This window comes from Siniperca chuatsi, linkage group LG15 (genome assembly GCF_020085105.1).
Source record: "Siniperca chuatsi isolate FFG_IHB_CAS linkage group LG15, ASM2008510v1, whole genome shotgun sequence".
Lineage (NCBI taxonomy): Eukaryota > Metazoa > Chordata > Actinopteri > Centrarchiformes > Sinipercidae > Siniperca > Siniperca chuatsi.
Window position 1 is genome coordinate 5,945,533 of NC_058056.1, and position 114,440 is coordinate 6,059,972.

The 114,440-nt window shown below is 40.3% G+C and overlaps 5 protein-coding genes across 10 annotated transcripts in view; 3 read left to right on the forward strand and 2 right to left on the reverse strand.

Annotated features, from left to right (window-relative positions):
- The window catches only part of LOC122861591 (peroxidasin), a 60,853-nt gene extending 51,376 nt beyond the window's left edge, over positions 1-9,477 (forward strand). For both annotated transcript variants that reach the window (XM_044166219.1, XM_044166220.1), the window contains 4 exons: positions 3,551-3,662; positions 3,945-4,077; positions 5,171-5,284; positions 6,681-9,477. In XM_044166219.1, the coding sequence (XP_044022154.1) occupies positions 3,551-3,662; positions 3,945-4,077; positions 5,171-5,284; positions 6,681-6,824 (503 nt within the window). In that variant the 3' untranslated portion in view covers positions 6,825-9,477. The remainder of the gene's footprint in view (positions 1-3,550; positions 3,663-3,944; positions 4,078-5,170; positions 5,285-6,680) is intronic.
- A 21,492-nt stretch (positions 9,478-30,969) lies between these two features.
- ccr6b (chemokine (C-C motif) receptor 6b) lies at positions 30,970-39,354 on the reverse strand. Of its 2 annotated transcripts, none has more exons than XM_044165630.1 (3): positions 39,223-39,354; positions 36,172-36,285; positions 30,970-33,523 (listed from the first exon to the last, which is right to left on the reverse strand). In XM_044165630.1, the coding sequence occupies exon 3, from the start codon at positions 33,512-33,514 to the stop codon at positions 32,387-32,389; it is 1,128 nt and encodes a 375-aa protein (XP_044021565.1). In that variant the 5' UTR covers positions 33,515-33,523; positions 36,172-36,285; positions 39,223-39,354; the 3' UTR covers positions 30,970-32,386. The 2 variants fall into 2 exon arrangements, with proteins under 2 accessions (XP_044021565.1, XP_044021566.1); XM_044165631.1 differs by lacking the exon at positions 39,223-39,354 and adding an exon at positions 36,387-36,442.
- Positions 39,355-39,386: 32 nt separating this feature from the next.
- crybg1a (crystallin beta-gamma domain containing 1a) lies at positions 39,387-86,218 on the forward strand. Of its 3 annotated transcripts, XM_044165623.1 has the most exons (23): positions 39,387-39,717; positions 60,419-60,560; positions 65,696-67,149; positions 68,379-69,514; positions 70,330-74,162; positions 75,088-75,126; positions 75,230-75,348; positions 75,704-75,881; positions 76,447-76,586; positions 77,459-77,585; positions 77,676-77,711; positions 78,990-79,150; positions 79,360-79,486; positions 79,786-79,931; positions 80,686-80,812; positions 81,047-81,076; positions 81,191-81,303; positions 82,055-82,187; positions 82,333-82,472; positions 83,215-83,338; positions 83,571-83,729; positions 84,720-84,882; positions 85,270-86,218. In XM_044165623.1, exons 1-23 carry the CDS (start codon positions 39,389-39,391, stop codon positions 85,356-85,358), a joined length of 9,045 nt encoding a protein of 3,014 aa, XP_044021558.1. In that variant the 5' UTR covers positions 39,387-39,388; the 3' UTR covers positions 85,359-86,218. The 3 variants fall into 3 exon arrangements, with proteins under 3 accessions (XP_044021558.1, XP_044021559.1, XP_044021561.1); XM_044165624.1 differs by lacking the exons at positions 39,387-39,717; positions 60,419-60,560 and adding an exon at positions 63,273-63,422; XM_044165626.1 differs by lacking the exons at positions 39,387-39,717; positions 60,419-60,560 and adding an exon at positions 64,075-64,337.
- Positions 86,219-87,893: 1,675 nt separating this feature from the next.
- On the reverse strand, positions 87,894-107,613 carry rtn4ip1 (reticulon 4 interacting protein 1). The gene is made up of 9 exons (XM_044165629.1): positions 107,030-107,613; positions 105,507-105,658; positions 102,165-102,233; positions 101,622-101,746; positions 101,193-101,241; positions 100,231-100,367; positions 99,701-99,884; positions 89,103-89,195; positions 87,894-88,277 (listed from the first exon to the last, which is right to left on the reverse strand). The coding sequence occupies exons 1-9, from the start codon at positions 107,310-107,312 to the stop codon at positions 88,152-88,154; spliced, it is 1,218 nt and encodes a 405-aa protein (XP_044021564.1). The 5' UTR covers positions 107,313-107,613; the 3' UTR covers positions 87,894-88,151.
- Positions 107,614-107,638: 25 nt separating this feature from the next.
- Positions 107,639-113,145, forward strand: qrsl1 (glutaminyl-tRNA amidotransferase subunit QRSL1). 2 transcript variants are annotated; one of them, XM_044165627.1, is made up of 11 exons: positions 107,639-107,803; positions 108,349-108,508; positions 108,588-108,686; positions 108,779-108,875; positions 109,067-109,228; positions 109,334-109,509; positions 110,486-110,598; positions 111,263-111,455; positions 111,606-111,723; positions 111,955-112,160; positions 112,625-113,145. In XM_044165627.1, exons 1-11 carry the CDS (start codon positions 107,780-107,782, stop codon positions 112,840-112,842), a joined length of 1,566 nt encoding a protein of 521 aa, XP_044021562.1. In that variant the 5' UTR covers positions 107,639-107,779; the 3' UTR covers positions 112,843-113,145. The 2 variants fall into 2 exon arrangements, with proteins under 2 accessions (XP_044021562.1, XP_044021563.1); XM_044165628.1 differs by lacking the exons at positions 107,639-107,803; positions 108,349-108,508 and having other exon boundaries at positions 108,648-108,686; positions 109,072-109,228.
- The last annotated feature ends 1,295 nt before the right edge of the window (positions 113,146-114,440 follow it).

Genomic DNA, 114,440 nt, shown 5'->3' on the forward strand with positions numbered 1-114,440 from the left:
GGTGCGTGCTCCAGAATTGATGCCATCACATATTTTGCATCAAGCGTGAAGGCTCCACAAGTCGTCGCAGCAATAGCATGCATCAGCCATAAGCAGAGACATCTTCCTCAGCATTGAGGAGCTGTAGGGCATTGCACGTAGCCATGTTCTTCTTGCTTCTTCACAGAATGTTTTTGTACCCCTCCTAGCGTTTCAGAGAATACTGCAACAAACAACGCATTGAGCATAAAAGTGCATAAAAGTGGCTGTGCACGCTAGTATCTGCAAAGGCCCACGCCACACTGTGTTGCACAAGTATAAACAACCTTTAGTTGTGAGAGTGACTGCTCCCCAGTATGTGTTTTCGCTAGTGGGTAAAACTTCCTTTGATGTTATTAATGTTACTGTAGAGGTGTTTCATTGCCTACATTAAGAAGCAAGTTATTTGCTCCGTGATGTTTGCTCAGTCATTTTGTAAGTGTAGCCTACAAGTGTCAGTACTAGTTCACTAGTGTCTGTTACCATGGGCGCCTGGTTATGTTTTGAAATGGGGGAGCAAACTTGGAGAGATACATAATTGGTGGGGAGTCTGGGGGTCGTTACCCAGAAAAAAAATGAGCAATTTAAAGCAAATTTTCTGCACCACCTAACCTGACTTATGGAAAAAATAGAGGATCATTTCCTAAACATAAAATAATCATAATTGTATATAGGCCCTACTCAATCTTACAGTTAGATGAATAATAATGACACATTATGAGATTGTGTTCCTCACTTTGTTGACTGTAACTGCATGGCTCATAAAATCCCATTTGAGCCAGTTGTGGTGAAGCAGGGTTGGATGGAAAACATGCTGGACAGGGGGTGCGTGCTCTAATAGAGGTTTGGGAAACACTATTCTAGTTTAGTCTACTGTTGTGTGGGGTGTGAGAGAGAGCGGGGCAGCAAACAAGCCTGAGATATTAAAAGTAATTGGACAAAATCACAGAGGGGATGTAGTGGTAAAATAAAAGGTGGGTAAACTATAAATGTCCACAGGCTAAACTGTCCAATGTCACGTAATGGTTAACTCGTTACACTTAAAAGAGCCTACTCTTTGATTTGGCTCCGTCGCGAACGTCCAATCTCCACAGCTGAAGCCTATCCGTTCGCAAGTTGGTTCAGCATTTCGGTGACATTACAATCCTACTTTTAGCTAATTTAAAGTTTGGCTGGAGTCAGTGGGCCAAGCAGGTTCATTCAACATACACTAGCCTTCTTTTCCTATGTTCTATTTTCAGTCCATGATCGCAGTTAGGCTAAATGGCATGTTCCTCACCTTTGTAAGACTCGTGTGTGGATTGTGTGGATTGACAGCCAAAGCATGCTGTCCTCAACACACTGCCCTCAACACACTGCCCTCTCTGGTTCTCACTGATGGAGACAACGAGTCCATTTGGATAGGATGCCCTTGCACACCCATGGCCAGATCGTGTCCTCTATGCCTTCCCACCATTTCCACTGATAGGAATAACACTACACAGAGTTCAGCAAGGCAACCACAGACTCCTGATGGTCGCCCAAAACTGGGAGGCCCTGGTTTCTAATGATGCACAGGCTTCTGAATGGAGATCCATGGTGCCTGCCCAGAAGGCAAGACCTGCTCTCGTAGCTGCTGGGCCACATCAGGCATCGAGTCTGGAACACCTGCAGCTATTGGTATGGTCCCTGAGGGGCTTGACCCACTCCTAACGGTGTGTGACCAGGTGGTAATCCAAACCATTATGGCCTCAAGAGCACCCTCCACCAGGGCACTTTATGCCAACAGGTGGAAGATATTTTCAGAGTGGTGTAGGGCTCACAAAGAGGTACCTCCGAGTTCCTCTGTGCCAATAATACTGCGGTTTTTGCAGTCTTTCCTGGAAAGGAAGGTCTCGGCTTCTACCTTGAAGGTCTATGTGGCTGAGATTTAGGCCAGGCATATTAGAGTGGGTAACCAGACGGTGGGGTCTCACACTCGGTTTCTTAAAGGAGCCCAGCAGCGAAACCACGAGTTTTGGGTTGTGGTCCCCTGCGCTTCACCGTGCACCTTTGCCTGTTTTTACAGAGTGATTGACGCTGCTCCCCACGCGTTAGTGGCAGCTATCTTTCAGGAACCCTCAGGCCGTTCCTTGTGACTATGTTGAAAATAGTTGTTCTGTGTTAAGATCTGCCTCTGGCGGTCAGGCAGAATTAAATAGAACGAGAGTTACGTATGTAACTACGGTTCTATAAATTCTGGACGACCTCCAGAGTTTTCGGTCACTTGAAATCTTGGCAAGAAGATTCCGTAGGGACATGATGACGTGGCCTTATATACGTGGGACTGGTCACAAGTGACTTTGTTGATATCAAATACTCGACCTACGCATGCACGAGACAGACAACATCCAGTGTTAGGCACTGCCTCTGGCGGTCATCCAGAATTCATAGAACCGTAGTTACATATGTAACTCTCAATTTAGGTCGTTTCAACTTCCAAAAGACTAAACTGAAGGCGGACCCATCAATTCATTGTCTAGCTACGAGAACAAGCTACACTGTACATGGAACATTTTAATAAGCAACACATCATGCTTCTTAATGATTCTCCTTTCATCCCAGATTCTGAACCCAGCATTCACCCTTCCTTGACAAAATATAAAAGGGAAGAGCTAAGCTAATGAACAGAATATCTTGCCAGAAAGAAGGAGGGAGAAGAAGTTTCTATTTGTCTGTCTGTCAATAAAGCTGTAGCCAGATTCATAGTTGTGTTTGGCTCAGTTAAGAGAGAGGAAACAGCCGAGAACTTAAATAAGTGTGTGTGTGTGTGTGTGTGTGTGTGTGTGTGTGTGTGTGTGTGTGTGTGTGAGCGTGTGTAATCATGTCATGGCAGGGTATGAACGTGCAACTTTGTGCTCATGCGCGTCTATCAGCATTAGATAGGAAGTCTTGTTGCGTTTAGATAGTCTTTGTGTTTTATAGACTATTGTTTGGTGAATCAAAGGCACTCTGAGGCTGAGCAGCCAGCTTTAAACTTTTACAGATAAAGGTGAAGCCCTCCTAACTGCAGGGCCTGATCCCATTCATCTGTCCTTTCTCAGGTTAATTATGGACTGTCTCTTGATGCTCTTTGCTAACACTCAGCATGCCCCAGGTGTGTACTGGGGCGTGAGCAGGGTTCTGTGTTTGTGTATGTGTGTGTTTCATTCTTTTTGATCTGGGTACAGTGATGGCAGCGTGAGTGAGGCATGGTAATACAATAAGCCTCAGTGTCTTAGATCTGCACTTTGAAGCAGAAAGAAAGTGGCATAGTGGTGATGGTTTCTTGTTTGTATGCATGTGCGTGGGTGGGTCGCTGTATTTATGTTTGTGCATAAAGGGAAAAGATTTGCTTTTTTCCCCTGCACAAAAAGTTTCCTTTATTCTATGTGGTCATTGAGCTCTCAAATGTTGCTATTTTAAGAAGAATAAGAAAATATAACTTCAACAATGAAAATTCCAACAATGTCAGTGATTGTTTTTTCCTCAGTTGGTGAACGACAGTGTGTTGTTTTGTGTTTGACCCCAACAGACTGCAGAACCAAGGGTCAGTTCAACGCCCTGTCATACCACTTTAGAGGACGCAGATCAGCTGAGCACAGCTACAAAGAGGATAGACCTGCCAACAGCATCCAGGAGAACAGGTAACACAGCATGACCAACATCAGGAATTAAGGACAGCATATGTTTAGAAAGACATTGTGGTGTCAATATGTGACTATTATGTTACTGAAATGCTCACTGTGAAGCTGAAGCTTTTCTCTGTGTGACATTAATTCAGCATTGGCAGGTATAAATGAGTTTCAAGCAAGAATTTACAAAGTCTGTGAATAGTATAGTGTATTTAGTCTATATAGGGAGACTATGAAGAGATGATAGTATTAGAAATTGAACCTAATTTTATGTTTGTGTATTTGTCTTTGCAGCCCAGTGGACGAAGCTGTAGAAAGTCTTGTAAATGTTACTGTGACCTCCAAAAAAAGCACTGAACCCTCAATCAGCGACTTCCAGGACTTTGTCTCCGACATGCAGAAGACAATCACAAGTTTACGAAAGCAAGTGAGTGTCTGTATCTACACCCACACACACAGAGAGATTCATCTCTGCACATTTGGTGCCCTGCCTTAGTCCTCTGGTTGACATTTTTCTGCCACTGGTTTGTTGGTAATCACAATGTCTTTTAACAGGTTTGTGTCTGTGGATTAGATGGCAGAATGCAGGGAGACAGTAGTTGGTAATTTAAGCATCCTACTGTACTGCCAAGCTGGACAACTCTTGCAGCCACTGTCAGATTTTCTGTGTCTATCTCTGTCTGTTATGGTTGATAAATGACTGGTTTAAGCTAGCTGCTTATGCTATTCATTGTCATGAAGATGAGACTTGAGAATAGTGTGATTACTGCAAGCACAGCATAGAATATATGCCACATGTCCACACACCTTGTGGGAAAAGTCTTTTTTTCTCTTGATTCCTTGGATCCTGTAAGCAGCTTGCAGCAGTCGCATACATTGTATTCAGAAAATGCACATTCTAATGTATTTTTATAATTTCTTAATCATTCATTGTGCTTAGTGCTTAGTCATTGTCAATATAGAAGTTGTTGTGGCTGCAATCCATATTCAGAAAGCAGCAGTCATCTGACTTTTTTACTACTAAAATGGGGTCAATTAAAAAAGGTTTTTAATGTTGAGGAGGATGGGCGATTCTTTGTCTGAAAACAATTCAAAACATTGACAGATGAGCATCCCTCTCCCCTTCCCAGTAAATTTTAAAACGGTTCCATGAGTCTAAACAGATTTTGCTCAGGATGGGGCCCAGCATCCTGACCTTGTCCTCTGGTCAGCTGCAGCCTTTTAAACGCAGAGTCTTTGATGAATAGAAAGTTACAGTAAAAGTCTGCTTTTAAAGGGCGCTGGAATGTTGTGTTTATAATAGGGAATGTGTTTTAGATGGGGATTTTCTATGGTTTAAACAATGTGATCTAGTTCAGTATGGCAATATCTTTCACTTGATAGTTAATATTGTACGCATGCAGTATGCACATTCTCATGTATATGTGGCTCATGTTTTTTAAGAATTTGTTGCAAGGGAGAGAGACATGTGGCCAGAAACAGCCGCTTCTTTAAATGTCTGTGTCCTTGTATCTTTGCAGATTAAAAGACTTGAGACCCGTCTGAGCAAGACTGACTGCACTGACAGTGAGGGACGTGAGCGAACAGATGGAGAACGGTGGAAAAAGGACTCCTGCACCATATGTGAATGCAGAGTATGTTCAACATATAAAACAAGATGCAGTGCAAATGGTTTACACACCACACAAACACATGCACACAGTACTTAATCCACGATTTTTTTCTGATCATGTTTCAGTAGCTCCATGTTTCTCAGGCTGTCCATCAGAACCATTTCTACGTGAGCAGTCTGCCCAGTTTAAATGCCCCAGTTTCTTTCTGTCTGGTACTCTTGCCAGTGTTTCACCTCCTCCAGCACCTCTTGGCATTACCCTCCTCCTGGCACCAGTGTCTCCTCACGGTGTTTGTGTTCGCTGGCCACTTCTCTGCCTTTCATTCTTTATCTTTGGCACTTTTTCAGTGCCAACTGCTGGCAGAGGTGATGGCAGCTCCATGCCAAAAAAACCTGGCTTCCTCTGATCTTCAGTCCTCTCTTTCCCTCCCACTTACCTTGTGATGCCATCAAACCCTTTTAAACCTAGCACTGATGCTACGCTAGACATATACAAAATATTTAATAACTTTGGAACTGCTTATGATAGAGATAAGCTTTAAATTGTGTCTGAATCGACGTTCTGAGCTATCGAGCAATTTGAATGGTGACTTTACAACAATCAGGTCAATCCGTTTGGATTGTGTGTGTGTTTGCAGTGAGGAATAAAAATCTTATTTTTGAAAAAGTCTGCAGTCTTCCATATATCGACAGATTAAGTTGTCTATTTTCCAATGATATACAACACTTTGATATTTACTCTCAGAGGTGATATTGACCAAAATATAAAGAGCTAAAATGTAAATATTGTCTACTAAAAAACGCCCAGGACAATATCCAATAAATGGCTGTAACTCCAGGCGTTTCTTTGTCTATGTAGGTTTAAGAGGGTTTATTTTGCTCAACACACCTGTCAGTCTCTCTTTTGTGTTTCTCTCTTTCCCCTTGGCTTCCCCAAAAATCTCTTTCCACCTTCCCTGTAATTGGAGGATTTTTGGAATAATTAAATTTGGCAGACAGAAGCACAATGAGGACAGTCGGGAAAGAACAGTTTGGTTCAACACATCATGCTGTTGCTCTAAAACAAAGCACTTCTTTGTTCTGTTCAGCCAAGCACTTCACTAGAGGCTTGTCGTGGGCAAAACGTTTCAGTTTCTGTTCTGTGCCAAACAAAAGCGCAACTGACCAGCTCATGACCACAATCATTCAGTCACACATTTTATATTCACATTATCTACATCTACGAAGTCATATTTTTTTATTTAGGCACCTTTTCTGAACATATGCATGAGGTTGATCTGTGTTGGGGGGTTTTTTTTGTTGAATGTTTTATGCGATTTTTAGTTTTGCTTTACATAACATGAACTATGAACATTTCATCCAGTCTAATCTAATAAGATAACTGACCTGTTGCCCCTTCTTTGCCACCCCACCCCCAGGATGCCCAGGTGACGTGCTTTGTGGAGTCTTGTCCACTAGCCGAGTGCAAACGGCCCGTCAAGCTAAAAGGCGCCTGCTGCCCGGTGTGCCTTGAACAGGCAGATGTTGAGGAGCGGCACAAAGCAGACGCCCGCCACGAATAACCCTCAGGACCCCCCCGACAAACACATTCTAGTGGCTCAAAGTCATACACTCACACACAGACATCCAGAGAGAAGATGAGACTCATGAAGGTGTGCTAATCCACAGCCACCAATAGCCTCGATAGACCCAATAGCCTCAGTTTTTGTTTTGTTTCATTTTGTATTCCTTTGTGTTGATCAGGGGAGGGGGGTGATTTTTCTTTTCTTTTTGGATTGTTGCCCCATGCAGGGTCAGCAGCCTGAGGCTCGGTTTGAAATCCTCTGGCAACCAGCGAGCGATCACTAAATGGATTTATTTCTGAATCAACGGGTGGATGGATGGATGAATGGGTGGATTGTAAACAAGAGGGACACACCTCTTCTCCTTGCTCGGAGTCCACTGAGGCTTCTGAAATGTAACAAACAGCTACTGTGTTTGCTCTCCTGCGACTAACACTTGGTGACAAAACGCAGGGCCACTTGTCGCCAACAAGCAGGAAAGGGAAGTAGATTGAAAGGCAGCAGCCATTTTGTTTTCTCACAAAAGTTTCTCAGGTTAGAGATGCCGAAAACTGGTGCTATTTCCCCCCTTTTTTATTAATGAATTAATCACTAAATACAAACCTTCAAAGTATTGTCTTTTGTATGCAAAGCAACTTATATACACTCAGTATATGCCTGTTTATGATAAATCACAGTTGAGAGGATGGTTTTATTGAAACTAAAAGACTTTTTATGAATAGATTTACTTCATCTTTTAATCCAAGGTGCTTTATATCATGTTATGAATATGTATTTTTTTTCCTCCCTTTTTGTATAAAAATGCTTACATATGAAGATAATGTGAAGCCCTACGAAAATGTTTGTAATGCAAAAGAGATGTCTACTGATTACTGCTCCTCTATTCATGGACGACTTGTTAGTTAACTTACTTATTGTCTCTGCTGGCCTGTCCTGAACTTGAGTGAGGTGGAGCCGTGTAGCGCTCCCCATTGCAGGACACTCAAACCAGCTCTTGCACTGTGGTGCGCCTTTCCAAGTTTCATTTTGCTTTCAGAAAGCAGTGAAAGAATATCCATTTTTACCACTGTAATGTTGTGAACATTGTCCCAGTTTTTTCCTCAGTCTTCTAAAGCCAAATGTATGATTTAGTAACTTCTAAAATGACATAGAAAGCACATGTCTATCTATGAAACTATGTATGAATGTTGTTATGAGGTCAGGATTTAGCCTAGCTAGCTACCTAGTTCTACACACAGCAGTATTCTCCTTCTGGCCTGCTCACAGTTTTGTTTGTTTTTTTGTTCATTTATAGTCTTTCGTCCACAGACTACACACAATTGAAGGACTGTTATCATACCTGTTGACTGTTCTTCTCTGCTGTTGTGGACCTGCAGCTCTCTAGCTCCAGTTTAGGATACGCTTGCATGCATTCTTTTGTCAAGCATCCACTCTGACGTCACCTTTTCCTTCTTTTAAGTTTTTGCTCATGTGTGTTCAGTGTTTGGATATTACCCCCCTGTGAGTACCGTCTTCAGTGTTGATATAGGTTGGGAATGCTCGCCCTGAACATGTTTCTTTGCCATGTTAAAGATTTTGAGACTGGGGTGACGTCTTTCAGCAGAGCATGTGTGGAGCGCAGGCTTCTCTAGCCCGCTGACCCTCATTCCACTGTAATGGAAGCCATATGAGAGGGGAAGCAAGGGTAATGCTGGGGGATGGGTGCTGATGATTGGGATACAGTGTCAATCAAAACAAGTCTCCACCATTTTGCAATTGTGAGACAGATTTACGCCACTGACTCCTGTCAGCTGGCCTTACACATGTACTGTACATAGACAAATGCCACTCATTGTGCCCCATGCACTGGCTCACTTAGTGTAACATAAGTCAAGTTTTTGTTTTCCTGTTTTGCTTTTGTCCTAATTATGGTGAAGCGGCTGCAGCTGCAGTGTCCCTTTCCATTGTTTTCTTTATGTGGTAACGTCCTGAGCAAGCATCTGTCACTAAACAGAAATAATACTCTCCGGAATGTTCCGTTCAGGATTCCAGATGGATTACGGGGCTGGCAGTCACACTGGTAAATTGGTATCATATCATATGTTTAAATATACTGGACAGGTTTGTACGTCAAACTGTGTGTTTACAGTTGTGTATTTTTCTCCCCATTACTTTCTGATTGTGGTTCCTCCAACAATGCCTGTATGTACACATCCTATTCATGTGCTCCAATGTGTGTATGTAATACCGAATTTAGTATTTTGACCTGTTTTTCATAAACTTTGTGTATGAATGAGTGTGTGTGTGTGTGTGTGTGTCTGTCTCATTAACAGGCTAAAATGCATTTTGGCGTCCCAAAGTTTGGCTGTCAAAGCACTGTGAGCTCTCTTTGTTACCAATCTTTATACACATATATCTGTTGTATTAGTTCGTTTTTATTTTCATCATAGTTTCCTCTCTTTTTATTTCCACCCAAAAAACTAAATGTCAATGGAATGCACTACTCTGCAAGACTAAACATGCTTTACCTACACTGTCCCTTAACCAGTGGTCAATGTGGATATAATAGTACCTATCATGACATTTGTATTGTACGTTTGCCAAAGAATGGTTTGCACTGTAATGTATGCCTCTCGACAGTAATAATAAACAAATAAGCCACATTTGAATTACAGTCATACATGTTGGTGCCTGTTCTTTTTCAGCTCCTGTGATTGGCAGCACTACTGAACAACATATGAGATCAATCTAAAAGATGTGACCTGTCATCAGTTCAGTGATGCTCTGACAATGCTCAGACATTTGGGGACATTTTGATTTAGCTTATGACAAAACAACTTTTTGCAGCGAACATTAAATCCATATAAAATCCATGCAGTTTTCTTGTTAACTTGGCTGTCTCTGCTGTAGCTAGCTGGCCATTAACACGGACACTCCACAAAGTCCTAACTATCAATACAGTGCCTTTTAATATTTGCATTTGCAGACTTGATCATACTTCCTAACTCCTGGTTCTCTTTTTTATTTTATTTTTTTTTTATTTAGCCACGCTAGTGGCATGGCTCTAGGGTTAGGGTTACTGTTGGTAACTGCTTGTTGGTTGGTCAGTCCACCACTTTAGTCCAGACTGAAATATCTCAACTATTGGATGAATTGCCATGACATTTTGTTCAGATATTCATGGTTCCCAGAGGATGAATCCAAATGACTTTGGTGATCCCCTGACTTTTCCTTTAGCACCACCATGAGGTTGACATTTGTGGCTTTGAGTGAAATGTCTCCACAGCTACATGATGAAATGTGAAATATCTGTACCATGAAATTCGGTAAAGACAATAATGTTCCCCTCAGGGTGAATAGTAATAACTTTGGTGATCCCCTGACTTTTCTTTGAGCGCCATCATCAGGTCAAAATTTCAATTTGTCCAATACTGCAAAACTAATGACAGCTGTACTTATGCTATTTAGGGCTAATTAGCAAATGCTAGCCAACACACTAATACTAAGGTGACAATGGTAAACATTATACCTGCTAAACATTTGCACGTTAGCATTGTCAATGTGAGCATGTTAGCATGCTGACATTAGCATTTAGTTCAAAGCACTGCTGTGCCTAAGTACAGCCTCACCGAGCTGCTAGCATGGCTGTGGACTCTTAGACTTGTTCTCCTGTGTATGGTTCTCTGCTGTTAGCCAGGTTTTGACATGGAAGACAACACTATCTAATGCAAATGTATCCAAACAGAAAGCAGCTGTGAAGTGTTTGGAGAAAGATTTTTGCAAGGTGAGTAATATTAGCTGCTGTAGAGGCCTGAGAACCTTAACCATGTGAAGTAACCCCTGCCCCAGTCTGTTGGTCTCATGTGTTGTCTGGCACACAAACCTACAAACTGTTATTATACCTGTGCTTTGTGGCAAATTATGTCTGCTGTGGAATTTGTTTCTTTCAAATAAATACTAAAGCACAAGTGCATTTGGGTTGATCGGTACTCAGTTGACTCGAAAACTTGATAAAACACAACCTTTACCCCATTATCTCTGCTTCCACCCATCTCCATCCTCCTACTTTCTTTCCTCCATCTACGTCCCTCCCTTATTTCTCCCAGTAGACCCAGCACTGGCAGCCGGGTCAGTGAATGGACTGAGGCTCTGGAAAGAAAACTGGACCAGGAAATGAGGTTTCCAGCGGCTGCACAGATAAAAAGCGTCTTTATCTTCAAGCCAGGCAGGAAAAGACATTATCACCTTGACAATAAGGGACCTACCTTACTTGAGTATTAGATCTATTCCTGGGAGATACAAACATGAATACATACACACATGCACTTCCGCTGGCTTGTTCCCATATTTGCTCCAGAGTTTCCCTTCCCTTCACTGACAACAGCCGAAGGTCCAGGCTGTTTGAATGAAACCTTCTCTGTTTATTTTGGACAGAGATGTACAATCTGATTATGTAAATAAGGAAGTGCTGTAGGTGTCTGGAGCTAGATGTAGGCAGACAATACGACACACACAGACAGCTGTTAAAACAACACGTACCAGAGCACAAAATCTGCTGCATTCAATTAAAGCGTTCTAGATCTGAATCTCCATCCAGTGCTTTTCAGATCTTGAAGCAGTCTACAGAAAAGAGGGAGAGGATTGTGGCTTTCAGGGTTTGGACAGGACACAAGCCTGCAGCTGCACAAGCCTCGCTACCCAGCAAGCCTCTCACTTCCCACTCATCCCGTACTGGAATTTCATTTAGGCAATTGGCTCTCCGCATTGCACCTCTCACTCACCAAAGTGGGGAATTCTTTCCCCTCGCTAATGGAACGTCATTCTCATTTCCAGAGCAAGGCGGATGAAAGAGAGAGAAGTGTTGTCCTGCTGGGGGAAAATAGGTTTTGCATCCCAGGACTCAAAGGACTGCAGCGATGGCTTGTCACCCCCAGTAGGTGGGAAATGTCATGAGATGGCATCCCGCTGGTGTTTTTGGCTCCGACACACAAAGCCCACTGAGTTTATAGTGCAGGTGTTTGCACAAGCATTTACTGTATGTGTGAAACGGCTTGGAAGGTGACTGTCTCACCTGCTTGGAATCACAAGGGATGCAGTCCACTGGCAAATTCAGCAATATAATGTTTTACTTAAAGTTATTTTGAATTCCACTTTGTCTTTACTTGGTGTCATTGATTTGATAGAGATAGTGGAGCTTAAATGTAAAGTTTGTCCTGATGGTGGCACAAGAGGAAAGCTCAGTGATTGTCCAAAATTGAAAGGGTTCTTCTTCTAAAGAACGTGTCGATTACATTTCATGGGAATGTTGTTTTCTTATTTTTTTCTGTCGTGGAAATGTTGGCAATAGCAGTTTCGCCAGAGGAACGATCAGGGAATCACCCTCTGAGGACCGTGAATTTTCATACTAAGTTACACTGCACTCGGGCCAGTCGCTGTTGAGATATCTTGCTTTGGACCAAAGTATTGGATGGACAAAACAGACAGGACAACCATTTATTTGCCCCACTGCCTCAGGGTAAATAAGTAGATAAGTAAAGCTGCACTAATCAATATTTTTATATTAACAATGGATCAAATGATTATGTGTAATGTGAAAGGGGTCACTCGTAGTGACAAACTCACAGAGAATTATCACCCAACTCTGCAGTTCCTCTCAGCTTTGTGGAGCATTGTTTTCTGCTAACTCAGCAGACAGACAAAGTTAGCAGCTAGCATGTGAACACTGTGGAGCATTTAGCAGCTAAAGAGCCGGATATTTCCCTCAGGAGGCAGTGGGGACCAAAACAGAGCTAAAAGGAGAGTGAATATTGGACTTGCTTTTTTTTTTGGCGGGACAAAAACACGACTTCAAATGAATGCTAATGTTGCTCTGTGTCTGCTAGAACAAGTTCAATCACATTTTTAGGTTGTTTCACTGCCCTCAGTGACCAAAAAATGAATTAACTTTAATTGTCATGCTAAGGAGAAGGCCTCTAAGCATCATTCAACCCAAAGCACTAACTGGTCACACAAAGGACAAGACAATGAGACATGATTGATGAGGGTTAAGCTGCACTTTATCAAAGCCCTCCATAAGCTGAATTACATATCAACATGAACTCCCAGATATTTGTAAAAGGAAACAACCTCAACCTGCTGATTTTTGATTAGGCTGGAGTTACTGCTCATGCCAGCTGACTAACCTTTCAACCTCATCTTTGTAGATCTCCTGTGTGCCATCCAACAATATGATTGCCATTTTTGAAGATGTCATGAGGCTTGGCTCTAGTTAAATAATAAATAAAATAAAAATATGTCAGAAGATTGTTGGTCAGTTAAATATAACATACTGAAGTCTGATGTAATTTAAAGTTTTTTTTTCTTGCAAACTGGTATTATATATACACTTAAAGCAGTCAGCTGCTATAATTGTTCTAAGTTGCCCTAACTGATGGTGAACTTGATCAACACTGATGTCCTGGCCTTGGAGGACATGTATTGTTAAAGTTTTTCTAGGACAGTGACAAGAAATTGTAGTGGAAAAGTAGTGCTCATTAAACCTGGCAAAGAACTTGTTGGCCTCATTTGCAGTAATTGCCCCCTCAGGAGGCCCCTCTCTGGTGGTACTGCAGTCAGTGAGCTTCAGACTATTCCAGACAGCCTTACTGTTGTTGTCCTGAACATTCCCCTCTATTATCTCTTCTTTATCTGTCTAGAAGCCCTTTTCAGGTCTCTGTGCAGATTTGATCATAACCCTGCTGACCAGCTGCCTTACTTGCCCCTGATGGCAAACGCTGCTATTTTTTTAGATGTTAATAGCAGTTTTAGAGAGACACAGTTACATGGAATCACAGTACCAACATGTATGATTTAGTTGTAACAGGCTAAGTGTGTGGTATGTATGTACACTCCAAGTTGTGGTCTAACTGCACAGTGGCACATGAAGCTATTCTTGATGTTAGACTTAAATCATTTAATAATTCTCTTGTTTGCTTGAAAATCTCCATTGCTAATAATAACAACAACAACTTGCAATGTGGATGAGCTGTGTTGAACTTTGGGAGTGATCCAAGACATTGTGTGTATGGAGAGATGTATACAACCATAACAATAAAAAGAGAATTGGAACAGGGCCAGGTCAAAAGTCCAAATTCCTCACCTCAACCCTCCCAAAACTTTTTTGATCATGATTTCATGTAAGCAGCAAAACTAAAAAACTCCCCAACCTTCCCATTGACATGACAGAACAAAATATTTGGATTAACCAGAGGAAACTGTGTTTGGAGTCTGCTTAAATAAAAAATGTCCTTTTAGATATAGCCTTTCCAAGCCACCATGTATAATTTGTGTGTAAATGTAGAATGTACTAAGGTCCTCTGAACCCTCATATTCCAAGAAACAATATGCAGGGCACTTTACTGGGCCCAGAAACGCCTTTGTTCAGGTAGCATGTGATTTCACAAAGTCCTGACCTATTCCTTAAACAGTATTTTGAGCGGTCACAAACGTTTGCACTCAGGCATTTACGATGATGTGAATTAAAGCCTGTGAGGGTTCAGTGTTTAGGGTGGACATCAGAAACTGGGTCTATGTTGTTTGATTATGCCAATGCTTTGGCATTGTGGGATGTAACCTTAAGGGGTCACTAACAAGGTTTTGGACTTGGAGGTGTACATGTACATTCAGCTACAGTACTCTGCTTGTACTTAAGGTTTAGCCATTAACAGTATAGAAGGTTATGTATAGTAGCCTACATTAAGTGTGTGACTGTGTGTGTGTGTAAGTGTGTGTTGATGTATAGTCTGTAGTTCAGCACCTGCTACTGCCACACCTGTGTTCCTCTTTCCTCTTCAGTCCCTGATGTCATTCTCAGCTTTTGTTGTTTCCAACTCCCAAAATTTAAGTTACACTAATTTGATTTAGGGCTGTATCTCAGCACAATATAGAGTGCCACATCTGACCCCTCTCCCCCTGGGGGGGGGAACTTTCTCTCCTGTAAGAAAATACCAAACTCCGCTCCCAGGTCTGTCAACTGTAATTGAACAGAATGGATCCTGTTGCCGAAATATAGACAAAATAGGTCAACAGATAAGAAGAGGTAAGCTATCTTCAATGTTATCCAGCGTAGATATGATCATGTCGAATGTGTGTGTGAGAGCTGGGCAGTGAGTTAAGAACACACAGATCCTACGAAGTAATTGTTGCTGAAATAAAGCCAAGCTAATCTCCTGTGAGGACTGGCTGAGCGCCTTGCTAGCAGATGACTGACTGGCAGATGGGATGACTCAGTGCGTGACTGGCTGACTGATAGGCTCACTGGTTGATTTGCCTGCATTTCTTGGTGGACATCAGCAGGGTACAGTCTGACCCAGCATGATAATCCCCTTGCTGCCAGGACCCCTAATCAGGTCCTCTAGACCTGAAATGGGCTAGCTAATGGGGGAAGCCAACCTGACACACTGAAGGAATGTATGTTCACACAAACACGTACACACCCACTGCAGCGCCAAAAAGAACTATCTGTCTGCAAAACATCCATATCTTCCTAAATGAAAGACATCCTGGATAAAAAATTAACTTGGGTGATTTTCTTCCCAGAAGAAATTTTTGTTTGAGGCGTGTGAAAAGTGCATTAAATTACCAAACCACCAAAAGAGAATTAGATGCTTTGGATAAACAGCTAAATCACAGAAAGTTTTTACTGGGAGAATTCACATAATATAACATATCGCTCAGGAGGGACGAACCAAAACTCCAGCTGTGATCCAAACACTGTCAACAGTGTAGGACTAATATCAGGCACAAAACAAAGGGGAACTCCTTTCTGTTGTGATATTGGACTGCTGTGTGCTCCCCGTTGTATGTGTGGGGGCTGTAGTAGCTAGTGTTACCCTTGATGCTCACATTAAATATACAGCTAGGTATTGCAGGACATCCTGTGGAGTTAACCACTAAACACTTTGTGTGACTGCATGTTTGCAACGTGTGAAGTTCTTGAGGAGTTACAGTATTTGGAACAAGACACAGACACTAGAAGCATCATATAAACACAACATCCCAAAGATGATAGGAGTCTCTAGTGCTGCAACAAAAATAAGGTCCCTTTAAAAGTGGTCAAATCAGTGGTCAGGGGTTTGACAGAGTTTCGTTTACTTTGACAGTACATTCACACTTCATTACAGCTGCAAGTCTACGGAAAAAGGGAGCAAATAGGAAAACAGTCTGTTAGATGTAGGTAACAACAAGAATGTAGGAGTGAAACTCTAAAAGACTACAACTTTACACTGGAGCTCCAAAAATACAGAAATATGAAAATAGTGAGTCTAAATACTGTATGGCACCTTCTCTGACCAGGCATCCAGCCAGTTAGTTTACTATGATGCTCACACAGCGTGGGTGAGGACAGGGACCATCACAGTTTGGCTCTGCTTTTAAGCAGAAGCATAATACTGCAGTTACCTCCTGCTGTGACAATGTTGTGGAAATACAAATGAGTGCAGTTTGCTACAACTAACGCACTGAATGTCATACTGTCATGGTGCTAACCCAGGCCCTAGGTTGCACACTAGCCAAGCATATTGTAGTTTCTGCAGCTCTATTATTTATTCCATCCTGCCGGCATAATGGATCTGTAGTCCTAGTTGTGTTGCTGAATTGTGTAACCCGGGCCTTGTGGCCGAGTTATGTTAGCATAGAAAGCACATGTGGGTATAGCGTGCTAACCTGCTAACAAAAGCCATTTTGGATCATTTCAGTATGTACACTGTCATCATTCACATTGTTAATGAAATAACCACTCAATGAATTTATTAATTAATTCCATTCAAATTCATTTATTTGTTATATTCAACTTAAATTAACTAAATTGTTTGTTAATTAAATCCCATCCATATTATCTGCTAGTCATGGGTCTAAACTGCCAAACAGGAAGTGAAAGCATCCAATGGGCTTTATAGTAGAGGGAACTCTGACTATACCATGTTGAGTACAGAACAGAGGGGAGTTCATTGTTGGACTTGAAGCTGGTTCAGTTCAGGTGCAGGCCTTCTGGAAGCTTTCTGCTAGCTGTCCGATAGCCATGGGCCGTTTTAATTTTTTTGTTTTTTTCACAAACTCACCAAAACCAGCCTGAACAGCTTTTTGTAAGCCACAAATAAAACATGCACCGAGTGAAGATCACTCCAGCCTCCATGTGTTCTTCCTCTACCACTCGGCCATTCCTTACACATATTGGAAAATGACAAATATGAGAGAACTGACTTTTATATCTTGCTTTGTTTTCTGTTGGGCTTTGAGATTCACACTGCGCCAACAAGGAAAACACACAGGAAGTCACTGCCAGGCAATGGTGGATGAATGAAATGTCTGACTGTACCTGCAAAAGGCAACACATGTCCAATTATACTCTCTTCCAGGTTTCACAGGTTATTGCTCTTTTAACCTCATTTCCAATTAAACTGTTAAGTGGTTTATTAAGTGTCTGATGTAGCACAACCTCTCAGGCCACACAAATGTACTTCCCATTCTTTCCCATTAACAGCCTACAGGGAGAGATAATCTCAAGTACTCACTCATTACACACATTACTCACACATTATATTCTTGTGCGAAAATGTGCTTAACGCTCAAATTTTCTAATCTCGCATTTCCAACCAGGCTTGCTGAAAAAATTAGCAGTATGTCTGCTGTGCATGCCACACGACTATATGCCATTGTTCATTAACATCTGGTAAATAAAGGCTTTGTTATCTGCAAACAAAGTTATTCACAATGGATGCACACAGAGTGATGAACAAACACATTTAGCGCAGTAGTCCCTGCCGAGGCTGGATTGCCAAGTATGAAGGGTCTACCATACTTACCGACTTAATTATCATGTCCATAACCTAAAACTGAAAGAAGGTTATCTGGAATGAGCCTGAGGCTAAAGGGTCTGTAAATCATCACAGTAAGATGGTCTTTTACGAGGTGTCGTTTCTCTGAAAATAAATAGATGGTCATATATCACCTGATGCTACAATTTCCTGACCAGAGATGAGTGGTTCAAATCAGCAGAGAAGCTGCTAGTATCTAAGCTGCTATGTGAGAGAAAAGGCAACGAATTCTATAGTATTCTATTCTCATGTCCCTCCAAAACTACCATTCTGTTTTAGACATAAGGAGAACCTTAAAGCTGCACTAAAATATTTTTAGATTAACAAAGGATGAATTGACTATGTGTAATGTAAAAGGTGTCACTCAGTGACAAACCAATTTTTTGTTTTTTAAATTACTACTGCTCTGCAGTTCCCCTCAGCTCTATGAAGCATTTTAGTGTCTTTCAACTCATTGTTTTAAGGCCAGCAACTTGCCTGTAGTGTTTTGGTTCAGTCTCACTGCTTTTATCAACACTGTTTCCAGCCGCAGCTGGCAGCTGTTTCAGTGAAAGAGCTCTGATAAATCTGCTCTGATAAACAGCAGGCAAACAAAGTTAGTAACTAGCTTGTGAATAAAGTGGAGCATTTGGCAGCTAAAGAGCCAGATCTTTTTCTCAGGGGTCGGTGGAGACCAAAACGGAAATGGAGTGTGAACATTGGACTTACATTTGTCAGATGGCCAGAAAAGACCCCAAATGTTCACATTGACAACACATTAACAATATAACATAATGTCAATTGTGTTTACAGCATGTTTCCTTGTTTTTTTTTGTGGACAAACAATTAATAATTTACTGACCTTGCAAAATAAATTTTAAATAACACATCATCATGTTTTTGGACGGGCTGTTGGTCCTGCCTGAGTCGGATGCCTTTCCTTCCATAATCAGGCTGATGACATTCAGTTGTGATGGCAACGCAGTGTGAGCGTCTGCCGGCTGAGTTTAAAGTTCGTTACACTCCTTGTTAGGACTCATGTGCTGCAACTGGATGTAGCAACTTCTTTAATCTGGTAGCAGCAATTTAGTATCAATAATAGAGTTTCTTTAAGAGTTAAGTCTTAGACAGACGGAGCGAAAGAGACTGTGCGCAAACCAGGGCTCCAGCAAATGATGTGGGCTATGTAGATAATTGGCAGACTTTTTGGTTAAGACCTGGTCTTATTAGGAGAGACGGCATTCATCCTACTTTGGATGGAGCAGCTCTCATATCCAGAAATCTGGCCGAGTTTATTAGTGGACCAAATCCATGACAACTCAGAGTTCAGACCAGGAAGCAGAGTTGCAGTCCTACACGCTTCTCTGTGCTTCCAGAGCAGTTACCCTCCCAAAACTCCTTAGTGACGGTGTCTGCCCCCCGACCACTTAAATGAATAAAATCTAAAGTTAACAGAAGAGGTGAAACGCTAAACTAGCACAGCAAAATAGGAGAATTAAAGGTGGACTCTTCACTTCAGATCTCTGTCATCTAAAGCTGTGCTAGTGAACAATTAATTGTCAGAGTGTCATATTGACTTATTCTGTCTTACTGAAACCTGGCTGGGTCATGAAGAATATTAGCTTAAATGAATCCACTCGGTCCAGTCATATTAATACTCACATTCCTCGAGGCACCAGCCAAGGAGGTGGAGTTGCAGCCATCTTCGACTCAAGGCTATTAATCAACCCTAAACCTAAACTAAATTATAACTAATTCGAAAGCCTTGTTAGTCTCCTAGTCTTTCACATGACAGCCAATTCTATTTGTTACAGTGTACCACGCCCCTGGTCCTTATTCTGAATTTTAAGTTGAAGTTTAGTCCTTTAAAAACAGATAAAGTTAATTATTGTAGGTGATTTCAATATTCATGTGGATGTTGAAAATTAATTGATAGCCTTAGTACTGCGTTTATCTCATTATTAGATTCGATTGGCTTTTGTCAGAGTGTACATAAACCCACTCACTGTTTTAACCACAACCCCGACCTTGTTCTGGTATATAGCATTTAAATTGAACATTTAATTATCGGACCATTATTTAATAACTTTTGAGCTCCTATTACTGGACTACATGCCATTAGGCAAAAACTCCTAGATGTCTATCTGATAGTGCTGTAGCTAAATTTAAGGAAGCGATCCAATCTGTATTTAATTCTATGCTATGTCTCAATATAACAGAGGACTCCTATGCTAATTTCAGCCACTCCCAAATTGACCATCTTGTTGATGGCGCTGCAGGCTCACTACTCTATCGCCCCTCTAAAAAAGAAGATAATAAAACAAAGGTTAGCTCCATGGTATAACCCCCAAACCCACAAATTAAAGCAAACATCGCGAAATCTTGAAAAGAAATGGCGTTCCAACAACCTGGAAGAATCTCGTTTAGTCTGGCAAGATAGTCTAATCTAACTTTCCTTTTCTCTCTAAGATCCTTGAGAAAGCAGTCACCAATCAGTTGTGTGACTTTATAAATAACAATAGTTTATTTCAGGATTTTCAGTCAGGATTTAGAGTGCATCATATCACAGAGACAGCAGTGGTGAAAATTAAAAATGACCTTTTAATTGCATCAGACAATGGACTTGTCAGATCTTAGTGCTGCATTCGACACCATTGACCATCACTACTATTACAGAGACTGGAACATTCAATTGGCATTAAAGGAACCGCACTAAGCTGGTTTAAATCCTATCTATCAGATCAATCTCAGTTTGTACATGTTAACGGTGTGTCCTCCATACATGCCAAAGTTAATCACGGAGTTCCACAAGGTTCTGTGCTTGGACCGATTCTATTCACCTTATATATGCTTCCTTTAGGCAATATTATTAGGAAACACTCCATAAACTTTCATTGTTATGCGGATGATACCCACTTATATCTATCTATAAAGCCAATTCAATTCAATTTATATAGTGCCAATTCATAACAGAAGTTGCACTTTTCCTATAAAGCAAGTCTGGACCGAACTCTTTATATTATTTTCAGAGACCCAACAAATCCCACCATGAGCAAGCATTTTGCAACAGTGGCAAACAGGCAGAAACCTTGGACAGAACCAGACTTATTGGTGGGCGGCCATCCACTGCTGCCGTGTTAGGTTTTGAGAGATGGAGGTTTTGAGAGAGAGAGAGAGAGAGAGAGAGAGAGAGAGAGAGAGAGAGAACTGCAATTCTCTGATGTTAAACTCGGACAAAACTGTTATTGTACTTGGCCCCAAACACTTCCGAGACACGTTATCTAAAGATATAGTTGCTCTAGATGGCATTGCCCTGGTCTCCAGCACCACTATAAGGAACCCCGGAGTTATCTTTGATCAGGATTTATCCTTTAACTCCCACATGAAACAAACGCCAAGGACTGCCATCTTTCACTTACATAACATTGCAAAAATCAGGCACATCCTGTTTCAAAATTATGCCGAAAAACTCCATGCATTTGTTACTTCAAGGTTGGACTATTGCAATTCCTTATTATCAGGCTGCCCAAATAAGTCCCTAAAGAGTCTCCACTTGATCCAGAATGCTGCTGCACGTGTATTGACAACTAGGCAAAGAGATCATATTCCTCCAATATTAGCTTCTCTGCACTGGCTCTCTGTAAAATGCAGAATAGAATTTAAAATCCTTCTCCTCACCTACAAAGCTCTTAATGGTCAGGTACCATCGTATCTTAAAGAGTGACTAGAACACTGAGCTCCCAGAATGCAGGGTTACTTGTGGTTCCTAGAGTCTCCAAAAGTAGAGTGGGAGCCAGAGCCTTCAGTTAGCAAGCTCCTCTCCTGTGGAATCAGATCCCAGTTTAGGTTCGGGAGGCAGGCACCATCTCCACATTTAAGAGTATGCTTAAGACTTTCCTCTTTGATAAAGCTTATAGTTAGGGCTGGCTTGGGCGAGTCCTGAACCATCCCTTAGTTATGCTGCTATAGGACTAGACTGCCAGGAGATTTCCCATGATGCACCTCTTTCCTCTCTCCTTCTCTCCCTCTGTATGCATTTTTGTCCCATTACTGTATGTTACTAACTCGACATCTTCTCTCTCCCATAGTTTTGTCCTTTCTCGTTTCTCTCCCTGTCGCTTTCAGCAGGTATTTCTACCTCCGGAGCTGCAGAGACTGGATCTGTGGTTGTGGGCCACCTGCTGCCCCCGTGTTCCTGCTCAATAACTGCTATTACAGTTGTGTTTATTGTTGTCCGTTACTATTATTGTCATTATTATTCCTATGACTGTTATTCCTATTATTATTATTATTATCTTAATATTACCAATTAATATTTAAAAATTCTAGGTGGTTTCTCTCTCTCGGAGTCTGGTTCTTCCCGGTTTCTGCCCTTAAAAGGAAGTTTTTCCCTTGCCACTGTCGCCAAATGCTTGGCGAGTGGGATTTGTTGGGTCTCTGAAAATATTAAAGTGTAAATTGATTATGTACGTCATTGCTCTGTTCTCTGAAGTCTTCAAGTTTTAGGAGTCATTGATGGGGTCCAGAGCATGGTCCGTTGAGGGGTTGAGTTTCAGTTTACCAAGTCTGTGAGGGTCTTAAACTAATAAATAAGCTTAGCTTTATTTTCAACTGGCACTCAACATTCCTTTGTGAGTCTTGCACCATAGTGTGAATTGTAATCCAACAGGATATCAGATTAGTTTGGCTTCTAAACAGACCTGCCATAAATCGAGAGATTGACATTCAACTTTTAATTAGTGACCTCTGGGAGTCCTGTGAACAAGTTGTTTGGGGAAGTTTTTCGAGTCTTCTGAGAGCTCATTTCATGACCCAGAGGCCATGAAGAGAAAATAATTAAGTTTGTCAATAAACAAGATGTTCATCAGAATCAGGGTTAATCACGCTACAAGGACATACTCTAGTCACCAGTCACGTACTCACTTAAATTATTATACCATTGTTAGAAATTCTGATCACGATACCATTTTCGCAGCAGACATCTTAACATAGGATAAGTACAGGTGTAATTAATGACATTAAGGATGGTGTTTGAGCCATAATGTAGCTTTGTTTGTTTTATCCTTTTCTAAACTAGAAACACTAGGTACACATGCAGTTCTAGCATTTAACAGAGTGGAGCATTAATGTACAAAGTGCAGATAGCTGAGTAGGTGTGTGGAACAATATTTGACCATGTCAGCATGGCTGGCTTGAAACATAGGTTTATTATATTATAATATAAGGGCAATCAATCACCACAGAGTCAAGGTATTGTTAATGATCCTGCCACGGTTGAAATGCAGGCCAATGTGGGCGCCCCGATGGTGAAAGAGAAACAAACAGTCTATTAAAACTAGCAAAACAAAAAAATATATATATATTAAAGCATTGATGGATAAACTGGACAAGTTGCAAGGCTATGAAGTCCAAACTAACAAAGCATTTAATTTAAAAAATGACCATGCAAGATCTAATGCAGGACAGAGAATATGAAAGAGAGGTTCATGGTACTTTGGAAAAATACAAAAACTCTAACAATGCAATGGAAACACACAAATCTGTCAATTTTTACCTCCTGCAGTAAAAGAGAAATAAGAGATATGGTTCAAAGCAAATATGTTGAGTGTCAATGAATTTACTGATGACGTGAATAAGTGGTTGTCAAATGCAGACATTTGAAAACCTGCTGAAAATGTTAGGATTATAATGAATGTAAAGTAAAACCCAGTGACAGCATTCCCAATGCTGAAACAAATGTTTCTACTAATCAGGAAAGTCATATCTGTCCAAGAACCAGCAAATCTTCTACTGCAGCAGCACGCATTCAGGTAGAGGCAGAGAGAGCTGCACTTGTAGCTCATGCTGCAGCCTTAACGGAGAAGCACGCTCTGGAGGAGCAAGCAGAATTGCTGACAAAGAGAAAGGAAAGGCTGGAGCTCGATACAGAAATGGCTGCTTCTGATTACTAAATTAACAGCCTCCAGTCACCAAGCTTTCTCAAATACATTATCAAATGGAATCGTACTTTTAAAAAAGGAGCAAGGTTAAAGGAAACCTACCACTTTTGGCCCACATGCCAAAGAATATCAACCAACACCAGTGGACTCAACAACAACATGCATATAGGATTGCACTCAAGACAAGTCACAACAGTCAACTAAATAAAACTAGCGAATGAAAAAACATCAAGCAAACCTCTCTTGGACCCTCACGTGCAGCTCACAAATCCAAAACTCATTCACTCAACTATCGGTCTCAGTTCAGTTAAGTTCAGGAAGTGGACCCAAGAGCAGACAAGACACACAGGGAAGTAGAATAATAAACAAAAGATGACTTTATTTACTTAGTCCCTGAAATGTGCTCAAGTCCAACAAAGAATCATCCAAAGAGTAGTCCAACAATCCAGAAGGTAAGAAAGGGGTAAAGCAGGATCACAGGAAAACCGCAGGACTGGGGAACAGATGTAGACAACCTGACCACTAAAAAAGTAAAGACACATTGACTAAATACTCACTGAGGGAAGGACAACTAGACACAGGTGCAACTAATCAGGACAGAGCCAACAATCAAAACTGGTGGGAAAAGCAAACAAAAACAGGAAGTAGAACTACACAAGACACGTGAGGCAGAACACTTACAAAGTAAAACAGGAAATAACACAACTAAACCCCAAAACCACAACACTATCTCTTCAAGGAAATGATGAAACATCAGCTCTCTGCAACTTACTGTGAAGGCTAAACAACCTTGCTAATACAACAGCAAACCTCTCATTTACTACCAACAAGAGAAATTACATTTTTTGACGGGGTCCTCTGCAGTACAGAACATTTATCAGAGCCTTTAACCATTGTGTGGAGAGTAAGACAAGCAACAGAGGGAATTGTTTGTATATCTTGAATAAGTACCCAAGAGGTCAGCCAAGAGAGCTGTCAGCATATGGCTCCAGACAAAGGCTATGCTATGGCTAAGAATCTGCTACAGGAACACTTTGGGAATGAATAGAAGATCACTGCGGCATGTATGGAGAAAGCCCTTGGCTGGCCAGAAGTGAAGCCTGAGGATGTCAGATCTCTTCAAGCCTATGCATTCTTTTGTGTGAGTGTTGCAGTGCTATGGAGGATGTACAATACATGAGAGAACTGAATATGCCAGCGAATATGAGAACAATGATTCTGAAGCTTCCATACAAGCTAAGAGAAAAGTGGAGAATTTCTGCATGTGAGATACTCGAAAGATTAAATCGCAGGGCACAGTTCATTGATATTGTCCCATTCATCGAGTGTCAAGTCAAAATAGTGTCTGACACAATCGCTGGGGACATTCATAATACACAACTCTGTACAGTAAGCAAAAATATGAACAGGATGAAATCACAATTGAAGCCAAGATTCAAAGGAGACAGTTTTGCAACTGCTGTTACTACCACTGAAACCCCTACATTTGAAAAATCCAGAAAGTCTAACCAGGTTCAAAATAATTGATGTGCAAACAATAGTTTTTGTATGTGTTTCTCTCAAGGTCACACACTGGAGCAGTGTTCATGATTGGAGGACATGACACAGAGGGACAAGATTAACTTTCTGAAGAAGAATGAGTCTATTTTGGCTGCCTTCGTATTGGGCATATGAACAAGGACTGAGATAAGCGCTTGACTTGCAAGGTGTGCAGCCAAAACCTTCCCAGCGTTCTTCAGAACAACCAAAGAGAGAGAGCAGTCAATACAGTCCAAAAACAGCCAAAGGAACCAATGGTGGGTAGTGCACTTGTCTCTCTGCAAACATGTGGTCATACAGGGGCCAAGAACAGTGACGAAATTCTATCCATCCTACCAGTACAGGTCCATCAAGGAAGACAAAGTTATACAAACGTATGCATTTCTAGATCCAGGTAGTACAGCCACATTTTGTTCAGAGCATCATTTTCCAGCTACATGTTGACAGGTCTGGAGATTTCAAGTCTCACTGGGAAACATTTCTATGATCTACCAGAGGTCTACACCCAGAAAAGGATGCCTGTAAGTACTTATAACATCATTAAAAAAGAGGAGTTAAAGTGGCCATACATGGATGGTGTTGGTGTTCCTCACATTCATGTAATTCTGACATGGAGTTGTTGATAGGTACCAATGCCTCCGAATGCTTGAACCTTGCAAAGTAGTCAACAGTCATGGAAATGGAACCTATTAGGACCCTATTGGTGTGGGTTATTAATGGTCCCCTTCAAGGATGCAAGGAGCAGTGTGAGAGTGGCTCTCATCAATCAACTTCTACAAGTCCCTTACCTCACTAGTTCTTCGTTAGGAGTCCTCACACGATTTAGACAAGAACCTGTTGCATTGATGGCAGATGTTAAAGCCATGTTCCATCAAGTCAAGGTGGCACAGAAAGACAGGGATTTTCTTCGGTTCTTGTGGTGGCCTGAAGGCGATTTAAAGCAAAAAGTTGTTCAATACGGGATAACTGTGCATATGTTCTGGTTATCTCCTGCACTCAAGTGTCAGTTTCCCTGCTGAGGTAATTGACACAGTCAATAGAAACTTTTACATGGACGACTGCACTGAGTGTGCTGTCTGAAAAGGAGGCTGTCGAAAAGGTCAGGAATTTGATGGCTGTTTGTCATAAGGGAGGCTTCCATTTGACAAAATGGATTAGCAACAATCGCGGAGTATTGCTATCCATTCCAAAGGAGCACAGATCTAAGAACCTGCATGAGTCGGATCTTGACGGAGACCAACTGCCAGTTGAGAGAGCCCTTGGCCTTCATTGCTGTGTTGAGACAGACACTTTCAAGTTCAAGATGGCACTCAAGCCCAACAGCCCAATACAAGACATGGGATTCTATCTGTGGTCATCTCAGTTTATGATCCTTTGGGATTTCTTGCACCACTCACACTTCCGGCTAAGCTCATGCTACAGGATCTGTGTAGGAGGAGCTATGGATGGGATGATCAGATTCCCCCAAATCTCCAACAGCAGCAGATGAAATGGTTGAGAGACCTGGAAAGAGTGAGCATTCAAGGTTGATAGATGCCTCAAGCCGTAAGATTTTGGACAACCGATTCTTGGCCAGTTACATCACTTTTCAGATGCCAGTGAAAGCGGATGTGGCACTGTGACATAGCTCAGGATACAAAAAAACAGCAACAGTGCGTCTCTTTCATGCTAGGCAAAGCCAGAGTAGCACAACTAAAGCAAGTGACAATTCCTCGTTTAGAACTCACTGCTGCCGTCCTTGCTGTTTGAGTGGACACGATTCTTAGAGCAGAATTACAACTTCAACTTGAGAAATCGTGTTTCTGGACTGATAGTACTTCAGTTTTAAAGTATATCAGAAATGAGGACAAGAGATTTCAAACCTTTGTGGCGAACAGGATATCTACCATCCAAGGAGCAACCGATGTCCCTCAGTGGAGGTACATTCATACCACCCAGAATCATGCAGACAAAGCCTCAAGGGATTTAAGGGGATAATTTGTTGACAAACAGAAGATGCATTGATGGTCCTGAGTGCCTGTGGAAAGCAGAGGAAGAGTGGCCAGCTAGCAGCTTGGATTCTGACATTGCTGTAGACAACCTGGAGGTCAAAAGGGAGCTCACAATCAGTGCAGTGATTGTTGAGGGTACACCAAGTGCCACTCATCAACTGATAACATACTTTTCTGACTGGAAAAGATTGAAGTAGTCACTTGCATGGATCCTGAAAATTAGGAAGACTCTACTGGAGATGAGTCAAAAAAGAAAACAAAATCAATGGCAACAAAGTGGAACAGGAAATGCAACGGATTAAAGCTGCATTAGGAGGACAGAGTTTGACTCCAGACACTCTTTCGGGAGCAGAAACATCCATCATTCTCTTTACTCAGCAGGAAAAATTCCACAATGAATTTTCTGTGTTATCATCTGGCAAATTTGAATTCCGGAAAAGGGTTACGTGATAGGGGCATTTTTGCCCGTCCAGACTAAACTGCAAACCTGGAACGAAAGCGGGGCCAGGAGTGTTTCCAAACTTCTCCATTTTAGGGGCTCAAAAATGCCGGAGAAGTGTGGATGCTAGGTACAAAACGTATGCGTTTTAAAATGAAAACGCAGTAGTGTGGATGTAGCTTAAGGCAGCCATGCCTGAGGAGACAAAACATCAGTTTCTCAACATGGAGGTGTATGGGAGCGCATTGTAAGGATGGTTAGACAGATACTAACATCAGTTTTACATCACAAAGTTATCCCAATGATCTAGAAGCTTTCACACCCAATCACCTGCTCACAATTAAAAAAAACACCTTTCCACCTGGACTATTTGAGAAGATTGATCTCTACATCAGAAGGAGGTGGCGACAAGTACAGTATATCTACGACCTTTTTTGGAAACGCTGGCTAAGAGAATACTTGCCTTTGCTACAGGAGTGTCAAAGGTGGAGTAAAGAGAGACAAAGTCTTGTTCCTCGAGACATTGTACTTGTTGCAGATGGTACAGCTCCACGTATTTCCTGGAGTAACCAGGAACAGGAAGAGTTCTAGAGACTTATCCAGACAGGAAAGGACTGGTGTGTTCTGCACAAGTGCAAACCAAGACCAGCACACTGGATAGGCCATTGACCAAACTTTGTCTTCTGCAGAAGATGCAACATAAGTTGTAAATGGACAGACATTACAATTGTCAAGAAAATTGAAAGGACAGGCATATAGACAGACAGAGATTCTTTCCTTTATAGTTTGATGCTTAGTGTAAAATTGCACAATGTTATGACATCTGTGTTTTTGAGTTCTGCAGTGTCCTGTGAGAGAGACACATGCACAAAGAGATCACATATTGGTTTTGATTTTGTAAGTTTGTCTATATATATATCTATCTATCTATTACTGCCAACAAGCAAATAAGGAACAGCTGCACAGGCAAGTCATGGCACAAGAGAGGTCAGGTGGTGTGTAGAGATTATCAACTCACCAAGGACACCTAGTGGGCAGGTGTTTTGGCAACAGACCTGAAAAAGGAGCACAGGATACATAGAGAGGAAATATAAGGGGGAAGAGACGGGAGGAGGGAGACAGTACAGGTGTTGGCATGATAACTTGTTTGTATATTGTTTGGTCCTGCTGCTGAGAAAAAGTCAAAATAGTTCTAAAACCCATAAAATTTGCCATATCGTTGTGGAAATTAAGACCACTCCCAGTTCGGACGTTTTATCTTGTGTCCAGATGTATCCAAACTGTGCCTGGATCCACCTGAATTTAACTGCGGTTCACATCTGGCATTCAAATGTGTTTAAAATGGGTCTCAAGTGAAATATCAATTTGATTGAATGATTTGAATTGCGTAATGTCAGTTCTGGAATTCCATACAGTTAAATTGTGTGACCAGCTGGCTCAAGGTTAGCAATGCAACAGGAGGCCACACAGATTCAAAATGCACAAGGAACTAAGGAACAATCAAACCCAAAAGATAATCATGAGATATGTAAAAGGTATATGTGTCAGTAGTTTTGAGTGTGTGATACAAGGGTAAGTGACTCTGTGGCAATAAACAGGTACGGAGCCAAAGTAAGGGAAGACTGTCCAACAGAGTAGCCCCAGCACAGATTTTACAGGTTTGAGCAAGCTGTAAGACAAGCACAGTTGAACAAGAAGGCAAGCAAACAGAGTGGGTGGGATGTCAAGCTGGCAGATGTGAACAAAACAGTTGCAACTATCAACTAGCAACTGGCTTGGGCTGCTTTTACATATAGTAAATCATACAGAATAGGAAGAGGGGAAAGGATAGTATTTCATCCATCAAGTAAAAACCAAAAACTAAACAAAGCTTACTGAGGACATCCAGTGGATGAAAAAGGAGGAATGGTGCTGTACAACTTCCTATTATGTGACAGGAGACAGTCATATTTCTATTTTTCTTTTTTCCTGGGGATATGATCACCAATACTTTACTTATGATGTCACAGGTGTAATGTCACAGGTGTGTATTGTGCAACAGTATCTTGGGTTCACAACATTGTGCTCTGTTTTATAAGAGATACCAGCATAGGCACAATGGTTGGGTGGATCATTAAATAACACGTTCACACACAAACTTCATAAAATGTCATACAGCTCCCAGCTGGCAGTTCATGGATTATTGTATTATTATGGCAAATAAATCAACTTGCAGTACTATAGTAATACAGTTCTTTCTTAGATTTGAAGAAGGTGAGTTTGATTTTTGTATATGAAGTACAGTCTCAAAGTACACTTGTACACAAATGTTAGTCACAGAAAAGGAAACACAATAGACTCAACACAAAATCCGTTCGGTCTTTTGATATAATTTCTATAAATTCTGGAAGACACAAGTGCGGGAATCACAGAGGACCTGAGCTCTTTTCATGAAAACGCTCATAACTTCTGCTTCTCTCCTCTTTCTCAGTGTTTACAAAGCCTCTAAAATCTTTCTTTTAATGTCAGTTTTATTTCTATAGCCCAAATTCTCAAATTTGTCTCAAGCCCATTAAACGGAAAAATGGAAGAAACCTCAGCAAGAGAAGAGGATCCCTCTTTGGACATACAATAGGTGCTGTATATACAGAGTTGCTATAGTAGAATTACAATATGGAGAAACTAAATCACATTTTTAATTAAATATATATATGAAGTAAATATCTATTAAGTAAATTCTAAGTTTAATAAGTTAAGTTGTCTTTCTGGTTAGTATCAGTCAACAACACAACTCTGGCTACTGTGTACTGAAAATGAGTACTTCATGTCAACCTGCATTTCAGGGTTTCAGGACACAAAAGTGAGTGATGATGCGGTGCTATGCTGCATGCCATCACATTCTCCCGTTCTAAACGCCTTGTCTTCAAGTTTGGCATGTTTTTCCCCCCCACTGCATTTCCCTATCTGCCCATTATTGTCATAGATGCCATATTTTCTCTCAGTCCCATGTACAAGAGAAAAGCAATGCTGTACCACACAGATTAGTTGATTTTATCTGTGTCAGAGTAATGTGTGCCATAGTTATCAAGTATTCAAGTATGCTATTTAGAATTTAAATGTCAAGTTATTGTCAGTACAAAAAGTAATGACTTGGTATTTAGTAATAGATTCAGTAATTATCTAGTGTTTACTGGTAAAATATACATTAATTATGACCAAAAAGGTAATGTCACATTATTATACATACTGGCCAAACATGAATGTTTTATGTGCTATTAAATGGTACAAAATGTATTTTACAGCATTATTTATGTAATGATTAATACTGTAAAATTAAGTGTTATCTGCAGTGCTTTTTGAGACAGGACTCAAATTTCCTAGCATCCGATTGCCAGGAAATTTCCAACTCAATTATATTTTAGACTGACTGTGTTAAAGAAAATGCACTTTTTTAGATACAATGTTTATTCAATGTGATGAAGAAGAATACAATCAGATGTACAAAATATAAAAAAAAGGATAACATATACACTGTCCAGGGTGTACCCTGCCTAAGGCCCAAAGTCACTGGGATAGGCTCCAGTCACCCGCGACCCCTAACGGGACCAAGCGGTAGAAAATGGATGGATGGATGGATGGATAACATATAGGGTATGTATATGGTTCCAGAAAAATTAGAGATTGATCTGACAGTCTAGCAAGATTAGAAAAATGTGGAACTCTTTAGTTTCTTATCTTTTTTAAGAAAAATGAGCAGACTCACTCAACATCATATACACAGGAATACAAGAAAACAAGGTTGTTAATATGGTGACATGAGTACAAGAAGAAAATAAAACAACAACAAAAAACTGTTCTTAATTGCAAATTTGCTTAGGGAATTGTAATTGTAATTGTGCCATTATGATATTATATTATGTCCAATAACTACTTCCTTCCTCGACAATCAGCACATATTCTTCCCATGGTAATGACTTAATCATAATATGTAAAATGTGATTTAAAATTCCATTACAGTGTGTAGATGCTTCCCATAGCAGACATTTTGACTTGTCGTAGGTTGAAAAGGACAGGTGGAATTAATAACATATATTATGGCTCTTTTCCCTTTAGGTGTTCTGTTTCCAGGACCCAGGACCGTGGTTTTGTGCATGCTGGTTTACTGATATGTTTTATTGGGACTTTTAAATAGAATGGAGCCATTATTAGTTACACCTGTGCTTTTCCTGCTTGACAAATACGTACAGGTGCATGTGATTAACATTTACAGTTACACTAATTGAGTGGGGTTTTTTTTTAAGTAACTGTATTTCATTTTCTGTCTGTTTTAAGCGGAACTCCACTGAGTTTACACATAAATGTGTTTACACATAAAAGTTTAATCAGCCTGTGAAAACAGTTGTATATTTTTGGTCATGTGAAATGTAGAATCCAGCATTTTATGAAGTCAGGATATCTCAGCCTCTGTTGCTTTGATTTTGCCCATTTTTTAAAACTTTGTCCTTGGGGAATTCCATGAATTTTATGGAAGTGCAATACTTAATAAATGGAGTACCCATTTAAGTATTTTTTTTTAAACCTTCAATTTTACTTTACTTTTATTTAAGTGTATTGATGTTCAGATTTGCATCATACAAATTACATTCAGCTAGAAAGTGACAAATCTATGCCTTTTAAAACAGTGTGGAAAAAAGTATCCTACAATGTTTTATTAACTTGTAATGTTTGCTCAGAATACAATAGATTTCAAATACACTACATGTTTTACTTAAGCACATTTTGCACAAATGCTTTCACCTCTACTCATGTACAGCTACAGTAAACAGCTTGGGAAAGATGAGAGGCTGCTCGATCATTGGCATTGCTAATTATCCGTTTTAGAAAGGTTTGTACCACTGCAGTGTCTTGCACTGAGATATGACATGTTGTTGGAGCCATCTGAAGACACGTGGCCTGAAATGCAAATATCGGATGTCCTGCGTGACGTGCGAGCACTGTAGATGTACTTTTTGCTAAAACACCATAGGTCCAACATTATTTGCTGGAAGTGGCTCCTAAACTTCACCCCAATGAAGGCATAGAGTATGGGATTGAGACAGCAGTGGAGGTAGGCTATGCTCCTGGAAATAGCCAGAACTTGGAGTTTAATCTTTTCTGGCTCACAACTCCTCTCCTTAAAAAGAGACAGAGTGTGGTTCAGCAGAGTCACATTGTAGGGAAGGTGACACATGATGAAAACCACAACAACTGCAAAAACCACACGGACGGCCTTGTGCCTCAGGCTGCTCTGTGCTCTCATCAGTGTGCACATGATGCGGCAGTAGCAGAACACCATCACCAACAGAGGCAGCAGGAAGCCAATGGCCATTTGAAGGCCCGGAACCAGCACCTTCATTAGCTTTGCAGTTTCATTCTTGCTGAAAGACAGCTGACACATCACAGTGACAGTCTCAGCCCCCAGATTCTGCTCTTCAAAGTGCTCGGTGTAGATGAGTGTGGGCAGAGTTAAAGCCACTGCACACACCCAAACAACTGAGCAGATGAGGCGGCTGTAGATGAGAGTGCGTGAGCGAGCCCCGAAGGATCTTCTAGCTTGAACTATAGCTACATAACGATCACCACTAATGCACGCAAGCAGGAGCATGCCACTGTATAGATTGATACTGTAGGCTGACCTTAGCATCTTGCAAGCCACAGGACCCATTAACCAACTGTGCCGCTCATTGTATATGATAAATGGCAGAGCTACCACAAAGACCAGGTCTGCCACAGCCACATTGAAGAGATAGACATCTGTCATCGTCTTGGTTCTCTTGTAGAATATGTAGGTGACGATTACAAGAGCGTTGCCAATCAGGCCAAAGAAACAGATGATGGAGTGGATGCAAGTTTGGATGATGTCTTCCACGGGGTTGGGGTTGAGGTTGCAAAGCCCATCATCTGAGTAATCTCCTTCTGCACTATAATCATAGTCTGAAGTCACCGATACCATGTTTTTAATCTGGAGAAGAAAAGACATTTACACCAAAAAAGCAAATAGTTGAAGAATTCGGGGAATATAACAAAATGTCAAACATTTCCAAAAGGATCTGGTAGCATATTTTAATTACTTTGTAAAGGGTAGTGTTAGAATGTAACTAAGTACATTTACTCAAGCAGTGTACAGTTTTGAGCTACTTGTACTTTACGTGAGTATTTTCATTTCATACTACTTTATACTTCTACTCCACCACATTTCAGATGGAAATATTGTACTTTTTACTCCACTACATTTATTTGACTGCTATAGCTACTAATTGATTTACAGGTTAGGATATTACATGCAAACGTATAGACTATGATGCAGTGCTTTACTATTAAACTACCCAGTAGTGTATTTAAAATTGGCTACACGTTGACAAATTGCAACAGTAAGTAATAACATCCAATAATATCGTACATTTCTAATAATATAACCCTCTGAAAGGAGTGTTTCTGCACAATGAGTACTTTTATTTTTGATACTATAAACACATTTTGCCAACAATACTTCTGTACGTTTACTTAAGTACAGTAGCAGGAGAAGTACTCAGATCTTTTACTTAAGTGAAAGTAGCAATACCGCAGTATAGAAATACTCTGTTACAAGTATCTGCTTATTACTTATTACATTGTATTATTATACTGTATTCTCATCATCAACCGGTAAACCCACTTGGTACTCCGCACTTATTTTATCTTATACTTATACCCACCTGGTACTTAATTTATTTTCTGACCTGTTTTTATAGTGTTTTATAGTGTATTATATTTTTTGCTAGTACTTTCTCCTGTGTGCACTGACGTAAAGGCGAGCCGCTGTAACAAAGAGTTTCCCTTCAGGGATCAATAAAGTATTTCTGATTCTGATTCTGATTAGTAAGTATTAGCGTCCAATTATACTCCAGTACCAAAAGTAAAAGTAGGCCTACTCGTTAGGCAGAATGGCCCATTTCAGAATCATATTATATTATTGGATTATGATTATTGACGCATTAATGTGTAAGCATTACTTTAATCTTGCCGCTGCTAAAGGTCAGGCTAATTTTAATTACTTTATATACTGTTGGGTAGCTTAATCTATCATTTTACATCATAATTTATTCGTTGATTAAATTTTGTATTAATAATTTGAACTGGCAAAGTAACTAGTAACTAAAGCTGAAAGATAAATGTAGTGGAGTGAAAAGTACAATATTTGCCTCCCAAAAGTATAAAGTACAAGTACCACAAAAGTACAGTACTTGTACTTAGTAAATAATGTAAAGTAACATTTTGAATGCAGGACTTTTACATTTTAGACTATGATATTTCTACTTTTACATAAGTAAAAGATCTGAATACTTGCTTCACTACTAATAAAGTTTATGAATTGTAACTAATGGCTTTATTAATGGTTAATAACTAATGTATGTATCCTTTAACAGGTCAGTAAGACGCGGTACCATCAAATCTTGACGGAACAATCACCCAGTGGGCACAAAAAAAGCTTGGCAACATTTCTTTTAATTACCAAATTGAAAAACAAAAATCTAGCACATATAGTGCAAAGTCTGCACCTTGTATGGAATGGGTGAAACTCACAACAAAGCTTTTTGTCTGTTTACAGGCTAAAAGCCAGTGTTCTAGTTCAGCTTTTCCTCTGGTTGTGAATGACCTGGTTTCAGCACAAATAGACATTAAGTGAATGCACGCAAAGATAGGCTGCAGGTGGTTGCACTCTGCGTTTTGTCTGATCTTAGAAGCTGAGAAGATCCTTATCTTCAAGGGTTATCTGATATATCAACGAGAATCGGTATGTGTATAGAAAGGTCACTAAAACGTATCAAGGTCAGTAAACGCAGACAAACCTACTGGTAATAAGAAAATAAGCAAAATGTTTCTCTGCGTGGCACTAGAAGATTAGACTCATCTTGTGATTTCTCTGTTTTAACTGATTAATATTAAATTACACTAACCAACACTTGAAGTATTTCAACACTGTAACACACACATGATTTCTCATTTATACAAATAGTAGCATGTAAAAAAACATCTGGCATTCTTCAACTTACTTCTTCAAAACCTGACATGAGGAACAAATATGACAATGTGATATCTTTTGTTTTAGCACTTTCACTTCTCACAAATCACTATAGAAAGATTATATATATAGGATGGTGTAGTAGCACTCGTTGATGAGGAAGATATTAGGTTTTGCACGTATCTGTTTGGAAAGATAACAGAACAGGAAAGGGATGAGCCTTTTGTATAGAATGCATTTTGAGAACTTCAAGTGCTCCGTAAATATTTTACAGAACAGTTCTGTAAAAATGTTCCGTCTGTGAAATTTGAAGGTGTGTTCTGTGAAACTCTGTAAAAGTGATCAATCATTTTAAAAGGTTTAAAACTTTATATAACATTTTAAAACATTGATCAGTGCGGTGCAGTTTCAGGCTTTAAAATGTATCACATGTAGTATGTCAAAGAAGAACTGTTTGATTACAGTTCCACACTTAGATGCTTCTAAATATACAATGCATATAGACACATAAAATACATTATGCAGTTATCAAACTGAAAAAAATAAGCCAGCACAAAATTTGGAAGATGCTTATTAGTGCTTATATTTGCTGTTCAGATTATACATACCTTGCAGAATGATGATTCTCTCACTTAATTTCTTTATGATGATGTTGATGTTGTCAAGTCAAAAGAAAGGGAAAAATATTCCTCCCAGGTACCAGAGCTGCACCAGTGTCAAAGCTGCTTGTGAAGAAAGAGTTCAGAGTGAGGGCTATGTCAAAAATACTGAACGCTTAAAGACATCTCAGAAGAAGAAGATAAAGCCAAAACCACATTCTCACAGGCATCTGCTACTGTGTGAGTACAGTGTTTCGCTGATCTTCCTGCTTTTGATCTCAAACTCATATGTATCTGCGGCCCACCTCTGTACACAGATCCTCTTTACACTTTCTGCGTGCAGGGACATCCCCCCCCCCCCCCCATTCAAAAAAAAATTCGTATTTATTCTATTATTGTAAACCCTGATTTAATAACTCAATTCAATAACTTCCTTTTAACTAAAACAACCATCAAAAGAGTCTGTTTGGATATTTTTTAAAGCATTTATTAGTTTTTATGTCAGGCTAGTGGTTTGAAAAGAAGTAAGTAAGTATGGACTAGACTGTAGTGTGTGCAATAATACAAACTGTAGTTGCTTTTCCTCAACATGACCAGCAGATAGAGCCGTTATTTCAGTGGATAATAAATTATTAGTGGACTTTGAAACTGACAGACACGTTGTAAAAAGTGCATCATAACTAACTACATCCCAGTGACTAATTGCTGATTTAAGGTCTTTTTAGAAGAGAAAAAACATTTATGCTTTTCTCAAGGTAATAAACTTCTGTGCAATTTAAACATTTCCTAATTGCAGAGAATTTTACCAGATTGTGATGTTTTTTTAAGGAGCTTTATGTTAAAATTGAGAACACAGCCCCAATTATCATAATTTCAACACAACTGACATATTTGAATGCCACGCGGGGGAACTTTTAAGTTCTCATAAATTTAGAGAAAAACACATACACCCACACCCATATACAAATATAAAAGCATCATAGTTACACAGAGTGTGAAGAGGTAATTAAAGGGCAAATGGAAGTTTGCATCAAGGTGAGACTAAACTGGGGAGGTTGTGTTGAGAGGTTCAAGAGCCTGTGAGCTGCATCAAGCAAGACGCTGAAAGTAAAATGTTTGCTTTCAAAATAAAAGCATTTTTAGTGTAACTCCTTAAAAGGAAGTAGCCTATGCCTTCTGTGTGAGAGAATAACAAACCTCTTATCCATATACAGCTGAATACTGTAATGAAATGTATGGTTCATCTTAAATGTTATGATTCACAGATTCCCAAAACGGGTCTGTCAGAATACACACTCAATAAACTGCCCCTTGCTTAACTTATACAGTAGGGCTGTATACACAGAGACACTGGGATACGTTGTTGTTAAAGTTGGGCTGTGTCTTAGTGGTAGAGCGGGTTGTCCCACCAATTGGAAGGTTGGTGGTTCCATCCAGCCTTCCCCCAGCCCACATGTCGAAGTGTTCTTGGGCAAGACACTGAACCCCAAATTGCTCCCGAAGGCTGTGCCTTCGGTGTGTGTGAATGCTTAGTTAGCTTCTTTGAACTGATGACCTTTGAGGCGCTATACACGTACAGTCCATTTACCAATTTTAACCTGTTCTCATCAGCCATAGGGCAGGTGGAGCAGATGCTGCAAGGCCCTGGACCATCAGTGGACCCAAAAATAGTAAAACTGAATTCCAACAAGAAGATATTAGTGCCTAAATTAGTTTCATCAGTGAAGATTTAAACAATTAAAAAAAAGCCTGTTTGAATGTGACACAGCGTACTTGTGGGTACTTGAAAGGGCAAGGTACATGTACAATGTATAGAGCAGATACTACTGATGGCTAGCAGTTGCCGAGGTAACCAATTTGCATTTGTGGCCTCTAGTGGGACAATCCAGCCATGCCAGTTTCTAACTATTTCTTCCTGATTTGACCTTTAAACCTTTTTTTAGCCGCATTAGTCCTGCCGCTCACACTCAGTTCTTTTAATAGAAGCACCTCTTCATCTGAAACAAATTTAACTGCATATTCATAGGATAGTAGGCATTCTACTGTATGTGTTGATACATGTCACATTGAAGGAGAAAGAACTTTAGTTCATTGTTCTGACTGAATATTTGGATTACATAAATATTAACAAATGGAATATTACAACAAGTAGCAGGGTGAAAGCTACCAGTGAGGACACTGAGGTCTGGGAATTTGAGCCACAGGGAGTTGACACTATGCCAGAGTTGATTAAAAAGTCGATTTTTCAATTAGTCTAGTGACAGAACATTCATCAGCAACTATTTTTATAATCAATTTAGTTATTTTACAATCAAAAATGTCAAACATTCGCTGGTTCTGGCTTATTAAATGAAAGGATTTGATGATTCTCTATGTCTTATATGTTAGTGAACTGGGTATCTTTGGGTTTTGGGCTGATGGTCAGATAAAGGGACCAATCTAAATATGTAACCTTGGACTCTGGCCCTACATTTACAATTAAAAAGTTACACATAGTGGACATGTCATAGGCTGATTCCGGTATCTTTAGTCTAGCAGTATATTTTTATTGAAAGAGAGTTAAATACATAAAGAGCATAAAGACCCCCCCCAATTTTCTGTCATCTCGCTCTATTAAATTAAAAAAATGTTATATTCATGATATCAATCTGTATTTTTCCACTAATATTTTAGCTTTAATTAAAATTTAAAATTTTTAATGAGTGTGGAGAAAGCTTTTTTTTTTGCCTATTTTATTTCAATCTTTAGGCTGGCAAACAAAAATGACAGAATATATAATTGCACAGTACACTGAGTAAATACAATTCTATAATTCCACATAATTAAAACACTTAAAACGACTTTCTTCTTGGTGTCTGGTCAAAATTCGGTGACTGTAATGTGATAATGGGCCTGGGGGGCATGATCTCAACGAGACACCCTGTCTGGTAACCTATGGGTAGGCCTGTGTTGTTTCAGCGTATTAATAAATAAATACAGTAGGAATAGGAATTTTATTTTGAAGGTATCAGAAGTGTAGTTTTTACTTCTGGCTGGGAGCAGAAGGATACTTGCTCCTACCTGGTGGCGCGCGCGACTGGTGTGGACAAGTCTAACGCTCGTGGCAACCAGCTCTGCAGGTTAGCCCGGTGAATCACTCTGCCAGCAGCTATAAGTAAGACAGCTCGCCTCGAGGTTTTATCTTCCTGCTCGCACTTTCTTAACAAGGACTCCTTTGTCAGACACCATGAGTAAGTCCAGCACACTGAAAGTAAAGGGCTTGTTTAAATTAAAATCACCCGATAAAGAAAGCAAGGAGCTGAAACGGTCGGGCTCCCTCAAAGATGAAGCAGCGACCAGCCCCAGAGACAAGGCGAGCCCCGGTCCCTTCAGCCCGGGAGACAACGCCACAGTGGCCGGTGATGTTTTACCCATTTCCCCGAAAGAAAAGAAGGGAAGGCGGCTGTTGTCGTTCAAGCTGAAACGGAAGAAATCCAAGCGCAAAGAAGGAGGAGGAGGAGGAGGAGAGGTGTTCTTCCCTGACACTGATGAACTGGACAGCTTCAACAGCCACCTGTAAGATGAAAACAAGTTCATGAAATTATTGTTTTCCGCTTTTTGAGGCGATTGGTAGTCGTTTGAGTTGAAGATACATATTACAAACTTTTGCTAGGCCATTTAACCCTCATGTGCTTTATTACCATTGTAACCACAGATATAGGCCACAAGCCCCCATTTAGTAAAAATAATGGTCTTAAGCGCTCTTATCAGAAAATATCTTTGTTGTTAAATATTATCTATATAATTGTATTAAATCATTGTTTACTGTGGAGGCTGAGTGACACCAGTGCAAAACACCAAATGAAAACAAACTCATACATTTTCTTATATGTAAATGTTAGCGAAGTAACAGTGAAGCTAACGGGGCCCCTGGCAGTCCATAGACCCCTTATAGAAACCAGTGCACCATATTTCACAATCTTTGTGAGAAACATCTTACGAAGCGATTGTTTCCCCGGTGCTTTTTGAAAACTAACCACTGTGGCATAGAGCTGTGGCTGAGCTAGTTTAGTCATGCATCGCTTTTGTTGGTGTCAAGTTTGAGAAATGCCGAGAGAGGTAAACAGTGAGGAGGGAGTGCAGCTGATCTGTCACGCACAACACAGATGCTGTTGTGTGGCTTCTCTTTATGGAGTTCATATTTCATTTTATATATACGTCTAAACTCTGTGGGAACTTGTGGAAAGTGAACGTGAAAAGCGGAGTGACTCCATTCTGTTTAGGTGCCCGAGAGCAAGGCACAAGACCGCTTGCTCATTGGCCAACATGGCAAGACCGTGGCAGCTCCTTGATGGGAACGAGGGGAACTGTGTGACTCTGAAGCAGTAAATATCCGTGCTGAGTCACTCTTCCCTGGATAAATGAAAGATTTTAGAACTGGTTAACCTCAAGTGGTCACAATAATGACAGAGGAACTTCCAGTACTTTTATTTATCCCAGATATTTCCAGTTCTCCTTCTTCAAATGTGTATTTAGATCCATATTGCTCTGTGTTCAGACCAATTTATTGCCTCTGACTCAGGTGTTATTGTCACATGTTGTCAGGCTAACGTACATACAGATGCTGTTTTTATATGAGAAAGACAAGCATTGCATAACATTTAATGTTGAAATGAAAAACCTGCTGTGCAGGTATGATGCATTTCCCCATTCAGTGCAATTATATATGGCTCAGTTAAGTTGTGTCAGCTGGTCTTGTTCTGAGTAAATATGACTAATACAGAAGAGAGAGCGGGGATGACACATGCACACATGTGACACTGGCCACACAGGTGAGAGAGATGAATGGCACTGTCACTTGTTTATTGACAAGGGAAAAAACATAAACGTTTGACTCATATGATGTAGGAGTGCGCAATTAATTATATAACAATGATCATGCCTTCCCCACTCAGCCTAATTGGGTGCATTATTGTAATACTGTTGCTTTGTGTTGTGAGTTGGTGCAAGAAGCTAATGGTCTCTGTTCAGAGATAAATTCATCAGTCACAGGCAGTTTGTTTCCAACCTGCTGTGATTAACTGCTTTTGCTTCCCAAACATCTGCAGGCAAGCACATTTCCATTACATGGGGAGTGCAACATGACGTCTCTTCGTAGAGAAAGAGGGAGAGATGTGAGGCAAAGCTACTGCATGAGGTGAAAGTGACAGGTGCATGGCGGTGTTCTGATAACAGTAAGTTAGTTATTCTAGCTTTGCTCGCACACCAACATGGTCAACAGTTGGAGCTACAGCAGTGTCTGTGACACACAGCTCATGGAGGCAGTTAAGGTACTTTAAAACCCTTAGCCCCTGATTACTCATATACACATACTCTTCCCAAAGTCATAACTCAGTCCAATGTGAGCACACATATTTTTAGATTCAGTGTGACTTTCACTCAGATGAAGATATCATTATCTCTGATGTCCAACGCGAATAAATGTTCATAAATGTGCTTGGAAATCATAGAAAAAAAGATGCTCCTCATAACTCCAGAACTTCAACCTGAGAATCATCACATTTTTAAGTTTTCTCCAGGATCAAAGTAATCCAGTGATAGTTGTCTGTACATCCGTGGATACATTGCAAACAGGAACTGCTAATAGCTAATTCAGCATACTTTCATTAGTGCCAGTTTGCCCAAATGTAAACAAATATAGGCGGAAAAAAATGTAAAAACACATTCCATGATTCTGGATTGTTTTTATATCATCCACTCTAGTGTAGCCAAAACGAGATATACCTTATGTTTTTGTGCCATACAACTCCTTTATCACCCAAAAAGTATTACAAACACATAAAATAGATACTGCGATGAACAAAGCCAATATAGTTTGTTCGGAAAAACAACTCTGTGAAGGTGTTTTCAATCTCTGGAGAGTATCTCTGACTCCAGCAGACATCATTCTGCAGTTGTGCTCTGTTTACCCGGCTTTGTTAGTTTGAAGAGCTAAGAACTAACTACCTGCCTATTACTAACTAACTAACTGACTTTTAAACTGTTCACAAACATGAGAGATGTGTTAACTTTGATAGATTTCAGTTTTTATCATTCCCTTAATAGTTGATTTGAGCAAACATTCACACCTGGACCATTCATGCATATGCCCTATATTCTGTACCGATGGTACAGAAACAGATACAACACGGTATAGCTTATCAGTGAAATGACTGGTTTTGCAAAAGAATGAGAAAACTTACTGAGGGAACAGGGACAGTACAGTCTGTTCAAACTGATAATACTGAGGGATTAGAAAAAGTTCAGAGTTTGTGTTTGTGGACTGTTTGTTTGAGTTCTAAGGTGTGCTTGGGCCTCTCAACATGTCACAGCAACCATATTAAAAACGTGTGTAGGGTCGGTAAAAAAGCTAATCCATTTCACTGGATAGCTTTAATCAAAGTATTTGAAACTACAGTAGCTGAACACTCATGCAGTGTTCCAAAATAATCTAATCTAGCAGACTAGATAAACCTGTCACACCCTTCAGCAGAGGCTGTGGATTCCTGCCCTCACAATTTCTACACAAACCCTTAGGTGAGGGTGTGGAGTCTGAAAACCAAAATGAACAAGTCAACATTTTTGTGCACAACACCTGTGGTCCCATAGCAATGCAGGAATAAACAAGTAAATCTGCCTTAATGCAATCACTCATACCTTGCTATTTGATAGATTTAAACACAATATGGTGATCATGACTCAGGTTCATGTGGGACAATAGATGTGTATAATACCTAGTTTTAAAAAGATGGCTAAGATTACTTGGAGATTATCTTGTTATTTTTTTTTTTTTGATCAAGCTTAATTCATGCCTGTTAAGATTATTCTGATACATATCGTGCTTTCTGTCATATCTATGTCTCTGAAGGCCCTGACATGTCACAAGAGGTTGATATTGGCAAGTATCCAGGAAAAGCAGTCTTAACACTATTATTCATGAAACAAACCTGCACAGCAGGGCTGGCTGTTAGTTCCAGTAGTAGTTGTGGTACTGAAACCAAAACACTGTTTGTCAATACTCAATTCTACTAAGGAATATAAATATGTTTGTTTACAAATCCCTTTTTTACCATGCTAGCGGCATGGCACTAGGGATGGTAATGTTGGTCTGTTGGTCAGTCGGTTGGTCCACCACTTCTGGTGGATTGCCATAAAAACTTGTACAGACATTCATTGTCCCCAGCGGATGAATCCTACTGACTTTGGTGATCCTCTAGCGCCACCATGAGGTTCACGTTTGTGGTTTTGAGTGAAATATCTTGACAACTATTGGATACATTTCCATGACATTTTGTACACACATACATTATCCCCTCAGGATGAATTGTAATCCATTCAAGTCAGTTTTGTTTATACAGCCCAAAATCACAAATTAGCCTCAAGGGGCTTTACAATTTGTACAGCATATGACACCATCTATCCTTAGACCCTCGATTCAGATAAGGAAAAATGTCCCAAAAAACCCTTTAATGGGGGGAAAAAAGGAAGAAACCTCAGGAAGAGCAGCAGAGGAGGGATCCCTCTTCCAGGACAGAAGGACATGCAATAGATGTGATTACAGAGTAGACCAAAATAACAATAGTAAAATTACAATATAGAAAATCAAGATGACAATATTCTAGATAGATTGTAAGCATATATGAAGAATATGGATCTGGAAGGACGTAGAGCAACTTACAGGTGCAGTCAAACAGCCACCTTGGTGATCAAGTCAAATTCTGAATTTGTCCAGTACTTGGTTTATGATTAAATACCTGCAAAACTAATGACATTCCCATCTGCCTCAACAGCTTTAGTCTTCTTCCACTGTAATTAACCAGTGTTAGAATGCTAACATGCTAAACTACGGTGGTGAATATGGTAAACATTATACCTGTTAAACATCAGTATGTTAGCATTGTCATTGTGAGCACTGCTCTTCCTACAGCCTTGGCACACTGCGCGACTAGAAGGTGTTTCAACTTGAGCGGAAAAAATCATACTCATCCCAGGGCTTTCTGAATCTGTTTAATAAAGGTACAGATATGATCAAAGGAACGGAGACTGGAGAGAAATACCAGAAAAAAACTGGAATGTGTAGGTTTCTAGCAAGCTTACAGCTAATGTCTGTGCAGTTGGTACGTAGGCTGTTTGGGGTTTGTAAACATGGACTGCACAAATGGTCCAGAGGTCAAATCCATGTGTATCCATGGGGGTATCTACCATGAAGTGACATTAAATATGTTTTCTTTGTCAATGTCATTATAAAAATTCTGTGTTACACTCATTCAGTCACAGCAGGCTTCTGACTCAGTTTTTAGTGCCACAGCGTCCCTGACCTCAAGTTAGCTTACATAAAACGATCCCAATGAGTTTGATGCAAAAAAAAAGTATTGAGGTTGCAAACCCAGCCCTAATCGTTGGTCCAAGCAATTCTTCTTCTCTCATTATGGTGAAATTATGCCATTTAAACATGGGTACATACAGTAGCAGCAATCAGACGCATGAAAATGAAAGTGTTTGTCCTTGAATATTTCTGTAATGAGAACATAATCCAAACCAACTATTTATCAGCTGTGTGATGATAAGGTTATTATGATGTGATATTAATATAGCTAAATTCACTGCTTACTTATAAGCAAAACTTCTTATCAAAGTAACATTTAAGACAGAGCTGACAAAGGATTCAGTGCTGGGCTGTTGATTGGGTTTGCTGAGAGACCAAACCTACAAACATCACGACAGCGTGTTGTCGGATTTAGAGGCTCTGACTGTCTTTGAAAGTGTTTGTGTGCATAACATGGTCTAAGAAGCCGTTGGCTGGTTGACCTGAGCTGTGGCTCAGTGATATACTGTATATACACACCTGCTCATACACATGCAAACAAAGACGAGACAGGTCTCCATAGGAGGAGACACTGCATCGCTGCTTTTCTTCAACAAACAGTTCCGTACTCCATAGATTGTGTGTTTGCTGTACCAGCAAGCTGAAAAAACAGACTCAGCCTTGAAAATGAATGTCGCACTGTTGCTTTAAGTACACAAAGTTAATGGCAAATGAGTAGGTAATGAGAAAGTGAGGTAAATGAATTGTTCTTGCAGCATATTTATTTCCGTTAAAGTAGTGAAAACATGTGCTAGTGCAGGGTAATAATTAAATATTATTGTATATTGACTTTAAAGTGGTATCGTATTGTAAGGCCAAACTAGTTCTAGTAATTACTTCAGGTAATAATAACAATGTGTCTTAGCTCTCGTTTCACTCGTCTTCTGTTAAACAACTCCAAGAATACCACGAGAGGCGAAGATAAGCTTTTATGGAACTTTATATAGCATTCTTCTCAACTTACACACAGCGTGTCAGCCTTCTACTCTTTCTTCTACAGCAAGCAGCCTAAGTCACTGTTACAGTGAACATGCCCCACAATACTCCCATTTACTGTCTTACAGTATCATGACAATGTGATTGTATCGTTTCACAAAATTCTATTGTCCAAACAAATGATTTGAATCAAATTGTAATTAAAAAGTAATGTGTGTGAAGGGTTTGGTCTGATGTAGCACATTATAGTAAAACACATTTTATTGTGTTGTACTGAACATGAATTTGATTATTATACATTTTCCATAGAAAACAGCGCACATGCTGTACAGCTGGTGACATACAGCCACTGTAAAAGAAGAACAAATAACCGTCACGTTTGTTTCTTCTTCTATAGCAGCGATCCCGTGCGCTTGCTGTTGATTCAGCTCCGGAGAGCAATGGCAACTCCTGCACAGACGAGAGCGCGGCCATGCGAGTATGTACACATTAATTGTTGCGGACAGTGCGCACACACCCACAGAAGAGATTGCACGCTGGTCGCCACATGGACCATGCTGAGAGCTTAACTACTGATTTTCTGATGGGAATACTTGTATAAGCTAATGCAATCGCAAATTCATCAGTCAATACTATTGAAATGCTAAATAACAGCAAGATTAATGGTGATAATGTTAAAGCCGTGAGAATCAGAGATGTAACTGAAACCCAAACTTGACTCCTCGCTTTTCGGTGCAACAATCTGGAAGTTCTCTAAAATGGAAGAGAAGCAAATGATAGTTTAAAAGGAAGCATTCATGCCTTAGTTGCTCCAACAAAAAAAAGTTAAAAGATTAAACTGAACAATCACAATGCATTTCCACTGACAGGTATGTTACATGTAGACCAAACAAGCATCACTCTCTGACAGCACTAGCACTTTGATTAATAGAAATGCACACTAGGTACAATTATAGTTGATAATTATCTTTCACTAACAGCTGCAGAATGATCTTCTACCATTAACAGATAACAGCACATCAAAGGAGATGCTATTGCACTGTACAGGATTACCCTTCTCTGCATATTAGTGAGAATCATGGAGTGTAACACACAGAATGGGAAAGAGAGGATGAGCAGGGCTCTTCTAGTTTTCCGTGAGAAGTTCAAGTGGTTGGCAAGACATTACTTTAGTGTGGTAGACAAAGCCAGTACAGACACACACTGGATCACGAAGAAAATGCGTTTAGTCATTTGCCGTTTGTTTCACGTCTCAACAGATCTACCTTTCCTTTGGTTGTGATCCAGTGCATCACGCTACCTGTTTTTGCTCTTTCTTGTCAAGGGGTTCTCTCTGCAGGAATGCACTTAGCCAGCAAAGCTTTTGACTAGTGGCACTTTCTAGCCGATCAGATGATAAGTAATGATTCACTGCTGATTGACTCACTGCTGTTGCAGTATATGGCAACTACTTGAACAACACTGCCAAACCTTAAGGGGTCTTAAACAGGTATTGCCTTCCTTAAAAAGGAAGGGACAAGGAACATGTGACAAAAGCTTTTTAAACTTGAGCTTTTGTCACATGTTCAACCAACCAGCCAAAGTTACAGATGTTTACATTTGTTAAGGGTAATCATATCTAGTATTGAATACTGCCCTGTTGTGTGCTGTCTAGATTAGGTCTGACCTAGACAGATTTTGCCGAATGGGAGAAGAAGGACGTGCAGACAAGGTTAAGAAGGCGTGTGCTGTAGGGAGGGTTGGGAGAGAAAACAAATGAATTCACTCACATGTGAAGGTTGTTGCTCCAGGGAGAGGGTTGTGAAATGCTGTGTTTTATGTTTTTACTGTTGAGAAGGATTATTTATTCCTGAAGTTGAGAAGTAGTAGTTTTTTTTGCAGAAACTGTTAATAAGAAGCTTTTTTTTTGTCTTGTGTGTGACCTAATCTGCTGTTCAGTCTTATGATGTTCGGTAATACATGATCTGTTGTGATGTAACCACTTATTGACTATTTAGGTAACATTTGTTCTGGCTTAATAAACCAAATGTTTCTGAGGAATGGTCCTTGTGCCACCCTCCGTAGTGATTGACAGGTGCAGTTAAAAAAGATCCTCCGCCCTTATAAGTCTTCTTCCTTCTACTTGATTAAAGTTGACAGATGAACATTAATTACTTTGTTGATCCCCTGACTTTTTATGTAGTGCCACCATCAGGTGAGGTAAGAGGGACAGGTGCATGTCGGTGTTCTAAAAACAACAGGAAGTCAGTTATTGTAGTTTGGCGGCTGATTTGGCCACTTATCAACGTCATACCAAAAACTGTTCAGGCAAGCTTTACTCTGGCTACTTGAGGCTAGATTAACTGGGGTTTGGAAATAATTAGACTAACGCAGTACATGCAGATCAGTTATCTGCTTTTTGTGTCCATGTATTGTAAATGCAATTATGTACATTCTGCTATAACCAGGTCCAAATGGAACAAATGAATGTCACCTGATAAGTTGAAATAGTCTTCATTTAAAACCAATGACAAAGCTAGATTTAAATAATAATACATGGATTTTAACAGCTACCACAGCATTTACTACTAGTACAACCAGAAATACAATAACAGTTAACACCACTTCTACTGCTGAAACTGAGCCAGCTTCTTACAAGCTAATTAGATAATGTGTTACTACTGTGTGGACAAAGTAGAGCTATTTTTCCAGCTATGTTTCTTGCTTTGATGTAGCATGTGGGTTGATAATGTTATACTGAATGGATAAACCAAAGTGATTTAGGGCCTAAAATATAATATTGACTGGAGAATGTTTGTAATTAGGGATGGAGTGGTAATTTTGCACACTTTTATTTTCAACAAAGCTGTGGCTGTGTGGCTAAAGAAATTGAACTCAGGTGTAATAAACCACAATTAAGTTATGTTTTAACAGGTGGAGCAATCACTTTTTCACACAGGGCCATGTAGGTTTGGATTTTGTTTTCTCTTAATAATAACAACCTTCATTTAAAAACTGCAATTTGTGTTTACTTGTTATCTTTTACTAATATTTAAATTCATTTGATGATCTGAAACATTTAAGTGTGCAAAAAAAAAAATCAGGAAGGGGGAAAACACTTTTTCACACAACTGTACAACATACTGTACACGCAAGCACGCTTTCATGCAGAGCCACACAGTTCTCATACAAACACACCTCCGGAATTGTAAAAGGATTGTTTTTTTAGCAAGGTCCAGAGGTATGCACTGTGGGTTTTTCCATGGTAAAGAAAGTTCGCATTGTTAAAGGAATTTGAAGAATACTGGGAGTTCATCATCCTTATTGCAACACACTGAGCACAGGAGACAGCTTTGGAAAGACATACAGTCTTATCTGCCCTACTGTTTTGAACTTCTGTGCCTCAAAGTTCTGCTCTTCTTGTCACTTTGCATTTTTATTTTTGCATGAAACAGAAAAGAATAAATCTGGTGTTTTTATTAATTTGTGAGAAAGTATCGTATTACACTCTGTAGAAACAATTTTTGCAGTGTGAGCATATAGAGAAAATGCAAAAGCTTGGCGTCAACACGTCAGATTATTGCATCAAAAATCCTATAAAGTCAAAATTATTAGAATTACTAAGTCAAAAGTATTAGATATTGTCTATAAATCTTGTAAAATATAGTGTGCGATTTGACTTAGTATCTCCTAATTTTAACTTACTATGAGTATTCTCATCATGTGTCATTATTATCATGATTATTTTTCTTGTCCTGACAGAAATTGTCTTCCATACCAATAAGAATAAGTAAAAGCAAGTATGAAGTAGAACATGGGAAAAGAAAGAGAGAAAATGGAAGATGCCACTATATATGGGTTTCCGCCTCCCCTTCCAAAGTCAACATGTCAGCGTTATGAGCTGCCAGTGTAACAATGTCATCTTCTTGTACTTGTGGTAACATCACAACTGTCTCTCTATGTGATTGTAACAATGATATACTGTATGAATTTTATTACTTCCACTGCACTTTGCTTTCTGCAGGATGGAGTGCACATGCAGTTGGCTCTATACTGCAAATACAATATACTGTTGTTTGGATGTAGTTTTTCAAAAGATGCATAATGTTTGCACTCTGCAGTTGAGGAAAATGCTTGGAAGTATTTACAATCATTTCCATTGCACGCCATCATACCGGTTGTTTGTCCAAGTGGAAGTGGCTGCAGCCTACTGGTTACTGCAGACCCGCCCAGCATCTGGCAAACACTCGTCTCTGCAGCAGTTGTTCCTGGCACTCCCAAATGCACAGTCGCTCTTATAAACAACGGCTGTTTTCGATTCATGGTGTGAAGCCATGTTAGAGGCTATTTATATTTTGTATGTATATCTTATATCCTTAGCACTTCAGGTTATTATATTGATTCTCTTAATAAATGTATAATTTGTTGCTTAGCATAACATCAGGCATTTTTCAGCCCTAAATAAAACTTAGAAAATTAGAATAGAAATAGAAATATGTGAGCCTCTACTCTGTATGCCCAACACAGGGTGAGTCAGTAGTTGAATCCTTTCCATCCCTTGTTTGAGTTTATTCAGTAGCTCTACACAGGTTTGCAGGTTTGCCAATCTCACTGATCTGTTTGTTTAATTTGCCTTTGTTCATGAGCAATGAAAGATGAGTTTGTGTTGATATCGTTTTATTGGTCCCAGCTTGTTGTATCAGTGTGGTTTTAATCGCTGGGTTGGCTGAGAACCTGTAGTGGATTAAGTTCATGGAGGTTTAATGGAAGTTTTTGCATGCATATTCCTAGGTAATGTCCTCTTAGTTAATGGTTAATGTAACATATGTAGATACATAGGCGCGTGCACTTTAGAAAAGCATGCGTGCGGTTACTTAGAGTGCACGTGTGAGGTCACACGACTTACTAAAGCGTGCGTGCACTTTAGTAAAGCGTGCGTGCAAGTTATAAAACTTGTCCATGTCCCCTCCCGGGCTCCATAAGTTATAGAAAAAACAGTCTATTTTCTAAGTTAGTCTGTTATCTTTGCTCCCATGTTCAAACTAGCTGTCAAGGTAACAAGTCCTCCAAACTAAAGGAAAACGACCCATATTAGCATTTTCTCTTTTTATATATATTATTAAGACTAATAATAACAATTGTAGTAGCAGTTGTCGAACAGGAACACGGGGGCAGCAGGTGGCCCACAATCACAGATCCAGACTCTGCAGCTCTGGAGGCAGAAATACCTCCTGAAAGCGACAGAAGGAGAGAGGAGAGAAACGAGAAAGCACAAAACTACGGGAGAGAGAAGATGTCGAGTTAGTAACATGCATTAATGGGATAAAAATCCATATAGATGCAGAGGGAGAGGAGGAAAATGGAGCTCAGTGTATCATGGGAAGTCTCCCGGCAGTCTAGGCCTATAGTAGCATAACTAAAGGATGATTCAGGACTCACCCAAGCCAGCCCTAACTATAAGCTTTATCAAAGAGGAAACTCTTAAGCCTACTCTTAAATGTGGAGATGGTGTCTGCCTCCCAAACCCAAACTGGGACCTGATTCCACAGGAGAGGAGCTTGATAACTGAAGGCTCTGGCTCCCATTCTACTTTTGGAGACTCTAGGAACCACAAGTAACCCTGCATTCTGAGAGTGCAGTGTTCTAATGGGGTAATAAGGTATTATGAGCTCTTTAAGATACAGTGGTGCCTGCCCATTAAGAGCTTTGTAGGTAAGGAGAAGGATTTTAAATTCTGTTCTGGATTTTACAGGGAGCCAGTGCAGAGAAGCTAATATAGAAGCTATATATCTCTTTTCCTAGTTCTTGTCAGTACACATGCTGCAGCATTCTAGATCAACCGGAGAGTCTTGAGACACTTATTCGGTCAGCATGATAATAAGGAATTGCAATAATCCATCCTAGAAGTAACAAATGTATGGACTAGTTTTTCGGCATCATTTTGAGACAGGATGTGCCTGATTTTTCAATGTTAAGTAGGTTAAAGAAGGCAGTCCTTGAAATTTGTTTCATGTGGGAGTTAAAGGATAGATCCTGATCAAAGATAACTCCTTATGGTGGTGCTGGAGGCCAGGGCAATGCCATCTAGAGTAACTATATCTTTAGATAATGTGTCTTGGTGGTGTTTGGGGCCAAGTACAATAACTTCAGTTTTGTCAGAGTTTACAATCAGAAAATTGCAAGTCATCCAGGTTTTTATGTCCTTAAGGCATGCTTGAAGTTTAGTTAACTGATTAGTTTCATCTGTCTTAATCGATAGATATAATTGGGTCATCATCATCCACATAACAATGAAAGTTTATGCCGTGTTTCCTAATAATATTGCCTAAAGGAAACATATATCAGGTGAATAGAATCGGTCCAAGCACAGAACTTTGTGGAACTCCGTGACTAACTTTGGCGTGCACGGAGAACTCACCGTTAACATGTACCAACTAAGATTGAGCTGATAGATAGGATTTAAACCAGCTTAGTGCGGTTCCTTCCAATTAAATGTTCCAGTCTCTGTAATAGGATGTGATGGTATATGCAGCGCTAAGATCTAACAAGACAAGTACAGAGACAAGTTCATGGTCTGATGCAATTAAAAGGTCATTTGTAATTTTCACCAGTGCTATCTCTGTGCTGTGATGCACTCTAAATCCTGACTGAAAATCCTGAAATAAACTATTCTTATTTAGAAAGTCACACAACTTACTAGCGACTGCTTTCTCAAGGATCTTAGAGAGAAAGGGAAGGTTAGATATAGGTCTATAGTTGGCTAAAACCCCTGGATGAACAGTGGGCTTTTTAAGAAGAGGTTTAATTACAACTGTTTTAATACTGTGCTACATAGCCTGGTAATAAAGACAGATTTATCATATCCAGTAAAGAAGTGCTAACTAAGGGTAAAACGTCTTTAAGCAGCCTAGTTGGAATGTTGAAGTTAGTTGACGAAGGTCGACAGGAAAAAAGCAGTCTAAATAAATGTCAGGTTTAACAGCTATTTCTAGGGTTCCTGTATTTGAAGATAAATCGGTACCAGTTGAGGGCAGGACATGATGAATTTTTTCTCGAATAGTTCACGAAGAGGACTTTAGGAATACATGGCTCAATAGAGCTGTGATTCTGTCAGCCTGGCTACAGTACATTTCAGAAAACACGACATTTCACAAAACACGACATTTCACAAAACACAACATTTTACAAAACACAGCAACATTTCACAAAACACCAACATTTCAGAAAACACAACGACATTTCAGATTATGGAAAAGGTGGGACAACACTTCTTGTTTGTGATCAGACAGAACCCAAGTCCCTGGCAACAGTTCAATGTCATTTCCTGTTTCTATTGTGTACTACTCTCAGCAGTGTCCTTACACAAATTTTAACACACATTTTTACTTTTACACAGCCTGTTCAAGACGGGATTGTCGCACCGTTATTCTGTCTCTCTCCCGTAGTTTTGTGCTTTCTCGTTTCTCTCCTCTCTCCTTCTGTCGCTTTCAGGAGGTATTTCTGCCTCCAGAGCTGCAGAGTCTGGATCTGTGATTGTGGGCCACCTGCTGCCCCCGTGTTCCTGTTCGACAACTGCTACTACAATTGTTATTATTAGTCTTAATAATATATATAAAAAGAGAAAATGCTAATATGGGTCGTTTTCCAATTCAGCGCCAATTCATAGAAAAGTTATCTCATTGCACTTTTCCTATAGAGCAGGTGTAGACCGTACTCTTTATAATATTAATTACAGAGACCCAACAAATCGGGAGGCACAAGGCAAATATCACCTAGAATTGTTAGAATAGAATGTTTGTTTTTTTTTGTTTTAACAGTAGAATAGTAATTGTAGTGTTAATATTAATAAATTAGTAATAATAGGATCTGGCAGTAAATGTACAGTGTAGGTTACAGTTTGTCAGTGAATAAAGGCTGCAGCTTTTCAAGACCAAAATAAAGCTCCCGTGTGTTGTTCCCAACTGCTGGAATAGCGTCACTATGATGATCAGCTCTGCCTAAGTTGAGGGGGTACTTCTCATTGTTTTGTTCAGTGAAAAAAGCAAAGCGTAAAGATGGCTCTTCCTTACGGCAGTATTGCAGGATCTCTGTGTAAAAAGGGTTTGAGTTTGAAAGGATGGAAGAGGAGATTGAAATCATAAGGGAATATTTTAGGGCTGGACCCGAATATTTGGATATTTGTTTGTTGGGTAGGTATTCGATTTTCAATTTGGGATTCGCACACACACTTACACCTCTGTCTCTTACTGCATTCCACTGCACACACACACACACCAGCTTGCCCCGCCCGCCTCTTTCTGTTTCTCTCTCGCTGTATCATACAGGGACAGACACATATTGGCTGTTGACTTTCTTTGTCAGCAGTTTGTTTTATAAAGTCGCCCAAAAAACACTACTCATGTTTTGATTTTTTTCACCTGCAATTCGGTTTTCACAACAGCGGGTGAGCCACGTGTGGAAGAGGCTTGTTGTTAATGACATAGCCTATTGTAGAAAAGGTTTCAGTCGTAATCATCTGGACACTGTTTTCAGAATCAAGACGTTTCGGCTCCCATCCGGAAGTAATTCTCAATTGTGAAAAAATGGGACGGGAACTCTGGGAAGCTACTCTGTGTAACATAAGCCCTGCCCTCAGGAGGATTCTACCTGAGTATCTGTTGATTAGCTAGTTTCACCTGAAACTGACCTAATTGTTTCCAATTGTAAAGTGTCCAGATGACTACGACTGAAACCTTTTCTACGATAGAACACTCCTGGACGAATGAGGGACTACACCGTCTGACATAGCCTATTGTCTCTCCTCTTGCGCTGTGTGCAGACAGGTGTGGCGTGTGGGGCAGGCAGGTTTGAGCTTCTCTTTCTCTCCGGATCTCTGGATTAGAGTGTTCCTATAGCTATACCTTCCTAGCAATCAAACTGGACAACCGCCTTCGCGAACGGTGCCGGGTGCGGGCTAGTTACTCCTGCCCAGCCGCCAATGCTCACCCCTCCTCTCCGCGTTCCAGGAGAACGGAACCTACAACTGCACACCCGCTGTCCTTGTCGTGCTTTTGGGCCTAGCCCCGGTATACCATAAAAAGGCCTAATGATATCTGCACCAACAGGTGTGTTCAATGTTGCTTTGCCTGGGGTCTCATTTATAACCGTTGCGTATGCACAAAACGGTGTCTGAACGCCATAAAAACAAACTTGACAGGAAAATGTGCCCACCTGTAAGTAAACTCTGACCCATGCACATTTTGGAGAAAGGGGAAATTGATGACACAGATGGTGAGGCGATGAATTGAAGCCAGATTGTATAATAATGCCTCTCACACATTTAATTTAACTTAATATCAAATGTTGATTATAGATCCACGTTATCATAAACATTGCACTTGTAGTGAGCCACAACCAACACTGTGCATATATCACCAAGTACAATTTTAGTTGTTATATAGTTTTTTTGTGTAAATAGCTGTAGTGAACACGACTGTGCTGTCAGGCACACAGAGCACACTGAGACACCGCGGTGGCGCATTCCACCTTCTCACCTCGACTCACCCAGCACATCTTCACCACCTGCACATATGGCTTGTGTAAATTAGCAAAGTCTGGAAATAAAGCCAGTGACAGCTTGCGCACAATCGCTACACTCCACATCCTCATTATCAGTCCTAATCATAATGCAGGCCAAGCATAACAAAACCCACATAAAAAATGTGTTCGCCTGTCAAACTTCCACCCTCAAATGATATCCCAGGGTGGTGGATGCCACTGATTGACACGATCATTTTGGCAAGGTGATTGCTGTAAACATATAAATACTGCAGTGACACTCGTGCGTAATGCTGCATGATGGATGTGCTGGCACTGCAGAGGCCAATGCGAATGGAAGATTTAGGAGGGTGCGAGTGTTTAGCGACCACAAAGCTTTCCTGGCCCATGATGATGATTGGCTAATATTTAGATTTAGATTCCATAGAGCCGTGCTCTTGGATCTGTGTGCTGAAGTGGGTCCAGCATTAAACAGACCAACCTAATGGAACCGCACCATCCTGACACAAATACAAGTAGGCTACTAACCACTCTGGGGTTTCTGGCAACCGGCTGTTACCAGCAGGAATTAGCCAACAGGTGTGTGTTATGATATGATCAACAATATATAATGTTTACCTTTCTATCTGAAGCCCCTTTTGAAAATCATATAATTCTGTTAAACTTGCTGCATTTCCTGTTATTTGTGACCCCGCTGCTGTGGCCATCAAACAATATGTACTTTCTAACCTCCACCTCATAAGCACCTCGATTGCTATCAGAAAAATTAATTTTTTTCATCTTCCTCTCAGTTGTTGTTGCCATGATTCACCGTAAGCAGACGAGTGCCCCTCTGGCTGATCCAATCTAGCACCAACCCTAGACAAACACATCCACTGAATAAACCCTGAATTGACTTGGGTTCTGTCCAATCACAAGACAACAAGAAGTGTTGTCCCACAATTTCCGTAATCTGAAATGTCGTGTTTTCAGAAATGTTGTGTTTTGTGAAATGTCGTTGTGTTTTGAGCCTCAGGTCCACTGTACTTTATCCAGAGTCAAGGGCTGTGTTCAGAATCACACTATACTATTCATACATACTATTCATACTAACTATGATGTGAAATTGAGTATGTAGTGCATTCCAACTGCATAGTATGTGGATTTTCTGTGCGTGAGAAATGCCTGGATGTATACTAGATTAGCAAGAATTTCTAAGTATGCACCGTGAGCTTACTGGACATAGTCAACTGCCCCACAATGCATTGCGTCTCTTCAGACTGCGCAATGTCGGAGATTTTGAGCCAGGCTTAAAGCTGTTAATAAGTCACTATTAAGTTTTAATATTTTTAGGGGGAGAAATTAACCATTTAGGTTACCAATATGTGGTCAGTTTATCCAAATAACGCCTTTTTGGAAATTTGCTGCAACGTTTTCAGAGATGTGAGGGAGCCGCGGGCTGGGTGAGACGTCTCTTGCTTAAGTATACTTCGGTGTGAACAGTCTGCTGGTTATGGCATACTTCTTACAAACTGATTTACTATGTATGAGGCAGTACGTTATTATGTGATTTCGAACACAGCCCAACATTTTCTCACTTTTACCAGCTGTCTTTAAAAAGACTAGATGAGGTGACGGAAAGGTAGCCAGCCATCTCAACTTTCTTAAACCTACCTTCTACTTTTCCATCTGTACACCCAATATTAGATCAAATCAAAAAGAAACTTTTACCCCCAGAAATATTTGAGGAATTACATCAGTTACCATGGTGTGTCAAAGACGTAACAGCAAACATTCCTCGTTAAAATCTCATAAATTGAGCCCTTACAACAGTAGAGCTTTTGTCTGTGGTGCAACAAAGTGAAAGGTTCAGACAAGCTGGAGCTGGTTTGTGCCTGCACGTTGACAAGGCGGTGGGGAGACAGATTTAACCCAACTGATTCTGTAACTTTTCTTTAACAAGGTCAGGGGTTTTTCTCAAAAGCACTTTTAGTTAAGGATGCATTGATAGCAATTATCCTTTCACAGTGACCTGTCACTGTTTTGAAGATGACAACTGGCCTTTGGATACATGCGCTTGCAGACATTCAAACTCTTTTGAAATACAGCCTAAAGGTTGTGTTAGGGTCAAAGGTTTCAGAGTGCATCTGTCACTTTTTCCCTTCACAGTATGCTTTTACTGTTCACTGGCCTCCAACCTTCCCAGCTCTAAAACCCAGCCGTCACTGTTTGATGTGTTTGTTTTTATTATATTATTTGCTAGCTTTTATTTGACTTTAAAGTAAAGTAAATAAAGCATTGGCAGTTTGTCTTTCATATTTGCACCAAGAGCCTTCGAACCAATGAAAACTAAAGTTGACAGTTGTTCTTTCATGGATGTGCGCATTTCAAAAGTAGTTATCTGCAGTTTAATCATAGTTTTCATTGCAACTGTAAAGAATGACTCTTTTTCTTAAAATCATTGCTCATTTCTTGATAAAAGCATTGATTTTAAGGACAATAACCTTCATGTTTCAATAATTCAGTTTTAATTGTTAACCTAAATAGTAATATTGTTTTTGTTGTGTTAAAAACTTAAATAGAATTCTAAATGAACAGAATTCATATTGACAGCTGTGGTCCATGCCCACCGTCACACTTGTAAAGAAAAGAAATAAAGAGTATAAAATGAGACAATATTTAAAATAGTAACAACAGTGACAAAAGAAAATCAATAAGAAAGTACTGTTGCTGGTACATACGGAATATATTTGACTTACCATTATGCTTGGAGTTACAGTTTTTCTACTTTCTGCTTTTGACATTTGTTACTTTTCTAGAGCTAACTTTTTTCAGTGGTGGAATGTGCATTTACTCAAGTACTTATTAAGTCAAATTAAGAGGTACTTCTACTTTACTGGACTATTTCCATTTTAGGCCACATTATACTTCTACTTCAAATTACATTCAAACCCCTTGTCTTAGTCTTGCTACAAAAAGTACACAAATACCATTTTTTCACTAACAGTATCCTAATTAGACTGCAATACAGTGCAAATACAAGATATATTTTAATTTTTAAGCTAGATACTTGTAAGGGGGTTATTGCATTGCTGGAACTGACATGCACCTCCTTAAAAATATACAGTAGCTGCTCGTCAGGATTATAACAGCTATGAAGATTCCAATTTGGAGACCACAAGTACTTTGATTGGTCAGCTAGGGCTGCTTATGTTTTCTCCTTCGAATTTCCTTTGCCGCTAGAGATCATTGGTCATAAAGATGTTGAAGAAACGCTCAGTAATTGTCCCTCTTTTCAGTAACACTAGACAAGTTTGGGATCTGGCAAAACCACCAAGTGAATACCCGACACCGCCTGATACTGTAGGGCACATCCATCTACTGTTGCTCTGGTGCCATGTCAGTCAACGTGTGAAATCCCACGCCAGACTATAAATCAATTCACATGCTGGAGGCATCTACAGCGGGACTGTACATTTGATGCAGCAGCATTAATCCAGGCTAAGAGTAGTATATGCTGTTGCCTGTTACTCTCTTCACCTGCATGTATCAGCATGATCAGACTCTGATGTAATTTTAATTCCCATATGCCCATATTAGATTTAAAACAAGTTCATGCATGTTGCTTGGAGGAAAAATAGGAAATGTAGAGAGACAGGATGAAGCATATGCATCATAAAGTAAATTACATTTATTAAATAATTAAAGCCTACTGGCATCCTGGGTGGTCTTGTGGTGGTGATAGGGGGATTTACTTGGCCAAACTGGTAGGTGGAGGGAGGCCATAGTCCTGATTAGTAGTCCTAATTGCTAATTACATTCAATGCTTGTCTCACTGAATGTATATGTTTGTCCAATATGTTAAATTACATTTAAATCAACATTAATAGATAAAAGTGTACCTATGAACAAGACTGTGATAAACTGTACGTATCTTTATTGGTTTTAATAGCTCCAGCAAAGTGATCAGCCTGTTTTATCAAGTGGAAACTTAAAGCTGCTAAGGATCATATCAGGTGAGGTGTGGTCAATTCATCCCACAGCTCAGCCTGCACAAAGAATGTAAATATGAGAGAATATCTACGTACAAGCCCTCTGGATCTACTGTTCTAATTCTGTCAATTCAGAGTTTGAAAGCATAGAATAATCCAATGTCCACATACTGTACTTTAGATTATTTAACATGACATGACAAAGTAAATTACAGTATCTGTTTTTACACCAAACGACTGCTGCAGAAACTTAGGTGTTCATTTCCATGTTAGTCGGAGTATTTTACACATTCAGTACACCAGTCAGTCATTAACGGCACTGCTTGACGTCAAAGTCTTGGCGCTGAATATGATGCCATGGTAATTCATGTCAACTGAATTGTTATTCGGCCAGCTTTCCTGGTAAACCAATCTAGCTCTGCCCCCTTGTGGGGAAACACTACATTGCAAAGACATGCCCTGGTGATAGTGGCTGGGGACAAGGTGCTGCTAAAGGGAACTACTGTAAAATTACTGCCACAGGTGCCAACAATATGTGTGTCATACTGCTGTTATGGCTTGACAAACAATATCCTGGAGTAAGTTGAGGTCTTGGATTTATGTCCTCTCTTACTAAGTGTATACTGACATTTTGTTGCACTTTGGGAGAAAGCCCCTGAGGCTGCCATCTTTGTGCGCTGTGTGGAGCTGAACCCATGATTGTGTCATATGACAGTACTATCTTGCAGACACAGTACAGCATTGCTTAAAGTACAAATTTAGCACATCTATTGTTTAAATGAGGTGGAATGCTGTCTGTCGTTTGTCATTATATTAGACTGCTTGTTGCTCAGAGGACTCTTTGGTTTCAGACTGGGTGTGATTCGTCTAAGGCAGCTGACTAACTTCAGCTGCAGAAAAGCCACTCCTCTTGAAATAGATGCACCTCCGCATGCCTCACACGTGTTCTAGAATCCTCGATGGCACTCTAATTGCTCAGTGTGCGTGGTTTGCCGCTGGGTAGTGAATGTTGTCCGTCATATTGTCTCTCTCCTCTGTGTGTTTTTCCAACTAAACACAAAAGCAGAATAGGAAACGTCACTGCAGTTAAGAACAATCAGAGGTGCCAGTGCACCTAAGAACACTAACATGTCCCACACCAGACGTTTATTTGTATATTGCTCATGATAACACTGACTGTGTACAGCCCATGATCCTATATGTAACTTTTTGAACTAGACCTTACGTTTAAAATGGTGTGCACATGCACTCATGTGCACATAAATTACAGATCACACAAATCAGTCATTCTACTCTCATTACTGTTTTATTTTAAATTTGTTATTGAAAACTCAGTACATTACAAAACATTGTAACAAGCATTGTACATTGAGAGGAGAAACAAAGCCCAATGACATAACATCCTCTGTGCCCCCCCCCTCTCCATTTCCTGCCTCTCTCTCTCCACCAGGAGTTACGACCAGATGAGTGTTTCCACAGAGTGCAGTTTCCAGACTGAATCGGACTGGGACCCTCATTCTGAGTCCACCTCCATGATCAGCTTTGACATGACTCAGCCATACAGCACTACTTCACCCTCCAAATTCTTCAAGGTTGGTTTTATTAACACATTTTCACATTTATTATCAGTGTTGGACTAAAAACTTAAGCTGTTACAAATTAGTGTGTGTTTGTGTTTGTGTGTTGGTGTGAGTGAAGAGGATGCAGTGGACAGGGTTAGATGGAGGCACATGATTCGCTGTGGCGACCCCTGAAAGGGAACAGCCGAAAGGAAAAGAAGTGTGTGTTTGTGTGTGCATGCATACATGTGCACTTTTCAAAATGCTTCATTTTAACCGTTATGTTTCCAAAGTTAGGACTATGCTTGAATTCAAATATACTCCTTGAGAAATGCTTGATTGCGTCCTCTGACCTTTGACGTGCGTGCATGCACATTGAAGGTAGCTAGCTAACTATTGTACCTGCTCATCAGCTACTAGAGATCAGGTGGATTTTGTTATCGCTTCAGCAACATGCCAGGCTGTCGTTTTAATGACAACATATTAAAGGTGGCCGCAGAGAGGAGCCACATTCATTCATGGCTCTGTTAATCCCTTATTCTGGAAATTAGCAAGCCTTTAAAAATATGTATGTAAAAATACTCTGCTATGATTAATATTTTGTTTAACGTGGTTATCCCACATAAAAAGTAAAAAAGGAGGAGGAGTCTATTGTGCACCAAAATTGGCGACTAGCAGACGTATCAGCATGGTAAATGTAGTTAGCATCGTTTATTTGTTTCTGTTGTTTGTTAGCTTGTAACTGCAGTGACTGACACAGCCTTAGTGGTTGTGAAACATACAATAATATCTGCTGCGAGGTTACAGTTTGTTCATATTGTTATTACGTAACGTTAGTAGACAGTGGAAGGAAGCTCCAGGATCCGGTTTACATCCAAAAACTGCACACTCTACCATGTTTGCTGTCACAACCTTCGCTATGCTAACTTAGTGCAAACTCTCGCTTTCTGTACTCACAAGTCATCTCTGCGCTGGAGGTTTCAGGTTTCTTTGTCGGTGGCATTGCGATTGGCTTTCGAATTTGTGACGTCCCAAATCTAGCTTGTACGTTTGAATCTCAGATTTTAGGGAAGTGTAGAGACATCTCCCCCTTCAGTAGAGGAATGTGAAAACACCTCTCTAGTGACAAACTTTGCATAGATACAAGTCAGTAAAATCAAGGTCTGACATTTCAGGGGACTTAAACATAAGAAAAACACATTTTTGAGTGGAGGGATACTTTAAATGATCATGATCAAAACATACAATCAAAGTTAATATGCACAGCTGTTAAAATAAACAAAGTAACACTATACAGTACATTGATTGCTGTGGGTATAATGGAATTCTGTAAACTTTATTTTTCTGAATTGTATTTATAGTAACAGTTTAGATGTGATGATAAAGGCTTCGAGAGTCTGAAAATGTTTGTTGTATTAAAAACTTTTAAAAAAAAAAAGAGGTCCATGCCCACCATCACACTTTTGTAAAGAAAAGAAATAAAGAATATAAAATGAGACATACATTTAAAATAGTAACAACAGTAACAAAATCAAAAGAAATGAAATAAATAAGTATTGTTGCTAATACATACAAAGTATACAGTATATGACTTACCATTATGCTTGGAGTTACTGTTCTACTTTCTACTTTTAAGATTTTTTATTTTTTTTTTTACAATTTTGATGTACTTGTACTTTATTGGAGTATTTCCATTTAATGCTACATTATACTTCTACTCCACTACTGTACATTTTAGTGGGAAATATTGTGCTTTTTGGTTTAGGTTTAGTTTCTAGTTATTGACAAAGGCTTTATATACAAAACATGAGTTTATAAAATGTGATGCACTGATACACAATAAACAGTATATAAAATAGAAATGATCTCCACCTTGACTAACTAGGTATGTTTTGTGTACCTATACACTCAACATTGAATAGAAGACACAGCTCAAGTGAGAATAGTATGTTATAATCTAAATTACTTTTCTGTAGCTGATTTTGATTTTTACAATCGCTATTTTGTGCAGGTTCCATGCTTATCATAAGGGTTATCTTTGGGATTTGGCCATGCTCAGCTTTCCTTTCCAGTTTATTCTCCAAACAGCTGCACAACTCCATGACATCACCCGTTTCAGATTATTTTCTCTCATTTCTGCCTGTAGGGGACAGTGGTAAAAGCTCAGTGACAGACTAGCCTGTCATAGGTGATTGAAATAACATATTTAGGGGCTGTAAAAGTGTGCTTCCCCTTTAAGAAAAGATGCACATAATCCTATGGGATCTCATTGTCCCTGGGCTATTCCACTGACGCAAACCTGTCAAACCTGCTCTCAGTGATGTTTGTGTCAGTGGGAGTTGTTAGGAAGTGATGCTTGAGTATGTTACTGTGTTTATTAAAAGTTTTCAGGAATTAAAGCATGTCATATTTAGAGTGTATAACAATAAGAAAAATTTTTAATTTTGTTGGTTTTATAGCAAACAACCCCACACACACACACACACACACACAAAACACATGTTGTGGCATGCACTCTGAAAGATCCAGTGCCCTGCAGCCTGCAGTTTAACTGTAATTAAGATCAACATCATTGTTCCTGTGTGTGCCTTTAAAAGTTTCTGCTGCCGAGATCAGAGAATGAAGCAGAGCTTTGTTTGACTGATAAGGAAGTGGGACAAAATGCACTCTGATGTGGTACTATATCGCCACCTACCTGACATTTGCCATTGCTTTGAGTAAATACAAGGGGAATGCTTAGTGGAGAGCTAATAGTAGAAGCTTTGCATAAAGCGACGACAGGTAGCCATTCAAGACTTAAACATATACTGGACACAGGATACTCAATTTCTGCTCTTTTTTAATTTACTCTGCTTCAACACGGTGGATTTGTGAATGAGTCGAAACGACCAGGAGGTACAGTATCACTGCTTTGACTACACATTAAAGCCAAAAAAATACTTGATCTGAGTGAGGCTACTCAGTTAAGTTTCTGTGTTTCGTTCTGTTTAGACACGAACTGGAAAACCCGGGCCACAGGCTGTCTTTACCAGCTGTTTGCTCAGTGAAATTATGTGAATGTTTGGCAACACTGGAGAGTGTGTCGAAATATGTTTTTATCTTAGAAAAGTGCCTGTTCAGAAAGTACCCAGGAAATATTGACATTTAACTCTCAGAGTAGTTAAGAGGAATGCTAATTGGATTGCACATGTATTTAACATACTCATACAGCACTGGATCGTGGCACCTTTGATCCATTTTACTGTATCTAAAAGATAGATTAAATGAGTCTTAACGGATACAAACTGAATTCTTCTTAAATGAAGGCGCAGTACATTACAGATGTCCTATTGATTTGCTCAGCTTTAGAATGGGTAAGGGTGGGGTTTTCTCCAGCACGTCTATCCACACCCTTTCATTTTCACTGGATTGTGAATTCTTTTTGCTTGTTTGCCAAGTAAACCATCTTTCACAATCTTTTTTTTACACTGTAGCTGTGATGCAAATGCCCATGGCCATGCCCTCAAGTCAGGCACTTTGCTGGGACACCTAACTGTAGACACACACAAGTCATTGCAGCCAGTACTGTTTGTCTGCTCCTAAGAGAGGACTGACTATTTTATTTTCTATGTAGACCGATAAAGAACTAGGACACTGGCTTTTATATTTAACTTGATCAGCACTTTTGTGACTACCTAGTTTAAGGATCATTATGCCTTCTAAAAGACGTGCATATTAACTTCTTTCATCTGCTATTTTTGCGATCCAAGCATTAATTAGACACAGAACTCCAAAGGAATTCACCAGTTTAGACTCCAGGAAGTCAAAATGGTATGTAACTGTTTCTTTTTAGACTGTGGTCTGTAACTGTTGTTTTGTTTTTTTTGTTGTTGTTTTTTACAGTGGTTCATGCTTCTTGTCCCAACATGTGCTCTTTATACTGTGACTAGAGTTAGCCAGGTTTTGCAAGGTGTGTTTTACATTGGTATGGTGTTTTTTCCTTTTTGTCAGGTCTTGAAATAAATCCTGTTAAAAAGTGCCATGGCAGCACTAAAATGTGGTTTATAACTGACTACACAAACATTTGGAAGTCACTGCTGTTTCACACTGTACCCTATGTTAAAACATGATATTCAATTCAATTCAATTTTACTTATATAGTGCCAGTTCATAACAGAAGTTATCTCATTGCACTTTTCCTATAGAGCAGGTCTAGCCTGTACTCTTTATAATATTATTTACAGAGACCCAACAAATCCCACCATGAGCAAGCACTTGGCAACAGTGGCAAGAAAATAACCTTTAATAACCTTTTAACAGGCAGAAACCTTGGACAGAACCAGACTCAATGGTGGGCAGTGTTAGGTTTTGAGCGAGGGAGAGTTGTAAAATTGTAATAATCTAATGGTAGTGGTAATATAGTGGTATAATAGTGATATATCTCATTGATGGCTCTTTTTAGACCTAAGTCAGTCTGTCACTATTTTATTGTTTATGTACAGTTAGTAGCTGTGACCCTTGAGCTGAGCCTTTTTTTGTCTGTCTAGTTAGTCATTAGTCATCCCACTCCAGCCTGATTGTTTTACCGGTGTGTTGTTATTTGCACCAGGGTGTCTCCATTTAACCTGTTCAGCTTGGTTATTTGGTTATGTTATGTTATATAGGCTTTTAATAGGATTTTAAACATTAGCTATCAGAATCAGATATACTTTATTGATCCCCGAGGGGAAACTTTCGTTACAGCTGCTCACTATCACGTCATTTCACACAGGAATAGAAGTACTAAGCAAATCTAAATATAATACACTATAATACAGCTAAGATAAATTAACTACGAAGTGGATATAAATACAAAAGTTCACATTTTTTCCAAACATATTGAATAAGAGGGTGTAGGTCATTTATTGACTTCCCACTAAATTCAAGTTTGTTTTAAATAGCTTCTGACCTGGAGATATATGTGTGTGGTATTTTTAACTGCAGTTCCTCAAAGGGAATGTATGGTAAATTACGTAATTTTTTCTCACTTATCTTTCAGCTACATATCTGTTAAAGAGCATGCCTTTTATTTTTAATTTTCTGTTGTTTTTTGTTTTTTTTTAGCAAAGCCAGAGAGAAAAGGGTGTGTCAGCTGCTCTCTCCACCTCAATATTTATCTTTGTGTCTGCTTCTTGTCTGTCCTCTTTCAGAATTCGGAGGAGAAGAGGGGAGTGTTTGATCGCCTCAGCAATTTCTTCAACTCAAAGAGAAAGAAGAGCAGTAGTAGGAAGCATTCAGACTCTTCTGCTGATGCAACTTCCCCAACATCCCCCTTGTCTCCACGTTCACCCCAGTCTCAACAGGAGGATGGGCTAAAGACTCCAACTCCTTCTCGAAAAGACAGTGAGCTAACGGGGCCTCATTATGCAGAGTCCAGAACGGGAGCAGAGCGTGGTGACACTCTCAGCCAAAGCTCCAGTCCCAGTGCCTCAAGCATGGCTTCTCTGCTGCCAGATGAAGCAGAGCTGCCCTTCGCAGATAGTAACAGCAGTGGCCGAAGCAGTGTGAGGGAGGTGCATGTGTGCAGGATCAGCACAGCCAGCGGCGAAAGGAATTCTGGGAATGTGACTCCCACCACTCTGGACCTTGCTACTACCACTCATCCAAGTGCTGATTCAAGCTCAGGACTAGGCTTTGCAGAGTCAGTGGTGGAGGAAGTAAGCAAGAGGCTACAAGTCAGTTTGGAAGAAAGTGCCCTGAAGAATCCAGAGGGTTCCAGTGAGGACAATGCAGTTAACCAGACCACACTGTCAACATTTAAAATCTCCCTTTCCGAGGCAGCTGAGGCACCAAAGTCACCTAACTTAACCTCTATAAGCTTAGGATCAAAGAAAACATCAGTAAAAGTTGGAGAGAAGGGGCACAGCACTGCCCTAAAAGGAATAACTTTAGGCTCTCAGTCATCCACCTCACAGATCATCACGACTCAACAGGAAGATGAGGACTCTCCCGACATAGCAAGGGAAAACTCAGGAGCCAACAGGACGGCTCAGATATTCTCTTGTGAAACTGTAGCCACTGCATGGAGCCCTTCACCTGAGAAAGAGCAAGTACCCAGAGATGATTCTCCTGTCCAACTCCACAAAGCCATATGGGTGGAAACACACCTGGGAGAGGAGGAGGAGGAAGGGGGGAGGGAGGAGGACAAAGAGAAGGATATAATGAAAGAAGGGGAGGAGGGCTTCAGAGCAGACTCGCCTCCCGTACTGGCTATACCTGTCACAGTAATTCCTGAGGATGACTCAGTCACTCAGGGCACTGCAGCCAGCCCTTCTACCCCCTCAGAGACTTTGCTGTCCAGTGGCTGCTTGCCAGAAACAGCCATCTCCTTGGCACCGACTACTGAGGAGTTCCAAACAACCTTACTGCAGCCAGAGGAGCCGGACACTGGCACACACTCAAAGCAAAGTTCACTTCAGGAGAAACGCAGATCGAGAGAAATTCGTGTTACTCGCAAGACTGTGAACCTGCCTTCAAAAAACAAGGTTTTTGCCCAGAAGGTGTACGTTAGGCCGGAGCCAAGTTTGGATGGGAACGGAGCGACGGGAGAGGTGTACAGCGGAGATTCAATTTCAAAGACTTCAGACACAACAGAAGTTAAACTGTGAGTATCTGTCTATTTTAATTTTCTGTGGTTACTGTTTAATAGTCCCTTTAAACCTGGGAGAAACAGAAAGCAGGGGAGCTAAAGAGAGCTAAGCTTGCATGCAACCTGAGCTCTGAGTTCCCATGCACCATTGTACCAGAGGAGAACAATACAGGCTAAACCTGCACTGAGGCACTGAAATATTCATATACAGTACATCTAAACAAAAACAGTGACATTTTTCTATAAAGTACTGTAGATTACGCTTAAAATTTCTAAAAAGCATTTGTTATTTACTAAACAATAAATGTAGTAATAAATAAGCCAGGATTATTTTTCTTTTTATCAAGTATCAATTGAAATGAAGGTCACCTTGCTGTGTTTGCTGGTGTAAATTCACTACCTGAATAAGTTAGTCATTACAAAACTTAATGTGCAACTGGCGACTACTGCCTGCACACTTCTGTTTGACTTTAGGATTACATTTAGACACATGCCTATAGAAAATAAAGCATGCCATTCATACAGATACTGCTCTCAAAAGAAGAAAGAATGAATAATGGCTAGACTTACGTAATACCTTGTGAATTTTTGAGTTGCTGTGCACTCCAGGCTATGGATGGTCATGCCTGAAAAATACCTGAGGACTTGGTTTGATTTATCGTTTCAGAACTACTGCAGGGGGATTCTTTCACATAGCTCTGGGTTTTAACAGTAGTTTCTCTTTTGCCTTTGAATTTCAAATGAAATGCTACGTCTCAAGTTTGAACTTTTTTTAAACCACCAAAAACTTCAGAATATAAAAATAAATTAATAGTTTGACATTTTGAGCAATTCGCTTTCTTGCTGAGAGTAAGATGAGAAGATTGATACCACTCTCACGTTTCTATGCTAAATATGTAGATTTGGTTAACTTTGAACACAGCCATGCTAACTGTTTCTCCCTGTTTCCAGCATTTATGCTAAGCTAAGCTAACCAGCTGCTGGCTCCAGCTACATACTGTATTTAGCATACAGATGTGAGATTGGTATCAGTCTTCATCTAACTCTAAGTTTTTAAAAAGCATATTTCCCAAAATGTCTAACTATTCCTTTAAGTTATTTTACTCGCATGTAGATACTATCATTCCACCAGGAGAATAAAATGTTCCTTAATTACAGTATGTGGTTATTAAGGTTACTCTTGGATGTTTCTGTTAATCTCTCTCTCTCTCTCTCTCTCTCTCTCTCTCTCTCTCTCTCTTCAGACTTCCAAGCCTCCAAAACAACAACAATGTGGAACTCAAGGAAGCCAAACTTGAGCCATTACCAACAACACACTCTGACGAAAATACTCCTGAACCCCTAGTTAAAGAAAAAACAGACTCTGAGGCCTCTGACTTTGGTGATATCTCTGCAACCTCAGACATGTACAGAGCAAAGTCACAAGCAGTGGGGTCTGGGGTAAGAGGCCAAGGGACTAACCAGGCTACACCCTCTAAACGAGGGGTTAAAGCAGCAGCAGAAAGTAGGCATACCACAGCAAGTGGAGCAAAGACCCCATCTTCAGCAGCTGGCAGCAAGGCCAAAAATGTGACAACAAAGGTTAAGGCCTCCACAGAGAGCACAAAAGTGGGAACTTCTGGTGATATGCCACCGCAGAGGGAACATAGCAATGATAAAACTGTTTCTATGTTACCAACATTAAAAGACCAAAGCACCAGTGGCTCCTCAAGCGCAACAGGTTCAAAGTCTAAAATCCCCAAAAGGTCAACATCAGATGCTGATGTGAAATCACCAGTGACATCAGATAAAACATCAGTAACTGATGCCTCTGGGTTAGTGGTCACTTCCAAACTGCAGAAACAACCCAAAACCAGAGAATCTTTGAAATCTCCAGTCACTACAACCAAACCTGGCAGGAAACCAAGTTTTGAAGAAGCCAAGGGAATGAGAGCTCTATCAGGAGACATTTCTCCCACAAAAACAACACACAAGACAGGAACAAAGGCTATTAAAGAAAAGTCAGATGTCGACAGTGATTCTATAAATCTGGTAAATGGCGTGGAGAAAGACTGCAAGGACAGTAATATTAAAACAGGACACCCAACTGACAGGGAGAGCCTGGATGTCAAAAAACAAGGGCAAAACAATCTGGAGAATAATGCCTCCCTGGCATCAAAGAGTCGGTTGGCCATTTCATCTCCGACAAGAAAGAGGAAGGATGAGATAACTCAAACAAGTGGCACCAACAATAAAAAAATTACATCTGGTCAGACAGACTCAAACAGACCCACTACAGCCCAGAAGCAGAGTCCAGAGCAGCAAGAAGTAACTCCAGTCGACAGTGGCGAGAGACCTGGTAGTGAGACACCACCCCCACTCCCTGAAAGTCCCAAGAAAGGTAAGACAGTATGATCACAACATGTTGTATGCTAGACAGTAAATCAGGTAGTTCCAGTACTGTTTACACTGACATAACAAAGTCCTTGGGCCCCTCTGTTGACAGTGAATGAAAGATCAACTTTGTAGACACAGTTTACTTTGAGGATTAAAAATTGTTCACATGTTAGAAAATAGTTTGACATTTTGGGAATTTGCTTATTTGCATTCTTACTGAGCGTTAGATGAGAAGATTGATATAACTCTCATATCTGTGCAGTAAATATGTAGCTACTGCCAGCAGCTGGTCAGCTTAGCTTAGCACAAAGACTGGAAGTAGGGGGAAACAGCTAGCCTGGCTTTTAACAAAATTGCCTACCAGCAGCTCTAAAGCTCACTTATCAATTATACCTTGTTTGGTTAATCCATACAAAAACTGCGCCTGTCCAAGAAATAGTCCTGCACATAAAACTGTAAAAAACCAAAACATGTAAAACTACAACGTGTTGTTTTTACACTTTGGTTTTTGTACAGATTAAAAGAACAAGATATAACATGTTAATTTGTGAGTTTTAGAGGTGCTGGTAGGCAGATTTTGTTACGTTTGGAGAGAGCTGGGCTTTTTTCCCCTGTTTCTCAGTCTTTATGCTAAGCTAAGTTAATCGGCTTTTGGCTCCAGCTTCATATTAATAGTGCAGATACAGAAGAGGCATTGATCTTCTCATCTAACTCTCAGCAAGAAAGCAAATAAGTGTATTTCCCAAAATGTCGAACTATTCCTTTAAGGTAAGGATTTTTTGTTGTTATATTAAAACTGTGTGTGTGTGTTTCCAACAGGCAGCATGCTGTCAACAAGACCATCCAAATACCTCTCTAAAAGAAGCATTAGTCATGAAGAGAGTGACACACCCACCTTGTGTGTCTCTCCACCTCCCACCAAGCAAGAGAAATCTGTCTCATTGAGGCTCTCCAAACAGAGTGACAATATCAAACACCACAAAGGTCCAGTAGAGGATTCAGCGGATCCCTCATCCTCTGTAAGCAAGCTTCCTAGAGGTCAGAGAAGCTCCAACAAAGTAAAATGCAGAAAACATTCACCAACTCAGAATTCTCCAAGCACATGTACATCTGAACAGGATGACTCAAATCAGAACACTAACACAGAGACAGCTGTCAAAGCATCAGATAGTGTCGTAGCAGATCATGTGAAGGACAATGACAGTGGTGACAGATTTAAATTCAAGTCTCTGTCTACAGAGGAAAAAGAACGCACAATAAAACTCACAAACAATCAGTCAAGTACGAGTGAAATCAAACTGAAAGGAAAAGAGACAAAGGAATTAGAGGAGAGCATAACCAGTCCCACAACTGTAGAGATTTCAAAAATCCAGCCATCACCAAAGAAAAACACTGAAGTAAAAGTTACCCCAGTTACAGGCCAAGGAGCTGAGGTAGTGCCTAGCAGTGTGGTTGTCAATGCAAGTCCATCTCAGTCGCCAGTTACTGATGTAAATAATGCTGAGACTGATAGCCACGGAGGACAGTGTCAGACCAAGCAACAAGCAAAAGTTGAGTCTTCACCTGGAAATGTAGCTCACATTCAAAGTGACAACACCACACAGGAACAGGAAACACTGTTTTCACCAAAGATTTGTCCAGAAGATGTAAAAGAGACTCAGCTAATAAGTAACATAAAACCATATTTAATCCAGGAGGAGGGCCTTCCAAAGACAAATTCTGCCATTTTGGCTCAGGACACAATACCAGCTCATGAGGATGTAACTGATATGTCAGCCAAACTTGTTGTGGTTGACAGCATTCACTGTGACATAATGACCCACTCTGATGAGGAAGGTGTTATGCCCGATAGTGTTTCCCTTAAAAAAACAAATACGGTCATTTCTGACGAATATAATAGTCTTCCTGCCAAATTGGCCTCAAAAGACCAAGATGCTGAGCTAAAAGATGTACTTTCAGCCACTTCCATTGCTGTTTCACTTTATGCTAACGTGGCCAGTACAGAGCAACAAAAGGAGTTATTGAAGGATCAAACCACAAATATCATTCTTGAAAATGATAGATTGCCCACATTAAGCAGAGATTTAGTAAAAGATTTTGAGGTAGAGGAGAAAAGTAAAGAGGAGCTTGGCAGGGAACCAGCAGAGACTTTGAACATTCAAACAGTGACTGTGACTGTTTGTGAATCGCCCAAGAATGTTGAAAATAAGCTGGACAAAGAGCCTCTTTTATTGGCAGGAGAATTTGAAAAACAGGAGAAAGACTCAAAACCAAATGAAAAGCTGAACGACGCAGCGGTGGAAAGCACTGACTCACAGAACAGTTGCAAAAAGAAGCTCAAGGGCATAACTATCGAGGACAAAGGAGAGAAAGACATTACAAAACCAGAGAAACCAACACATTCATCATCACAGGAGAAACGTTTACAGCCTGACTCAGAGGAGGAACCACAGACAGTAGTTATAGATGCCCCGGGAGAGAAGAAGACAGAGGCAGAGCAAGCAAGAAATGCAGTCCATGAAAAACCAGCCAGTGTGGTCGATACAAAGCAGGAATGTGAGTTCCTCTTAAAAGAAAATGCAGAGGGTGGCGATAAGGAAACAGATCAGCAGATGAAGGCATCAACAGTGAAAAATGAACAGGAACCCAAAGTACTTCTAACCAAAGATGAGGAAGTCGGGGATAACAAAGCAAACCAGAAGGAAAGTGAAACAAAGGATTTATCGATGAAGGGTTTACCAAATGAGATTGGAGTTACCACTGCTAACTCTGAAGTTAGCAACCAACAGGACCAGAAGTCCACAATTGTTAGAGATCAACATGAGGACATAAAACCAGACAAGAGCAAGTCAACAGAATCCAAACGTCCAAATACTGACCTAAAACAGGAACCAGAAACGGTAAGAGCAGAAGCTCCAGAGATGATGTCAGAAAGCCAAATTCAAAAACTAAAGGTGGTAAGCACCAAAACTGAGGGAGGTCAAGAGAAGACAAGGGAAACAAAGGATTCGCCAATAAAGAGTTTGTTGAATGAGATTGTAATTGAGAATGCTAACTCTGAAGTTAGCACCCAAAAGGACCAGAAGCCCTCAATTGTCAAAGATGAACATGTGAAGATTAGGAAACCAGAGAAAAACATTGATCAGTCCACATATTTCCAAGCCCCAAATGCAAACCCAGTTGTTTTCATAACTGAAAAAGCAGCTAGCAAGATTGATAAGGAACAGGAACAGAAAAACCTCATTAAAGAGGGTGTTGAAGTTGAAAATAAAGTGACAAAGCAGGAGGATCAGCAGATGAAGGCATCAAAAATAGATGCCAAGCAAGAGTCAGAACCCATTTTTGTAAAAGATGCATCTAGCAAAAAAGTTGGTGGAGAACAAAAAGACAAGCCCACTGTTGTTCCAGATGAAGTACTCAAAAGTACTGATGCTCAGAAGAATGATGAAGACACAAAAGAAAAAACAAAAACAGATAGTGGTTTGAAACAGAAACTGCAGACTTTAAGAAAAGAGAGAACCATAAACCTCAATTATCCACAAAAGCCTGCAAAGCCAACACTCAATGGCAGTTCGTCTCTCTCTGCAGCGAAACCATCCACTCCATCTCAAAGTTTTGAGCTAAAGAAGGAATCTCCATCTAGCTGGTTAGATGTGGAACATCATCAAAAACAGAAGAAGGAACATAAAAGAAGACTAGATGCCTCAGCCAGTGAGGATGAATCTCTTGAGCCTGATGACTTTGATGATTTTATCAGAAGCATTAAGGAGGGCAGCATTCCTTTCTCAATACCTCAAAAGAGGCATATTCGTAAAAATTCCCCATCTCCACCTTTTGTCATGCCGGCGATCAAGGAGGACCATTTTGAGAGAACGTTTGATCCAGAGGAATTCCAGTTTGGCTTAAGAAAAAATGGCAAAAGTTTTAGGGATCCTTCCCCAGCTATGGTGATTAAACAAAAAGCAGCTAATAGGGAAGGACAGACCCTGGAAAAACATGCACACAATAATGCCATGCATACATCTAGAGACCAAATGAAATCCCTTGATGAGGTGGAAGGAAAAGATGGAGTCAAAGAGGGGACAAATATCAGAGCAGGAAAAGAAGAGGGACAAAACAATGGAGAAGAGCCTGGGAAGCTGACATCACGACTTGAAAGGATGTCCATCCTCTCTAGCTTACTGAATTCCCCTCGGTCCTCCAGGAAAACCAAAGAGGAAGCTACGTCCGCCTCAAATAGCACACTTTCATCTAACCAACAGGATCTGCCCTCACTTGGAATGCAGGGAGTTGTTGATTCACCTCTGCGTGGCGTAGACGCAGATAAGGAGGGTGTGAAAGTTATAGATCAAGGTGAGTCAGCACTCAGCCCCTCCTCTCCTCCTCTTCTGCCCTCGTTCACGGAGATAAAGCTGCCTGATCATTTAGAGAAATACCTCAAGAAGAACAAAAGGGGATCTGAGGCCTCCCAGGGCTCTACGCAGATATCTAAAACTAAACTAAATCCTGAGGGGAGTACTGTGATGGACCAGGCCTCGATACCAGAAGTACCTAATGTGGATGTGGGCCTGAAGGACCCTGCACGACTGCCTCCAACCAGCAACTACAGCCAGCAGACTTCTCGAAGTGGACTTTCTACTTCTAAGACTAAGGTAGGAATTTCAAAATTTTAAATGAAGAGCTTCAATAATCGTGGTTTCAGTTTTTTACTAGTCATTACTAGCAATCTAGAGAATGCACAGCCCAAAGCAGGTCAGGTCAAAACCTGCTAGGCATTTGCACAAAGCATTGATATTTCCTAGTTTATTTCCATGGTGATGTGTCTCAGTTTAATATCCTGTTCTTTTGTTTTGGGGTGTATTTTGCTGTTGCAACAAAGTCATGAATCATTTGCGAGTGAGGACAGGACTGAGGAGCATGTCCTCAGTCTGGAATTTTGCACAAGATCAGCTAAAGCTCCACTGTCACACATTGCAATAAGATATTTGCATCGCCATTCAAATAAAGCAGAACTATGCAGAAAACATGTTTGTGTTTAGATGAACACAGTGTGCACATAATACCTGCTGCACAGCATGTGTTAATTTCTCTCCCTTTAGAGAAATAAAAATGTATATTCTACCTCAGTGATTGCCAAACAGGGGTACTTCTTGAGTTGGATAATGTAATGTATGTAATGAATAAATTGTTAGATAGGTAAGAGTAAAAGATACATGGTGAAATAGCTAAAAGTAATGGATAAATGGTTGAATAGATAGCTAAACATAAGGGATAAATGTTGATCCATTCATCCATTACGTTTATCTATCTATTCCAATATACATCCAATAGATAGTATTGCCAGTATAGGTGCTAGTAGTAAAAATGCAAACTTGACCAAACAAATACACTTTTATATAATTAATAGTGTTAAATAACATCCAGTTTAAAATCAATTCAAATGACCACATTTGGAACATGACAGGTGCTGATAAGAAATGTTTAATTCTAGAAATAATTGATGAAGTAAGTTAGCTCTACTGTTTGGAGGACTGAAGGTGAAGTTCATAATCAAAATATGTATAATATTTCTTTCAGATACCTGCAATAAGAGGGTTCCACAAAAGGCCTGGAAAGGTATGATTAAATGTTATTTACTTGCATTTTAGATAATGTTTTGGTCAATAATACATTTGTTTGCTGTTACATATTTTAATTCAATGTTTACTTACTCGTCCAGATTGTCATACATGAACATGCGCAGTTTGAAGGGGAAGCGTTTGAACTCCACTGTGATGTAGAGGATGCCACCACATTGAAGCTGTCCCCTGTTATCTCAGTCAGAGTCATCAGAGGATGGTAAGGGTCTTTGTGCTAGTCTGAAGTCCCTGCAGGTTTAATATGAATGCTGATGATCATAAGTGTAATTTACTACAACCTATAGGGTGAGAACATTACTTTGTCCTCTTCTGCGTTGAAGTTTTTGCTGATACAGTATAATCTAAATCACTATCCAGGTAATATGTCTGCACTGTTTCCGTGCCATCCTCCCAGAACTTTTCCACTTGTTTTCTGTGTATCTCTCTGTCATCATAGGCATGTATCTAATAGAGCCTTCCACGTAGCTGTTTAATTATCTCCTTTAGCTATCCCTAAACTATCAATAACGAGAAAAGGTTCAGATTTTTGATTATGTAACTTTCTTTTTCTTTAGCTGGCTCCTCTATGAAAAACCTGGCTTCGAGGGTCGGATCATCGCCCTTGAGGAAGGTCCTACGGAGAACATAGTGAATATGTGGGCAGAGGAGGGAACTCCAACGACACTAGACCAGATGGGTCAGCCTGTACCAACAGCACCTGTAGTCATAGGTTCTATCCGATTGGCAGTTAGGGTAAGTTACTTAGTACTGATGCAATCCTATGTTATTATTATTATTATTATGTTATTGTTATTATACAGTATGTCCTGTAATGTTGTTTTCCTCTTAGAATTCCTGTGCCAGTTTTATAGATCCTATGGTTCAAATGATACCTGTGGAATTCCTAAATAGCGTTGGGTATCAAACCTCAGTGTTTTTTGTTTTCAACAGAAATGTGTCCTTCTCATTGCTTACTTAGTTTTATATTTTACTTATTATTTTATCAGACAGTTTTTGATATAATTCATAATGTTGCCAATTTTAGACTGTATTGTATTTAGGCAAAGTTTTTGTCTGGTTGCTTGTGTTTAAAAAGCATTTCACTTTTGAAGTTTCTTGCTTCTTTTGTTAAATGAAAAAAAGAAAAGGGTTTGTAGAAAAACATTTATAATACTCAAAGTAAGGTATCAAAAACATATTGTGTTAGCACAAATATCAAAAACTTCAAATGAAATCCCGCCCCATCTATGAATAAGAATTTTCCAATGAATGAACTGGAAATTCTCACACAATTGTATTTTTATTTTGTGTTTTATAGGACTATAGCATACCCCGAATTGACCTGTTTGCAGAGGTGAATGGGTTAGGGAGGATGTCGTCGTACTGTGACGACACTGTAGAGATTGGCTCCTATGGGATTCCCCAGACCACTGGCTCCATTAAGGTCCATTCTGGAGTGTAAGTTCAGATGATTCTTATGCATACCTGCCAACACTCCTGTTTTTCCCGGGTTTCTCCCGTATTTCAAGGCCATCCTCCCATTTTGCTGTTTTTCCCTAATTTGCATGGCCCTCAAACTTTAATATGAATACACGGATCCAAGTTTTGGATGTTTGTCTGACGTCACCAAAGTTGCCAGATCTACACATACAATACACACACTACATACCCATTTCAACCCATCTGTTACCGCAACATGGCAAACCACACCCCAGTCCAAGGGGCATGTGCGCAGCTGCTCCCTGCGCAGGCAGACGGGCCAGCTAACATGTTGTCAAATGTCAGGGCAGGACAGCCTGCCGCCGCCGCCCAAAAAAACGCCCATATTTTCAAACCTAAATGTTGGCAGGTGTGCTCTTATGCCAACAGTTATTTTGTGTCATTTAAAGTAACATGGAATGTATGTAAATGGGGATGTTGCATTATGGAAACATCTCTCAGTTTCATTGTTAGTGGCAACCATGCTACCAACTAGTAGTTTTAAAGCTCACAAAGTCTGTGTGCAGCATCTGTTTTCTGTCTATGAAGGAATGCGTGCTGCAGACTAGAGCTTGTGGTTGTCATAACTCCTGCTTAATATTGATGGTTAGCACTTAAACTGGCTCATGGTGTAGATGGTGAAAGTACAGTATTTAGTCCCTTCATTATGTAATAGGATAAGACAGCTTTGCCTCTTCAAAGTACTGTGTATACAAAAGTCACTAAATTGTCATTACTTTCTCATGTGCCATAACCGTAATGTATGGTTTTAGAAGTGCGCCACTCAGCTGTCCTTCCCCCCCTTCTTTTTCTCACCCTCTGCTGTTCCATGCTGTCTCTGTGGTCTTTAGCTGGCTGGTGTACACTGATCCAGGGTTTGGAGGTTTTGTAGGAGTGCTGGGAGTGGGGGAGTATCCGAGCCCAGAGACCTGGGGTTTCCCTGAGCCCTTCATCGGGTCTCTCAGACCCCTCCAAATGGTACAGTACATGAAATATGCATATATGTTTGCACTATACTGTCATTTTGTCAATTGCCTTGGTCTGACAAATATGGGTCTCTCATTACAGGGACCAATAAGGGTGGATCATCCTAATGAATTAAAGGTGTGTTCTGCTTGACATTACATTTGTTGCATGTATCAATATCTGTTGTTTAAAGAAACAACACACGAGTGTCAACACAAAGTCTTATATGTTATATTAGCCCTTGGAGAATCTAGTTTAGAGACAAGGGATGGTTGAGAAAGGAAACTTTGTTGTGGATATTGAGTGGGTACCATGAATCACAACAGTTTATCCAAAGCATGTATAACTGATTTTATTCATTATGTTAACGGCTTGACTCAAATTCACATGGGGTTGAGAAACAGTGCAGCTTGTTCATGCATTTGTATTGCTAAGGCTCAGAATTAACTCTAAAATAATTTATAGATTTAGAGAAACTTAAGAGTCATACCCCAAATATTAAAGCATGGATGACTTCGTCTAAACATTTTGGATGAAGGAGGGAAAAGACTTTAGCTAAAAAACAGTCTGAAGCAATAATTTCACATGATATTCAAAACTCCCGTGGGGATCATACATAATGCTCAGATTTTTGGTCAAGCAGGCAGAACTAATGCTGCGTTCCAGACAACTCGGAACTCGAGAATTTCCGACCTCCTACTAGACAAAGTACAATGGAACGCCACTCAAAGTCGGAGTTCCTACTTGTAAACTCGGGGCAAATCCATCAACCCCGACTTCGTGAAGAAGCAGTCTGACATCACACAACAATGGCAGCACCCATGGAAGCACACATTGTAAATGGTACACCATCAACTAAAAGGCAACGTAAAGTATACAGTATTTGCCTGTATTTAATTAAAATAATACATACTATATAGTAAAACCTGTACTGCATGTAAATTTATGTCAAAATATGTCTCCAGTGTTATAAGTTGCTGGTATTTGTATTTGGCTAGTGAATGGAATATTTAGATATGTTTCCAAATATAAAAGTGGCGTAAAATAAAATGTATAATGGCGCCTGTTACCTCATGCGTAATTTTTCCTCCTCTGTTTCGTGTCTATATGCAAGAAGGCTACACTGTTGAGAGTTCAATTGTGTGTACACTTGCCAAAGAAACATCAGTTTGTCACGGTCAGCCATGTTTTTTGTTTACGTTTGGCGTCGTGCGCCTGGAACCCTTGGAGGGCGGAAGTTGGAAATTTCAACTGGGACATTCCGACCTCTGACTTTGACTGGAACGCGGCAAAAAGCTGCAACGATTAGTCGATTAAATGAAGAGCATATCCACACATATAGGGCCACACACATTTAAGCCCTGTGTTTACAACTATGGCTCATCTTTAACTCTTTCCTCTCCTTCCCTCATCCAGGCCTTCGTGTTTGAGAAGCCCAACTTTGATGGAGAGTGCATAGAGGTCGACAGTGATGTGTACAACTTGCAAGAAGAACCGGAAGAGGAAAAAACAGGCAAACCGGACGAGAACAAGAAGACATTATCTACAGTGGGGTCTATAAAGATACTTGGTGGTCTGTAAGTATGTGTTTGAGTTAATAGATGCAGGGGGATGATCGTCATCATCAGCCAAAGCCTTTGTTTGGCAGGCAGCCAACCATTAGGATATTTTGTCTTCTTAAAATCAAATAAGATTAAAGTAAATGTTTTTTTTTTTAATCTACCACTATGTGTGCAAAACAAATGTGTCTTTGTTAGTTTGTAATATTTCTGTTTTGTCCTTGTAGCTGGGTGGGCTATCAGGAGGCAGACTTCGAAGGCCAGCAGTACATCCTGGAGGAGGGGGAGTATCCTCACTGCAGTGACTGGGGAGGATCTGAGGACGGGCTCCTGTCACTTCGGCCTGTATGCACAGTGAGTGTCACCCGCAATATTATTGACACATTGAAATGGTAATCTGCAAGATTTCTTGTTTGATCTTGTTTCCATCTGTGGCACTAAGCACTATTTGCTGTGGTGTTTCTGCACTCCACCCTTCAGAGTTCACTGTTAGACAGTTTAAACAGTGCCCGGTCTGCCACTGCTGGTGCTAAATGAACTGGAAGCATAAAAGACTTTACTTCCTGTGTGTTTTCCTGTACACTGAGGACTTGAAAATAGAAAACTGGCTTTTCACTTTCTAATTATCTTACTGTGTTTATTATCTTCCCGAGGATTTCTTGTCCCCCCATGTTAAACTGTTCAGTGAGCGGCACTTTGATGAGCTGGGGCTCAACGTGGACTTGCTGGGTCCCGTCCTCAACATGGAGGATGTCGGCTATGGTGTCAAAACTCAGTCTGTCAGCGTCATGGGTGGAGTGTAAGTCAAACGGTTTCTGTTTAAAATCAAAACAAAAACAAACGATAACTCACAAAGTTGAAATTCCTAACGAAGGAGGGAAACATTTTGACTCTCTGTTGTCCACATCCTTAAAGTGTTTGGGCGTGTGCTTCTCACCTTCCAGACATGATAAGTGTTCTGTCACTGACAAACATACACACACACACGCGTGCGCGCACACACACACATACAGCCCTAGAGGATACAATTACAGTATGAATGAATCTAATGTGACTGATCGATTTGGGTAATTAATAGGTCAGGTTTGACAACTTCCAGCTTCCATCACTTGAGGGCAAAGATTTACACTGATGATATGAATAAGAAGAATGAGTCTTACAGTACATACTGCACAGTGAAATAATAGTAAAGTACATAATTGTTTAAAAACAACAGTTTCACAAGGGTTTAAATACATTTTTAAGTCAGAGACTTAAATAATACCTAGTTAGTTAACAGATTTTTGTCAGCCAGCTGCACATTTGGCTGAGTGAATTTGTTTAACCTTTATCAACACCTCTATGTAACATTCTGCTGTTTGCTTTACATCTGCTTCACCTGCTGAGTCATTTTACAACCTCTCAGAAGCATGGACTTATCTTTTTATAATGACAGCAGTTCAATACAGTGATTTAATCAGAGATTTACCCATCTCTAATAAATTCGTTCTGATGAATTACTCTGTCACTGTGGTGTTTTGCAACTTAGGATGTTGTTTTTGTGCCCCTGGCAGGTGGGTGGCATTTGAGAAGCCTGGATTCAGCGGAGAGGTCTATGTCCTGGAGAAAGGCCTGTATGCAAGCCCAGAGGACTGGGGAGCCCAGAACTTCAAGATCTCATCCATACAGCCGGTCTTCCATGTAAGAAATGATTTGTGGGATCAGTTAAAAACTGGATGTGACTAATCAGGTTTTTTCACATGGCGTGTTCTGAAGACATAGTGTCTGCCACTGTGATATTTTAAGTGAATTTAATTTTTAATGAAACTTTTAAGCTTTTAAAATCAATCTTAGCAACAGCTAAATGACCAATGTTTTGGGAAGAACTGTTAGTGAAAAGCTAATGTTAATACCTTCCTCCTGTCTGTTCTATAGGACACACTGATGGGAACAACAAAATTCAAGGTATCATCCTTCCATTCAAGGCTTTATATAAAATGGATTAACCCATATTTCCTCAACCATCCTGGTTGTCTGTTCCAGCTGGGTCACTAAGTTCTGATTGTATATGTGTTATAGGTGCAGCTGTATTCTGAGCCAGACTTCCAGGGAAGGCTGGTGGCTCTGGAGGACAGCGCAGCAGCTCTGGATGAGGACTTCATACCCAGGTCCTGTAAGGTGCTGGCTGGCAGGTAGGCACAACTGAACTGGCACCAAACACTGCCTGGAACTGTCAGTGGCATTCTGGGTATAAGAGATTAGATATGGCTGGAATGGTTGACAGAAAAAATAATACTGTATTTATTTGGCACCAAGCTAAAAAAAAAAAGTGCTTGTGCCAGATGAAAACCAATTTTTTTGTTGATTTACATGTTTTGATTTCACATGCATCTCGGCAACACATGGGGGACCCTTACTTGCCAACCTTGAGACCTCATAAATAGGAAGGATTTTGAAACCAAAGCGGGGGTCTGGGGGTCCTCCCCCCCAAAAAATGTTGAGTTTCAGAGACTTTGTTCCCTGCATTCTGGTGACTTTTAAAGAATGAAAATTTAAAAAGTACACTGCAAGAGCATTTTTAGCAGGCGCGAGCCAAGGACATATACACGCTGTACAGTGCCAGAAACAGGTTGTGATAACGAAAAGGCAAAAAAAGGTGTGAAAATGTGTCATCAAACGGGAGAAATACAGGAGAATTGTGACCCCGGGAGGAAAATGGGAGACTCTGGGAAAATCAGGAGTGTTGGCAAGTATGGGGGGATGTTTCACCTTTCAGTGACAATAACAAACAACTTTACAATCAAATGTAAGACACTAATACAAGTGGCATGGAGTTGAGTGTATAAAGTAGTGTTATAAGAAGTGATTTTAAACATGAGTTAATGAGAAGAACAATATGACAACAATAATGTGTGTGTACTTGTGTGTGTCTTTCTGTGTCAGCTGGGTGGCGTATGAAGGAGCCCAGTTCAAAGAGAACATGTATGTGTTGGAGGAGGGGGAATACCCCAACACAGAGGCTATGGGCTTCCTGTCATCAGACTCTACCATCCGCTCCTTACACACCGCAGGACATGTGAGTATTGTCTATGTATGTGTATGAAAAGCTACCTTTGGGCCGTTTGTGATGCTCACTCTGCCTTGTTGGTGATAAAGGAATCATTGTAAGACATTGTGGATGAGACTACTAATGAATGAAACTCTCTGGTCTTCTTGTTCAGGAGTTATCTCTGCCCTCCATCATCTTGTTCAGTAAAGTGGGCTGTAGAGGTCGCAGAGTGGTGTTGACAAATGGAGCTGTGAACCTGCAGCAGAATGGCCTGGACTCACGCATATGCTCCCTGGTGGTGGAGGGAGGAATGTATGTCACTAATTTAAAATGTCCATTAGTATCTTAACAGGCACAGTAATCTGTAATCCGTAATCTAAATGTAAACAAATTAGTAGCCGCGTCACTAGCAATCAAAACACAGTCCAAAGCTGCTATTAATCCCAATTTGATTGACAGGTCATAAAACACACACACTAACGCAACAAAATTGAAGTTATAAATGTTTTAAAGTTGTTTTAAAACACTATTGTGTTTGTATACATTTTAGCATTTTTAATGTGAACTGAGTACGCACAAAATGTTGATTTTCTATAACTTCAGCTCTTCAGTTGTGTACATGAGTATACCTTAAATGTATGTATTTAAACTTGTTATGGATGGAAATTTAAATACATATTTAAATCAGGAAAGCTTTTATCTAAACACTTTACACCCTTTAACTAAACTCTTAGCCACTGATGTGTTGAGGGTTCTGTGGGAAAACATCAAAATGTTCATATTCCTGCAAAAGGTTTGACAGGGACACACGTAATTCCCTTAAATGCTTAGCTTTTAGAACTGGACACGTTCTCATTAAGAGCAGCAAACATATCAAAGATGGAAGGAAGCCACCAAGTCAGTTAAATGTCAAAACTGTGAATCATGGAGATCAGCTTGAAGTATAAATATAGACTGTTCATTTGTGGTTTTTTCTTCCCTACATTATCCCACATTTTAATATGTACATTGGTGAAGCTGAACTAACACACATGGCTGCCTGTCTTCTCCCCAGGTGGGTATTGTATGAAGGCATTAACTACTGTGGTCGACAGCTGCTTCTCCAGCCGAGTGAAGTGGGTGATTTGTGCAAGTTCAGTGGCTGGCAGCGAATAGGATCCCTACGTCCATTACTCCAGGTATTGAAGGAGGGATATGGGCCCATCAAAAATTGTTGCAGGAGTTAGTCTCATATGTCAAGTTAGTGTCTCTGTTTTGTTCGGTTCTCACATGGGAAAGAATTTTAAAAAAAAGAGGAATATATGATAAATGAAATACCAAATAAAACAGTCACATTAATAAAACAAGTCACGCATCTAATTGTAAATTACTTTGACATGTATTCATGAATTGCATGTTTCCCTTCAACAGAAGCCGATGTACTTCCGTCTGCGGAACAGGGAGACAGGATGTGTGCTGTCCCTGACAGGAACTCTGGATGACATCAAGCTGATGAGGGTTCAGGCTGTGGAGGAGACAGGAGGGGAAGAGCAGGTCTGGCTCTATCGGGATGGGCAGCTTACCTGCAAGGTACAACACTATACCAACACCACACAAGCCTGCTAAAACACTGGTCACAAATCATCCGCTCACCCAGATGTCTGGGGAAACTACTGAAGCTCACAGAGACAACAGACAGAGCTACATTTACTTTAAGTAAACAAGGCCATCTTTTTATGGCTCAAAAAATGCAAACAATGGCCAAAAAACATATATACAGTATAATCAGAAGTGTTTCATTTACAAATACTTGTAGTATGGCCTTAAAAGTCTGATATTCACCTCATTATCATCAGTATTTTGTAACAGCGTCTGTACCACACATGAGTTTTTGCACAAAAAGCGTGATCATTTGGAAAGAGCTGTTTCTTTGCTGCAGGTTTGTGTTTCAGTGGTTTGAAAGATGGCTGTAGTGAAAATACTCAACTCTCTGGCACTGTAAGTTAACTGTGTACCTGAAAACAAGGGTGTGTTAAGACAACATGCAAAGCAGGAAGACAACATGCATTCCCCACAGACTTTATTCATTCCACGCCGCCAAAGAGGTTGTGTTTTCATTGCTGTTTGTCGTCAGGATTAGTTAGCTAGGTTAGTTAGCAGGAAATCGCAAAACTTGAGGACAGGCATTGCAAGTGTTTTTTTATTTTGTTTTTTTGTTTTGATACCGCACTTACTTGAAATAAAATATGCACATTTATCACGCAACACTATCTGTCTATCACTCTGTATTTTGATGCAGATTCAGATGAAGATTTAAAATATTTTCGATTTATGAAATAACACATTTAGGGGATTGTGGCAGCAAAGGCGGAGGCATAAGAGGAGAGCTTTGTAGTTTAGAGTTTGTGTTTTGCACTTACAGAAATGGCTTTTTCGAATTTCAGAACGCTCTTTGTAGATTATGATGACGACCAGTTTGCTACAATATAATGACTGGTTAAACTGGACTTTAAGGTTGAAATTGACCAGTACTTACAAATACATCTTCATCCTCATCCACCATGTCCTCAATGTCTCCAGCTGGTGGAGGATAGTTGCCTGGAGACCTCAAGCAGTGTGGTGATGGCGGGCAGCAGGCTTTGTGTTTCCCCGGAGCGAGGCAAAGACAACCAGCTGTGGAACATCACCCCGGATGGCCTGGTGCACTGCCACCTCAAACCTGACCTGGTCCTGGAGGTCAAAGGTCAGAGAGCTTTGTCTTAACTTCAAACCTATCTTTGTCGAGTTACGTTTTATGGAATAAAGAAAAAAGGTTACTACCCTGTGTAGTACAGCTCCTGTATGTGATTGAGATTCAGTCCTAATCCAGCAGCTCCATCTCCTGGTGTGTTGAGGAGGTGCAATGATGCGATATATCTGTTTGGTTGCACAACTGCACTCACACTCTTTTGTCTTCTGTAAAATAGTTGCTGCTTTACCACATGTTGTGCTGACAGTTAAATAATTGGGTTTCATTATTTTGATTCCTTAATGACCAACTTTACCAGTTAAGTGTCAACAGTCTAAAAATGTTTCATAGTGCAAAAACACTGACTTTTTATTTTTGTATTTTATTGTCTTTGCTTCCTAGGTGGTCATCATTATGACAAGAACCAGGTAATCCTCAACACATTTGATGAGAGAAAATTGGACCAAAGGTGGACCGTGGAGATCCTGTGATCTGATGAGTCTCGACTCTCCAAAGAAGCTCTTCTGTGGCCCTCACAGCCCTCTGCTGCAGCTCTGCCAGGGCACTGAGCCCTGTGATGCAGCTCCGCTGTGGAACCAACACCACAGAGATGGGCCCAGTAGGAGGTTTTGCGCAAACACTGCACTCTTTTGTAGTATTTTGAATCTTGTTTACTCTTGTTGAGGAGGGTAACCATTGACTGGATCAATACTATAACTGCTAACCAAACTCTGAAAAACATGCACTCACATAGCATTAGACAAAAGTTGTTTTTTCTTTTTCAGAATGAATGAGTATTGCAAAAATATTGCTTATTTTTAGCCACTTGATTTTGAACACTGTATATCAAAGACTCCATGCCCTCTATGTTTTCACTGCATGTAGTGAGAACTCAGCCCTGTTTCAATGCTGCATACCTCTCTTTACTATGGTACTTTTTCACTGCATTGTCTTAATGTTTGCTTTCTGATCATAATGTCGGCAAATATGAAAGTATACTGTATACTGACAACTGCGATATGAAGTCCGGTGTGTCTACACTCCAAAGATCTGTGTAGACTAAGATGTTTTTGTAATAACTGTAGATCAAAAATGATCTATTGTTATGTTTTGATATCTTTTTAGGATTTTATAGGTTTTACATTTTTACACAAACTGTACTTTAATGCATTAGGTTGTACATACGCATCAAGTGTATAGATTAGAGTTTCAATTTCAAAGCAGAACTGCAATAACAATTCTGTCCACTGTTAATTGTAAATATGTGAATGTAAAAGAGAAAACTGTCAAAATAAGAATGTGATTTTCTATCTTGCATCTTTTTTAGAAAATAAAACACTGTCTTTCTTTAGAGTATAATTACCTTTTGCTGTGAAACTCAGACAGTTTAGAGTAATTTCTCGGTCAAGTGACTTATTCCATCTTCCATGGCTTTGGGGTGGAATTGCTTTTACCAAAGCAAGCTACTTGTGGCACAAAACATTTGGTATTACTCACCGGGGCACTGTAATGGTCAAATTTTAATTTTGATTTTTGGCACAAAATAACTGCCCACCCCACTGTAAAATTTAGTAAAAATGTGTAAAAAAACAAAATACACAACGAGGGACAAAATAACATGAACTTACACAACTTATACACTACACACAAAGTCAGTGTGTAAAGCAGGGCTTTTGTATAGGAATGCACAATTTTGGCAGGTGTTCATGTTATTTTGTCCAGCCCCTATATATGGAGCCTTAATTTAATTAAGATAACTGACACAAAGCTGTACAAATATTTACACTACGGAGGACAAACTGTAACCAGTCATGCTTCTTCTAAAATGTCAGCAATATGAAACCAAGCAGAAGCAGCAGACACATTCACTGGAGATTATCATCATTAGCTGTAGACAAGTATATTGTATACACACACGACCAAGTATCTCTTTTCCACATGCACACAGATGCCATTTTATTAGCTACACCTAGCTAAAACTAATGCAGTCTAATACAACAGTACAGCAAAACATCCAACCTTCATGAAGGTTATAATGTTCAGTTTTTGTTGTCATTTGACAATATAGTACTGATAGTACTCATGCAGAATAGCCCATTTCAGAAGAATATATATATTATTGTATTTATTGATGCATTAATGTACGTACATTACATTACATAGTATCTCAAAAACTATAATTAATTAAAGTACTTGAGTAAATGTTACTTTTAACAACTGCAATACAGCCATGGTAGCTTAAGCTGAATTGATTTTAATGTGATATTTTGATCTCCACACAATGCACTCGCCTAAATTAATCATTAGTAGTAGTTTTTGTGACAAAGGGCTCTGCTAGTAATAGAAACCCTAAGTATATGATTTCAAGTGTTACATGGACCTTCTCAGTTTATTTTTGTCATTTTCTTTTCTTCAGTGGTAAAGTGCACATACACACACTTACAGTGCTGATGCAAGTTTAGATGTAGTGCTTATGACTACATCCCCTCTGTGATTTTGGCCAATTACTGTTAATATCTCAGGTTAATTTGCTGCCCCGCTCTCTCCCTCGCCCCACACAACAGCAGACTAACCTAAAGTAGTGTTTCCCAAACCTCTATCAGAGCACGCACCCCCTGTCCAACATGTTTTCCATCCAACCCTGAATCACCACAACTGGCTCAAAAAGGATTTTATGAGCCATGCAGTTACATTCAACAAAGTGAGGAACACAATCTCATAATGTGTCATTATTATTCATCCAACTGTAAGATTGAGTACGACCTATATACAATTATGATTATTTTGGAAGTTATTCTCTATTGTTACTATAAGTCAGGTTAGGTGATGTAGAAATGTAGCAAATTTATTTTTTCAATTACTTTTCTTTTCTGGGGGAGGACCCCCAGGCCCCCACCAATTATGTATCTTTCCAAGTTTGCGCCCCCATTTTAAAACATAACCAGGCACCCATGGAAATACTTGTATTTTACATAGTCAGAAATTACTAATTGCTCTTTAAATAAACTGACAGTGCTGATGATCACTTTACTTGAATCAGCTTATTTGTTTATTTAAGCCAATATAAAAATGCCAAACATTTTAAAGCATACAACATCAGCTGTAATGCTTACATACACATTTTCAGCGACCAAACATACAGTAAAGTTACAAAAAACCCACAAATGCAATAACAGTAATAATCTTGTTCTTGTACTTTCTATGCAGCTGTGGGTACAATAAGCTAAGCTTCATATTATTTTCATTTGGTTTGTTTCATGATTGTGCTGAAAAATACACAAGTGCTATAAGTCTTCTCCCCCTTTGTTGATCTGGACCACAGTCTTTCCTCGAGCGTGACCCTTCTCCACCTTCTCGAAGGCATGAGGAACCTGGGAAAAGCTGAAGGTCTCCTCCACCACGGCCTGGATCTGATAGAGAGCAGATAGAGGAAGGCTGAGTATGTCATACAAGCCTTGTTTCTCAACTATTATGGATTACAGTATCAGTGAGGAAAGCAGTTTCCACTTGATGCATTTTCCTTCAGTGATTAAAACGGATCTTTTGTAGTGTGTACGGGGAAAGTTTCCATCATGCCAAATTCTCCAAAGTAAGCTAAGAATGTGGTCAACAAACAACAGAACAGAATGAGATTTCAAATATAGCTTCTTCCTACCAGCTTTTGTCTAGATGCTGCTCCATGTTCTTTATTTCAGACCATGTTTGTGCAGGAGCATGCTCAAGTGAGAAACATAATAAGATAGATAGAGGGGAGTTATCTTAGCATAAAGAGTGAGATAACCCTCAGCTCAACTGCATATTATATCACAATGTAATCTAACGCACTACAGGATCAGCCATTTTTTCATTTGTTGAAATGTCAAATGCATTCATGAAATCTAATGTACTGTATTGACCCATAGGCCTTGTACTGTTGTGACCCATGTCAAAGTCAAAGTCATTAACGTCTAATAATCTCCACGCCATACCCGAACATTTTTAACATGTATTTCTTATGAGAATGTAATATGTACCAGGGGTTAAAATTGGGATTTGTGAGGAAGGGAAGCCCTTGTCCAATGAGGCTATGGGGATATTTAGGGGTGGGGCGGTTTCCACAAACCACAGAAAAAATATTGTGATTCACCCTGTTGGAGCTCCCTGATGTGCACGCAGTGATAAAAGAAACTGGAGGAAACAGAAGTCAGTTCTTCATCAGTCCCTGAAAAGTTTAGAGAATACATCTGGTACCATACCTGTCCTGCATCCACCATTTCCCTTATTTCATCCAATGCAGGACCACTAGGTGCAAAGAATCCCCAGCGGTAGTGAACTCCTTTGACTAGGTGCTACAAGAAAACAGAACGAGAGAAAAGGCATGAAGACTAGCATAATCATAACTTGTGTAATTGTGTGCATAGCAGCAACTTTACTGTTGATAATGTTAACTTAACAATGGACGACAGTAAGGTCTGAAGCTGTCAGAAAGCTAGACGACAAGGCATGTTGAAGTGATGCTCCTTAAGTTAACAAGAACATGGCATGGGAATTTTGCCTTCTTACGTTTCCTTAAGAAATTCAGTCGTTTCTGAGCTTTCTTTACCAAGGTGGAGATGTGTGATGTCCATGACAGGTTCTCTGTGATGCTTTGATGTTCCCAGGAACCTAAAACTGTTCATCTGCTCCACCTCAGCTCCACTGATGTAGGCGGGTGTGTGTCTCCCCCCCCCATTTTCCTAAAATCAACGGTTGTTGCAGTAGGTTGTTCTCTGTGCACCACTCTGCAAGACTCTTAATTTCCTCTCGATATGAAGTCTCATCATTGTTTGCAATCCAGCCAATGATGGTAATGTCATCTGCAAACAGCACAACAGAGTTCTCTCCATGTCGGGGATTGTAGTCGTGGGTGTACAGGTGTACAGTGGAGGAGGTGTGCCCGCCAGTTTCTCAAAGCACTTCATCAGAATGGGGTGTCACAGGGCAGTGGTCGTTTAGATTAGACACTGTAGACTTTTTTTTTTTTTTTTTTTTTTTTTTTTTAGGTCAAGGATGATGGTGGCTGTCTTGAAGCAGGTGGGAACACTCTCCTGTGACAGTGTACATATGTTAAGAATGTCAGTAATAACATCAACTAGCTGGTTGGCACATGTTCTTAGTACACAGCCAGGGATGTTAGCAGGCCGAGCAGCTTTACTCATATTCACTCTCAGCAGGGATTTTCTCACATCCGCTGTGGATACTGACAGTGGCCGGTCCTCTGGAGGCGGAATAGACTTTACAGCTGACTCTTTATTTAAGAGATCAAAACAAGCATAAAATGTGTTTAGCTCATCTGGTAAAAGTGGCCTCACACATGATGGGGGTGCTCCTGCTTTTGTAGCCTGTGATGTTTTTGACTGCCTGCCACATCTTTAGTATTATTGGTGTTGAGGTCTCTCTCCAGTCTCTCCGCTGAGATGTCTCCACTTTGCCTCCTTTATGCCAACTTTCAGTCTTGCTCTGGTGGTGCTGTAAGCTTCCTTGTCACCTGACCGAAAGGCAGCTTTTTTGGCTCTGGACAGACCCTCACCTCTCCATTCATCCAGGCTTTCTGGTTGGGGAATGATTTTATTGTCTTTGTGATCACCACATCATCAACACATTTGTATGTATGATGTCACTGATGGTGTATTATATTCCTGTTATCATTATTATTATTATAACTTACTCTTCTCACCACTTATTTTACTAGCTTCCTACTTCACAGCATTCTACTTGACTTTATGGTCTGAATGCTGCTAGTTCCTGTCATTAAAGATAAATTAATAGTAGTGAGAACTCTAGGCCTATAGCCCTAGCTAGTGTATTTTCCAGTGTGTGTGAGAGAATTGTGATTGAAAGGTTAGAATTATTTGTCTTCATAAATGTTACTTAATCTTACTTTAAAGCAAGACTATGTAACTTTTAAAAGAGAAAATTACATATTGTTCCTGTTACAAATTAAAAAGTTGAATACATAAGAAATAAAATGTACCTTTGCTTAATTCAGTACAATCAGGGGTTTTGTCACTATAGTCTTACTTGATCTGGTGTGACCAGTAGCTTATGGTGGCTAATGTTAGTTTGCTGACTTTAGGACTCTTTTCTACTCGTGGTACTGTTACACTAAGTGTTATCATTTAGCATTATCCCATAGTTGCCTCTTGTGGCCACAGTGACCTATGATCAGCCAAAGTTACATAGGCTTTAAAAGCCAGACTGCACCATCACATCACATTTGAAATTCCACCAGGGTTATGTGTTTCTTAGATGTGTTTTAGGCTTTCAAACTTTCATAAAACTTGTGTTAGAGGAGTTCCTACATATCTGTTCAGAATTCCTGTGTATTTGTAGGCCTGTCAAACAATTCAAGCTAGATGGGGTTGAGCTGTATCAGACTTTTTTCCATCTCGATAATGGGGGTTAGGGTTGTATATTATCTTCATTCTTATTTGACCTGTATATGGATGACTTTTCTAGGTTGTTGAATGTTGACAAGTCAGTGATACTCTTTGGATATATATATCCAAAGAGTATCACGTGTGTCAGGTGGAGATGCAGCCCATTTTTCCTTAAGCCTTTAACAGCTGGGTAGGTTTCCCTGCAACTCAAGACAAAAGGAGAAATTAGTTAACTCAGTCTTTGTTATGTTTGACCCTGTGTGTGTGTGTGTGTGTGTGTGTGTGTGTGTGTGTGTGTGTGTGTGTGTGTGTGTGTGTGTGTAGGTTGTAGGGATTTTGAAATATAAAAGGAGTTACTTAACATGTTTCCTTCAGACCTATTTAGAAACCAGGACACTGTGACAGCCAAGCCAGCTGTCTGCGCTCTATTTTTCCTTTCTCTAACAAAGTACAGTGTGTGTGAGCGTGAGTGAACCAGGATGTGGGAGACCTGGAGGTATAGAGTATTTTTTGCTTCCTGTCTATAAACCCACAAGGCAGAGAGAGGGATTCTTAAAGGGGGGTATTATTCTGTTGTAAATGTATCTTTCCATATCAACTCTCAAACCAACACCTTGTCAATTCTGACTGAAAAATCCAGTCATTAATACTGAAAAAAATTAACTGGAAAAACACACTTCTGCTGCGTCACTCTGAATAATCTGTTTCAGATTTTAGTTCTGATCAGAGGGATAGTGTGGGTATTAATGAGAGACAATACTGTTGTAAATTAGATCCTCCCTGTGGGAGCACACCTCTCCTAGTCTTACTTATATTACATTGTCTGAAGCACATGCAGCTGTTACTAAAGTTTTAATCCTACATTTAAATGGTAGTGTGTAGCATGGAAAGCAACCCCCCAAAGATCTGCAAGTACAGTCTGTTTCATGTCATATCTCTTTCTGTCAACTTCGGGGGGCAAACCCTTCGGTTTAACATAGTCACATAACTCAACATTTTCAAAAAGAAAAGGCCAAGTTTCTCTGGGGTTGTCCTGGCCCATTATGATCCTCCATCCACACTCTTTTTCTTGAGTTTCAAGTTCATGAGTAATTTAAGTCCAGCTTTATTTGAAAGTAATGAGATAAGTTAGAGGGAGTCAGAAACAAAACTCAATTCTAACAGGAGTCTTATCCCTTATATTTTCTTATTGTCAACAAATCCCATGAAAAGACCAAAACCAATAATTGACTGATCCTGCTAACAAGTATTGTCTCTGTAGCCAAGCCCTGATATATTCATCCACGCCATAGTCAGTTGTTGGCCAAAAACTATCAACAAGACTAAGAGTCTAAAGCCATGCTAGCGGCTCTGTGAAGCTATCCTTCGACATAGTGCTACTTTGAGCAAAATGCTAACATCGGCATGCTAACATACTCACACGTTAACATGTTAATGTTAACATGCATGAGTTTTGCATGTTAGCACGCTAAAATTTACTAATTAACACTAATCACAAAGGATAGCTGAGGCTGATGTGAATAACATTAGTTTAAAAGGTATTTGGTCATAAACCACAGTGTTGGACAAATTCAAATTTTGACCTCACAGTAGCACTAGAGGAAAATGGTGCTAAATGAAAAGTAAGTAGGTTGACATTAATGGTCTGGGGACCAGCTGTTGAGATATTTCAATTTGGACCAAAGTGGTGGACCAACCAACAAACATTGCCATCCATTCAGCCATGTCACTAGCATGGCTAAAACACATCAGTGAGCCACACTGTTGTACTTGGTGACATGGTCCTTCATTACCAGGAACACGGCCACTTTATTTTGAACGAATCAAGGTTCAGGTGTTGTAAATACTTATTAGTGCACTAAATTTGTATTTATCCACAGCTGAAAATAGTCCCCAACAAATGCACTATTTACTCATATTTGAGCAATGCTTGTGAAATATTAAAGTGCTCAGCTGTTTGGAACTATATATTTGTGACCCATTTTGAAAGATTTACATCTTCAGTAGTAGCGTATGGGCTTGAGGCTGAGTACCACAGACTGGCTAGGGAAGGCAAAAAGCATTGAGAGACAGACTTACACATTGTTGGTTTTGGTCTTTCGATGGAATTTGTTGTAAATAAGAAAAATACAGAATAATGTCAGCCTTATACTTTAAAGTTATATAGCAAATGTACACCAAAATGCAATGGTGAAAACACAGTTGTTATGGCGAATTCTCACATCCGGCAGACACAGAGCAATATTAGTATTCATTTGGAGTTGTGTTTTCTGTCCACCTAATCAATGTAAATTCAATATTCTCCCTCCTTCTAGCTGTGTTTTGGTCTCAATCAACTGCTGAGAAAAATATGTGGTTCTTTAGCTGCTCAGTGCTCCACTATGTTCACCTGCTAGATGCTAACTTTGTCTGTCTGCCATTTGGTGCTGGGCAGGTAACATTGGTTATAAGCATAACCCCCAGTTCCCTTTCGGTTTTCGGTTGGTACAACACATCAGTATGGGGATTTAGCATCACACCACAAGACACCCCTGCGGATATACTGAGAAGATCCAGGCCCTGGCACAGCAGTAACAGTGATGTTAGCGACATTACTTTCCTGCTGAGAGCACAGACTGAGTGACATTCTTGGCTGTCACATCTAGGCAATAAAATGTCATGAATGTATGTGGAGAAGCCCAGCTCACAGCAGAACAGATGTCCTCCACCGAAACACCTTTAAAAAGAGCCCAAGACATGGCCATGGCCCTGGTGGAGAGAGCGTGCACCCCACTGGACATCTGTATGCCTTTAGAGGTGTAAGAATGCGGAATTGCTTCTACGCCCCAATGAGAGAGGCGTTGTTTGGAAAGTGCCTTCCCTTTAACAGGGTTGGTTAAGTAGACAAAAAGCTGGTGCGTTATCTGCATCTCCTGCATTCAGTCAATATACATGTGCAAAGCCCACACCGTGCATAGATTATGCAGGCGCTGTTGCTCAAGTTGCCCAGTGCAAATGGGGTGGTGAAAAGGACATCAGTTCAAAAGATAAGGCTTTATATGACAAGGCAGGCACTTTAGGGATGTATGCAAGATCAGGGCGCAACAGCGATAGGCATCGGTTGAAGGCTGCTATCCTCCGGGACGATAAGCAGGCCGGATTTTTTATTGAATCCAACTCCAGATCCAAATCCCAGATTCTGCAGGCGAGCTATTAGCCTGGATGTGTGGGTATAGGCCTGATGAGCTGAGTTCGCCAGTATCAACAAATCATCCAAGTAGTCGAGGAATCGTATTTCCTGACCTCTGATCGGTGCCAGCGCTGCCTCCAGGCATTTGATGAAAACACGAGGACGGCAGAACTTGGTATTCGTACGCCGTACCTTCATAAGCAAACCGCAGAATCAGTTTGTGTTTCAGCAGTATTGCTATGTGAAAATAGGTGTCCTTTAGGTCCACTGTAGTGCACCAATACTCTGGTCAAACTGATTGCATTACCTGGTGTAAAGTCAACATCCTGAACTTGAACCTTTTCAGGTATTTGTTTGAAGTCCTCAGGTCCAAGATAGGGTGGAGACCACAGTCCTTTATTGGCATGACGAAGTACTGGCTGTAAAATCCGCACTGAGCCTTGTGCATAGGGACAATACTTATAGCTTGTTTTTCTAGAAGAGAGTGGATTTCCTCTCTCAATACTGGGGCGAAGGATGGATGCGCTTTTGATACCACAATGCCTGTAAATAACGGAGGAAACTTCCTGAATTGGAGCCTATAGCTATGGACTATAGTTGCCATGATCCATTGAGATGCTGCCTGCCAAGAAGCCTTTCTTGCGGTCAGCCTGCCAGTATTACCATTTGTGGTACAACTAAGCCCTCTACTGGTGAGCCGTGTGCCGCATGAGGGAGTGAGAGTGGGGATGTGAGCATCCCTGGTTACTGGGAGGTATAGACTGTGTGTAGGAATGCCTGGGCATACTCGTCCACAGAGCCTCCTTTTGCTTCTTCCTCCGAACGCAGTGGCTCTGAATTGTGGGTGAAAAGTGGGTTTCACTGCATGGTTGAGACTTTTAGAGCGCTGTGTCTTGGGCAGCTCTGTGAGTGTTAGCCTCAGATGGCGCTGGGCGACCACTGCTTCCAACACAGAGGACCTAGTTAGGCTCCTCTCCCCCGACTTTGGTGCCCTCCTCAGAGAAACCTTCTGAAGTGGTGAGGGATAGCTCATCATCAGACAGCACACCCACTTTTACATTGTCCATAGAGAGAGTGAAGTCAACTGGGTCCTCCGCCATGCCCACTTATTCAGCAGCAGGGAGAATATAATCCATCTGTTACCCTCACAACTACCCTTTTCTGTCCTCGTAGTCCCCACTTTTGAGTTCCAAGTCCGCGGAGAAAGTGACCGCTTTGGACAACAGAGGGTCTCTGAGAGCAGCTCAGCTTCTCAACACCTTCGACAGGAACACCACACGTCTCTCCAGGACTGTCTTTCGGAGTCAGTTTCAACAGTGCACACAGGTCTCTGGGCTAGCAAGTGCAGCTTTCGCATGCAACATGCCAAGACACACCGGGCAAACATCGTGTGTATCCGTCTTGGAGAGGAAAACCCACAAGCACTCGGGCACGGGCGATACTTCCCAGTTTTGCTAGCTTTGCCAGCCCTGCTGGGAGAGCTTTTTTTCTTCTCTGGAGCCATTCCACTTAATGAGTTAGCGTGCTAAACAGACAAATTGTTATCGAACCAATGCTAAATAGGTGTGGGGATAGCAGGGAGTGTGGCTAGCTAGCAAGCTAAACAAGCACAATGCAGAAACAAGCCTTGATAGCGACGTCCTGGGTAGGGAGCTAGCTCACCCCCTGTCGGACAGTTAAATCGCTGGCAAAGGTTCTGCTGTAGTCAGGTTAAGCGGGGTGAAGTGCAAATAAATTGAGGAGGAGAGACTGTGCAGGGTATTTTGTAGCCCTAGGGGAAGGAGGAGCTTCCCCTTCCTTGCGACAGTCTCATTGGCCTTGACAGGCGTTTTGAGAGAGGTTCTTTAGGTTGGTCTCACAAGGATGCAATCCCCCATACTGATGTGTTGTACCGAGTGTACCGACCGAAAGGTAACAGCTGCCTGCTGGGCCAGCTAAAGATTATGAGCAAAGCCTTTTTTTAAACTTTCAAACTAATTGGAACAGTTTCCTTGTTACTTAGTAATGTATAGTAATGTAATAATTTGCACAAAGCTCTAATCACCAAAAAGTAAATATGTGCTCCATCCACAGAACTAGACAGAACTTTCCTTTAGAATTTATGGATACTATACATCTATAATACCTATAATTCTTCCCCAGGTAATCCCCGTAAAACATAATCCTAAATTACCCCAACTAACAAAAAATACTTAAACACTGCACCAAAGCGACACATGCTTGAGTTTGAGTTTGTACTGTGGATTGTGTGGTTAAGACTTCAGTGGAAAGAGGTGGTGACGGTAATGTAGAAATACACACCCACACACACAAGCCAAAAATGCACTGCATGCAAGCTTTGCTCTGCATGATGTTCACCACAGTCAGCACACAGACAGGATGCCATTAACACTGAATGTACAAAGTTCCAGGAGTGTGCGTGGGGGGGCCGGGGTTGTTTTATTCTAAATTTGTCCTGACTATAGCACTACATATACAGTGGTGTGCAAAAGTGTTTGCCCCCTTCCTGATATATTTTTTTGCATGTTTATCAAACTTAAATGTTTCAGATCATCAAACAAATTTAAATATTAGTCAAAGATAACACAAGTAAACACAAAATGCAGTTTTTAAATGAAGGTTGTTATTATTAAGGGAAAACAAAATCCAAACCTACAAGGCCCTGTGTGAAAAAGTGATTGCCCCCTAAACCTAATAACAACAACTGCAATCAAGCATTTGTGATAACTTGCAATGAGTCTTTTACAGCGCTGTGGAGGAATTTTGGCCCACTCATCTTTGCAGAATTGTTGTAATTCAGCCACATTGGAGGGTTTTCGAGCATGAACTAACTTTTTAAGGTCATGCCACAGCATCTCAATAGGATTCAGGTCAGGACTTTGACTAGGCCACTCCAAAGTCTGTCAGCCTCACTAGAATGCTGTATCAAATTCACATCTGAATCCATATAAGGTTTGGCTATTATGCAACAGATGTTGAATAAACATTCGCAAACGGTTTGCTCAACTTATCTCCACTAGGCCACTCCAAAGTCTTCATTTTGTTCTTCTTCAGCCATTCAGAGACCCCACAACAACATCCAAAGAACTGCAGGTCTCACTTGCCTCAGTTAAGGTCAGTATTCATGACTTCACCATAAGAAAGAGACTGGGCAAAAATGGCTGCATGGCAGAGTTCCAAGACGAAAACCACTACTGAGCAAAAAGAACATTAAGACTTGTCTCATTTTTGCCAGAAAACATCTTGATGATCCCCAAGACTTTTGGAAAAATACTCTGTGGACTGAGGAGACAAAAGTTGAACTTTTTCGAAGGTGTGTGTCCCATTACATCTGGCATAAAAGTAACACCGCATTTCAGAAAAAGAACTTCATACCAACCGTAAAATATGGTGGTGGTAGTGTGATGGTCTGGGGCTGTTTTGCTGCTTCAGGACCTGGAAGACTTGCTGTGATAAATGGAACCATGAATTCTGCTGTCTACCAAAAACTCCTGAAGCAGGACAATGATCCAAAACACACCAGCAAGTCCACCACTGAATGGCTGAAGAAGAACAAAATGAAGACTTTGGAGTGGCCTAGTGGAGATAAGTTGAGCAAACCGTTTGCGAATGTTTATTCAATATCTGTTGCATAATAGCCAAACCTTATATGGATTCAGATGTGAATTTGATACAGCATTCTAGTGAGGCTGACAGACTTTGGAGTGGCCTAGTCAAAGTCCTGACCTGAATCCTATTGAGATGCTGTGGCATGACCTTAAAAAGGCAGTTCATGCTCGAAAACCCTCCAATGTGGCTGAATTACAACAATTCTGCAAAGATGAGTGGGCCAAAATTCCTCCAAAGCGCTGTAAAAGACTCATTGCAAGTTATCACAAATGCTTGATTGCAGTTGTTGCAGATAAGGATGGCCCAACCAGTTATTAGGTTTAGGGGGCAAGGTTTGGATTTTGTTTTCCCTTAATAATAACAACCTTCATTTAAAAACTGCATTTTGTGTTTACTTGTGTTATCTTTGACTAACATTTAAATTTGTTTGATGATCTGAAACATTTAAGTTTGACAAACATGCAAAAAAATAAGAAATCAGGAAGGGGTCAAACACTTTTGCACACCACTGTATGTACTGCACATGCATTAATGAAGATATAGTTCAGGAAGGATGTTTTAACCTCAGTTACACTGGCAACTGAGACTGACTACGAAACTCTGTAGTCATAGTAACTAGAAAGATATCATGACATCTGTGGTATTGGCAATGGACAGTTTCCTTCCTTATTTTAAAAGAAATGAGCTATTATTTGGACCAGATTATCAGACTATGTGTTGTTTGTGTTGGATGTTTATCCACCTGCTTGTTTATTAACACACTCTAGTTCCACCAATAAAGCCAACTGTAAAAAATCTGATTGCTCTCTGTATGGGGACCTGGAAGAAATATGCAGTGGCTGTGGGTACTCAAAAACTGACTTTGCAAAAGCAGCGTTTACTATTAATTTTAAAGAATTTTGCAAGTAAAGAGATTATTTCTCAGGAGGGAGCTGATAGCACAATGTAATATATCAGTTACACCAGTGTAATTGCCCAAAACATTATACATACATTAATGCTTAAATTCCATACTTGCCTATTATGTGAACAAAAGTTTAAAATAATGTCATGGCATTGCTACTGTGAACAATGGAAGCTGCTTCCTTTTTTGCTCATGTTACAAAATAAATATGTAAAAGGGCTCAAGGCATTATGGATACACCACTGTCCATGTAGTGTTTCTTAGTGTATGTTTGTTTAATGCTACAGCGAACAAAGATATTTCAGGCAATAGCGTGCTTCCAACTTTGTGACCACTGTTTGGAGAGGGCCCTTTCTTGTTAAAACACAACAATTACCAATTCCACAAACAAAGTCCACCAAGGAATAGAACTGAATCATCTGATGATGCTGTGATGTTTCTTTTTGCAGGGAAATTCTTAGACCGAGACTGCTGATTAAGTTGGTCCAACTATTTTATTCCTGGCATGGTATAATAAAGAGAAATAAGTACAAACCAATAAATCTCTGTTGAATTATATGTTAATACTCCTATTCCTCACTACACCTACTAGCAGCACTATATAGCATTCATGCATCCTTGCATAATGCACAATGTGATCAACACGTTGCATTTGGATCAATTCAGGTTAAGGGGCACAACCAGTGTAGTAAAGAGCCATTCTTCAACAAATATGTTATTAATCAAACTGCATCCATGTTATTCTACCATTACCTTAACGGCCTTGATGGCCATTGTGGCCGCTGTCTGTATCATGCCATCAGCAATGCCCAGCCTGTCAGTGTTCTGGAGAAACGGTGTTACAAGGGTGACATATTTGGCACCACTCCAAGGCTTAAGCAGATTCAGCGCCCAACGCTCTGTGTCCCCCCCAACATTGTCCAGGATCAGGTCAAATCTTGAGGTGGAGAGGGGTAGGGTTGGTGAAAACAAGAGACACAAGCAAAGATACATACGTGTGGGGTCATTCTGCATAAAAGACAAAGTAAATGAAAGGGAGAATTTGTAGGTGTGGGAAGAAAAGGATGATTGGGCAGATAACAGAAATGGAGAGTGTGATTAAGTTCGCTAGAAAATTAAAGGACTCGGTTTTCCCACACTAATGAGCTGACTGCAGCTAGAGGAGCTGGGTTGTCATGGTAACAAGGGCAAGTCACTGATACATACACACACCAACTCCAATTAAGTACTAACATGAATAAAAAATGACTCTAGATGTGTGTGTGTGTGTGGGATTCTCTCACTTCTCCAGTGTACTGAGTGGCTCCTCAACAGGTCCAGCAGTGTAGTCCACCACATGGTCTGCCCCCAGGCCCCTTACAAACCTCTCTGCATTCTGGGAGCAGGTAACAGTCACATGGGCTCCCCAGGCCTTCAGCATCTGGACACAAATGATAGTATCAGTTCCATCTTTAAAGGGACAGTTCACCCCAAAATCAAAAATACATATTTTTCCTCTTACCTGTAGTGTTATTTATCCATCTAGATTGTTTTGGTGTGAGTTGGCGAGTTTTGGAGATATCGGCCGTAGAGATGTCGGCACTTTTTGAATATAATGGGACTATATGGCACTCGGCTTGTGGTGCTCAAAGCGCCAAAAAAAAAATACATTTGAAAAACTCTACAGCAATGTATCTTTCCAGAAATCATGACCCGGTTACTCAAGATAATCCACAGCATTTGTTGTGAGCAGTTTCATGTAGGGGCTATTTTCTTTCTACCGATAGTTCCTATATGAAACTGCTCACAACAAGGTCTGTGAGTTATCTTGAGTGTGAGAAACACACAAAAGTGTGTCAAAATTGCAAAATTTTCACAGTAATTTGTATCATTTACGTTGTAACTACAAAACAAATATACGTTTGGGTTATTGTAGGTTGCAGAATCTTACCCAATGTTTGAGAAGCACAGAGAATGTATAATTAATGAGATCAAGTGTTAGGTCTGTGTAATGTGAGCTACAGTATTTAGGTCACCAAGCAAGGTGCGTGGCAAAGTCTCACACCTGACAGGACAAACAGACTTTTTATAACACCACTCTGTGTTTTTGTTTATTTTTACACTGCTGTCATAGAGTATGGGTGAACATATTATTTTTTGTATTAAAGCAGGCTGTTTGTAGCCCAAAGCACTTTAAAATGTTACATCATGATATAATGTATAAAATATGCAGCTTAGCTATCATCATCCTCCTCTTCATCCATACCTGTATAGCAAATGTTCCCACTCCCCCGGATCCTCCAAGGATCAAAATCCTGTGGGGAAGAGGAAAAGCAGACTTGTACAATGAATGTGCCAATAATGTTTTCTACACTATTGTTGCACAGACTCTCCCTCATTAGGATTCATGTCAAATGCATTCTGGGCTTTAGCGTGTCAAGTTCACTGCAGTGCAAGGGAGCGTCTGAGCCGCTGCCAGAGAGCACATCACCCAGAGGCTCATTAGGGAGCGGGCTAACAGGGGCTAAGCCTAGAAGGAACGGAACACAGAGTGGAATAATTGGCTAGATCAAAGACAGGGAGCTTCTTTGGGGTGGACAGGGATTAACAACAAGTGGAAATGGTGTGTGTGTGTGTGTGTGTGTGTGTATGTGTGTGTGTAGCGCTGTGGCTGTGTTTGTCCACCTTCCCTCACCGCTTCTTGTTACAGTTGTCCTTACTGAGCCCACCGGTGTTGACCAACGCCGACCAGGCAGTGGTTGCTACATAGGGAATGGCTGCTGCCTCTTTGTGGCTCAGTGACTTTGGTTTGTGGGATACCTGAGCACAACACACATTCATAATAATAGCAGTTACCACTGCCTCAACATGTTTGCTGAGTCATTATGAAAAAGCATCTGAATGCCAGCATAAATGTGCCAGATTTAGCTGATCTTCGCATACTTAATTAGTTGGTTTTTCATTTGCATGCTGCAGTAATAAGCAGCAAGAGGTAGGCTGCCTTTTAACTTCAGAAAAGAAGAAGAATAACATTCAAACGCTGATGTTGCAACTGATCAAGTGCATCACTGAAACAAACCACAATCAACAGAGGGAAGAGGAAACTAATACACAGAACTGATACTGATGAAGTCATAAACGTCCACAGAGATAGAAGCAAACCTCATCGCTGAATTAAGAAAGTCGCTGCAGAGCGAACAAGGCAAAGCAACAATGTAGTCCATCAGATGAACAATACCTCATTGGCACTCAGCACCACAAACTCAGCCAAGCTGCCCTGCTTCCATGGTGGGATAGCTGCCCACACCTGAGGGAGACACACAGCAACACAACACTCATTAACCACAGACAAAAATAACTGTGTGTCTACTTTTCTATACAGTTCATTCATAATTGTTTAGTATGATGAGATACTGCATCAAACCTCTTCTCAAAAGTAGCGCATGAGCAATGTCACACAATGAGTAACTCTCTATTTTAGTGCTGCCGTAGTCAACAAATGTGTGGTGACCAAAAGGCAGTATATGACTTCTAAAAACAGGCCTATTTAAAGCCCCAGTTTGCCTTTACACAAACCCACACACATTCAGACATCAAATGGTAAATGCACTGTACTTATATTCTTATAGCCTTTCCAGTCTTTCTAACTACTCAAAGCGCTGCAACTCATCAAGGTCATTAATCATTAATCAGGTCATTAAAATTAAGGTAATAATTTATGATCTAAATCATATCTGAGATTAAAACTCAGGGTTGTAAACTGAAATGAAAACGAGAATAATAATTATAAAGGAATTGGGAGGTGACTGAGGACAGTTGAGGATGAATTGAAAAAGCCAACAAGAACTGAAACTCATTCAAAAAAGGAGTAAGAAAGTACATAGGTTCATAAGTTTGCTGTGAATTAGAGCTGCAAATCACGGTTAGTTTCATTATAAATGAATCAGCCAATCATTTTCTCAGTTTATCGAACAATCGCTTGCTCCATAAAATACTACAAAACAGTGCAAAATGCCCACTCCCAAATTTTATATTTGATGTGTTTTCTGATTCTGACCATCTAGCCTGAAAAACAAAAAGGACCACAAACAAAGTTCTTCATTTATTAGAAAGATTTTCCTTTTCATGATCTGTTATTTCCCTGATTAACTTTTATTATGTATACAATTAAAGTCAGAGAGCGTGGGAGACTGTCTGTCAGCAAGAAACACTTTTTACATCATTTATCGTCATCATTTCCATTCAGTCACAAGTGAGGCTGATAATTCCTGATAAGAGTCGCGTTTGATAGGAGTTACATCATTTCAATTTTCCCTGAAACATTCAGCCTAATAAATAATTGTTGTTCAAAGGACACCTTAGTCATATTGTGAGTTATTCAATAATGAATTCACAATCAGAATATCAATAAATACAGATGCAAATAATGAATAAATAATATAAACGCCAGTAGAAAGGATTCCTGTGCCTCTGAGCAGGACACAGTATGCAGTGTGAAGGTGTTTGTTAAACGGTGAAACAGGCTGCTGCTCTGGCAGTGATAACTGTGTGCCTTTATTAGTATTAGCACAGTGCACATGTGTGCAGACACAAGCTCCATCAAAAGTCTCTACAGCTGTTGAAAGCCGACTGACAGCTGATCCAGCTGTGATCAGCTGCCGCCGTCATCAGAAACGTCGCTTCACGTGACGCTTCAGAGGAAAGGACGTCTCACTTCTCTTAGAACACATTTCCTCGTTTCTTCTCTCCTCGCATGGAAGCAAGTGAGGGAAACGTGGATGCAACTGAGAGATTTCCCTATGCCCTATCCTCTGTTTAATGTAATACTTGTCTCACTGTGTGTGTGTGTGTGTGTGTGTGTGTGTGTGTGTGTGTTATGTCATGTCTGTCTATGTTAAACCACCTGTTGTGTTTTGTCTTGCTTCACCAATATAAAAAAAAAAGCTGGAACCACCAAGTAATGGCATTAAAAAAATGTAAAATTAAGAATTCGTTGTTTAATTAAATTAAATTAATTTAATTAATGTTGACTGACTTTTGTCATTTGACTTCTGTCAACTGACAAATCAATTAATCAATAAATCAGCTAATCGTTGCAACTCTACAATGTATTCTCTTCTTCTTTTCCTTTCGGCTGTTCCCTTTCAGGGGTCGCCACAGCGAATCATGTGCCTCCATCTAACCCTGTCCTCTGCATCCTCTTCACTCACACCAATTAACTTCATGTCTTCGTCTTTGACCAACAGTAGTCCAATTTCCACCGGTACCCTGCAGGTCAACAGCACCGGTGGCGGTCGTTGTTAACCCGGGCCCCGACCGATCCGGTATGGAAGTCATTTTCACGATTCGCATTTTTAATTTGGCATGTGTTTTACGTCGGATGCCCTTCCTGACACAACCCTCTGCATTTATCCAGACTTGGGACTGGCACAAGAAGACACTGGCTTGTGCCCCCTTGCGGTTGCATTTCTACAATGTATTCTGTTTTTTTTTTTTTATATATTAAAAACACACCAAACTAGGAAACAGCAGTAGTGATCAGTTGAATCCTGTTTCATTTTGCCACACTGGTTTAATAAGACTCAACAGCATGTCACGGCTTGCTGCAAGAGCCTATTCTACCTCAAAGGTTCTTTTGGGCTGAGATATGGAAAGGATTCGAGTCATGTCATGTTTCTAAGCTAGGCTGAAATGACGGTGCATAATCCATTGTGACAAAGCGTACACTGTGGCCAGGAATGGATGAACTAGGTCATCCACGCTTCTCAGGTACACATTAGGCTCAGTTGGCATTGCAGAGCCTAATGTTAGCCAAGAAAACTCTCCCACACTATTACACCACCAGCTGCCTGCACCATTGACATACTTACACTGTTTCTGCCATCAATATGCGGAATCAGAAATCAGGATTCATCAGCACAGGATTATGTGTTTTCACTGTTTAGTGATGTGTCTGATGATTCTTGTCTATCTTGTCTAATCTGTCTTTCCACAAGGTGTTTGCTAGCGCAGCTAGATTTGTTTGTTTACAGCACCCTGACTACACACTTTGCACTCGGAACCCATCAGCTATCGTCTCACAATGATTTAGCCTCTGGGGGCAACGGCCAATGTTTCTGGGCAGATACCCTATTGTCTGACGACGATTTGAATGCAGATACATTTTTAAAAAGCTAATAAAAAAGCGGGTTCCGAGATTGATCAAAAGCTAAATTGTCGTCAGACGATAGCCGATGGGTTCCGAGATTGCATTTCGGCCAATGCGTTCCGGCCTCTTTTGCTCTCCACATGGACTGTTTACCTGCATGCAACCAAAGCCCGCTCAAACGTGATTGGTCAATACTACTCGGACTACAAACGGACTACAAAGGGAAAGCAGAGCGCCTCTCTCAAAATCTTGTCCCTTGCCTACAGCTTCTGCATTCATATGCAGATATCTGTTTATAGAGATGAATTCATACATTACTCACTGTGTGCAGAAATCAATTGTTTCAGTAAACGGGGGGGGGGGGCTACCTGTATGTCTAATGAAGTGGTTACTGAGTGTACATGCACACACTTTCTCATCTGCTTCGTTTACCTCATCCCTTTCTCTGAAATACTTCACATCCAGGCCGCACTCCATGATAACCCCAGACACATCCCTTCCCAGGATGAGAGGGAACTCGCTGCCTGACTGCTTGATATTCAGAGGGTCTCTCTTCATAGACAGTGTTGCAGCACCATAGCCACCTGAGAGGGAGAGAGTTTCTGATTACAACCAGATTATTTTCTCAATTAATCGGTTAGGGGTTAAGGTTATTGCTTGATCTATAGAATGTTAGATAATAGTGAAATAAATACCCATCAAAAATCCTAGGTGTTGTCTTCAGATTGTTTATTTGCAACCAACAGTTCTAACCCCCAAACTATTCCATTTACTCTCTCATAAGACAAAGGAAAGAAGCAAATCCCCACACCTGAGAAGCTGGAACTAATGAAATTTGTTAGCCATGCTAGCGGCGTGGCTCTAGAGCTGACAATGTCGCTCTGTCGGTCACTACTTTGGTCCAAACCAAAATTTCACGGCGACTATTGGACGGTTTGCCATGAAATTTGGTACAGACATTCATGGTCCCCAGAGGATGAATTATAATAGCTTTGGTGATTCCCTGACGTTTCCTTTAGCGCCATCATCAGGTCAAAAGTTCCCTTTGTCCAATACTTTTTATGACCAAATGCCTGCAAATGCCTTCCCATCAGCCTCAGCTGTACTTTGTGTTTGGTGGATTAAGTCCAAAATCTGGATTAAGGTCTATGGCAGTCTTAAAACTAATAGTAAGCAATATATTAACCGTATTCAGCATTGTGGGTCCCAGAATCGGTCAGAAATTTTTAAAAGGTTTGTCTGGTCAGGGGATGAGGAGGCAGGTAGTAGGTTGCTTAGACAATGATGATGACGACAATGATTCAAGGGAAACTTGTGAGAACGGGTACTATCTATAAATCATTGTATGAATTTAATAAAATAGGAAGTGAAGTAGGAGACATCTTGTGTCCAGCAGTTAAACTTGAACAGCAGAAAAATGAAAAATATTTGTATATTCATAGATTCTGGATTTTTCTATGTGGGAGAAGGATCTCAAAACAGCACTGGGTTTTGCAAAAGATCAGATCAGCTTCATGCTGTTGTATTCATGTTAGTCATCCTTATATGACGACAAACATGCATGTAAGGCAGGAACAAAATAACACCTTCCATAATGTAACAATCAAATTGCAATCCTATGGTGAAACGTTCCACTTTCCACTAAGCAACCTCAAAAACTATCACTGCTTTGTGTGGGGGAAGGGCAGAGGGCTGCATCATTCAAACATATAACCACAGGAAACATCAGCTGAACAGTCTCAGACTCTGTATCGTCACTGTTTATGTATTTTGCTCACAAAGATTAAAAGAATACCTCCAATTCTATTTTTAATCTTGGATATGCAGTCACTTATGGATTTATTTGATGAATTCATTGCCATTATTGTATAATAGAGTCTCTTAATACTTTTCTTAATCTCAGCCTGCAGGTTAAAATCTGATGCCACTTTAAACACACTCACACACTCACTCACCTCTCATGCTGACATCAAGTGGGTTCAGTCCTGCTGCAAACACTTTGACAATGACCTCATTGGGGTAGTTGATGACGGGGAAACTGGCATTTTTAGTGAACCGTAACACATCATTGCTCCCATATTTATCAATAACCCAGGCAGGCATGATAGTCATGCAGATTTTGGTAGTACTGAACAGTCTAGTCTGGCTGCCATGCCAGGAAACTGATGTGTTTACACTTGGTGATTTACTAAGGTGAAACAACCACCTACTGTACACTAAGTGCCTAACAGAAGTCATCTTCCAACGCTTAAAAGCTTTAAAATGGTCAAATACAATTGTGCAACTGTAAATTAGCAGTGCTTTTAATCCCTGACACAGACAGGAATCATTCAAACTGTACAGCCAGTATGCTAAATTAGAGTAAATCACTTATTAATGTTCTTTATATGCAAAGACTGCCTTCTGACTATAAACATGTTCTTCTTATATAAACATCTCTAACTAGTCATTTCGATAAATGCAATAATTCCAAAGTTAATGATCATTTTAAATCAACGTCCTCTTCAGTAACATGCCACTTCCTCGACGTCTTGGACGGTGCTCAGCCTCTCCACCAATCAGAGCGCGGTTTTCTCAACAGCTGTCCAATCACAGAAAGCGCTGTTAGACGTTGATGTTCGAAACAAACATGGCAGCCATCTAGTGCCGCACACTGTGCGAAGGTTGCTGTTGATTTTAAAGGTTGTCACAAAAATACTGTAAACATGCTCAGCCTGACAATAAGGGAGGTTAGTACGACTATTCGCTTGTTCTTTAAGCTTAGTTCTCCGTGTCTCTCTGGTGCATTTAGCTGCGCATTGGGCGTTTTGTGCTGTCCATTAATAACTACCTTATGAAATAATATAGAATTTCTGATACTTTTGCTCCCTAACTGGCATTAGCTAAAACATAGTGTCTGGTTGTTCTGCTTTGAGAGAAATTGTATTAGCTATTAATTGCATTACATTACATTACATACATTACATGTATTCACGGAAGACATCTTAAGTTAAAAAGTAAGAAAAGCACAAGTGTAATTAATAAAGTTAATGATGGCTGAATTCGATTTAGCTGCTTCAGTTTCGTGGTCCTGGTATTCTGCATGCTGGCTGACTGTCACACTGTCATGGCTGACTGGGACACTTGAATAGAACGTAGCCATCGTTAATGTTATTAGAAACACCTATGTCTTTTCCCTACTATGACAAAGCTAAAATGTCTGCCGTGAAAAAGGCATATTGTGTACAAGAACTGAGTTACATTGCACCACTGGTGTTTCACCATTGTTCTCTAGGTGTCTTTGGCGCTCAGAGAGGGAAGAATCTCCCCAACAGAGCTTTGTAGGAAGTGTTTGAACCGCATCAGGAAAACACAACATCTTAACGCTTACATCACCGTGACAGAGGAGTTGGCACTGACGCAGGCTCGAGAAGCAGAAACCAGACTGCTTCAAGGTGTGGACATGTGAGTGTGTATTCCTATATGTTCTGTGTAGAGTCATAGGTGTTACTGTTTGATCTTGTTTTCCTTCAGGTGCCCCCAAAGGTCCTCTGGATGGAATCCCCTTTGCAGTCAAGGACAATTTCTGCACAAAAAATGTCAAGACCACATGTGCTTCCAGGATGCTCAATGGTCTGTGTGAACCTCAGTGAAAGTTACTATGTCTTATATTTTCCTCTCTATGTCAATCCAGTAATGATAAACTACTGTTACTTTTGCTACAGACTACACTCCACCTTACAATGCTACAGTGGTGCAGAAGCTCTTTGACCAAGGGGCTGTTCTCGTGGGGAAGACCAACATGGATGAGTTTGCTATGGGGTAAGGCCATTGTTATCAATGTCAGAATAGCTCTCTACTCGTAACAGCTAGTGACAAACCCCAGTCTATTTTATAAAGTGCTGTTACGGCAGTGTACACTTACAAGAAGAGACTCAGAGTCCTTTTTCTTTTTTTAGATTACTGGTTGTCGTTGTCTTATTTGTTTATTTGTTTGTTTATTTGTCTCGCAGTGCAGGCAGCACTGACGGGGCTTTCGGTCCAGTGAGAAACCCCTGGAGCTACGCTGCTCCCTACAGAGAGCAGACTGGGACAGCGCCAGACTCTGATTGGGTCGTCACTGGAGGAAGTTCAGGAGGAAGTGCTGCAGCTGTGGCCTCACTCACCAGCTACCTGTGAGGGAACACATTCACCTTCACTGGTTCAGGAGAACCGTTACAAAGACATTTTGAAAAGAAAGATTTGATTCAAATCAAAATGTTTTGGTAATTACTTGGCAGGGCTTTGGGTTCGGACACTGGTGGTTCTACTCGTAACCCTGGAGCACTGTGTGGTGTTGTGGCCCTGAAGCCCACTTATGGTTTGCTGTCCAGACACGGTCTCATCCCCTTGGTCAACTCCATGGACGTCCCCGGCATTATGACCCGCAGTGTCAGCGATGCAGCCATTGTCTTAGGTAAGAAACTATTGACGGCCTGTCATTACACAGATGTAGGCACTGCAAGCTAGTGTCCTATAGTTCACAGTTGAATGTCATCTGGGCCTACATAAAACCTTTTCTTGCTCTTGATGTCAATCCGCTGGCCAGTTTGGTTTAATCAAAATCATTATAGTATGCCTTTGTCGAGTATAGTATGCCAAAGTGCCTGCCAGTCCGCATGTAGGTACAAATTAGGCATGGGACGATATGAAAATTTCATGTCACGATTATCCTGGCCAAAATAATTGCGATTTGCGTTATTATCCCGATAATCATCAAAATATGCTTAAAACTCTTAACGTGGCACTAAAACATACTGGAATCACTTCACCTTACTTTACCTTGTTAAGAAACAACTATTTTTATTGCATCACAGAGAGGACACACATCTTTTTAGTGAACTTCCTTTTTAGTGAAAAACAAAGCCATCTTAAATAATAAGTTCCCACTAGGGTTCTAATCTGGTATGGGAGAGTTGTTGCATCTAATCCGCTTTTCTTTGTTGCTGTTTCCTGTCTCTGTCTACTGTCAGTAAACTAATTCATTACAAAAAAAATTAACAAATCTTATCGTCTTAGATCACTTATCGTTACCTGCACCATCTTTCCTCTAACATCCAGTTTAAGTTTATACATGTATGCTTATCCAAATACCACAAGGAATACTGATACTAAAGGTACCCGGTGGAGTTTTGACCACTAGTAGTACTAGTATGGAGCGATGTATTCCACACGTTTGTTAGACCTCAAGGGACACACACAATGTGTTTTGATGAGAAACACTGAAAGTAAACATAACTTTTATTTGTTTACAAGTAAACTCCACAGGCCACCTTAAATGTATCTCCTCTAATGACAAGAATATGTGGCATTGTCAAGTTGTGCATTATTGTGCATTTGTCATACCTTCAAATAATGGAGCGAACCTGGGATTTTGTTGATATGTCACATAGGAATCCTCCAAGGCCTTGATATTAGAGACTCAACAACAATTCCTGCGCCCTCATCACTGACCGAGCTACCTGAAGACTTCAATGTCAAGAACATCTGTGTAGGCATCCCTAAGGTGAGTTTAGCTCTGTATTCAAATCATTAACTCCTCTGTATTATCTCAGCAGCACTGACACCATATTTTCCCTAAAAAGTAACTGGAATAGTCAAAGACCTAAGCATTTCAAGGGTAGTTGCCAGCTGACACTTGCAAAGTATTATACAAATATCAGTTTAAATGTAAGAACTTAAGTTTTGTTGTAAATGTCAGACACTTGAAGAGTACTGCAATCCTCAAGCTAACAGAAATAAAGGGTAGTAAAGGACTTTTGACGCAGAACAGACTTGTATATACATAAAATAATTTGAGGAAGTCAACAACAACAATGTGAAAAACACAGAGAAACAACCATTATTTCAATTGTACAAAACATTAAAAGTGGTAACAGTCATTAATTTGGCTGGAACTGTTATATCTATATTATATGTTGTCTATTTTTCCATCCTGACAAATTGCTTTTTGTTAAATTTCTACTGATTTGTAAATGGAAACCATGGATACATATCCTGTACTTGAAGTTTGTTTGTTTGTCTTAGCAGCAATATTATCAATATCCTTGTAGAGCACATTATATGTACATAAATATGGTTCTGATTCAGAATTTTAAAATATCTCCATGACCACAAATGCACTGATTTCCTGAAGCTGCTTGTCTTCTCTGTCTCTTAATGTATGTCAGGAGTACCACGCCCCAGGGCTCTCTGAGGAGACTCTAGCGCAGTGGAGTCGTGTTGCTGACATGTTTGAGAGGGCGGGGGCGCGGGTGGAGGAAGTATCCCTCCCTCACACCCAGTACTCCATTGCGTGCTACCACGTCCTGTGCCACGCCGAGGTGGCGTCTAACATGGCCCGTTTTGACGGCCTAGAATACGGTATGAACCAGGTTGCAGTGTGGAGCATTTTACACTAGGTGCCGCTTCACACATTAGATTACACAGGGAGTCTGTTGGATTACAAACAGTACGAAACAGTACAAAATCCGAAAAGGTAATGCTATTGATTTCTGTCTCTCTTCCTGTCAGGCCTTCGTAGCAAGGTGGATAGCTCCACAGAGGCCATGTATGCCTCGACCCGACATGAGGGCTTCAACGACGTAGTGAGAAGGAGGATACTGTCTGGGAACTACTTCCTGCTCAAACAGTAAGACAACAGATTGAACCTTCTTGCGCCCTTCTGATTCAATTCACTAATTTCAAACCAGTGTATAGCTAACAGTGTGCCACTTTATAGCTTTGACCATTTCTCTGCTCTCAGATCTCTATTGTCATTAGACCCTACAGTAAAGAGCACATGTGATTATTTGCCAAGTTGTCTTTTAATGAAAAGTAAGAGAGAATAAAATTGTCGACATGTTCACCCTCATTTTACCAGGAACTACCAGAACTACTTTGTAAAGGCTCAGAAAGTCCGCCGGCTGATCGCAGACGATTTTAAGCGCGTGTTCAGCTCCGGTGTCAACGTGCTGCTGGCTCCCACCACTCTGACTGATGCAGCCCTTTACGCCGACTTCACACAGGAAGACAACCAAACACGCAGCGTACAGGAAGACATCTTCACCCAGCCTGTCAACTTGGCAGGTACAGAGAGAGAAAACGAGGACTTGGCAGTGTGGGAGGATTCAGGAACTTATATATTCTGCATGCATGGATACACACACACTATATACACACATGACTAAAAAAAATTTCACCCATCACTACTTCTTGTAGTTAATGCTTCTTATTATCCTGTAACAAAATGAACATTGGATCATAAATGTTATTGTGAAATTAAAAGAAATAAATGAGTATTTGTGAGCAAAGGCAGTTCTCTCTTTTTTACTGTGTTAATCTCTGGTGGCAGAAAAGATCATAACTTGGTCAAGACATCTAATTTCAGTTTAGATTAAAGTGTACCCTAGAGCCTTAAAGGAGTGTATTTACATTCTGTTCACCTTTCTCCCACCTTTTATCACTCTCCAAACTAACTTGCAACTAACCTTGAGATTTTAATCATTGCCTTTCCGAGAACTTTCCTTCAACTCGATTTTTCTTCACCCCAGGTCTCCCCGCTGTTTCTGTGCCAACGGCTTTATCGAGAAGGGGCCTTCCCATTGGTTTACAGCTTATAGGCGCCGCCCTCCACGACAAGAAGCTGCTCAGTGTTGCCCAATGGATCGAGCAAAGGGTTGGGTTTCCCTCCATCAGTGACTATGGAGACTCCAGCGAGAGCAGAAATGACACAGGAATGACCAAAAGGGAGCAGACCTCAGCTGTTTGAAGAGAACTGTGGACACAAGGAACCAACTGTTGACAAAGTCACTAAACACAGGCACACATAATGGACTTAAAGTGTAACTCAGATGGACAACTCATAAAATGCCTTTTTGGGACATTTTTGTTGGAGTTTCAGCCGTCAGTCCAGTGTTATAGCTTTAAGTTCCCTTGATGGAATGAAATATAATTACAACTTACTGTTATATTTGAAATGCAGGGACTTTGTGTTCAATCTATGACCTGCTGCTATATTTGTTGTCTGAAGGTGGTGCTATTACAGTAAATAAATGCAAGTTGGGCAATTTGAGTGATATTTATTATAAGTCATTTTTACTAAAGTGTCCATGCATACACATACTTTTTAGATTGTCTTATCATTGTTTATTATTGAAGGCACTGAAACTGCTCTCAAACACTGTTGCCAAATCAAGTAACTTTGGTGATCCCTTATTTTTTCATCTAGTGTCATCATCAGGTCAAAATTTCAGTTCGTCCAATACTTTGTTTTATGATCAAATACATTGTTTTGGAATTTATTAAAACATTGCAGAAGAGTTGGGTAACAACTTTGCAAAGACAACCGCAGACTCTTAAAACCATTTTGGCTCACGCAGATACTACCTGAAATACTAAGACTGTCCACAGTAAAGTGCTGCTTAATCTTGGGTTGTTGTTTTTTTTGTTGTACCTTGTGCATCAACATGGTCTATGTAAAAATGCATGCATTAATCTTTAAATTAGTGTGTTAATAATTGCTAGACCTTTGGTGAGTTGATATGACTGATGCTTTATGTTTTAGCTGAGAAGTTTACATGCTTAGCTCACAACACAAAATAATTTCCCTGTTCACTGCTGTGACCAGGCATGTACTTCTTCCTCTTTTTCTCTACATAAATACTTTGTATCTAGAAACGGTACCTATATTCCCCCCCCCTATCAAACTGATACCTTATTTCAATGTACTGGGTTCTCCAAAATGACAAAAGCAATAGTTGCAACAGTCATGCTTCCTTCTGTATTCTAGAACAATTCTGACATAATTTGAATATTCTTACCTCACATCACTTTAACGGACCACACAATTCTCAGTGAAGTGTCCACTGCAAAAACACAAATAGAAATAATCTTGTTTTCAGTTATTTTCTACAAATGAATGTCTGTATTTTGAAGAAGAACAAAAAAGAATAAGGCAGGTTGTTGCTCTAGAGTAAAAAAAAAATAACATTTGATTTTAAAAAATACTTAAAACTAATTGATTTGCTTCATAAATAAGGTGAAATATCAAATATCAGAGCTGTCCATCAGTTGACAGCAGAACAACTCAGGCTACAAGAAATATTATTATTAGTCTTATTATCATTATTGTTCCTATCATTATTATTACTATTTTATTAATATTACAACTACCATTACATTATTATTATTTTAAAATGATATGTGGAATTTGCATTGTGCTACTGTATGCTCTCTCTCTCTCTCTCTCTCTCTTTTTCTTTCTCAACCCAACCGGCTGCGGCAGATGGCCGCCCGCCCAGAGTCTGGTTCTGCTCGAGGTTTCTGCCTCTTAAAAGGAAGTTTTTCTTTTCTGAATTGAATTGAATT

Coding starts and splice junctions, on each gene's coding strand:
- ccr6b (XM_044165630.1), bottom strand. CDS start 33,514: ATGGTATCGGTGACTTCAGACTATGATTATAGTGCAGAAGGAGATTAC.
- crybg1a (XM_044165623.1), top strand. CDS start 39,389: ATGAGTAAGTCCAGCACACTGAAAGTAAAGGGCTTGTTTAAATTAAAA. Junction 75,349..75,703: donor GTCAGAGTCATCAGAGGATG/GTAAGGGTCTTT, acceptor CTTTTTCTTTAG/CTGGCTCCTCTATGAAAAAC. Junction 82,473..83,214: donor CTGGTGGTGGAGGGAGGAAT/GTATGTCACTAA, acceptor TCTTCTCCCCAG/GTGGGTATTGTATGAAGGCA.
- rtn4ip1 (XM_044165629.1), bottom strand. CDS start 107,312: ATGACTTCTGTTAGGCACTTAGTGTACAGTAGGTGGTTGTTTCACCTT. Junction 101,747..102,164: donor TGGTGCTGAGTGCCAATGAG/GTATTGTTCATC, acceptor TGTTGTGCTCAG/GTATCCCACAAACCAAAGTC. Junction 88,278..89,102: donor AAATGGTGGATGCAGGACAG/GTATGGTACCAG, acceptor GCTCTCTATCAG/ATCCAGGCCGTGGTGGAGGA.
- qrsl1 (XM_044165627.1), top strand. CDS start 107,780: ATGCTCAGCCTGACAATAAGGGAG. Junction 108,509..108,587: donor AGAAACCAGACTGCTTCAAG/GTGTGGACATGT, acceptor GTTTTCCTTCAG/GTGCCCCCAAAGGTCCTCTG. Junction 111,724..111,954: donor AACTACTTCCTGCTCAAACA/GTAAGACAACAG, acceptor TCATTTTACCAG/GAACTACCAGAACTACTTTG.